The sequence below is a fragment of the Delphinus delphis genome, chromosome 4 (genome assembly GCF_949987515.2).
Source record: "Delphinus delphis chromosome 4, mDelDel1.2, whole genome shotgun sequence".
Lineage (NCBI taxonomy): Eukaryota > Metazoa > Chordata > Mammalia > Artiodactyla > Delphinidae > Delphinus > Delphinus delphis.
In genome coordinates this window covers 130,392,142-130,536,320 of record NC_082686.1, presented here as the reverse complement: position 1 = coordinate 130,536,320, position 144,179 = coordinate 130,392,142, and the positions used below count along the sequence as shown (strand labels likewise).

Below are 144,179 nucleotides of genomic sequence, written 5' to 3'. Positions count from 1 at the left end.
GAAGAATTATTAGTGCAGGAGTCACTGCTTCGTAATAAGAGGCCCAGATTTGATGAGACCAAGAATTACTATTAAAAGTAAATCATTGCACGTCGAAGTGACAGTTGCACATATTTGCAGCAATAATCTTACCTAGAATTTTCTGTTAATACTATTGTTGGATCTGGAAACAGCAGGCAGGTAATAATTTTATTAAATACTGACCTAAACAAAAATTTCCACTTTCTTCTCCTCCAGTATTACATACATGTAAATGCTTGTTGCCTTAAAACTTCGCTTTGTTACACCAGGCAGCCTTCAAAATAAGCAACTTTTTTTTTTTGCAGGCATTTAGATGAGAGAGCTTTGAAGAGTTCCCAATTAGTGGTATTGATAGAACTGTTATGAATTTTAGACTTTTAACTGTCTTGCAAGACTTAATCATGGCTCAGATCTTTGGCTTGCTAGCTAAATATGTTTGGTGTTTGGTGTTTTTATGTTACATCTGCTGACCAGACTAATTGGTTTCATTATCCCAAACATGTTAATACAGGTTTCCCCAGCAAGAGGGGAGTCAGCATTCCCCCGTGGCATCCCTCTGTCATTGCTGTGTGCCATTTGCAGGGAACAGGCAGTGCCTGTGGTTATCACATAATCAGCATTTCTCCCATGGCTACAGTCCAAAGGACATTGTGCCTCTCTCCACGGACAGGCTGGAAAGGGTCCAGGGAGAGGTGAATGTAAGATCAAGGGATTAAGGTAACTTTCATAGATGATGGGCTAAAAATTATGTCTGGAAAGACCAGGGCTGCAAGGTGATATAAATGAGCCTGGAACAGTTGCCAGGCAGAGAAGTTTGTATAGTAAATTCATGGATGGAGGACAGGGTGGCTATTTCCTGAAACAACATGAAAGTCATTTTAAGATAAGTTAAAGTAGAATGAGACTTCATCTCCACTCTGTTTACTGATGGATTCTCTCCACATTATGGTAGCATCTGAAAAGAGGTTGTAGCTGTTCCTTTTAGTAGTTAGTCACCTTAAATTGGAATTAGCATGTGAGCAATTTAAGACTCGGTGACATAAGATAAGAATTTAGACTCTGACATTTAAGACTCTACATTGGTTTCAGATAGGAATGTTATTCTTCTAGCTGAGAATTATGGCCTTTTGGCAGGCAAAGCCTATGCTCATGAGCTGATAAAAATGATCCCAGTGGAAAAAAAAAAAAAGATCCCAGTGCATGTTCAGTTGCCTTCCCAGGTGACAGGAACAGCTGTTGTAAAATTCCAGACCTCAATCCTTGCCAGCCCACAGGCCACTGAGTGCAGAAAACAAAACCATGACTCATGGTGAACACTCACTGCCCCCAAGGTGGATACGGTCACACATGCACACGCGCGCACACACACACACACACACACACACATACATACACACACACACACTACCAGAGGAACTTGGACTTAGTTACCTAGTTATCCATGTGCTGGTGAGGAGCCCACCCCAACTTGTTCTTGACAGAATCCAAAGACATTTGGGGAGCCCTTTCCCTGTTTCCCAACACTGCAGGAAGGCATTTGTGTCCCATAAGGAGAGTGCATGCTCTACAATAACCTGGTTTGACCTTCTTTTATTCCCTCTTTGCCTGATTTTCCTGGGACTCTAGGTTTGGGGGAGATGCATGCTTTGAGACTGATTCTTTCCTTAAGAGTAAGTCAGATAATCTTGGGGGCTGTTTCTGAGCCCTGTGGTTATGTGGCAGCCTTCAGAATCCTATGACCATGATCAGAAAAGTGGGTCTACACCAGCTCTATAATTTTCTGATTTGGGACTTGGGCAGATAAGGTTAAATTTCTGGATCTGACTGTTAAATCTAGTAACCTGAAAAATTTTTTTTCTATTTCTTTTATTTTGTATTTTATGAGATGATGGATGTTCACTAAACTTATTGTGGTACTCATTTCATGATGTGTATAAGTGAAATCGTGCTGTACACATTAAACTTACAAAGTCCTGTATGTCAATTATATCTCAATAAAACTGGAAGAAAAAAAACAATATGAGTACATAATTATAAAAAAAGAGTAGTATACTGAAAATTTTAGAAATTTGGAACAGTCAGTGTTAAATATTGAAAAATGACCCAAACGATTCAACCTAGAACTGGGGATGTAGATTCAAATACTTCCCAGGTCCAGACAAGTACCATGGACACGAGAGGAAGGCCACGAACCTGGTGGGTTGTGTAGACAGAAAGTAATGAGGACCATGGCGAGTACTGGGACCAGGTCTTGTTGAAACAAAAGGAGAAAGCTTGGCATCAGCCAACTGTGGCCACATGAGGAGGTGGGCCCAAGATTTCTAGCTCTTCCAATTTTTTTCAGGAGAAGCTAGAAATACAACTTAGTAAATGACACTCTGGTTTTAAAATATCAGCCACTAATTCAAGTTGCAAAACAAACCAAAAAAAAAAAATCACTCTGTGATTCAAATAAGATATGTCTATAGATTAGGTTATGAGCTACCAATTTTTGACCTATGGTACAGGGAAATGCTGCAATATAAACATTTTCATTAATGTCTTACATGGGAGTTTCTAAAACTCTGCACTCCTACCTCCAAGGTTCTGGGCATAAAGAATAATGGCACTGTAAGGATAAATGTTCTTTGAGGGTTTTTTCTTTTTTCTTTAAAAATCCATGCTAATTTAACATTCTTCTCCATAATATACTTGTATTTACTTTAATTAAAATTTTGTTTTGAGTTTCTTACCTTTGTGCCTAGCATATAACAGGTCTCCAATAAGTATTTGTGAAATGAATGACTAGAGTACAATTGGTACTTCTGGAAGATATGCCCTATTGATTCTGTTGTATTATGTCCTCCAGTGTGAGAAACATACCCTAGGCTATGAAGTACCATGGTCACTCGGTAGGTGATGGAGTTGGTGGTATCACCAGCAACTTCAGGCAGCATTGTACTACTTGGAGCTGTTCACCAAATTCAGCCCCTGAGAGATTTCAGTGGGGTCCTGAGATTGTTGCTTGCATCATCTGGGTTCAGTTCTCAGCCTCCCCCATCCCCTCAACTCCCTTTTCCCCATTCATTTATGAAGTACCCAACTATCTTCCAGAAAGGGAGATGAAGAAGTAAATAGACACTTTATAATCCATAATGGAAAGTACAAATAGAGGTGAAGTAGTAGAATCTGGGACCCAGGACATATGAAGGTTATGCTCTCTGAGCTACATATTCCATCCTCTTCCCTTTCCAGGGATTCAGTCCTACAGACTCTACCCTTGATTTGATTATCTATTGCTGCATAAACTTAGTAATATAAAACAACAATGATAACTTATTATTATTTACTTCTCTTGGTTCTTTGGGATGAGGGGACTAAGTCAGGCTGTTTTTGTTCAAGGTCTTTCTGCTGTTGCAGTCAGACAGTAAGTGAATCTAGAGTTATCTCAAAGGCTTCCTTGACAATGACTGTGACTGGAGTCAGCTCAATGCCTTCCTCACTTACATGTCTGACAATTGATCAAGGCTATGGCAGGAACCTTAGTGGAGGCTGTTGGCTAGAACACTTACATGCCACCTCTCCATTTGGCTTGGGCTTCCTCACACTATGGCAGCTGGGCATTAAGCTCTAAATTCCAGGAGGGAAAGTGGAAGCTGTATTGCCTTTTCTAACTTAGACTCGGAAATCCCAGAAGTTTCACTTCTGCTGCATTCTCTTAGTCAAGGCAGTCACAAGGCCTGCCCTGTTTTAAGGGAAGAGGACACTGAATCCACCTCTTGAAGAGAGGACTGTCAACGAATTTGCAGACATGTTTTAAAACTACTACAACTTAGGGGAGAGTGGCCAAGATGGTGGAGTAGAAAGACTTTGAGCCCACCTCCTCTCACAAGCACGTCAAAATCACAACTATCTTCACAACAACCATCGATGAAAAAGACTGGAACCTACCAGAAGAGATTTTCTAAATTAAAGTCTAAAGAAGAAGCACAACAAGATGGGTAGGAGGGATGGACTCACAATATAATGAAATCCCATACCACCCAGGTGGGTGGCCCATAAACTGGAGAACTATGTTGCAGAAGTTCTCCTACAGGAGAGTTCTGAGCCCCACATCAGGATCCCCAGTCTGGGGGTCTGGCATTGGGAAGATGAACCTGCAAAGCACTTGCCTTTTAAGGCCAGTGGGGCTTAATTGCAAGAGCACCACAGGACTGGGGAAAATAGAGATTTGATTCTTAAAGGGCACAAAATCTCACGTGCACTGAGACCCAGGGCAAAAGTTGTAATTTGATAGGAGCCTGGACAGTCCTAGCTGCTGGTTTTGGAGAGTCTCCTGGAGAGACATGGGTGTTGGGGGGTGGAAGGGTGGCTGGCTGCAGCTCACCTGGGGACATAGACACTGGTGGCAGACATATTTGGGAATATTCAGCCCTGTGAACACAGCTGCTGGTGGATGCCATCTTGGCTCATTAGTGCCAATACCTGGCCCCACCCAACAGCCCATAGGCACCAGTGCTGGGATGCCTCAGGACAAACAACAAACTGGGCAGGGACACAGCCCCACCCATCAACAGACAGACTGCCTAAAGTCTTCCTGAGCCCACAGCCACATTTAGACATGCCCCTAGATACAGCCCTGCCCAACAGAGGGCCAGGACCCAGATCCACCCACCCACCAGTGGGCAGGCATCAGCTCCTCATGCCAGGAAGCCTGTGCAAGCCTCTAGACCAGCCTCACCCACCAGGGGACAGACAACAGAAGCAAGAAAACTACGGTCCCGCAGCCTGCACAACGAGTCTGCCAACAAGAAGCCAGACCCTACCTTGGGACCAGCTGGGCCCTGGCCCTGCCTATTAGCAGGCCAATGCAACTTTTGGGACACCCTGGACCCCATACTCACCTGGGTAAGGAACTGGCTCCCCCCCAGTCAATGATCTGAAATGAGTTCTGGAATCCCTGGGCCCTGTAGCCAGACTCCAGGAACCAGCTCTGCCTGCCAGTAGTCCAGCCATAACCCCAGGATCTGATTTCACCTGCCAGTGGGTGGGCAACAGCCCCAGAATCTTCAGGATCCTGACTCTGCCCACCAGTGAGCCAGCACTAGCCACCTCATGACCAGGTCCCACTAAATAGCAGCCAGCAGCAACCAAACAAGGCAGGGCTTGATAACCAACCAGACTAGGGGACAACAAAGCCTACCTGACTGCCCACATAGTCAGAAGGGCCCACACAGCCCTGTTAGGGGGAACCCCTAGAGCATATAGGCTGGGTGATGAGAGGGAAGTGCACTGCTGGGCTGCATAAGACGTCTCCTGTAGAAGACCACTTCTCCAAGGTGGAGAAACATAATTAACCTACCACAAACATAAAAATACAAATAGCAATTTAGACAAAACTAGGCAGTAGAGAAATATGTTCCAGACGAAGGAACAAGATAAAACCCCAAAAGAAGAACTAAGTGTAGTGAAGATAGGCAATCTACCTGAGAAAGAGTTCAGAGTAATGATTATAAAGATGATTGAAGAATTCAGGAGGAGAAGGGATGCACAGAGCAAGAAGTTAGGAGTTTTTAACAAAGAGTTAGGAAATATAAAGAACAACCAAACGAGATGAAGAATGCAACAACTGAAATGAAAAATACACTAGAAGGAATCAAGAGTAGACTAAATGACACAGAAGGATGGATCACTGCCACTGAACAGAAAAAAGAGTGAAAAAAATGAAGACAGTTTAAGAGATCTCTGGGACAACCTCCAGCACCCTAATATTTGCATTATAGGGGTCACAGAAGGAGAAGACAGAGAGAAAGGGCCTGAGAAAATATTTGAAGAGATAATAGCTGAAAACTTTCCTAACCTGGGAAAAGAAACAATCACCCAAGTCCAGGAAGTGCAGAGTCCTATAAAGGATGGACCCAAGGAGGAACACATCAAGACACATTGTAATCAAAATGACAAAAATTAAAGATAAACAGAGAATACTAAAATAAGCAAAGGTAAAGCAACAAATAACATAAAAGGGAACTCCCATTAGGCTATCAGCTGATTTTTCAGCAGAAACTCTGCAGGCCACAAGTGAGTGGCATGCTATATTTAAAGTGATGAAAGGAAAAAACCTACAGAGAATACTCTACCCAGCAAGCCTGTCATTTGGATTTGATGGAGAAATCAAAAGCTTTACAGACATGCAAAGACTAAAATAATTCAGCACCACCAAACTAGCTTTACAACAAATGTTAAAGGAAATTCTCTAGATGAAAAAGAAAAGGCCACAACTAGAAACAAGAAAATTACATGATGAAAAACTTCACCAGTAAAGGCAAACATACAGTAAATGTAGGAAATTATTTAGACAAAGCTAGTATGGAGGGTAAAAGACAAAAGTAGCAAAATCATCTGTATCCACAATAAGCAGTTAAAGGATACAGAAAACAATTAGATGTAAAATATTTATATCAAAAACAATAATCATGAGGGGAGGAGAGTACAAATGCAAGGTTTTTAAAATGTCTTTGAAACTAAGAGATCAGCAACAATACATAAAAACCTCGTGGTTAACTGTAAACCAGAAGTCTAGAATAAATATACACACAAAGAAAAAGGAATCCAAACGTAACACTAAAGATAGTCATCAAATCACAAGAGAACAAAAAAGGGGAAAAAAAGACCTACAAAAACAAATCCCAAACAGTTAACAAAATGACAATAAATACATATGGACAATTACCTTAAATGTAAAATGGACTAAATGGTTGAACCAAAAGACGTAGACTGGCTGAATGGATACAAAAACAAGACCCAAATAAATCTCTGGCCTGGCTCACCAAGGAAAGAGAGAGGACCAAAGTAAACAAAATAAGAAATGAAAGAAGAGGAATAACAACTGATACTACACAAATACAGAAAAGCATAAGAGAATAGCATGAACAGTTACATGCCAACAAATAGGACAATCTAGAAAAAAAATGGACAAGTTCCTAGAAACATACATTCCACCAAAACTGAGTCAAGAAGAAACAGATAATTTGAACATACCAATCACTAGAAGTGAAATAGAATCTGAATTAAAAAATACCCTACCAACAAAAGTCCAGGACTGGATGGTTTCACTGGGGCATTCTACCAAACATACAAAGAAGAACTTATACCAATACTTGTCAAACTCTTCCAAAAGATTGAAGAGGAGGGCACACTCCCAAAGTCATTCTATGAAACCACCATTACCCTGATACCAAAACCAGACAAAGGCACCACCAGAAATGAAAAGTACATGCCAATATTGTTGATGAATATAGATGCAAAATCCTCAACAAAATATTAGCAAGCCAAATCAAACAACACATAAAAAGGATCATACACCATGATCAAGTAGAATTCATCCCAGGGTCAAAAGGATGATTCAACGTATGCAACATTAATATGATACACCACATAAGCAAAAGGAAAGACAAAAGCCACATGATCATCTAAATAGAGGCAGAAAAAACATTTGATAAAATTCATCATTCATTCATTAAAAAACTCTACCAAAGTGGGTATAAAAGGAACATATCTCAGCATAATAAAAGCTAAATAACAAACTCACAGCAAACATAGTACACAACAGTGAAAAGCTGAAAGCCTTCCTGCTAAAATCTGGAGCAAGACAAGGATGCCCACTCTCAACACTTCTATTCAGCATAGTATTGGAAGTCCTAGACACAGCAATCAGACAAGACAAAGAAATAAAAGGTATTCAAGTTGGAAGGGAAGAGGTAAAATCGTGATTATATGCAGATGACGTTACCATATATAGAAAACCCTAAAGACTCCACACAAAAACTACTAGAACTGATAAAGGAATTCAGCAAGGTAGCAGGATACAAGACTAACATACAGAAATCTGTTGCATTTCTTTACACTGACAACGAAATATCAGAAAGGGAAAGCAAAAAAAAAAAAAAAAACTTTAAAAAAAATCACATAAAAAATTACTTAGGAATAAACCTGACCAAGGAGGTGAAAGACTTATGTTGAGAACTATAAAACACTGATAAGGGAAACTAAAGATGATTCCAAAAAAAAATGGAAAGATATCCTATGCTCTTGGATTGGAAAATTTAATATAGTTAAAATGACCATACTACCCAAAGCAATCTACAGATTTAGTGTGATCCCTATCAAATTACCTGTGGAATTTTTCACAGACCTAGAGCAAATAATCCTAAAATTTATATAGACCCATAAAAGCCCCAGAATTACCAAAGCAATCCTGAGGAAAAAGAACAAAGCTGGAGGCATAACCCTTGCAGACTTCAGACAATACTACAAAGGCACAGTAATCAAAACAGTATGGTACTGGCACAAAAACAGACATATGGATCAATGGAATAGAGAGACCAGAAATAGACCCACACACCTATGATCAATTAATCTTCAACTAAGGAGGCAAGAATATACAATGGAGAAAAGACAGTCTGTTCAGCAAGTGGGAAAACTGGAGAGCTACATGTAAATCAATGAAATTAGAACATTCCCTCTCACCACACACAAAAACAAACTCAAAATGGCTTAAAGACTTAAATATAAGACATGACACTATAAAATCCTAGAAAAGAACATTGGCAAAACACTGTCTGACATAAATTGCAGCAATGTTTTCTTAGGTCAGTCTCCCAAGGCAAAAGAAAAAAGAAGTGGCACCTTTTTTCCCACGGCAAAAGAAAATAAACAAGTGAGACCTAATCAAACTTATAAGATTTTGTCCAGCAAAGAAAACCATAAACAAAGTGAAAAGACAACCTCCAGAATGGGAGAAAAATATTTGCAAATGATGCAACTGACAAGGGGTTAATTTCCAAAGTATACAAACAGCTCATATTGCTCAATATCAAAAAAACAAACAACCCAATCAAAAAACGGGCAGAATATATATATAGACATTTCTCCAAAGACATACAGATGGCCAACAGGCACAAAGAAAAGACGTTCAACATTGCTAATTATTAAAGAAATGCAAATCAATGAGGTATTACCTTACACCAGTCAGAATGGACATCATCAAGAAGTCTACAAATAACCAGTGCTGCAGAGGGTTTGGAGAAAAGGGAATGCTCTTATACTGTTGGTGGGATTGTAAATTGATGCAGCCACTATGGAGAACAGTATGGAAGTTCCTTAAAACACTAAAATTAGAGTTACTATATGATCCAGCAATTCCACTCCTGGGCATGTATCTGGAGAAAACTCTAATTCGAAAAGATACATGCAGCCTTATGTTCATAACAGCACTATTTACAATAGCCAAGACATGGAAGCAACCTAAGTGTACATGGAGAGATGAATGGATAAAGAAGGTGTGGTACATATATGTGATGGAATATTACTCAACCATAAAAAAGAATGAAACAATGCCATATGCAGCAACAGGGATGGACCTGGAGATTATCATACTAAGTGAAGTCAGATAGAGAAAGACAAATATCATATTATATCACTTGTATGTGGAATCTAAAAAAATGTTGCAGATGAACTTATTTACAAAACAGAAATAGACTCACAGACAGAAAACAAACTTACGGTCACCAAAGGGGAAAGTGGGGGTGAGGAATAATAAGATAACCATCAAGGACCTATTATATAGCACAGGGAACTATATTCAATATCTTAATAACCTATAATGGAAAAGAATCTGAAAAAAAATGACTATATTGTATATAGATACATGTATAACTAAATCACTTTGCTATACCCCTGAGACTAACAAAACATTGTAAATCAACTATACTTCAATAAAAAAACCAAAAAATTGCAACTACTTCAGTCCTCCCTTTGTGTAGCTGTGAAGTGTTTTCTGAAGGGAATTTGCCTGCAGCCTCTTCATCACCACAATTAAATTCTCACTATTGCTGACAGTGCTGTCCTCCTAGCTCAGGTCTCAGGTGGCAGACAATGGAGACAGCAGAGCTATGGTGATTGAGGTCTGGAAGGGACCTGGTCCTAGTCCCATAGCTGGGCTACACATGTCATACAAATCATTGAAATCATAGAGTATCTGAAGCTAGACTAAAAAAGTTAAACCTTCCTGGAGTATCAATTAACTTAAATATTTAAAAGAGAAGATAATATGCAGGATTTTTAATAATTTTATAACATTTTTATATTAAATAACCTGAATTTTAAATAAGAAAACTCATACTCAAGGAAACTTTCACTTGCATAAGTTCCCTTGTAAGACTCCCAGGTTCTCAGCGTTTATGTTCAGTTTCCTCTTCTATGACATTAGGCATTCTTTGTGGAGGAGTTTCTGAAGCACAAGCTCTCTCACTTTACTGTTGAAAACCAAGATTAGACTGACAGCTTTTAGTGGAGCATCTGAGCTTAAGTAATCCTGATCCTAAAACATGTGCTTTATTCTTCATAATGCTCTTTCAGGGCATTAGAGCAGGAAAACAATGGCTGTTACTTCTGTGAATTTTTTTTTTTTTTTTTTTTTTTTTGCAGTACGCGGACGTCTCACTGTTGTGGCCTCTCCCGTTGCAGAGCACAGGCTCCGGACGCGCAGGCTCAGCGGCCATGGCTCACGGGCCCAGCCGCTCCACAGCATGTAGGATCTTCCCGGACCAGGGGCACGAACCCGTGTCCCCTGCATCGGCAGGCGGACTCTCAACCACTGCGCCACCACAGAAGCCCTACGTCTGTAAATTCTTGATTACCCAGGTCCAGCTGGAAGTCCTACAGGCTTTTGCCTCCCTTACTTAGTTCGTTCCTTCTTCCTGACTCAGCATTTTTTCTTCTCGGTAGTACTAGATTATGGTAGCTATTGTTTATGGAGTTGTTGTTTGCTTGTTAATTTTATTTATTAAGCCTTCTTTTCTATCCACTTCCATTAGTAACAAAGAAATTTTATTTGGGGAGAAATTTTCCCTGATTTGATATGGTCTGGATTATACCATCAATTGTGTACTCCCAACCCTGTTACCCTCTGGCACCTCTCACTTTCTTTCTTGACCACATGTACTCCCACCCCTGTCACCCTCTGGCATCTCCCACCTTCTTTCTTGACCACACGTCAAAAACTGTTAACCAAACTGAGCCAAATCAGAAAACACATTTGTATTAGTTTCTATCGCTCCTGTAACAAATTACCAGAAACTTAGTGGCTTAGAATAAGAAAATTAAAAGTGTACTCTCTTACAGTTTTAGAGGCCAGAGTCCAGAATAAGTATTGGCTGGTCTGGGTCCCTCCGGGGGCTCTGGAGAAGAATCTGTTTCCTTGGTTTTTTCAGCGTCTATAGATAACCTATATTCCTTGGCTTCTGGCTCCCTCCATTTTCAAAGCCCATCAACGGGATCTCTGCTTCCATCATCAAACACCTTCTCTCTGACTCTGACACTTCCTGCGTTCCTCTTTGAAGGATCCTTGTGATTACATCATTGGGCCCACCTGTATAATCCAGGCTACTCTTCCCCATCATGAGATCTTTAATTTCATCACTTCTGCAAGGTCCCTTTGGCCAAGTAAAGAAACGTATTCACAGGTTAAAGAGATTAGAATGTGAATATCTTCGGGGGCGGGGTCTTGTTTTGTACAATACACCACCCTTAGGGAAAGCAATCCATCCAAAGATGGATGTGTGACCTCAACAGGAAAATTAAGGCCTTCCCTGGGATTATTATTAGGATGGGAGGAGAAGTTATTTTTCCAGGGAGTGGCTAATCTTGCAGAAAATTCTGTTGGGGCTGCAGGCAACTATCTTTACAGTTACATGGAGGAAGTTCATCTGCAGCTGGAGGGAAAGCAGCCAAGTGACTGGGAATTGTAGCCAAGGCCAGGGCAAAAAGGGCAGTGATGATAATATTTGAGCACCTGCATCCAGCTACACTTCAAATCAGACCCACTTGATTTCCCAGGCTTAGGAACCAATAAGTTCTCTTTTTGCTCGAGCTACTTTGAGCTGATTTTCTATACTAGTGACTCCCCATAGTTTTTCTTAAATAATGAGAAGGGGAAGGATATGAGAGCCAACTCATATCCTGATTTTTCTACTCCTTTGAAGGGGTATGATAACTACGTTTAAAAAAAAATGAGGATGAAGCTGTCAAAATAAATCTTTATAAACATCATTAGGTTTTGTTTCCTTATGTGTGTACCAAGCTACAACAGAGAATTACAAGCTCATTATATTTTAAAAAATGAATGTGACCATAACTGGATAAATGGAAATAATAAATTTCTTGACACTTTGAGGCTGTTTTTTCATTTCCAAAAGGAAAGAAAAGAACAATTCTTTTTTATAAGAAGGCTATTTTTATTGGTTCCCTTGCCTAGAAGGAGACAGGTGTGTTGTGTTAGCAACTTTTTGTCTTTCAAGCCCGGAAATCTTTGTTTTGAAAAGTTAGGTCCATTAGGAAATTATCATGGGCTTGTCCTGAAAGGATGCAGTATAGGGAAGCAGATGTTTAAAGAAAGGAAGAGTGGTCTAATGTCAAAGGGAGGCCATAGAATGGTGGATTACACTGGCCACATTCCTTCAAGAGGTGGAGGTTCTTCCCCTTGAATTTGGGCTAGCCTTACGATCCTTTTGGCCAATAGAACATGGAGGAAGTCATGCTTCATCAGTTCCAGACCCAGCTCCTTTCAGGACTGTCAGCCTCTTTACACTCCTTCTTGGAATACTCCCTCTTTGCACCCAGCCACCATGTAAGAAGTATGGACTAGACCACTAAGTGATTAGAGGCCACAAAGAGAGGCCCTGAAGGAAGAGAGAAGACCATCGTGGACTTTCTAGCTCCATTAGTGCTCCCAGCTGAAAGCGATTGTGTGAATGTTCCCAGTCAACACCACCTGGAAGGAAGATGAGACTTTCCCACCAAGGTCTGCCCAGACTGAAGAATCATGAGCAAATATCTGGTGGTATTTTAAGCTGTTCAGTTTAGGGGTTACTTGTTATGCTGCAAAAGATAACTGAAACAGGTAGACTAAGATTGGGAATAATGGATTGGTGGTGGGTAACTTGGTGGCTGAAACTTGCATCTTGGTCTATCTCAGCCATGAACTTTCTTCAACATAACCTAGAAGTAACAAAACCTCATATTCAAGGATGCTGCACGGTTATTGGGAAACTGAGCACCAAGTGCCAGTCAGTGGAAGCCATGGGGAAGGTTTCCGTGGCCACATTTGGTACAGGGAGAGGAGGAATTAGATAGGTTGGACCTCCAGAAAAGTTCTTGAACAAGACATGTCCCCTCCCCTTTTCTCCTTGCTGTCTGTCTGGAATTTAGATGTCACAAGCGGAGCTCCAGCAGTCAATTTTGTGAATGAAAGTTGTGCACTAAAAATGGCAGAGAAGAGGGCTTCCCTGGTGGTGCAGTGGTTGAGAGTCCGCCTGCCGATGCAGGAGATGCAGGTTCGTGCCCCGGTCCGGGAAGATCCCACATGCCGCTGAGCCTGTGCGTCCGGAGCCTGTGCTCTGCAACGGGACAGGCCACAACAGTGAGAGGCCCGCGTACCGGAAAAAAAAAAAAAAAAAAAAAAAATGGCAGAGCAGAAAACCGGAAGGATCCAGGGAATTAGAAGACCTAGTGGAGATTCCACCTCTGGATTCCTTACTTCCAGACTCTTCTCACTTGATGAAGTAACTGTTATATATCTTTCAGCCACTTTAAGTCTCAGTTACATACAGCTGGAGGCTTTTCCTAACTGATACATCCCACAAAATTACTGAGATTACAATTCCTACAGACCTTTGTGGGTTATGGAATGAATCATATTGAATATGATTTAGGAAAGTAAAGAAATGTGATGTTTCCCCTACTTTTTTTCCCATGAAGCAGATCATTTAGTATCAGGTCTTTGAAGAATAGTAACATAAGAGCCCATTGAGATGTTATAGCCGATCAGGCTTACACTGTGAAGATGTTGTGAGGAAAGCTTGGGATTTAAATGGATGTAAATCTGGGTTTGAATCCCAGCGCCCATTCCTTGAACAGGTGACTTAATCTCTTCAAACTTCTGTATTCCTATATAAAAAACGGGGGTAAGGCACTTCACTGAGACTTTGGGGATGATTTAATGAGGTACCTTATAAAACACAAATTATACTCCCTGGCTGACAGAGGAGTCCTCAGTAGATGAGTGTTCTAGATTATGTGTAACGGAGAGAAAGGGGACTAATATAGAAAGGAAAAAAGTAAAAGCAGAGGGACACCAGTGAGTCAAGAGAAGAAGGCTGAGATATGATGAAAATGATTTTCAAAGCTCTGCTTCCTGTAGATCTTCATCCTTCTACGGAGCAGAGAAAGGAGATTCTAGAGTTAGCAGGTGACTAAAGCAGCTATTAAACCAAACATCTAGCTCTATGCCCAGGATCTGAAAACAAAACAAAATCTCAAACCTGGGGAGGTGTAAGGAGAACAAGTCAGTACTAGTGAAGAATTCAGTTTCAGTTATGCCTTCAGCAAATATTGACTGAGCGCTTCCAGTGTTCCAATCCCAGGGGATATAGTGGAGAAGACAGACCAAGCAACTGCTCTGGAGAAACTTTCATTTTGCCAGCAAAGGCAGGCAATATGCATGTAGATTAGAGCATATAACTGTCAGGTGTACGCTGAGGAAACACCAAACAGGTGAAGAGATGGAGAGGGATAAGGTAGGAGGGGTGCTTTTTAAAAACAGGCTTTTAAGGTCCAAAATAGTATTTAAGAGAATGTAAATTAAGTATATAAATGCTAAAATTTGCTTGATAACTTTATCTTCAAATGATCATAGGTACTGTCTGAAGAGTCATAGGGAGAGATGATCAATCATTTTCTTCTCTACAGAAAGATTTGACAAAAGGGTCCTGAATACTTATTCTAGCACTTATCGAGTGTCCTTGGACTAGTTATGTAAGCTCTCCAAGCCTCGGTTTTCTTAACTGTAAACATGAGACTGTAGTATCCACTTCACAAGGTCTGTGGAAAGACCAAATTAAAAGATTAAGGTATGTGAAGTGCTTGGTGTACTCTCAAAGCTCAAGGAGCATTTGTTCTTTTCTCTTTTCTTGGGGTAGGATTTATCAAAAAGAAAGTGATTCAAACTAAAGGCAGACAGATCATTTGTGGAAAGACAAGAATTCTTGATTGTTGGGGTGGTGACTTTGAAATTGAGCTTCTGTTGTCATTTGTGGATTACTGAGACTTTTGAAAGGACAGTCACTTTTGTATCCTTTAATTAGAATGAAGACAGGCTGGGTTCAGTCATGCCTTCACATTCTTTCCAACCCTGGGGTTCTAAACTTGGCTTCTGCCCTTTCTTTTTCAGGCTAGAAATCAGAGGTACTTTGAGGTGAGTTCACTGACTTTTGCAGGCCCCATCTGCATTAGAATCATCTGGGAACTTTTTATAAGAACAGATCCCCTGGTCCCAGCTCTAGATATTTTGATTCCATAGATCAAGGGTAGGGCCAGGAAATGTCAGATCGTACAACGAATCAGACTGTATCAAATTCTGTTTTAGGTTGTTCATTCACTTATAATGAAAATGGTTATTTTCTCCAAGTCCCATGTGTAATCATTGCTTTAAATCTGTAAAAGGAAAACAATGAAAAGCCACAGCAAAACTTTCCTAACATAACCTAACATTTCCCTATAAAACGTCCTATGTTCGTTTTCATCTATTTACTATTTATTTAAAGACAGACTCTCAAGAGCAAATTCACATTTTTTTCCTGCCATCTTCATGTGAATTGTGTACAGACCAGTGGGTACTTTCCTAGACCCTTTTCTGTTACGAATTTTAGCTTAGAAAATAACAAAACTTTACTACATTTAGCCAGACATCTAAAATTCATACTTAAGGACACTAAAAACATGAACTTTTTAGTAACTACTATTGGTACAATTGGGTAAATAACTGGGGGGAAAAAAGCTGGGTCTCTACCTCACGCTGTACACTGGTATAAATTTCAAATGGACCAGATGTTTAAATTAAAAAAAACGAAACCATACAATTACTAAAAGAACACAATGATAAATTTCTTTAAAATATAATATTTGAATAGGGAAGGTCTTTATATGATTCAAACTTCAGACTCCCTAAAAGGTTCACTAAGTAAAAATAAAAAATTCTTCATGGCAAAACAATTCACCAGAAATATATTAAAAAACAAACAACAAACAGAAAATGTTCTTCAGCTCATATTACAAATGAAAACTAATATCTCTAGTTTAGAGAGGGCTCCCTTCAGTGGTCCCCAACCTTTTTGGCACCAGGGACTGTTTTCGTGCAAGACAATTTTTCCAAGGACCGGGGTGGGGGGGTGGCTTTGGGATGATTCAAGCACATTACATTTTTTTTTTTTTTTTTTTTTTTTTTTTATTTATTGCGGTAGGCGGGCCTCTCACTGTTGTGGCCTCTCCAGTTGCAGAGCACAGGCTCCGAACGCGCAGGCTCAGCGGCCACGGCTCACGGGCCCAGCCGCTCCGCGGCATGTGGGATCCTCCCAGACCGGGGCACGAACCCATGTCCCCTGCATCGGCAGGCAGACTCTCAACCACTGCGCCACCAGGGAAGCCCAAGCACATTACATTTATTGTGCACTTTATTCCTATTATTATTACATCAGCTCCACCTCAGATCATCAAGCATTAGATCCCGGGGGGTTGGGGACCCCTGCTTTAAATGACAAAGTATACATAATTTTTAAAAAATGGCAAGGCATAGGAACAGATACCAAAAAGAGAAATATAAATGGTCCCTAAAACTTATGAAAAGATGTCCAAAATTCCTCACAATCAAATAAATGCAAGTTAAAACTATATTAAGATACCATTTCTCACCTAGTTGGATTGATAAAAATCTGAGTTTGCCTTTAGATACATTCCTATGTTGCTAGTGGAAATGTAAATTAGTACAACTCCTGCAGAGAGTCACTTGACACTAACGATCAAAATTACGGCTGCATTTACACATCGACTTGGCAAGCCCACTTCTGGGTATTTGTCTTACAGGTATTTTTTTACCTTGTGCAAGATGATGTGTGTATGAAGTTTTCAGTTCCACCATTGTGTGTTGAAACAGTTCAAGCATCCAACAAGGGACGACAGATACATTCAAACAATGGAATACTTTGCCACTGTAAACATGTGGATGCCATTCATGGAAATGGAAATCCGCCAAGATATGTGGTTCCACAAAGAAAGTAAGGCCCAGAGCAGCTTATCTAAGCTAACTTTTGTGTAGGAAAGGGAGAAAAAAAAAAAGAGTACACATTCCTGTTACCTTGTATTTGAATTAAAATTCTTCAGAATTAATAAGAAACTAATAAAATGATTGAGGATGAGGGGAGCAAGTGGGCGTGAGACTTCTTTTGTTTGTTTTGCAATCACCATGTGGCTAATAGTTTTATTTAAAAGAGAGATATCTGACAATAGTTCAAATTTGGTTCTAACAATGGAGCAGGAGACTTTTCACTGCAATCCTTTTTATACTGTTTTGTTTTATGAACCAAATGACTGTATTACCTACCTAAAAAATAAAATTTAAAAGCCTCTGTGAAAAAGCAAGAATGTGCAGATTTCATGTGGAAAATTAGTGTTTTAAATAAAAATAACATTTGGTCAAACTAAAGTGAGGAAACTACAGACCATCCCACACCAAACACAACAGGAAAACTTACCAAGCAAATTGTGTAATAAACAGGGACCTTCAGATACATTTTTCCAAAGTGAGAGTGGACCAGCCATGAACTATGAGTGCTTCAAGATTTTTTTCCCCCAGAGAGAGAGAAATCCACCCAGTGAAATGTTATTATAAAGAGACTAAAAACCACAAAGAGAAGTTGTCACTAGTCCTCACCTGTGTACTTTGGCTGCAAGTAACAAAAAACCTTTTCATAGTCCCATAACCAGGAGGAAGCAGGCCTCTGACATTGCTTCAGAGACTCAAAAATGTCACAGAATTTCTTCCAAAGCCCCAGACATGAACAGACATAAGCATAAGCCCCTCCAAGGAGGATAAAAAGGAGGCAATGTGTGCCAGCCATGGTTTTTATAAGAAATAAAACAGTAACTTTGCCTAAATCCCCCAGCATACTCTTGTCTTGCCTCATTGGCTTAACTGTGTCACACAGCCATTCCTAAATGCAAGGGGGGTAGGTTGGAAAAGCGAGTATTTAGTTTGCCAGCTTTCGTGGCAGTGGCAGGAAGGGGAAGAGAGATGGAAAGGTGAGCTGGGTTAGCTGACCAATATCGTCCCCTTAACTGTGAAGGGCAGGCCACCTGCTGACAGATACATGGATACACTCTAGCCATACCTCCTCATGTGCCAGCGCTCAGTGTGATTCCAGGGTGAGTTAAATTAGATCCCCAGCGGTAGCTTTGAGGCTGATTTCCCCTATATTAAAAGAGGATGAAACAAAAGATTTCTTTGAATTTCCTGGGCTTTCTACCCCTTAGGAATTGCCCAGCTGTTTTCTGCAGCTGTAAAACATAGTGCCCCTTATAAGAATACTGTTCAAACCCCATGCTCATATTAATTATTATTATGTATTGTAAACTTTAAAAACAATTATCAGCAAGAACTTCATAACGTGAGAAAGTCTCTTTCTAATGGTCAAAGTGACACATTCTTTAAGAAATCTCCTAAGAAGCCTGTCGGGCTTGGGCTACTTAGATTATTTCAGCACCTCTGGCAGTTTGGAAGGCAGTTCTGATCACCTGAAATTAAAGATTTTCATATGACTTTCAGCCCTATCAAATAATTAGTAAGCTAAGCCTTGTAAAATGGAATTGAATATTTTTAATAAGGAAATATAATTTTAATAAGGTGTTTATCTACCATTACCCCCAGAACATGCCTTCTCTCCAACAGGTTTATACTGTACTAAAGCACTATATAAATATTTCCCTTTTTAAAATTCTATGTTGATCATTCTTCGATGACCAGCTTTTTCAAGAAACACACCATACTTAACACTGCACAGCCATTCAGCAAATTGATATTTATAATAATCTGGTCCAGGTGGCATTTCAACGAACGTCGTGATTACCATGACAGACTTTTGGGTTTGATGGCTTCTTGCAAAAGTTCCTTCCATCTAATGTTCTGTGATTCTATGGTTTTACATATTTAAATATAAGCCATGGTTTATTGAAATTTGGAACTCACCGTTTCTTTTGATCTTATATTCAGGTCTATAAGACTTGATTCTGGAGTGAGAATGTGTCCCCCCCCCCCCAATATTTACTCCACCTGTTTTCTGATGCCTGATATCCCTACAGGAGGGGACATATTTTTCATGTTAGCATTACAGAATCCTTTGAATGTAGATTCGCTTGGAAAAGTTAATACCTAACCTTAATGGGAAATAGCCTTGCTCCTCCTGGTGATGGAGTGGGGGTGAGATTAAAGAACAGAGGCTAGGGCTTCCCTGGTGGCGCAGTGGTTGGGAGTCCGCCTGCCGATGCGGGGGACACGGGTTCATGCCCCGGTCCGGGAGGATCCCACATGCCGCGGAGCGGCTAGGCCCGTGAGCCATGGCCGCTGAGCCTGTGCGTCCGGAGCCTGTGCTCCGCAACGGGAGAGGCCACAACAGCGAGAGGCCGGCGTACCGCAAAAAAAAGAAAAAAAAAAGAACAGAGGCTAACAAAAGGGTGGAAAGAGGCTTGACGGGCATTCTTCACTCATTCAAATATAAACTTCTTAAGGGAAGGACAATTATCTGCTCTAGAATTTACAAAGTCTGTCTATTCATTTACTCATTTAAAATTTTTATTGAGCAACTGCTACATAAAAGACAATGATGTAGAAAGAAAGGTTACTGTTGGGGATCAGATTATAGAGGGCTCAGGGAAAATGGGGAAAATGGTTTTATAATATTTTTAGAAGCCAAAGAAGCCCATACTTTAATAACATTTATATAGATGTCCCTTTCCTAAAGCAGATGCAGACTGAGCTGAGTGTATGTGGTGGACTCAGACCCCTTAGTCCAGCTGCTCTCCTCACTCCCTGAAGTCTCTCCAGAGTGTAACTGGAACATTTTTTTCTAGAGGGATTGAGATGAGCCCCTGCGCTGAATGGCCTGCCTTCTGAAGAGCTGCCACTTACAGCTTGGCTGTCTCACAGCAAGATACCTACTGTTCCTTAGTGCCCTGATGGCAGACTTGACATCCAGCCTCAGGACTCTTGCAGTGGCTGTGAAGTTCCTCAAGGGAGAATGCGGAAAGGGTGGGAGGCATCCTACTTTGCACCAGGGTGGCAAATCGGAATGTTTACGGGAGCACATGCAGACAAAGCACTTAAATGAAGTAACACAATGGGGACCGAGGTGAACTGTGCTGCACATGCTCTATGCAAAGGAGACAGCAGAGCTTCAACTCAGGCTCATGGCTGCCCAGACGGTCACACTTTTCTGAGAAGCCAGAAATTTATGTTTTAATCATAATAACCAATTCAAATCTTTAACACTTCGGGAGCCAAACAAAACATGTCTGTGGGCTGGCTGCCAGTTTGAAATTTCAGATTTAGACCTTTCTGACTTTCAACCCTCCCTGAGTACCTCAGTCATTGACCAAGGTTATGTTTTCTTTTTTTATGTTCATTCCACATGACTGGTCTTATAGATCAATACGCATGTTGCATCATAGAAGAGAAGTTGACAGATAAATAAGAAAGGGGTCCAAATATAAACACCACCTTATGAGATGCACTAGTATTAGTTATAATAATAGTACAATTAAATAATGTGCATGATGTTACATTCATTAAAATGTTGAGATCCAGTCACTTACTACATCCCCTCTGGTAAGTTACTTAACTTCTCTGTTTCAATTTCCTCATCTATAAAATGGGGATATATTAGTATCTACCTTAAAAATTTGTTGTGAAGACTAAATGAAATAATGCATGTAAAATATCATGGAGAATTCATGATATATGTTGTTGAGGTTATGAGTAGGACTCAAAACAATATTCCTCTTCACTGCCCAAGTTCTGAACTTGTTAAAATATTGGGTTGGCCAAAAACATCTTATGGAAAAACATGAACGAAATTTTTGGCCAACCCAATATAATAAAGTTAGTCCATGAAGAACTGAGATATCAGCATTATTAATGATGAGGCTAAGTTGTAAGACATAACTTAGTTTGACCAAAAAATGGGCTTGCTAACTCCCTACCTCCCATTCTTGGTCTTGGAATAATCTATCTGAGGGAAGTTTTGTTTCATGGGAGCAGACATGCAACCCAGGGTACTAAGTGCCCCTGGTCCAGATGCAGAGGAGAGAGAAAAGGCTTAGTGTCTTTGTTCATTCCCACTTTTGACATATTAGCTCCATCTAACTGAGAAATGTTGATCAATGGCTATTCTGATAGCCATTGAGAGCTCTCCACCTCCAAGGAGAAAAGTTCAGAGAGTGAGACAAGAAGCCAGGGGTGCTGAGGGGCAGATCCTCCTCAAAGAAAAAAGAAGGTAAGGAGTGCGGAAGAAGCATTTTCCCTAAGATTTACTAAATGCGCAACAAGTGGTACCTACTATTATTATTATTGATATGTGGAACCCTGACAAATTTTAGTTCGATAGCCTTTCGATTAATTGCAATATGAGCCCTGTCCAAATATACTCAATGTATCCCCAAACTGGAATTCTGCAAACTGTGTTCTGTAGGATGCTAAAAGGGAGCTGGATTCCAGGCTCAAGTAATTTTGGGAAAATGTGGATTGAAGAACAAAATATGTTTCTTCACCACAGGACAACTTAGTCCTTTATATGCTAATGTGCTTTTGACATGCTGATAAATGTATGTAATGAACACCTCTACTTCAAACTTATTTGTGCTGGTACATTTTTCTCCTAGCATATTTATTAACATTCTAGGAACACTGTTCTGTGGTTGACAGTTAGGGAAAGGCTAATTTAGATTAATTTTAAATTAATCAATTTATCCAAATACTCAGGGAAAACAACATTATTGTATATTGTGTATGTCAATTTACCACCTACTTAGCCTAAACACAATGAACAAATGGAAGGCAAAGCAAAGTACATTTTATAATGTGCTCCTGCCTTAAAAATATTGCTTTTTTTTTTTTTTGACCTAGAAGGGCAAAAAAAAGTGGTTAAGCTAATTCTCTCTTAGGCAAAGGTTTATTCTTTTGTTCAGTTTGACTTGCCAATGGCCTTTGTCATTACCAGCCAGGCCCTCCTTCCTGAAAGTGGGCTGGTTTCTGTATATGGGCCACAATATACAATGTTGGGAAGGAGGAATGATTTGAATTTTAGGGTCCATCAAATTTACGTTTCTAATAAGAGCAAAAGATTCTTGAAACACTGGTTTAAACCTGGCAGTTTATTGCTTTTTTTCTGAAGTTTTCTTTATAATAATAAAAAAATTGGAAGCCATGTGCTGCCATTTCCTTTATTATTCTAGTTTCCAAATGTTGTATTAAAAATTATTTGTTTAAATATTAAATTCTGAATATTTCTGGTTTCATTCAACCAGTTTATTCCAGCTTGGACTTGTCAGGTATAGGGGTCTAATTGGTTTCTCAAACTATGGACAATGGTTCCTGTAGTTTATTTGTATGATGCTGTGTTTCAGCCTAGATGTTCTCATTAATAAAAAAATAGAGCAAAGGATATTTACAGAGTGTGTGCCGAGCACATTATTTCATTTGATCTCCACAAATGTCTTCTGAAATAGGTGCAGTTATTTTGCCCATTTCACAGATGGGGACTGGGGCTTATAGAGAGCCTAATCGTTCCTGAGGCCACCCAGTTTGTATAAAGCAGTGCCTTGTTGGGAACTCAGGCTGTCTGTACCGCATTCTACCCTTAAACAGCATGTCCAGTTTTAGAGTACTTGGAGAAACAGTTCTTAACACCCATCTGGGCTTCAAGGTCTTTGCAGAGTCATAAACTTGTGTGAATCCAAACTTACTTTGTTTACTGTTCACATGAATGAGTCTATATTTGGCAACCCCCTGGGCTCTCTTAATAATTTAAAAACCACAACGTTCAAACTGTCCTGGGAGGGAAAGATTAATAAGAACAAAGAGTTAGCTAATGCTGTCTAACTGGGCCAGCATGAGTGGCTGAGTAAAAAAAGAAAAAGACAAGTTCAGTTATGGATGGGATGCTACCAGGATGAGAGGGTAGATTGTGTTCCTGGAGCTTTAAGTGGAAATGGATGGGAAGCATGGCAAAAATTCATGCGGCTAAGGAGCATCGAGGATATTTTACATCCGAGACCATGGTGAAATAAAAGCAGTAGAAATGCTAAGGACTCAGATACCTGAACACTGCTTTCAGAATATTGCCAGAAACTATGATTTATTGTACTGGGCATTTTTGAAGATATGCCAAGATATATGCTTTATCTGATTTGAATTCTGAAAGGGCACATGCTCACAAATGAGGATAAATTACCTCTCCAAATGCAGAAAGATTCCTTCTTTCATTTAGATAGTTTGTGTTTTTTCTTCTTTCCGTCGTTACAGCTTGAGAAATGTTCTATCATGTGAAACAGATCATGCTCTGTGCAATCATCTGGACATATATTAAAGCCACATTGCAGCCTGGTATGGCATGTTGCTTACTTTAGGGGTGGGGTGGGGGGAATTACAGTTCATGATTTTAATAATCAAATACTCAGGGATGAGTATAAAATGTGATCTTCTAGGAAGAACAGCAAATTATGCTCCCATTCTCCTTTTCCCCCTTTCCCTCACTACCCCACTGAGCATAAAGGTTTTCAAGTAACTTTTCTTGAGCTTTTACCAAAGCTTCTATATGAGATACTAACACACCTGAAGTAGAGTACCTGCCTCCACAGGACAGTCGCATGGAGTATCCAACATACACATCAAGTGTCTATCACACGAAGGAGGACCATGGCAAAGGGCTCTAATGGAGAAATGAAACATGGTGAAATCCAGAGGAGCTAAAGGGTAAAGCCTGAGGGTATTCGAGAAGATATCACAGAGGAAGAGACATCTGAGCTTGTGTTAAAGGATAGCAAGAATTTCCCTAGTAGAAAAAAGTATTAGGTAGGAATTTCAAGCTTACAAGTAGCTTGAATCAAAAAGGAGTGATGAGCAGGTAGTTAAAGGTTACACTCCCAGATAGAGGCACCCAATTCTAATTGAAAAACAAAAGAAAACACAGACATATTTGTTTTAGACTCAGCCTGTGGACTGCTAGTTTTCAACTCTTGGGTTAAAGATCAAAGGGCATAAGCCCACAGTTAACAAACCCCTTCTACCTCTCAGTGCTTCAAATTGACTTTTTTATCACCTTTTTCTTAAAAGATGAGCAGATAGTCTGATACCTGAGAAATCTTAACAAAAAAGATAAAGACTAAAACACACACACACATTTTAGTCTTTAAAGACTAAAAATAGACAACCTGAAGAAACCAAAACTATGCATAAACATGAAAACATAGAAAGGAAAATTACCATTAATATCCTTAGAGAGATGAGAAAAGATATTACATCCTTGAAGCACGAGCAAGATGCTATTACAAAGAACACTAAAAGAAACCTGGAAATTTAAAAAAGTGGTAGCAGATAGAAGAAAAGTTTAAAATTAATGCCATAAAATAGAGAAAAGCAGATTATTAGTTTGTTAGGACTGGCATAACAAAGCACCACCGATTGGGTGGCTTAAGCAACAGAAATATATTTTCTCAGTTCTGGAGGTTGGAAGTTGAAGATCGAGGTGTAAGCAGGTTTGGTTTCTTCTGAGGTCTCTCCCCTCAGCTTGTAGGTAGCCACTTTCATGTTCACATGGCATTCTCACTTTATGTGTGTCTGTGTCCTAGTTTCCTCTTCTTATAAGGACACTGGTCAGATTGGATTAGGGCCCACCCTAATGACCTCATTTTAACTTGATTACCTCTTTAAAGACCCTGTCTCCAAATACAGTCACATTACAGTCACATTCTGAGGTGCTGGCAGATAAGACTTTAACATATGAATTTGGGTGAACACAATTTAGTCCATAACATAGACCAAAAAGACTTAGAAATGGAAAACTGGAAAGAAAAGTAAAGAATGGTGGAGGATAGGTCAAGAAAATCCAATATCTGAAAAATATGAGCTCCAGAATAAAAGAACAGGAAGAAAAAGAGGAAAGTAAGTCTTTAATAAAGACATTTAAGAAAATTTCTCAGAATTGTGGGACCCAAGTTGCAAGATTAACAGGTGCTATGAATATGCAAGAAAATGGATGAAGATAGACCCATACCAAGGCAATTAGTTAAAAAAAATTAGAATACGGAGACAAAGGGAAGATCCTATAGAAATCTAGAGGGGAAAGCACAGGTCATATACAAAAGACTAGGAATCAGAACACCTTCAGATTTCTCAAAAGCGACATTGAGAGCTAGTAGAGCAATGCCTTCAAAAATTTGGTGAAAAAATTATCTCCGAGTATGAATTCTGCATTAGATAAATTATAAGTCAAGTGGAGAGCAGAATAAAAGCATATTCAGATAAGCAAAATCTCAAAATTTTATCTTTTAAGTACTTTTTCCCAGAAGTTCACCAAAATTAGAAAGTAAACAAAGAAAGATACACATAGAATAGTGGTTCTCACCCATGGCTGCCCATTGGAATCAACCAGAATGGTTTAAGAAGTACTGATTTAGGGGCCCTATCCCCAAAAGTTCTGAATTAATTGGTTTGGATGAGGCCTGGGCATCAGGATTTTTTTAAGTTCCCCAGATGGTTTTTATGTACACCCAAGGTAGATATGGAAGAAACAAGAGACAGGAAGGGAATTCCCCATGGTGATAGAGAAGGGATGCTGGGACAAAAGTTCTACACTGAGAATAGAGTGCGACCTATTGGAAAACTCCATAAAAATTTTCTTCAAATAGATGAAGCAGAAATAATATCTACAGCAAAGGATAGGGAGGAGATTTGGACAACTGGTAGAGAGTTTGGTATAGAGTTAGTGATAGGTATAGAGGAAACAAAACAAATATAAAAAGAAGAAAATTAACACCATGGATGCAAAAATATGCAGGGAAGGAAGCGTTATCAGAGTTTACTGCATGAAAAGAGTCTCAGCTGTGAAAAGAGTTTACATAAAAACTGAAAACTGGGGGGTGAGGGGGAAAGGAAGTGTACAGGTGTGCAGTGGTGGGAGGGTTGTGAAAGGGTTGTGTTTTCCTATGGTGGGAAAACAAGAAATAATGGTTAAAAATAAAACATCAAAACGTATCAGCACAAGTGTGCTATTTAGAAAGCTAAACATTTTGAAAATGGTTGCTTCTGGAGAGTGAGGAATAGGTTGGGAGGCTAGGGGAATGCTGTTTTTCATAACAAGTTTTATAAAACCATTTGACTTCTTAAACCATGTACATTTTAAACTTTTATTAAAATAAAAATTAAAAAAATATAAAACCCCCAGGACTAAAAAAGAAAAAAAAAGATAAGACAAACTGCTGAGGGATGACAAAGACAAAAATGAGAACAGAGAAAAACTAGATCATGCCTTGGTCTAAACCTTGACATCAAGGAGATCAACCCAAGCTTTCTACAGAAACTCTTTGAGCTGAGCTATCAATATAAAAGACTTATGTGAGGATGAAAAGAGATGTAACTTTTTTCATGGAATAGCCCTGTTAACAGATTTCCTTTAAGGTCAGAGGACTTTATCAGAGAGTAAAGCCATCTAAAGAGAGCAGACAACCCAGTATTTAATCATCCAACTCTTCATTAAATAAACATTTATTGACCATCTGCACTATCCTGGATGTTAGATCTAATGGGAGCAATGGTTAATCCCCTTTTGGACATCAATTTAGTGGGGGAATAAAGTATTTCTAGAACAGGATGGTGGATACTGTGACAAGGGAAGGATATAGTATGATAGATATATTTAAGAAGGTCACAAAAAGATGTGGCTGAAATGGAAATTATTCAAAAGGAGTAGATCAATGTGCTACTAAATAACGAATGGATCACTGAAGAAAGCAAAGAGGAAATAAAAAAATATTTGGAGACAAGTGAAAATAGAAACACAATGATCCAAAATCTGTGGGATGCAGCAAAAGCAATTCTAGGAGGAAAGTTTATAGCAATACAAGACTATACAAACGTTATCTCAGGAAACGTGAAAAATATCAAATAAATAACCTAACCTTACAACTAAAGGAACTAGAAAAATAAGAACAAACAAAACCCAAAGTAAGTAGAAGAAGTCATAAAGATCACAGCATAGAGACTAAAAAAATTAGAAAAGTTCAATAAAACTAAGAGATGGTTCTTTGAAAAGATAAACAAAATTGACAAAACTTTAGCCAGACTCATCAAGAAAAAAAGAGAGAGGACCCCAAATAAATAAAGTCAGAAATGAAAAAGGAGAAGTCACAACCAACACCACAGAAATACTAAAGGATCATAAGAGTTTACTGTGAACAATTACACGGCATTAAAATGGACATTCTGGGAGAAATGGACAAGTTCCTAGAAATGTACAATCTCTCAAGACTAAACCAGGAGGAAATACAAAATATGAACAGGCTAATTACCAGTAATGAAATTGAATTAGTATTTTAAAAACTCCCAATAAATGAAAGTCCTGATCTTCACAGGTGAATTCTACCAAACATTTAGAGAAGAGTTAACACCTATCCTTCTCAAACTATTCCAAAAATTTGCAGAGGAAGGAACACTTCCAAACTCATTCTATGAGGCCACCATCACCCTGATACCAAAAGCAAAGATATCACAAAAAGAGAAAAATTACAGGCCAATATTGCTGATGAACATACATGAAAAATTCTCAACAAAATACTAGCAAACTGAATCCAACAATACATTAAAAGGATCACACAAAATGATCAAGTGGGATTTATCAGGAATACAAGGATTTTTCAATATCCCCAAATCAATGAATGTGAAACACTACATTAACAAATTGAAAAATAAATATCATATGATCATTTCAATAGATACAGAAAAAGCTTTTGACAACACTTAACATCTATTTATGATAAAACCTCTCTAGAGAGTGGACATAGGAAGAACATACCTCAACATAATAAAGGCCAGTCTTTCAAGACTCCCCATCTCACCATAAGTCACCTTTCAACCTGACCTGGAATCCTACTTGTGACATGCCTGTCACATCACTTAATGACTCTTGGAATCTGCTCTGTATTCTTATATTTCTCTATCCTTTCTTATGTGATCCCCTCCACTCAGGATGCCCTTCATCTCATTTTTGGCCTGAGGAAACATGCTAATCCTTTAAAACCCAACTAAATATCACCTCTTCACTTAAGTCTTCTCAGAATGACGGTCTCCTTTTTATATTTTTCCAAAGTACTTGGTTATTAGCCTGTAGTGGGGATAAAAAAAAAATCTCATTAGCAGGGAACAGAATTTTTTTAGGGAAGAATTTGCCTTTGTTTAGGAAAAGGTCTTGATCGTCCCCCAAACAGGAAATCAAATAGCAAAAGACCTGGCAATAAAGTAAGTGGCCCAATTGCTGTGCATGAGAAATGAATAGGAGTTTGCAGTGAGTGGGGGTGGGGGTGTGCGGTTTGGGGAAACAGCTGAGTAACATGGCTGAGAAGCCTAAAGAGCTGGGATAGGGACACTGATATTCCATTGAAGGGTCTCTGTTTCAGTGAGATACATCCTACCTGTATTGCTAAAGCCTTCAGTAGAGTATGGCACACATTGAAAGTCCTCATGAAAGTGAGGCTTTTAACTTACTCATTTGGAGAGGTATATTTGGGTCGAAACAGTGGAAAGGTATACTCACAAGGCAGAGTAAAAAAAAAGCAGTCAGCAGAGCAGAACTTGGGGGCTGAAAATATTTATGAGGCACAGGACAAAACTGGGGATTTAAGCCAATTTTCTTTACATCTCAGGTGACAGCAAAACCTTAGCTGCTATCTACTTCAACGCAATTATACCAATTATCACAATCCATTTTAGATTAAAGATGATTGTAGGTTATGTGTACAGCTCCTGGGGTCAGAGTCACATTAAAATGTGGCTGCCTCTGATGCAGTCATGGAAACGGAGTGATGATGAGGACAATTCATAGAGGAGGGGTTCCAGGTAGAAGAGCAATGGGTGTCTGTGACAAACAGTGATTTTCCTTAACTCAGCAGTAATTGTTAACATCACCAATTGGCCTAACCCTGTCTGTATATTGCACTGTTGAGAGCTCTTGGGTATGGCTGGCCAAGGCAATATACCATAAACTTCTCACGGGAATACTACATTGCTATGCACTCCTTTGTATAAAACACAAGTTTACAAATGAGCTCAAGGGGTAGGTTTTATAAAAGCAGAAAGTGTAATTCTGTTTATCAGTATATCCTAGGACAGTGCCTGGCCCACTATAGAAGCAAAATAAATATTTGTTGAATTAATAAAAGGATTAATAGCTTCCCAATAAATTTTTAAAATATCAATAGTTTGTTGAATAATACATTCTTATAAGCTAGAGCTGGAAGAAATGTGGTGATTGGTGGCTGATGAGAAATAAGACAGAAAAATGCAGAATGTGCTAATCTATATAACCTGTTATCATGGTCTCTTTTTCTTTTCTTGGTACCAACTAACCTCAGTTGCTACAGAATAGAATCATGGTTATCTTAATTCTGTGTCTGGTGATTTTCCAACTAATTTACAAATGAATTTCAATATTTGCCAACAAACTAAACTGGGTCCACTAAAACACAATCTTGTTTTTCATATTATTTGAATTCTTTCCCTTCATACTTTTAAGCAAACTAGAAATGCATATGAAAGTATGGCCTGAGTTTGATGGTTAGAAGCTACTCCTAAAGATTCTGGAAAAAGGTATTTATGAAGGCTGTCCTTGCCTGTCACCATTCGTTCCCTAGAGCTTCAGAATCACAACTTGCCTGCACTGAGCTGAAAGCTATGACTGTGTTTCAATAGTTATTTATCTTTCAGTTTCTGGGCAATATTGATTTCCTCTGTGAATTGAAAACACGTTTGCCAATTTCACATGCATGAATCTTAGAGAATACAGTTTTAGGAGGCATTGAAATTACTTACCAGACTAAAAGCTTTTATTTTTGTGAGCAATTAATATAATTAAAATACTTGGTTACATCTGATTGCCTCATTTTCTGAATACTGTACTGATCAAAGTAGAATAAATACACATTGATCAAATATTGGATTACTTTTGCCTTCTGAATTTTTATTTGACTTTTCTGAATAATTTTATGCTATATAATTTGCAGCTGTTCTCTTGTTGCCCTAAGCATAACATTATAGTGTTTACTGCACAGTGGCAGTCTTAGTTTTCTGGGGCTGCCATAGCAAAATACCAAAGTGGACTGGCTTAAACAACAGAAATTTATTGTCTTATGGTTCTGCAGCCTAGAAGTCTAAAATCAAGTGTCAGCAGGGATAGTTCTTTCTGAGAGCTGTGCAGGAGAGTCTGTTTCAGGCCTCCTTCCTAGCTTCTTGTGGATTTCTGGCAAATGTTGGCATCCCTTGACTTGTAGTTGCATCACCCTGAACCCTGTCTTTATCTTCACATGCAGTTCTCCCCGTTACCATGTCTGCCTTGGTGTCCAAGTTTCCTCTTCTTATAAGGACACCAGTCATGCTGGATTAGGGCCCGCCCTAATGAGCTCAACTTGATCATCTGCAAAGACCCTATTTCAAATAAGGTCACATTCACAGCTACTGTGGATTAGGACTTGAACATCTTTTCCGGGGTTGGGGGTGGGGTGGGGGACAATTCAATCCATAACAGTAGCATATTATTTTCAGGGATTGGTGTAAGGCAAAGTGAATAAGAAATAAAAATCTCTTTCAAGTGTTGAGCTGGGCCCTGAAGGGGCAGAGTACAAGGGCTGGTGGAGAGAGACAAAATACTTCACAAGCCATGGGAATAGAGATTCACTCTGATTCCTTTGATTACTATGTCACACCTGAGCCAAGCACAAGTGGAAAGGTCTTATTAAAAGAGATAAATAGTAAAACAAAACAAAACAAAAAAAGAGCTGGATGTCAGTCCCAGCTCTGCCATTCTTCCAGCTAAATAACGCTGTATAAGCAAATCAAAGTCTGCGAGCCTCTTTTTCCTAGTCTGTAAACAGAAGATCTAATAGCTTGAGGCTAAAATGAGATACTCTATGTAAAGCACCCAGAACTGTACCTGTAATTTTTGAGCCCAGCTCAAAAATAGAACTTCCCTTCTCTCCCAGTCCCTTTTCCATTCTCCTTCCCTTTATGCTTTAAGTCTTAAAATTGCACGTATTAATGACTTTAAATAAGTGAAAAATATATAGCATCATATTGTAATTTTTTAAGATAAGTGTCTGAAGGATGAGGCTGCATACGTATTGTAAAAATGGGGGACCTCTCTGGTGGCACAGTGGTTAAGAATTCGCCTGCCAATGGTGGGGACACAGGTTCGAGCTCCGGTCCGGGAAGGTCCCATACGCTGCAGAGCAACTATGCCCGTGCTCCACAACTACTGAAGCCCGCACACCTAGAGCCTGTGCTCCACAATGAGAAGCCACTGCAATGAGAAGCCTGCGCACTGCAAGAGTAGCCCCTGCTCGCCACAACTAGAGAAAGCCCGTGCGCAGCAGTGAAGATGGAATGCAGCCAAAAATAAATAAATACATAAAATTTTTTAAAAAAGGAATGATTCTGAACTCTTCTTCTGTTTCCCATTCTGACTCCTGGGTTTGGCTTTAGCCTGAAGGCATTTAGTCTCAACAGTTTTTAAAAACTGTTTTCCTCTGACTTGGGAGATTGTCACATGAACACATTACCATCCAATGACTCTTAGGGGGCGTGGAGGTAGAGGCTATTTATTGGATGAGCCAGAGGGTCTTGAGGGAATGTGATAAGATCAGGTTTGTTACATCTAAAATGCTTGTGAGACATTCACCTGGTATCAATTGAGCTCCTTCTCTTTGCCAGGCATTCTGATCAGTGCTGGTGGCTGCTTTTGACAAGGTTTACTTTTTCCTCCCACGAGAAGCCCATGTGTTTGTGGACAAGAGGTGTCTGCACAAGTACGGTCCTGTATGTAAGTGCCAGTGAGTACACAGGGAGGGTCCTGAGGAAAAGATGCTATTAAAGTTATGGGTGATAAGGGTTAGGCTCCCAAGACTCGCTTACATCTTAGAACTGGTCCTGATGGAAGAGGAAAAAAGTAAACACTGCCCTTTAAACGGTGATTATTGTGATAAGGTAAGTCTCGATAGTTTTGTTATGGCTATACTATTAAGAATACACTTCAAAACAGCACACTGAAAACTTTCTAGGCAACTTTGCATGATATCATAAATATTGTCTACGAAACACTGGAAACAATGTCCTATTAAGGAAGTGAGGAGAGTACTTTGAATCTAGGCACTACGGGCCTAATTCAATGATAAGAAATGAAGAGGGCATGGGGCCCCCTTGGGCTCTTATTCTTACTGTAACGTACCATTCCCCTTAGTTAATCATGCTGAGACTTCGCAAATGTCTTGGTAAAATACAATATTAGAGCTGGAACAGACTTTAGACATCACCTAGTTCAAGTCCCCCAGTTTCGAAGAGAAATTGAAGCATGTAGAGATTAAGTAACTTGTCCAAGGTCACAGCCTCCTTCATAACAGGTTTTCTTACTTCCAGTCCTATTCTCTTTCCTTTTGGACTTGTAGATAAGAGACAGTAATAAGATTTTAATTTTATAATTGTCAATTTCTCTATATATACTTATACATGGGACATGAATTTTCTCCTATATTTTCCTCACTTTTATCAAAATTAAGCTATTGGTTGGTTTGAGATTCTCTGTGATTTGAGCTTGGGTTGTCTGAAATAGAATTCATTACCTTGGGCAACCTGAATCCTTTCCTCCTCCTTGCAGTATTCCTCCTTTTTCTATAAATAGTTGTCTTGACATGGTCTATTACTGTGTATATTTCAACCATTTTGCTAGTTATTCTTACCATTTAACTTTGATTTTCATTAACTGCCAGGTGTTAGGCAGCTGCTCTGCTTATTTTGGGTTCATCCTAATTTTTGAATTCCTTTTATATTAGCCTGGCCTGTTTTGTACAGTCTATCTTAATGGCTTGGCCTAATTCCAAGTTACAAAATAGGTTTGTAACTAGTTAGATACTTTCCAAATTCAGTCGATTTCAGAATAAACCATGGTTTTAAAATATTTTTCACTAATTTTTACTACTGGCCTTACATGGTAACTTTGTTTGTAATCTTGGGTTAAAAAAAAGAGTTATAATGATCAAGTCTGGGAATGCCAAATAATTCTAAATTTGTTCTACATGGTACATCAGCCACAGGCATTCCAACAAAGGGATTATTATGTTAGTTCTGTATTTCTTAATAAAGCTAGTATCTTGCAGGCATTTATTGAATAAATATTCGGTTTTATTAGTGTCAAGAAAGAAGCATTCCCTATCTTCCTCCTGCAGACCCACGTGATTGAGCTTATTGGTCACCAGGTCAACCTGTGGTGACAGACATCGTGGAAGTCTGTTCTGCCACAAGTGTTGTTTCATTTTGACTCTTGTTGGTAAGCCTATTAAGAATTTCTTGTGTTGACAAAGTCTTCACCAGCTCAGATTTTCTCACTGACTCCTAGATGACTTTATTAAGGAAGAGCTGGAATCCTAAGAAATGAGCAGCATAAATGGGTACTTGCCTGGCTGGGCTGAGTCTGGGTTTACAGGCCATGCAGTTTCCTGATTTCTGCTCAGGGTCTGAAGATTCCTGGGCAGAAAGTCCTTTTAAAGAAGTGTTGTTCTTTTCAAAAATCCCTAAGTAGTGTCTCCAGCTGGATTGCCCTTCTGGGTTAAAGAGCAGATCGAGTCTTAGCAACAATTCTCTCTGGGGGCTCATGGAAGTTGGTGCAAAATATTGATTGAGCTAGCTGCCTAACCTTTTGTAGGAAGGGTTCAACCCACTGAAGTTCTTTGGAACAGAGACCAATTAGTCTGATAACACATGTAATTTTTGAGGTGACTACTTCTACCTCAACTGCTGTAAATCATGTTTTCACATAAAATTCCCTTTCAAATCTCTAGACCCTTTTAAATACACCTAACGTCTTCCCACAGTCACATTCTTAGAGCACCTAACGTCTTCCCACAGTCACATTCTTAGAGCACATAAGAGTCATCAAGCCTGCTGAAACACATTGCTTGAATAGCTCTGGGTCTCTTCATCTTGTTAGGTTACCGTTTCTGCCAATTCTTATTCCAGCTGCTTTGATTTTCCTAGTGAGTGTAGTGACTTGTGTGGCCACCATTTCTTAAGAATAGAGTGTTTTAATATATGTTTCATTTTGGAGGAGCTCTCCATGGTGGAACCCACTGAGTCATACTGAAATGTATTTTGTGGGAATCCGGAGAATGGTTCTTTGGAGGATCAATGTATCATTGGAACCTATATGCATAGTGTTAAGGTAAATGAAATATTTTATAATTGAAAAAAGTTTCTGGCTCAAAAGTATGAAACACATGTATAGATACACATAAATTATATTTTATGTAAAAGCTGAGTACATTTCAATATGTTTGGTATGAAGTAGGGTGAAGCTCTTAAAAGTAAAAATACCCAAGGTCTAGAAAGCTGTTAAAATGCCTTGGTTTCTAGAACTGACATAAAATTTAAAATTAGTGATCCATGTCCAAAAGCAGCAGTATACACATTCTTTTCAAGTGCACATGGAACTTTCTCCAGGATAGATCACATGCTGGGCCACAAAGCAAACCTTGGTATAGTTAAGAAAATTGAAATCATATCAAGCATCTTTTCAAACCACAATGATATGAGATTAAAAATCAACTACAAGGGGCTTCCCTGGTGGTGCAGTGGTTGAGAGTCTGCCTGCCGATGCAGGGGACGCGGGTTCGTGCCCCGGTCCGGGAAGATCCCACATGCCGCAGGGCAGCTGGGCCTGTGAGCTGTGGCCGCTGGGCCTGTGCGTCCGGAGCCTGTGCTCCGCGACAGGAAGGCTGCAACAGTGAGAGGCCCGCGTACTGCAAAAAAAAAAAAAATCAACTACAAGAAAAAAACTGCAAACAACACAAACGCATGGAGGCTAAACAAAATGCTATGAAACAACCAATGGATCACCAAGGAAACCAAAGAGGAAATCAAAAAATATCTAGAGACAAGTGAAAATGAAAACATGATGCTCCTAAACCTTTGAGATGCAGCAAAAGCAGTTCTAAGACGGAAGTTTATAGCAATACAATCTTACCTTCAAAAACAAGAAAAATCTCAAATAAACAAGCTAAACTTACACCTAAAGCAACAAGAGAAAGAAGAGCAAAACCCAAAGTTAGTAGAAGGAAAGAAATCATAAAGACCAGAGCAGAAATAAATGACATGGAGACTAAGAAAACAATAGAAAAGATCAATGAAACTAAAAGCTGGTTCTTTGAAAGAATAAACAAAATTGATAAACTTTTAGCTAGACTCATCAAGAAAAAAAGGGAGAGGGTCAAAATCAATAAAAGTAGAAATGAAAAAGGGGAAGTTACAACAAACACCACAGAGATACAGAGGACCATAAGAGACTACTACAGGCAACTATATGCCAATAAAATGGACAACATAGCGGAAATGGACAAATTCTTAGAAAGGTACAATCTCCCAAGATTGAACCAGGAAGAAATAGAATATAAGAACAGACCAATTACAAGTACTGACATTGAATCTGTGATTAAAAAACTCCCAGCAAACAAAAGTCAAGGACCAGATGGCTTCACAGGAGAATTCTACCAAATGTTTAGAGACGAGTTAACATCTACCCTTCTGAAACTATTTCAAAAGACTGCAGAGAAAGGAACACTTCTGAACTCATTCTATGAGGCCACCATCACCCTGTGATTTTGTCCATCACCAAAATCGGACAAAAATATCACCAAAAAATAGAATTACAGGCCAATATCACTGATGAACATAGACACAAAAATCCTCAATAAAATACTAGCAAACCAAATCTGATAATACATTAAAAGGATCAAATGGGATTTATCCCAGGGACGCAAGAATTCTTCAATATCTGTAAATCAATCAGTGTGATACACCACATTAACACACTGAAGAATAAAAATCATATGATCATCTCAGTGGATGCAGAAAAAGCTTTTGATAAAATTCAACATCGCTTTGTGATAAAAACTCTCCTGAAAGTGGGCACAGAGGGAACCTACCTCAACATAATAAAGGCTATATATGACGAACCCACAGCTAAAGTCATACTCAAAAGTGAAAAGCTGAAAGCATTTCCTCTAAGAACAGGACCAAGACAAGGATGTCCACTCAGCACTTTTATTCAACATGGATTTGGAAATCCTAGCCACAGCAATTAGAGAAGAAAAAGAAACAAAAGGGATCCAAATTGGAAAAAAAGAAGTAAAACTGTCACTGTTTGCAGATGACACAATACTATACATAGAAAATCCTAAAGTTGCTACCAGAAAACTACTAGAGCTCATCAGTGAATTTGGTAAAGTTACAGCATACAAAATTGATATACAGAAATGTGTTGCATTTTTATACACTAACAATGAAAGATCAGAAAGGGAAATTAAGGAAAGAATCCCATTTACCATCACATCAAAAAGGATAAAATACCTAGGAATAAATCTACCTAAGGAGAAAAAAGACCCATACTCCAAAAACTGTAAGATGCTGATGAAAGATATCGAACATGACACAAACAGATGGAAAGATATACTGTGTTGTTAGATTGGAAGAATCAATATTGTCAAAATGACTATACTACCCAAGGCAATCTACAGATTCAATAAAATCCCTATCAAAATACCAATGACATTCTTCACAGAACTAGAATAAATAATTTAAAATTTTGTATGGAAACATAAAAGACCCTAAACAGTCAAAACAATCCTGAGAAAGAAGAATGAAGCTAGAGGAATCATGCTTCTTGACTTCAGACTATACTACAAAGCCACAGTAATCAAAACAGAATGGTACTGGCACAAAGACAGATTTCTAGATCAATGGAACAGGATAGAAAGCCCAGAAAAAAAACCCATGTATCTATGGTCAATTAATCTACAACAAAGGAGGCAAGAATATACAATGGAGGAAAGACATCCTCTTGAATAAATGGTGCTGGGACAACTCACAGCTACATGTAAAAGAATTAAATTAGAACATTCTCTAACACCATACACAAAAAAATAAACTCAAAATGGATTAAAGACCTAAATGTAAGGCCAGATACTATAAAATTCCTAAAGGAAAACATAGGCAGGACAGTCTTTGGCATAAATTGCAGCAATATTTTGTTTTTTTGGATCTGTCTCCTAGAGTAATAAAAATAAATACAAAAATAAACAAATGGGACGTAATTGAACTTAAAAGCTTTTGCACAGCAAAGGAAACCATAAACAAAATGAAAAGACAACCTACAGAATGGGAGAAAATATTTACAAATGATGTGACTGACAAGGGATTAATCTCCAAAGTATACAAACAGCTCATGAAGCTCAATATCAAAAAAAACCAAACAACCCAATCAAAAAATGAGTAGAAGATCTAAATAGACATTTCTCCAAAGAAGACATACAGGTGGCCAAAAGGCACATGAAAAGATGCTCAACGTCTTTAATTACTCAAGAAATGCAAATAAAAACTACAATGAGGTATCACCTCACACCAGTCAGAATGGCCATCATCAAAAAGTCTACAAATGATAAATGCTGGAGAGGGTGTGGAGAAAAGGGAACCCTCTTACACTGTTGGTGGGAATGTAAATTGGGGCAGCCACTGTGAAGAACAGTACGGAAGTTCCTTCAAAATCTAAAAATAGAGCTACCATATGATCCTGCAATCCCACTCCAGGGCATGTATCTGGAGATAGCCGTCATTTGAATAGATACACGCACCCCAAAGTCCATTGTAGCACTATTTACAATAGCCAAGACATGGAAGCAACCTAAATATCCATCGACAGATGAATGGATAAAGAAAATGTGGTATTTATATACAATGGAATATTACTCAGCCATAAAAAATAATGAAATTTTGCCACTTGCAGGAACATGGATGGATTTGGAGGGCATTATGTTAAGTGAAATAAGTCAGAGAAAGATAAATTCTGTATGATATCACTTATATGTGGAATCTAAAAAATACAACAAAACAGTGAATATAACAAAAAGCAGCAGACTCACAGGTATAGAGAACAAAGTAGTGGTTACCAGTGGGGAGTGGGATGCTGGGCAATACAGGGGTGGGGGGAGTAGGAGGTACAAGCTACTGGGTTTAAGATAGGCTCAAGGATATATTGTACAACACGGGGAATATAGCCAATAATTTTGTAATAACTATAAGTGGAAGTACCTTGAAAAATTGTATAAAAATTTTTTTTAAATAAAAAAAAATTAGTGATCCATGGAATACTGGATGTGGCAGACACCACAGAAATCATTAATTTCAATTCCTTTCTCTCTAGTCTTTAATGTTTTACTCGCTTATTTTCTCACAGATGAGAAAAGGGAGCCCAGACAGGGTGATTCTCCCAAATCCACAGAGCCAGTTAGGGACACAGCTTGATTGACAGCACAAGTCTTCTATCTCCTGACACAGCTTTTTTTTTTTAAAGGTGGCATATCACTGCCCACAACAGTTTATGGGTATAACTTGAAAAGGCCAATTAAATTCTGCCTTGGAACTAAGTTAAAATGTAATTTCAGCATTTCATCAAGGGTTTCAAATGAAATAATGAGAAAATAAATTTTAATCTCTCAGCTCTCATAAAATTAGGACCAATGTTGTAGAATGGGGGCTATTCTGAATCCTTCCTAACTCTGACATATGTTATAGACTACACTTCAGGGTATACTTCACAGAGTTGAGGGGATCAAGTGTTTAAGGGGACAACAGATTATAACCAATATGTTTTGGGCTGTTGCTTTCAAAATGGCTGTTGTGGAAGAGACTGAAAATACTCATGAATATTGATGAGCTCCCTATATTTCGCAGTCTTCTATTTGACTAGTTCTGGTCAATAAAATGTGAGTGAAAATTTTGGCTCTCACTTCTAGGCCTGGGTGATAGTGTATTCTGTGTATCCTCCTCAGGCCCTCTCTCTACATCCCCATCCCCCACCCCCCATCCATGTGGTGGGAAGCAAGGAATTCTAAGACAGTGGGTAAAAATACAAAAAGGAGCCAGGTAACAGTCATGGGTAAGAGAAGAGCCACCCAGTAAAACTGCCCAGCTCCAGTGGATTTCATGTGAAGGACAAGTTCTGTGATCGTGCTCTCCAGGTTGAGGAGTGTTTGTTACAGTAGCTCGTATTAATTACCTAGACACAGCCAACTGTCTTTTAAATTTTAGTTATGTATTCATTTGACTATGATGGCCTAGGAATTAATATGAAGTGGTGGCTTTAGAGGACATCAGAAAATTTCTCTAATATAATTCTCTTTTGTCATATTAAATGTAGATTTCCAGACTATTGTGTAGTTTGTAATGTAATAGTGCACATCTAAAGTTTAAGTCCACAGTTCTTTTTCTCAATAGCTATTATTCCCACATAGACTGCACAGTCCCTGAGGCTGTATGATATAGTTTCTCTGGTCATTCAAATACAGATATTTAAACCTTTGTGTCTTCCTTCCAGAGGCTGATGACTTTATAATGACTCCTTGTATTTGTTTGCACACAGACTAAACTGCTGTAACAGAGTCCTCTTCTTCACCCCCAAATGCTCTGATTCAAACAAGATAGGAGTTTATTTCTCTCTCATTAAATAGTCCAGAATAGGCCCAGAGTGAGGTCGCCCAGGGGCCCAGGCTCTATCCATCTTGTTACTTTTCCATCCCAGGTGGATTCTAGCTCATCAGCATCACATCTGTATGTCTGAGTCCGCACCATGGAGTGCAAGCAATCTCCTTCCTAAACTACATGACCCAGCAATTGTATATATGGCTTCTGTTCACATTCTATTTGCTGAAAAATAGTCACATGTCCACCCCTGGCTGGAAAATATGTCTCAAGCTGAAGAGCCATATGCCCAGACAAAACTCAGAAATTCTTTTATAAAAAGGAAGAAGAGGAGAAGGGACATGGGAACACAGCAGTTTTTACCTAACCACATTGGGACCTTTGGCCATGTTTCAGTATCAGAAGGGATCTGTTTGCCATATTTTGTACTGTTCTATAGTAAATACCCTTACAAATGAGAAGCATTGACGTTCCCTGAAATTAATAATCAATACCTTTATCATACAGCAATCTTATATATTTTTCCCATTATTAAGGAATGAAGACATGGAAAATATACTTTCCTGTGATAGTTTTAAAAGTGTCATTCTGGGCTTCCCTGGTGGCACAGTGGTTGAGAGTCCACCTGCTGATGCAGGGAACACGGGTTCGTGCCCCGGTCCGGGAAGATCCCACATGCTGCAGAGCGGCTGGGCCCATGAGCCATGGCCGCTGGGCCTGCGCGTCCGGAGCCTGTGCTCCGCAACGGGAGAAGCCACAACAGTGAGAGGCCTGCGTATCGCAAAAAAAAAAAAAAAAAAAAACAGTGTCATTCTGTGAGCCTCCACTGTATTTTCCCTCGGATTTAAGCAGTTCTGGAAGCAGGAGACTAGCCAAAATATTTCTTACTAATCAATCAGGATGGGTGCCAGCTGTAAACAGACGGCACACCCACATAGACACCTACCAGCTGAGTGTTAGCCCTGTCTAGGATGGGGAAAGCTCAACAGGAGTTTGTTTAGAGTGAAGTGAAGTGCCTCATAGAAATAATTTATCCTCAGGGAAGTGAGAGTCGAGATTCAAGAGTTTGGAAGAAGGGAGACTGTGCATGGTCTGTCACTCAGAATGTTGTCATGAGTTCAAATTTTAAGTCCTAAGTCAAGGGGTCTGCAATAACAGGGCAAATACTATATAGATAGCAACTATATTATATGGCATCATTATATATATATATATATATATATATATATATATATATATATATACACATATTTTTTTTTCCCTCCTCCCCAATAAAAATAAAAGTCTTTGTGGGACGTGGGAACACAAGATGTCAATAACATGGTAGTTGATGCAATGGAAAGATTCCATGCTGGAGTCTTTGGCAGTAACAAGAGACAGAGCCCTTCAGTCAGATGACAATGTCCTCAGTGTCTGGCTCAACACTCTGAGAGCTGTATCACTGGGGACATGGCTGTGCCTTTGTGGGTGTTAGCAGCAGTAGCCTCCTCTGTGATCATAGGAACATAGCTGCTGCATAAGGAATTGGCATTAACAGAAGTCTTTGCAGAAAAGTGGAGCCAGAGAGAATTCTTGAGTGGTCAAGAGTACTGAACTTGGTTTGACATGGTACATGTGTGAGGTCCCTATAGGACTCTCAGAAATATTTGAGAGGAAGTTGAGGGGATCAGGAATTTGTTCCTACATGATGGATGGGAGTGAAGACAGGGAGACCGTTTAGTGACACTTACTGTGACATTTTCTCTACCATCTCTCCCTGTTTTATAAATAGGGACCTCACAGCTAATGTTCTTGATCTATTTGATCTAGGGCTTGAGGCCTTATCTGGTAGAGCTCCAAACCTTGCTACTCTACCACCCTTGGCCTTTGTTATTGATTTGCTTGGACTCTCAGAAGAGGGAAGGGCTCCAGCCTAGCACACTTTCTATTCAAGGAACAGATGATCCTGAGGCTGAAATTAAATGATCCTCTTTACTAAAGCATCCTCCCATTTCATTGAATTCCATTGTTTCTTTTGTTGTCTTGGCCACTCTTTGAGTACCATTTTGCTGGTTCTGATTCAAGGCTCTAGTGAAAGAATGAGGGCCACACTATTAAGCAAGTCTCCCTTATTCTAGCCTTTTGTCACAATTTTCTACGCTAATTATGTCTCCTTATCATTAGTCTTGCATCTTAACTTTAACCTCTTAATTTTAATTTGGCAAAATACCTTACCAGAGGAAAGAACGTAAAAGTCACTTTATAAAATGACTTAAGAAATGGTTTAGTATGGGCTTCCCTGGTGGCGCAGTGGTTGAGAGTCCGCCTGCCGATGCCGGGGACACGGGTTCGTGCCCCGGTCCGGGAGGATCCCACGTGCCGCGGAGCGGCTGGGCCCGTGAGCCATGGCCACTGAGCCTGCGCGACTGGAGCCTGTGCTCCGCAACGGGAGAGGCCACGACAGTGAGAGGCCCGCGTACCGCAAAAAAAAAAAAAAAAAAAAAAAAAAAGAAATGGTTTAGTATTGGATTAGTTGGGATGTATTAAAAGTATTTTAACAAGTGTGTTTTGTGGTAGAAGTATTAAGGACAATGGCATAAACTCAGCTCATGGTCCCCAAACAGAAAAAAATTTGAGTGCTGTGATGAACTGGGTGCTATACCAAGCCCTGAAGGTACAATGGTGAGTAAAACAGATGTGAATTCTTATGTTGTTTACTAGGTCTCTTGTTTCATGTTAGTACAACCCCCTTTCTGGCAGAAAATCAGGCTTTAAAAACGCAAATGCACTTCCAAATTTAAACTTCTTTGTTTGGAATTCTAGATCCCTACAATTAGGCCACAAACTACCTTGAGAAGCGAATTTTCTTCTGGTTAGTTTGAGACAACCCAACTGGCTCTTTGAAGAACTGTCCCAACTACCAACCTTGATCCAGGTTGTTCTATTCTCTTGGAATTCCTGTCTTGCTACTTTCCCTGAGGAAGGTCTCTCCATCTTTAAAACCTAGCTCAATGATGCATCTTCCTAAAGCCTTTGCAAATATTTGCAAATAGATGTGGTCTCCTCATTTGAACTCCTTCAGCATTTGTATCATGATTAAATCCTATACCATAGTTATTCTGACTTAACTCCCTTAAATTACCATTAGCCCACACATTGCCACTGGGTGAATTAGAAAAAAGTACCCCCTCCTCAAGGTACTTTACTTTCATCTATTAGAAAATTGTCGTAACATGTTAGAATAAAAAAAAATACAGCCATCTGTGGAAAAAGTTACCACTATACAAATCTACTATATCTAAGACATGTAAGAAGTCTCCTAGATAGTGTTGGCCTTTAGATGGTCACTCTGGTTTTACTTACTAGGTTGTGATTTGCCATTGGTCATGGTCAGTGGTGTGTTGGTAAATTTTGAATAGCCGGCTCTCTGGGAAAATCAACCAATCAACCAACCAACCAACTAACCAACCAAACAACCCTGATTTGTAGTGTTGGCTGATGTCAAACTACCAAGATGACATCAACTGGCTTGCAAAATCCGTGCAAATTTAAAAATGGGCTCTCATGAGCTAGTAAGAGCTGACTCCTGAACATCATGGGTTGGGCTTTGTTCATTCATTTTTGCTATCTACAGAACTCAATAAATACTGAAGAAGCCCTAAGTAACATAAATATGAAACTTACAGGTATCGTACATTAAAAAATTAGGAACATTCTTTGTTTTTTTTTTTCGGTACGCGGTCCTCTCACTGTTGTGGCCTCTCCCGTTGCGGAGCACAGGCTCGGATCGCGCAGGCTCAGTGGCCATGGCTCATGGGCCCAGCCGCTCCGCGGCACGTGGGATCCTCCCCGACCGGGGCACGAACCTGTGCCCCCTGCATTGGCAGGCAGACTCTCAACCACTGCGCCACCAGGGAAGCCCCAGGAACATTCTTGGCATTGCTACCAAGGACAACAGCACTTGCCAGTGTAACTATTTAATATTTGAGCATTGGGGCAACATATCTTTTTTACGACACACTTCTGAGGCTGAAGTACAGAAGTTTCTGAGAATATAGCAATTCATTAGCTTGCCTAAGGTAAGATTAATACCTATAAATAACCTTTCAGGAAAATGTAACGTGTCAAGTACAGTAAAATCTTAAGGCTGCTTTGTTAGTACTTCCATGGTCCTGGGTTTCTATTTTCTCAAAGTTTTGCCTAAACAATTTATATTTTAGCTACTTTAGTGGATAAAGCTATAAATATTTTCCTGGCATATTAATGCTTATGCAAGTAAGGTCCTCTTTGTGGTTAATTAGTTTGCATGCTGAGATGAAAGGTGGTGATAGGCAAGGCTCGTTAAGTGTCAAATACTAACTTCTGTAAGATGGATTATGTTTATTTTATAAAGGCCAATGTTTTAGTCTTTGCATGAGTGAATCAATTATGACTACTCACATTAGTTGAAAATACTGGTAACTTATATCTAGTTATCTCAAACTGGTGTTGTATCCATCTACTTCACAATCTAATAACAGATAAGTGAAGAATAATAAATATTTTTGACCAACTTTTTATAGTTGCATATATTTTACCATTAGAAGATAATATCTAAGCTTGGCATAATTTTCAAAAAGTTTAAATAATTCTGAAGTATTATACACTGAATATTTATTTATAGCATGTATTTTCTATAGCTGCTGCAACAAATTGCCATGAAGTTAATGACTTAACATAAATTCATTACGTTACAGTTCTGTAGGTCAGAAATCGGAGAGTGGTCTCCTTTGGCCAAAATAAAGGTCTTGGCAGGGCTGGTTCCTTTCGGAGCCTTTAGGGAAGAATCTGCTCCCTCACTGTTTCCAGCTTCTAGAGGCTGCCTGCACTCCTTGGATTGTGACCCGCTTCTTTCATCTTCGAAATCAGCCACAGCTGGTTGTTTTCTCACATCACATGGCTCTGACTTCTACCTCTCTCTTCACTTTTAAGAACCCTTGTGATTACGTTGGACCCACCTGGATAAGCTGGGATAATCTCAGCTTAAGGTCAGCTGATCAGCAACCTTAATTGCATCTGCAAGCTTTAATTCCCCTTTACCTCGTGCCCTAACATATTCACAGGTTCTGGGAATCAGGATATGGATATCTTTGAGTGGGGAGGGGGGCATTATTCTACCCACTACATAATCACATGACAAAAATACATTTACATTTTTACACTTTACCTCTGAGCAAACAGTTTCAAAGGGGTTAAATAGCGTTCCCAAGATCTCTGGGCCAATGCCATTTTCTGAGCAAAGTAAAGGAACTTGCATAAACTGTTTTCCCCCAAATTGTCATCTCGCTGAAAACTTCAATTTTGTTTTGAGTGTGCTGCTTTTGCTTTTTTTACTTTTGAAGAAATCCTCTGCTATTTAAAGGATTGCACGTTTTGTGCCTTTTCTGTTTCAAGAGTGTCTAGTGAGAAGAATGATTCAACAGGGATTAAGTAAGCAACTCACCTACAGCAACAGAACAGACAATATGGTAAAAAGAAAAAATAAAATTCTAGTCTTTAAGCCAAAAGTCCTCATGTTTTTAAAGGCCTACAGGCTTAATCAAGATATTAAACTTCAATGTGGTTGAAAATACAATTTGCTGGCAACTGATACAATACCCTTTCCAGAACGGTACAGTGATTATGACCATTCTGAAGAGGAGGAAATTGAAGCTTAGAGGAGTCAAATGCTTGCCATGTAGCCATTTGGCTGGTCTTTGCTTTGACCCTGCGTGTCCCTGGGTCTGTATGGATCACTCTGGATTCAAGTTTTTCCATGACACTGTGCCCTAGTTCTGCACTCTGATATCTTTCTCCATCTCCAAAAGGTTTGATTTGCAAAACATTTCACCTGCCTGCCTTCTGGTTTGGAAAAGGGCTTGATCTTTACTCTGATTTTAATTCTGAGACAATGAAAATGCAGAGAAATTAGTTATTTGCTCAATGCAGTGACTTAGCAACAGGACTGGAATAAGAGTAGTATTCTAACTTCCCAAGAATAGAAACAAATGTCATCCTATCACCCAATTTCTAGCAAATGCAAGAAATGCACAGAACTTCTTTCAAAGTAAAATGATAATGCATAAACTTTGAGAACAGCATAAGATACCTGAAAAAATTTAAAAAGCTTTTCTTGGTATAAGACATGTCAAGAGCCAACTGTGAATAATGAACAATTGTGTCAATCTCAGAGTGCATACTCCCCTTGGCTGTCTCCTTCCAGAATTAGCATTTCTACCTAGACTAATTTGTTTCTTGCTCTTTAGTTGCCTAATTTTGTATATGAGGCATACACAGCAATATTTCCTTAACTCCTTCTTCAATTTTCAAAACCTCATCCATACTGTCAAATGCAACGTGTTACTTCCATTGGATGTCTTTGCCATAGTAGGAAATTCTCCTGAATTCTCAAATTGTGTTTTCTCTGTATCTCTTGACACATCACACATTCAGCTGCATAATGTGTTTGTGTACATTTTAATGTCTCTACTAAATTAAAAGTCCAGCTGTTTTCATTTATTTTTATCTTCTAATGACCCCAGTAGAAGATAATCTTCTAAGGACTCTTTTATATGTGATATAGTGCATCACACATAAAAGGTGGTGAACATTTGGTCAATGAGTAAGTGAATGTGTATAGTGGACAACTGTAGTGCCAACCAAAAATATCAGTTTATCTTGTTTTTCTTTTCTAGCTATTTTTATTTTTCCTTCTAATATAGTACCTTGAACATAGCAGATGCTCAATGTGTTCACTGCTATAATTGTTTAAAACACTAAACATCCTTTTAAAAATAACAAAGGCTTATGTAAAGTAATAAATTAGAAAATATATTGTTTCTTATAAAAGATATGTTTTGGGAATTATTAGCTACAAATGAGTTGATTCTGATAGGCTAAAATGCATTTTTTAGTGACACAGAAAACTCTGATAGTAAATTTATATAGATTTTGGACTTCAACATACCTTGATTTGGTCCCTTGTCATTTACTATCTTTCTGAATCTGGGCAAATCAGTTAACCTCTCTGAAACTCAAATTCACCATCTGTAAAATAGGAGTACTAACATTAACTCACAGGAAAGTTACATTAAATGGAAACTTTATACAAACAACCTAAATCATGGGCCTTACTCACAATAAGTAAAATGTATTATTTCCTTCCTTCCCACCCTTTTTTATTAAAAACTTTTTTCTTAAAAATTAAATCTAAGTAAAATGCATGATATCTTCATTTTGGTCAAACAAAATTAAAATTGACACATTTGAAATTTAATATGCACAACGTAATCCAAACTGAGATGTTTTGCAAAGCTTTTAAGAAATATCTAGTATAATTTGGTGTTTTGGAGATCTGTGTCTTTTCCTTTCTCTTCTAGGAATGGTGCTTTTCTTCTTTGGGGAAACTGCCCTTCTCCTACTCTGTAGGGGATCAATGATCATAATTTCTACAACTTTCTCACTTCCCCATGGCCTATTCACATGGGTAGGCATGTTTCCAAAATGGGCTAATTGGTTTTTCTCCAGGATTTGTCAAAGGTACTGCAGTTAGAAGCTGTGCTTCCCCTGGGAAGGAAGCAGAGAATCTTTGACCCTGTCATGTTTGACCAGCATGGCTTCCTTTTGGAGAAAGTCGACTGGCAATCATAAAGTAGACCACATGGAAAGAAGGCCCAGTTACTCTTACTTGCCCCAAATTCAGTTATGGGGATCAACACAATCTCCAGTTTTGGCTAAACTAGTATGAGTCTGATTGTAACCAAAGTCAAATATAAGCAGTGAATGGCCTAGAATTAGCTGTATCCTGCTCCCTCCTCCCTGATCCACCTCTAAACGTTAGCATCTGACCCCCAGGTAAATCATGGTGCCTACCAGGTGGAGCATTTAGGTCTGATCACTGTATAATTTACTGGTTTCTGTTTCACAGTCATAGACTGTATCCTTAATTTTGTCAGTGTTTGGCAAATGCTAGGGTTTTGTATGGAGGGAGACCAATGGAAGAGTGTGGCCAGATCAGTTCATCCCTTTAGCATTTTCAGGGTAAAAGAACCCAAACAGACCCCTCTAGAGTACATGCTCTGTTCTCACAGAACCACTTCGAGTAGTCAGTGGGAAGTCTGCCAAATCCCTTTGCCCTACGTTAAGCTGTGTGTATAAAAGCCACCCCATAAATCTGAGATCTGGTCTGTCGTGGGGTGGGGGAAGCTTCTGACCCCAATTCTCTGCCCTGAATTCCTTGAATCTACGTAGACTGAGATACCAAAGTGAATAGCTTCTAAAATAAATCAACACAGCTTAAACCCAGGGGAGTTCTATTTCTCTCTTTTTTTTTTTTTTTTTTGCAGTACGCGGGCCTCTCACTGCTGTGGCCTCTCCCGTTGCAGAGCACAGGCTCCGGACGCGCAGGCTCAGCGGCCATGGCTCAAGGGCCCAGCCGCTCCGCGGCATGTGGGATCTTCCCGGACCAGGACACGAACCCGTGTCCCCTACATTGGCAGGCGGACTCTCAACCACTGCGCCACCAGGGAAGCCCCTCTATTTCTCTTTTTGGTCAACTTTTCCATCATTCCCTCCCTTTCATCTTTTCTCCCATACTTCCTCTTTTCTTCCAAATGACATTTTAAAAATGGTTCTTAAAATGTACTGTTTTCACATTATAGAAATATTTAAAATTCAGGAAAAAAGGGAAATAAGAATCACCTGTAATATCACCAATCAGAGATATTCCCTATTAATTTTTCGCATATATTCTTCCAACTCTTTTCCTATGCAACAGTATTTTAACATGATTGAAATCATTATGCATACTCAGCACTATGTCCTCTTCATATTTTCTTTGAACAAATCTAAACATTTTCTGCTGTTTAGTTTTTTTCTTTGATATCATGGATAAAGCTGCTGTGACCATCTTGCCATTACATCTTTGACGACATACTGTAGGGAACATAGAGCTTGGATAGCATGTGTGTTGAAGGATTAACACCAAGGTAATCGATAATCCAGGTACTTGACCCCATTTTTGCCTTCTGGATGTAGAGTAAACTTTCAGGATGCATTATAATTTGAGATGATCAAGTCAGAAATGACAGCAAGTGTACTTACAGAAGTGGAATCAGATGTTAATATGCCTGATAGACCTGAAAAAAATGGTTAGTTTTGGCTAGAAAGGAAATCCAGAAGTATAAAAATTAGTCACAATGGCTGAACTTCGTCTTTCTTCACTGCCTAGGATGAGAGCTCAACCTTGTTTCCAGCAAGAGCCAATGCTCATTCTTCTGCCAGACTTCACCTGTACAACCTAGAGGATCTGCTTGGTCAAATAAAACAGAAGCAAGTTTGGCTACAAGGATGAAAACGCTAGTGGAGTTTCTCACTGTTTTAGAGGAAATGCAAAAAAAAAAAAAAAAAAAAAGTTGAAATTAAGACAACACTGTTAAAGAAGAGATCAGAATGCAATAAACGTGTGCCACTTGGACACCAGTCACATGTGGCGCCTCTCTTCACCTGATCGACCAAAAGTCAAGTCCCTCAGTCCAGGCACAGCACAAAAACCGTTTTGGCTCCCGCCTAAATCACCTGATTATGCCTGTAATTCCCTATAGCACTTGGCCACCTTTTTTTCTTAACTTTTGAAAACAAATCAGATCAGAAAACTGTGGTATCTTTGCAAGAATGGGGTGGTGAAAACAAGAAAATATTGGTCAAATAGTTTCTATCATTCTTTTTTTTTAAATAAATTTATTTATTTTATTTTTGGCTGCGTTGGGTCTTTGTTGCTGTGCACGGGCCTTCTCCAGTTGCAGCGAGCATGGGCTATTCTCTGTTGCGGTGCACGGGCTTCTCACTGCGGTGGCTTCTCTTGTTGCAGAGCATGGGCTCTAGGCATACAGGCTTCAGTAGTTGTGGCGCACGGGCTTAGTTGCTCCGTGGCATGTGGGATCTTCCCAGACCAGGGCTCGAACCTGTGTCCCCTGCACTGGCAGGAGGATTCTTAACTGCTGCACCACCAGGGAAGCCCTATCATTCAGTTTTAAAAGATTCAATTTGAAGCTAGCAGGAAGTGTAAGGTTACAGAGATAAAAGCTCCATTTGGCCTTAACATTTTTCAAGACATAAACGCTGTGAGGATTTACATGGGGGGTGGTGGGGTGGGAGGGATGGTGGTGGCGAGGCTGGAACAGAGCCGACTAGGAATAAAAGCAATAGTATGAAAAATATTTGTTTTTATTTTTAAGACTGGAACCTGATAAAACTTCCTGATTTTCCATCTTTGGCAGGGTGGAGTCTTATTTCCAAACTAACAGTTATCGTCTACTTGGAGAACTACATCTGGGACAACAGGAATGATAAAGGCTTTTGAGGAAACTCTAACAACAGCACAGACCCAATCTCAATGAAACTTTGGTCTTTGTTCTTTGGATTATAATGTGGTTTAATTGGACTCAGACATTTACATGGGAGTTTTGAGATCATTTTATCCAACGGGTCTTAACTGGGGAATAGATTAAGACAGCACTGGATGTATTCTCCCTCTCTTACTAAGAACTACTAACAAAACCTAATTCTCTTTATTTCAGGTGGGGAAAGCAGAGGCCCAAGAGAAGATATCAAATGCCCAAGGTCACTTTGTCATTAGTGGCAGAATCAGATTAGAATAAGAAAAGACTCTTCTCCCAGGATAGTGTCCTTTCCACCTTGCACTTAGAATTTACATAGACAGTGCAGCATGGAGCAGACACCTTACCAATGATGTTGCCAAGAACATTTCTATCTTCATCCCTGAGTGACATCAGCTCCCAACCCTTGGTGTCTCAGCTTATTAACTCTTTTCTTGACCCGGAGTCGGGCATGGTTAGACTTAACGTGTGAGATCATGACAGATAGGTTTTAACTGATGGGATAACACCAAGTGATTGGGAGTGTTTATGAGAGACCATAACGTCCCATACAACTCAACAACTGTGCCACGTATACTTAGTGATGGCTGCACGTGTGAGGGCAGGGGAGGTATTGGTATTCTGACTTTGGTCTAGCCCTTGGCCTCAGAAAGTCTTATATTTCTAGAGATAAAAGATCCAGGCACTGGAGAAACTTTTTTTTCCAGAAAACTTCACTCAGATTATTTCATAAGGATGGGAGCCGGATGTTTTATAGAGCTGGGGAGTCTAGTGCCTTTTTATAATCTGTACTGGTCACTCTTCAGTTCTGGTTCTTCAGCTGCTCTGACAGGATGGAAATTAAATAATTCAGAGATAGCTTTTCTCTTCAGCACTGGATGCTCCAACTATTAATACTACTTAGGAATGTCTTAAGTTTACTTTAAGGAAATATACACATAAGTATACTTTGAATTATCCACAATAAAGGTGGTAGTGATAAAGGAGAAAAAGATAAAGTTTTATCCATGAATAGCTTGAAACTGTATTTTCAATATTTATAATAATTTTAGGAAGGATTTGTGGAAATTAGTCCATTAAAATCTCAAGTACATAAAGATGATAATACACAAGGATGTTCATAATTGCACTACTTGTAACAGCCCCAAACTGGAAACTCCTCAAGTGGATCAACAATGGAAGGGATGAATTGTAGTATAGTCACACACAACAGAATAGTGTTCAGCAATGAGAACAAAGAATCCACAACCACATGCAACAATACAGATGAATCTCACAAACGGAAAGCTGAGTGAAAGAAGCCAGACACAAAAGAATACATGCTGAACGATTCTCTTTACATAAAAGACAAAAACAGGCAAAACTAATGGATGATGTTAGAAGTCAGGACAGTAGTTGTCCTTGGAAGAGTGAAGTGATAGTTGGGAGAAGGGGCTTCTATGGCGCTAGTAATGTTCTGTTTCTCAGAAGTCCTGGTTACAGGGACATGTTTAGTGGGAGAAAGTTCATTGAGCTGTACACTTATGTTTTTAAATTTTGGTATATACGTTATGTTTTAATACCATTTAAAAAAAACATGTAAATGGACATTTTTCAAGAGGCAGGAAAACCAACACTCATATTTTGGATGTTCCTTCATTTTCATGCTTTGTTAGGAAAAATAAGGATTTTGGACTCCTTTTGTAAAATGTTAATCAAGTAATGAAATGAACTAAACTTGCAAACAGGACAGGAAAACAGAACATAAAAGCCTTGAGAGCTGAGTTGCTATCAGGGACTAGACCTCCCCCTCCCAGAACTCTAGGTGAGTTAGAATTTTAGAAGCAAGTCCATTGGATGTGTAGAAGCGTCTCATTTCTATCCAGAAATGTGCTTTCCAAAGCTAGATGGCTGGCACAATAAGCTTAGTGAGTAATGGGTTCACAATTTCAATTTATTATCAAAATATTTCCATCAGATGACAAACCTGAAAAGATAAGGAGATGCAGAGCTACATAGATGCAGTGTTGCCCTTTTATCATGGCCACCTTTAGGGACAGATTTAATTTTGAAAATCCTGCTTGTAAACCACAACTCTCATGTATCTTTAGACCACTGTCCAATGGCAATTTTTACCCCAAAGTTTGTGCTTAAAGCTTTTCATCAATATGATTTATAAGTTTAAAAAGTCTCAAATCTTCATCTGTACATCACTTTACAGATCTTGGTTCATAACTATTTATCTTGGTCTGAAGCTTCAATATTCAATGATTACCTATAATAACAATTCCTTAGTCATAAGTGTAGTTAATAATTAAATATAAAAATTATTATTTACACATTACTACAAATCTCTTAAAAAGACCAAGTTTTGAGAGAGAGAGAACAAGAAATTGCTTAGAAAATTGCAGGGAGCCTCAAGAATCTCATTATCAGTCAAAGCAGGTACAACAAAAAACAGTTTCAGACACTCATTTTTGCCCTAAGAGTGCTTAAAATACAATGCTCTCAGAATGAGTAACTGATGATTGGCAAAATTAGATTAAAACTACTTTAAGGCCCAAGGCCCCAATATGTATAAGAATTCTTTGGAAGAGTTTTGAAGGAGCATAAATTTTGCAAATAAAAGTAAAAATAAGTACATTGGCAACATGTTTTTAACTCTCACGTCACTGCTGTGCTTTTGGTGCCAACTGAATTCTTCCACCTCTTCTTTCTCCCTTTGATTAGAAATGCCGGTCTACATCAAGAGAAAACATCAAACTGGCAGATCATATAAGAAACAGCAATGAATGGCAATATTCTCTTTAGAGATTAAGCATTATTTATACAGTGAGAAGTGATTGATTTGATAGACATTAGACCTCTCCTCCCTCCACATTTTTCCAGAGTAACCTAGCTTCATTTTTATTGCTCTCATCCCCGTGAACTACCTCCACGTAATCAGTGACCTCTCTGGTCCTTTTTCTCTCAGATAGAGTTCCCCATTTCTGTGATGTGGGCAAGTCTAGCCAAGGACTGCACCGCTTCTTCTGAAGATTACCAAACCCTGCATTTCTTTTCTGGATTCATGTACGAGTTCTTGTGGCAATGAAAGGCTTCTGAAAACTCAGGAGAGTTCTGCAAAGTCCCAATAATCCTGTGAAACAAACAAAAGTCACCATCAGCATTTGATACTCACGTCCATACCATGCAGGAGCTCTACAGAATTTTTTTTATGTAGGCCAGCTGTGTAGGTTTGGAACTTTCAGTTTAAAAGGAAATTTAAAAAGAAAACAAACAAAAAAACAACTGGTAGAATGAGCCCTTTCCTTTTCATTAACAGAATGTTTAAATGGAGAGGTAGCAAACTACAGGAGTTAAAAGCAGATTTTGAAGACAGATGGCATGGTTTGAATCCTGGTTATGAGTCGTATATATTTAGCTTCTCTGTGCCTCAGTTTCCTTTTCAGTAAAATGCATATAATAATATTACCTGCATCTTAGGCTTGGTATGGGGAGTCAATTTATAAACACTCTATATGTGTTTGTAAGAAAGGTGAATAATTCATATTTGGAATTGCAGTTATTTTAAGAAGAATTTGGTTAAAGAATAAAATTATGATTTCTTACTGTATCTTGAAAGGCCTCACACAATAACTTTCAATATAATAGACTTTAAATAGATATTTGATTTAATAGGGAAGATAACAATTATTTTCTTTTTTCGCAAAAGAACCCCATAGATATCAGAAACTGGATTCAGCCTGAAAGGGTTGGCAACATGTCAATTTCCTCTTAACTCTAACCCCAACAGGCAAAAACAACACTGTCCAGCCCACTACTGGCACCAAGCAGCATTTGAGGGACAGACAGGTCAGTACAGTGATGCAGAGGTGATGTTTTCCCATCAACCCTGAACCAGCTCCTTCCCTTCTCTTCCCACTGGGACCATCCCATCTCAGCCACCTTGGGCTTACTGAGCTCTCCCTACATGGTAGATGTGTGGACATGTATACATCCTAGCGTTTCTCTCCCCTCTGACCCCTTCTCCACACAGCAGTCAGAGTGAGCTTTAAAATTTGAATCAAGTTCAGTCATTCTCTTACTTAAAACCCTCCAGGGGCTTGAAGGATATTCAAACTCCTCTCCACGTCTCCAGCGTCCTTATGGCTCCAGCCTACCTTCCAAGCCTCCTCATGGTGTCTCTCCTCCGGTTCCTCATGAAGCTCAAACTACACAGATTCACTTTCCATTATGCAAACTCGCCAAGCTCTTGCCCTCTTCTGGACCTGCTGTTCCTGCCAACCACACTGCCTGCAAAGTTACTCCCTAGTGCCTACACGGCTAACTCCTCAGCCTTCATGCCGCTGCTTCAACACACCTCCTCAGAGGTCTTCTTGGAATACAGTCCACGTGAGTCTCTCCCACCTGTGCTAGGCTGTCACAGCACTTATCACGATGTGCAATGATTTTTCTCTTCTTCTTTACTTCCCGACATACTCTCTACACTATAATCTCTATGAGGACAAAATACTGTGTATACCTTGGTCCCGGCTGCACCGCCAAAGACCAGCACAGTGCTTTGCTTATTGCAGGACTCCGGAAATAATGAATGAGCCCGTCACCTGGCCATGGTGATTATATGCAGAGAGTAACAGGGCATTACGAAGAAAAATACTGCTCAGTGTTTTTGGTTTATTCGCTACTGTGGACCAACCAGAGAGAGGAAGAAAGCATTTCCTTTCCCTATCTCCATTCCACGTCGAATTTCTAAAAGTTCTCCTTCCTACTGTGTCACCCATCACCACATCAGCTGTTTCTCAAACCCCACTATCCTTCAGGGAGGAAAACCTTTTTGGTTGTATGTTTTTGAGGACTCCTAGAGGACTCTTAAAGATGGAAAGGAATCTCTCTGGTATGAAGGGTTGGGGGTTGAAGTTGGGGAGGGTAGAGCAGAAGAATTTACATCTATTCGTCCACTGGCTGGAGAGGGAGAAGACTGGCCTCCCCAAGACTGAAGAGGGGCCCAGTAAAGGCAGGTTATATGAATGACAAGGACGTGCCTGTCACTGTGAGCAGGGCCCCGAGAGGACTTCTGATAGGATGGTACGTGGCTGTCGAGGAGGCTGAACGTCCAGAGGGGCAGTTCTTGCCTCCCTTGACCGTGACCAATGGAAGGAAATGGAGCCACCTGACTTCAGATAGGGCGATCAGACTGCAAGGATGTCAGCACCCATCGCAGGCTGGGAAAGGAGGTTATTCCCTAATTTCTAGGCTCATGAGATGCCTTTGGATTCCAGTATAACCCTAGAAAGGAGTACACTGAAAATGACTGAAATTAAATTTCTCACCTCTTGGCTTCAGGTGGGAGCCTAGAGTTTGAATTAATTTGATTAATAATAATAATAATATGTCATTTCTAACACCTGAAAGTTCGAACAAGTTCACTTGATACATGGTCAAAGTGATCATATATGTAAGAATATAAAGATTTTAGATGTCGGGGATTTATATTAGTACCTTTAAGGTTCTAGGCTCACAGACTCGGAGTTACAGAGGTGCTTTGATTCATTTAATCTGATCCTCTTCCTACATTAGGAAGCCCTATACACTGGCTGAGGGACAGTATTCTGGTGGTCTGACTGTTCCTCTAGCTGGGGAGCAAGCTCCCTGATGGACAGGGTAAGCATTTGAGGGTCGTTGGCTGAAAGAGCTGCTTTTTCTTTTGTTTTTTACTTTATTAACATTTTTTCAAGGGATTGTTGTCTTAGATATCACCGCATGGAGATAAGTACTTCAGTAAAAATGTCCAAACCCAAGACTTAATTCTACATTTCTCTTAAAAATATTAAAGAAATTAAAAAAAACCCACAAACCTTAAAACAAGAAAGTCTTCACAAGACTCCATTGGGATTTAGCCATGCAGCAACACCCAAACTAATGCACACTCAGCCCTCTGTCTCCATTCCAGCTCCTCTCTTTCCATCCAAAAACTTCCATTTAGATAATATGATTCTGAATAATTAGGTCAACAATGTACCAAGGCTTCACTTATTTTCCTAGGACTCTAATTAGTGTTTGGTTGTTTATAACATCAAATCTTTGGATGGATGACATAATCTATTTCAAAATGTGGATACATTATTAAAGTGAATCCCTTCACTAAGAGTGGGATCATAATTCATTTTTAAATGAATTTCATGCTATATGAAAACTACGTAGTTTTTGTGTTGTGTTTATAATAACAGAATATAATAAAAGTTTTTATTGATTATTTCCTAGAGTAAGTTACTTGAAATTTTTACTTTAATATATAAAATATATACTGCTGCTGTTTTATCATACTACTGCTATTTATTCCCATGGCAAATAATCACTTGTATTGAAAATACCTAAGATATGTGGAGCTGAACATCATGTAACCAACAATGAACTTTATATCTGACTACTCCTGCTTGAATTTAACTGTTTTTTTTCTTTTTCATTACTGAATGAGCATTTTACAATTAATGAGTTCTCTGACAATCTTTTGCTACGTCTCTTAAATAAACAACTAGGCTACAAGGTTAACCAGCTTCATTCATGAGTAAACTGTCCAATTTTTATCATTAACTGATGTTCAGGATTCTTTTAAAGTAAGGTCACATTGGTCTACACATGTTCCTCTATAAATTCATGAAGAAATAAATGCCTGAATAGATTCCCAGGTATGGGCTAAAGATTAATAAGTGCTAATAGAAATTCTTCAAGGCCCACCAAAATCCACACCATTTATAAAATGTCAGAAACCAATGCTAATATTTCAGGTAAATGGAGGAAACATCAGTATTTCAAAGAGAGTTTAGCTTAGGCATACTAAATCATAGAATAATAAGGAACAAAATAGCCATATTACTTTAAAATGTCTAAATAAAAGACTAGAAAGAATATTTTTTTAAAAGTATTAGATATTAAGCTGTGGAAAACATTTCTAGCATTATTAGTGGCGTAGGTGCTATAAAGTGTCCTTTATTCTGACTGGAAGATGATCTCAAGCAATATAGGTATCTAAATTAGCACCATACTATTTAGGTAGCAGACATTGATATCACTTTGTCTATTTGGACTTACTTTAAGAAATTATCAGTGACTTCCCTGGTGGTGCAGTGGATAAGAATCTGCCTGCCAAGGCAGGAGACATGGGTTCGAACCCTAGTCCGGGAAGATCCCACATGCGGCAGAGCAACTAAGCCTGTGCGCCACAACTACTGAGCCTACACTCTAGAGCCCATGAGCCACAGCTACTGAGCCCTCATGACACAACTATGGAAGACCGTGTGTGTACAGCTCGTGCTCCGCAACAAGAGAAACCAGCATGATGAGAAGCCTGCACACCGCAACGAAGAACAGCCCGCACACCGCAACGAAGAGCAGCCACAACTAGAGAAAGCCTGCACAACTAGAGAAAGCCTGCACATAGCAACAAAGACCCAACGCAGCCAAAAATAAAAATAAATAAATAAATTTATTTATTAAAAAAAATGATCAGACCCTTATATCTTATACAGAAATATTATATCTATACACCATGATCAAGTGGGGTTTATCCCAGGAATGCAAGGATTCTTCAATATACGCAAATCAGTCAGGGATACACCATATTAACAAACTGACGGAGAAAAACCATATGATCATCTCAATAGATGCAGAAAAATCTTTTGACGAAATTCAACACCCATTTATGATAAGAACCCTCCAGAAAGTAGGCATAGAGGGAAATTACCTCAACATAATAAAGGCCGTATATGACAAACCCACAGCCAACATCATTCTCAATGGTGAAAAGCTGAAACCATTTCCTCTAAGATCAGGAACAAGACAAGGTTGTCCACTCTCACCACTATTATTCAACATACTTTTGGAAGTTTTAGCCACAGCAATCAGAGAAGAAAAAGAAATAAAAGCAATACAAATCAGTAAAGAAGAAGTTAAGCTGTCACTGCTTGCAGATGACATGATACTATACATAGGGAATCCTAAAGATGCTACCAGAAAACTCCTAGAACTAATCAATGAATTTGGTAAAGTAGCAGGATACAAAATTAATGGACAGAATTCTCTGGCATTCCTATACACTAATGATGAAAAATCTGAAAGAGAAATTAAGGAAACACTCCCATTTACCACTGCAACAAAAAGAATAAAATACCTAGGAATAAGCCTACCTAAGGAGACAAAATACCTATATGCAGAAAACTATAAGACCCTGATGAAGGAAACTAAAGATGATACAAACAGATGGAGAGATGTGCCATGTTCTTGGTTTGGAAGAGTCAACATTGTGAAAATGACTATACAATCCAAAGCAATCTACAGATTCAATGCAATCCCTATCCCTATCAAACTACCAATGGCATTTTTCACAGAACTAGAACAAAAAATTTCACAACTTGTATGGAAACACAAAGGACCCCAGATAGCCAAAGCAATCTTGAGGAAGAAAAACGGAGCTGGAGGAATCAGGATACCGGACTTCAGACTATACTACAAAGCTACAGTACTCAAGACAGTATGGTACTGGCACAAAAACAGAAAGATAGATGAAGGAAACAGGATAGAAAGCCCAGAGATAAACCCACGCACCTATGGTCAACTTATTCTTGAAGAAGGAGGCAAGACTATAAAATGGAGAAAAGACAGTCTCTTCAATAAGTGGTGCTGGGAAAACTGGACAGCTACATGTAAAAGAATGAAATTAGAACACTCCCTAACACCATACACAAAAATAAACTCAAAATGGATTAAAGACCTAAATGTAAGGCCAGACACTATCAAACTCTTAGAGGAAAACATAGGCAGAACACTCTATGACATAAATCACAGCAAGATCCTTTTTGACCCACCTCCTAGAGAAACAGAAATAAAAACAAAAATAAACAAATGGGACCTAATGAAACTTAAAAGCTTTTGCACAGCAAAGGAAACCATAAACAAAATGAAAAGACAACCTACAGAATGGGAGAAAATATTTGCAAATGAAGCAACTGACAGAGAACTAATCTCCAAAATTTACAAGCAGCTCATGCAGCTCAATATCAAAAAAACAAACAACCCAATCCAAAAATGGGTAGAAATCCTAATAGACATTTCTCCAAAGAAGATATACAGATTGCCAACAAACCCATGAAAGAATGCTCAACATCACTAATCATTAGAGAGATGCAAATCAAAACTACAATGAGGTATCACCTCACACCAGTCAGAATGGCCATCATCAAAAAATCTAGAAACAATAAATGCTAGAGAGGGTGTGGAGAAAAGGGAACCCTCTTGCACTGTTGGTGGGAATGTACATTGATATAGCCACTATGGAGAACAGTGTGGAGGTTCCTTAGTAAACTACAAATAGAACTACCATATGACCCAGCAATCCCACTACTGGTCATATGCCCTGAGAAAACCATAATTCAAAAAGAGTCATGTGGGCTGCCCTGGTGATGCAGTGGTTGAGAATCTGCCTGCCAATGCAGGGTACACGGGTTCGAGCCCTGGTCTGGGAAGATCCCACATGCCGCAGAGCAACTAGGCCCGTGAGCCACAACTACTGAGCCTGTGCCTCTGGAGTCTGTGCTCCGCAACAAGAGAGGCCGCGATAGTGAGAGGCCCACACACTGTGATGAAGAGTGGCCCCCACTTGCCGCAACTAGAGAAAGCCCTCACACAGAAACGAAGACCCAACGCAGCCAAAAATAATTAATTAATTAATTAAGACCACATATTAAAAAAAAAAAAAAAGAGTCATGTGCCACAATGTTCATTGCAGCTCTATTTACAATAAGCAGGACATGGAAGCAACCTAAGTGTCCATCAACAGATGAATGGATAAAGAAGATGTGGCACATATATACAATGGAATATTACTCAGCCATAAAAAGAAATGAAATTGAGTTATTTGTAGTGAGGTGGATGGACCTAGAGTCTGTCCTACAGAGTGAAGTCAGAAAGAGAAAAACAAATACTGTATGCTAACACATATATATGGAATTAAAAAAAATGGTTATGAGGAACCTGGGGCCGTAAAGGAATAAAGACGCAGATGTAGAGAATGGACTTGAGGACGTGGGGATGGGGAAGGGTAAGCTGTGACAAAGCGAGAGAGTGGCATGGACATATATACACTACCAAATGTAAAATAGATAGCTAGTGAGAAGCAGCCGCATAGCACAGGGAGATCAGCTCGGTGCTTTGTGACCACCTAGAGGGGTGGGATAGGGAGGGTGGGAGGGAGGGAGACGCAAGAGGGAAGAGATATGGGAACATATGTATATGTATAACTGATCCACTTTGTTATAAAGCAGAAACTAACACACCATTGAAAAGCAATTATACTCCAATAAAGATGTAAAAAAAAATACTACTATGCAGGCATAAAGACACAATGTGTGAAAAGCATAGTGTTTTGTACATGCTAAGTTTTCAATAAATTTTACTTATCATTATTAAAAAAAAAGAAGTGTCATGTACCACAGTGTTCATTGCAGCTCTATTTACAATAGCCAGGACATGGAAGCAACCTAAGTGTCCATCGACAGATGAATGGATAAAGAAGATGTGGCACATATATACAATGGAATATTACTCAGCCATAAAAAGAAATGAAATTGAGTTATTTGTAGTGAGGTGGATGGACCTAGAGTCTGTCCTACAGAGTGAAGTAAGTCAGAAAGAGAAAAACAAATACTGTATGCTAACACATATATATGGAATAAAAAAAAAATGGTTATGAGGAACCTGGGGCCGTAAAGGAATAAAGACACAGATGTAGAGAATGGACTTGAGGACGTGGGGAGGGGGAAGGGAAAGGGTAAGCTGGGATGAAGTGAGAGAGTGGCATGGACATATATGCACTACCAAATGTAAAATAGCTAGCTAGTGGGAAGCAGCCGCATAGCACAGGGAGATCAGCTCGGTGCTTTGTGACCACCTAGAGGGGTGGGATAGGGAGGGTGGGAGGGAGACACAAGAGGGAGGAGATATGGGGATATATGTATATGTACAGCTGATTCACTTGTTATAAAGCAGAAACTAACACACCATTGTAAAGCAATTATACTCCAATAAAGATGTTAAAAAAAGAAATATTATATCTGAATAACTTTAGAAACACATTTATAGATCATATAGTAAATATTATCATAACAACCGTTCCCTGAAGTGACTGTAGACAGCTAACAGAAGGTGGATTTCCAAAATGAAGTCATTTAAATTTCTAGAATATCATAAGGAAACGGCTTTGCTTTAAATACTAAAGTTTTAGAAGTTTATTTTAAAGTACAAAAAACTTTAGTTAGGAAGAATAAAATAATTATAGCTTAGACCTAACATGGTTTCATAGATTCAGCTTTATATAGTTTTATAGATTCTTTACAGTTATACTTTGCCTTTTGCTTTTGATACTGTGGTTATTTAAGCATAAGGTTACAAAATCGCCCTTTGTTTCAGAAATGTTTCTACAGAAACTACGATGCACAATTTTTCAATAGCAACTCAATGTCTATTAGTTTTTAAGGTTCTTTAAAAAAATGTGTTTTACTTTGTACAGCCAGGAAGCAGCCTGTTTCCAAAACTAAGTGTGACCTCAACCTTTTGCCAAGGAAATCCCTTTACATCCAGAGAAAATAATAATTTCCTTGACAAAAGGTTGGCATTCCATTTACCCTTTTAAAAAATCAACACATACTTCTCTTATTATGAATGAAAAATGGTCAGAGAGGCATCTTTTGGACCAGAACAAAGAAAATAAAAGTTACAAATAATTCTACATGTTTCTAATAAAATACTTTTTTCAATTTAAAATTGGGGGTATAAAACAATTACATATTTACCTACATGATCACTTAACCAGTGATCAGTTACTGACATTTTGAGCTAAGCAGACATAAGAAATGAGGGGAAAAAAAAAAAAAGCCCTTAACTGTCAGCTAACATGGAATGTTGCAAAATCCATATACTTTATTCATAGGAACTCTTATCCTGTTCGTATCTCTCTCATGTAAAAGTAATTCAAGTACTAATTTTCAAACACATATATGTAATAGGCACTTCATATATATTAACATTAATCCTCCTAGCAGCTCTCATGATAATTTAATCCTCACTTGATGTATCAAGAAATTGAGACCCAGAGGTTAAGGAATAGCTCATAAACGGCAGAGCCATTGATGGAACTCAAGGGTTTCTTACTTCAAAGCTTGCATTCATTTTTTACTATAAAGTATAATGATATGTTTTCTGAGCTAATTGGAATGGAGGAATGGCACAGTTGAATGCAGGCAATACCTTAACAAGAAAGAGAACTAGGGAAGAGACAAACCAATAGAAAAACTCTAATAAAAAAAATAAACTGAAAAGTCAAGAAAATCACCATTAATGGCTCTGTAGGGTAGGAATAAATAACTCCACATGTTATAGCTTCTGAGGCTTTCACTAACTCAATAAACAGTGAAACTATAAGTAATAGTCATAACAGAAGTCTGTGTCATCAAAAAAAGAAAACTTAGGTTTTCTTCAGGATACTGTGTTAATAAGGCAGGAAGTTAGAAAAGTTATTTTAAACAGAGAAATTTTAATCCACGGGTTAAGATAAAAATGTTAATACTCAAGAGACAAATGTTAGCTGTCAAAAATTAATGTGCCACCTCTTGTTCTCTGAGGATGCCAGATGTAGAAGGTACTATATTAATATTATTTAAATCCACCTAGGCTTTTTATGGATATATGTTTTTGTTCATGAGGATATGTAGTGCAGAGCTTTGACAAATTAGATTGTTATGGTCATTTGTGTGAGCTTATCTGTTATCCTCAGATTGTTAGATCTTAACCTCTGAAACTTTAGTACGGAAAAAGACAACTTTAAAAAATTAAAGCTATTGAATTATTGTTGTACACCAGGAATTAACATGGTGTTGTAAATCAATTATGCTCAAAAACAAACAAATACACTCAGAGAAAACGCTATCAGATTTGTGGTTACCAGAGGTGGGAGGTGGGGAGGAGGGGAATTGGATAAAGGTAGTCAAAAGGTACAAATTTAAGGTACAAACTTCCAGTTATAAGATAAATAAGTACCAGGGATGTAATATACATGATACATATAATTAACACTGCTGTATGTTATATATGACAGTTAAGAGAGTAAAACCTATGAGTTCTCATTACAAAGAAAAAATGTTTTTTTCATCTAATTTTGTATCTGTATGAGATGATGGATGTTCAATAAAGTTATTATGGTAATCACTTCATGATGTATGCAAGTCAAACCCTTATGCTGTACCTCTTAAACTTATACAGTGCTGTATGTTAATTATCTCAATAAAACTGGAAGAAAAATTTTAAAAAGAAAAGAAAAGAAAAATTAAAACTAAAAGTTACAAAACCATAATGACAATTGATCCAGGGACTTTCGTTGCTCATTACCGAAAAAGAAGCTAATTTGTATATCCTAGCAAGACTAAATTTAGCTTGCACTATGCATATAATAGGCGTACAATAATCAATTGTTGAGTGAATGAATTTTGAAAAAACTGCTAAGGCAAACACCAAATGATGATGATGATGATACTAGAACAAGCTGAGAAAATTCTTTAATTTTAAATGTGCTATTTTATTGTTTCACAATTGCATGAGTTTTTTCCCCAGGAGTGAATAGTCTGGGCAGTATGTTCATATCTATTTTAGGAAGATCTTTTAAAATTGGCCCATTAGTTTTCTTTTGTTCTCAAACTCTGTTTTCCAACAAACCTACAAAATTTTTAACTGGTTTTTCACACACTCATGCCTGAGAGGTGCTGCTGTTGATCAATGAATCAGTGATGAAGATTTTAGTGCCTGCAGAAGAGGTAGGAATTAGGAATTCAGTCCTAAAATAGATACATGGGGGTCTAGAATTTGACATTCAAATGCTGGTTGCTTGATTCTCTTTCAATCCAGTATTCTCTTAGGTTTTCTGATTTGGGATGGATTTTAGATATCTTATAACTCAACTTTCCACTCTGCACAGAATTTTTCTCCAGCATCCCTAGCAGATTGTTCTCTGACTTCTCCTTCATGGTACTCTCTCCTGGAGCTTTGGGGATAACTTTGCTCCAAAGTTATTAGAGGTTGAGACCTCTAATTACTGGAAAGTTTCTCTCTGTGTTAAATGGAAATCTTTCTTTGGAACAGCTACTCATTGGTTCTAGGCCTAAGCCTTTTGCAACCTCTTAGAAATGTCTCTCTAGCTTTAAATAGAGTCACTCTTCTGAGGTGACATCTTTGTTGGAATTCATCAAGCACTGGACCTAGGTCACATATATTCTGAGGATAACAGCAGTCACGGCTATGCTTGTGTAAACATGACATTTATCTTGAAGTGTTCTGTTACTCCTTTCTGAGACCCTCAAAAAGAAAAAAGAAAAAAGAAAAAAAAAAAAGAAGGAAAAAGAGAAGTACTGGATTTCCAAATTTTACAGAATCATTGAGTTAGAAAAAACCCTCCAAATTTGAAATAATGGAGCCAATATTGGCGCACCTCAACAGATATTCATAACCACGCACCTAAAATTGCCTGGACTGTGCACATCTGTTTTAATGGAGTTGACTGCATACTCTGGCCTATAGGTCCCACACCACACCTAGGGACAGAAATAGAAAAAAGAAAGCAGCATACTTAGGTTCCATCAAGGATTATTTGTTTGGGCAATCTGGAGGAAAAGCAAACTTCCTATCGCAAAAGTTAAATTGGAATTCTGCATTCCTCAACCAATTACTCTTCAAATAATGTTCAATAATAGGCAGCCAGGAACATAATTATCATTAATACGGTCTGACGGTCTGTTACACACAATGAAAGTTAGTCAATCAAATGCTCTGCCACAATGGATTAAAACGAGAAAACTCAGTATGCAATATCTAACGTACTATGAAATTATAACTCAAGACGATTTTCATATCTATCAATCAAGAAAGATACAATACCTGGGCAAAATTCAAGAAGAACAGTTGTTTGTGATTTAGGTCAAGTCCAGGAAGTAATTTTTCTTCACCATGCTTTTTAACATAATTTTGATAGGCCTAGGCAGTTAATGAAAGAGAAACATGATGTTTATAATTTCCAAATTTATATATAAATCTATGCAAAGATCATGTAACCAAGTAATTAAACTTTTATATCAGAATCACCATAATAATATATTTAGTTATGGCAACCTACAAGTATTTAATGGATTAGAAAGAAAACTAGTATTTACTTACAAATGCTCTGAAAAGAACAAGATTAATGACTAACAGATGATAAAAGCCTAGCATATGTCAGATGATCAGCAAATGTTAGCTGAATGAATGGATGACTTAAATAGTGATGAAAAACTTATCTAAATGTTGTTATATAGATGGGTGAGTCTAGCCAGTTGGAAGAAAAGATTGCCAATGGAGTCTGTAATTGCTGTACTTGGCCTGGGTACTACTCTCAGCAAAAGAGACTCACACCAGACTTCATATGAGTGATTCCTGACAAAAGTCAAGGGAGTCTCTTAACAGCCCTTAGAGGCCTAGCACCCTATGATTCTAAGAATAAGGATGTGCAATTATTACGGCCCCCTGAAGACAGGGCAAAATAGATTGAACCTCAGTCACATTAAGAAAAAGGAATTTAGATTACATGAACATCCGGAAATTTTCTTAATTCTTAAGGATCTATAGACACTATTGAAAAATGTAGTTTTCCTCTACTAAATACACTTACGAAAAGGATTGACAACAAACTTTCTGAGATGTGTTAGTTTCAGTTTAATACAAAGAAAGGTGATATTAGATACATAGAAGATATATTTCTTTTCTTCTTACTTGCCATCAACATAGATTTATTGAGTCTGTAATGTGCAAAGATGCTGGGGATATGGGAAAAACTTGAGCCTACTCCTCTTAGGGAGCTCATAATCTAGCAGGGAGCATTACAAGTCAAGATTTCATATATAATAACATATTTGTACAATTGTAATTTGCTTCATTATTATAAATCTGTCCTTGTTCTACATGAGGATCTCCATGCAAGTACCCTTAACCCAGACTTAGGCTGAATTTTTACAGCAGTGATTCCCAATCTGGTTGCATATTAGAATCACCATGGAGGAAGGCCCAATGCCTTCCACTTCCAGGCAAGATGGAGTGACAGGGACTGAATTTACCCTCCCACTGAAATGACCAAATGATAGATAAAATATATTAAACAATGGTTTGCATGACACTAGACATCAGGCAAAAAGGAAAGTCATCTCTGGGAGATGGTAAACAAATGCAGGAGCCTTACGATTGCCCCAGCTTTTTGACTTGAGCATTTCCAGGCCACAGAATACAGCAGGAAACCCCAGTGGGAGCCTGGCAGACTCCTTGAGAGGGTGAGGAGAAGGTGCTGAGAATTCAGGGACACCAAGGAAAGGGTAATGAAGAGGAGAAAGCTGCAGAGAAACAGACTCTCAGAGATCAATGGCCCCTCAGGTATTCAGCTGAGTACCTGAGTGTGCATGTGAGCAAACTACCCAAGGCTAGGGAAGAAACTACAGAAAAGGATTAGAGATAAAAAACGTCTGGTATCACACAAGACAAGAACAAAAGATTCACGCTGTAGGTCCTTGCCTCAGCAGTGAAGAATAATTATCCCTAGACTGAGCACTACCCCAGACATGCCTAACAAATTGTAAAAGCAAGATCTAAAAGGACCAAGCCATTTCTGAGGAATTTAATGGCATCCTAGAATAAAGTCAAGAATATTTAGAGGAAAACAAAAATATCCACCACCCAAAAAGGTAAAATGCACAACGTCTGGCATCCAGCAAAAAAATTTCCAAGTATTCAAAGAAGCAGTAATCTACCATCTCCCAGGACTTGGCTGGAACTCATTCTTTTGGAAACTTTGCAGCCAGATTAATTTCCCAAGCCTCACACTTTGATCATCCAGGGTCACTGCCAAGTCACAGGCCCCACCAGTCAACTCTCCTGCATTACTCTGATAATTCCCTCCTCCCCTCCAACCCAAACATCTCGATGGAGAACAAATAACCCTATATCCTCCCCCACTCCAATGAATATTCCATCCATCTTTATGTCAGTAGCCTGATTCTATCCTGTGGACACCTTGTCCCCTGTATCCTCTCAAGTGGACTCTGTTTTTTCTCCCACATGTGGGCTACCTCAGCATTGGGAAAACAACTCAAAATCATGCTCACTCCTTGCTGCTTCCCCGACCATTATTCCTCCACTGTTTTGTGAAAACCCCTACTTTTTCTTGTGCACATAGTATCCACTAGACCATGTTTAATCCTTGTTCAAATCATCAAATAATGGCATATTTTATGGAGGGTGCGAAGCTGGATCTCCAGTACCAAGGGCCAAACACATAGTAAAGCCCTCAGAAAGTATCGTCGAACGTTAAGAATGAAGGGAAGTCCAAATGAGATTCTAAGGGATGCTCCAACAATACACTCCTCTGAGTCTAATGGTTTACACCATTACAAGGCCCCATGCTGGGACCACATCACTTCAGTCCCTCACTGTCATTGTAATGGACTGTAGTTTAATATTATGCCTGTGGTTTATGTTGATTATTGTTCCCAAATACTGCTTCATCTGCCATGAAACTGAGGGTCATGCTCAGTACATCAATCAATGACTCTGAAATAAACCTTTCTATATACTATCTTTTCTAAAATAACTATTTCAGAGGTTATTTCTTAGAAAAATATCGCCTCCTCTGTGGAACTTGCTTATCTCAATTCTATCATTAAAATATTCTGTGTTTCCTTTTCTCCTTGGCTTCTTCAAAGCTTAGAGACTGGTATTCAGCTCAATCATATCAACTGTATTGCCCCTTCTGGTTAGCATATTTACAATCTCCTTTCTCCTTGTGAATTTTCCATTTTCTTGTCATCCATTTATTGCTTACATTTTATGTCTTTTGCAAAAGGCTTTAAATGAGTGATTAAATATGATCAATATACACTCCAATCACTAAAAGGGGAAGAAAATATTACTCACTCTGTATGCTTGGCCAATACCACCATTATCAGCAATGTTTTCTCCTAGTGTGTTAATTCCATTGAGCTGTTAAAAAAAAAAGACACTTAAAGACCCTTAACTATGTTTAGATTGTTAAGAAAGTATCAACAGGGCTTCCCTGGTGGAGCAGTGGTTGAGAGTCCGCCTGCCGATGCAGGGGACACGGGTTCGTGCCCCGGTCCGGGAAGATCCCACATGCCGCGGAGCAACTAAGCCCGTGAGCCATGGCCGCTGGGCCTGCGCGTCCAGAGCTTGTGCTCCGCAACGGGAGAGGCCGCAACAGTGAGAGGCCCGCATACCGCAAAAAAAAAAAAAAAAAAAAAAGAAAGCATCAATAATTCACTTAAGATTGAATATAACTTTTCAAGAGAATGCTGATGACATACATGCTGTCCACCTGCTAGGTCCCAGGAGAAGTTTCCATACTGGTACACCATGCATTGGGATTGGTCTTTAAAATTATTTGCAGACTGTTGAGTCCACCAGTCAACGAGGTCTCCATCCTTGTTAAAGTTTCTGCCTGGAATATATATTTATTTAACTAAAATGGGAACTTATTACAATTGCAATAAGATATCTTTAATTCAAAGTGCAAGGACTGAAATACCAGTATGTGAGAGAACATTAAACTGGACAGATGATGAGATAAACTGTTCTGCTTTCTCAACCAGAATTGATGAAACCCTGGCTGCTGGGACTCTCTTTGCTGATATGCCTTAGTATTAATCCAGGTATGTCACCCACTTGGCTGTTGATGTCTCAGCCAAGGCCATCAGACAAACACTCCTGAAATCATGACTTGCTTCTGTTGGATGGTCTGTTTAATTTGATGTTTTGAGATTGTAAAGATGTCAATATTTCACTCTGGCATTCATTTCATATCTCAAACCCTTCATTAGACATTGCAGACTCATAGTTTTGCTATACTTCAAGTACAAAGAAAAAGTCACCTTTTCTCCTGGAGCTTTTTTGCTAATTTTTTTTTTTTTTTACTTTTTATTTTATATTGGAGTATAGTTGACTAACAATGTTGTGATAGTTTCAGATGTACAGCAAAGTGGTCCAGTTATACATGTATCTATTCTTTTTCAAATTCGTTTCCTATTTAGGTTGTTACATGATATTGAGCAGAATTCCCTGTGCTATACAGTAGGTCCTTGTTGGTTACCCATTTTAAATATAGCAGTGTGTACATGTCAATCCCAAACTCCCTAACTATCCCTTCCGCCCAACCCTTCCCCTTTGCTAATCTTAACTACATTGATCTTTCCCCTTTTGAGCTTTAGCAGCATTTATATACGTCATATGTTTGATACTTGATTTTATTATCTTTTAAACAGTTATCTATGATGTAGTGAATAAGAAAAGGGATATAAAGACAAGCTACCTGAACCCACATCCTGGTTCCACCAATTTCCAGTTTTGTAATTTTGAGCAAGTCTTATGTGCATCTATATTTTTCTGTTTGAAAAATGGAAAGAGCATTAATACCTACCTGTGAAGTTTGTTGTATAGTTTGAGTTAACAGAAGCTTAGTTAAGTCCTTCCTGTCTCCTTTTCTTCCTCTGTCCCTCTAAAGTTGGATTAAGGCTTCATTATTTTCCCTCTACTGTTCTCTTGTTATTTTCTTTCCACTTGTGAATCGATCTTTGTTATAACTTCAACCATTACCTCTTCACATATTTTACATCCTTACTTCTATTCCTCTCAAATTTCATTTCTAAAACTATTTTGCATTTTGGGCAGCATGTAAACATTTAATTGCCTACTGTTTTCAAGGCCCTGAACTAGGTAGTAGGTGCAAGATGCAGCAAAAAATATGTCTCTGACCACAAGCAGTTAAAAGTCCTGTGGGCACCTTACTTTCTGAGTTTACATCTGATTTTTAAGACGTGGACTCTGCCCTCTAAAAGTCTAGAGAGATAAGACATAAACAATCATGAAATAAGACCAAACATTATCATTGGTGTTGACAAATATCACAGTGTTTTCTCAATGTGAATATTTGTTTTATTCTGTCAGAGTAAAAAGCACACATTGCTAACCTCGCTATTAGAAAATTCTGATCTTCTTAAGCAACAATTTAAAAGGAACACTAAAAGTGTGGTGATTATTAGACCAATGATATGCTGATGAATAAATGTGTTTTTGTATTGATAAATTATAATAACTCTTAATGAGGTTTACTAGGGTATATCTCAGCCAAAGAAAAGCATCAATTGCACTTTACCATTGTCATCGAAGCCATGGGTGATTTCGTGTCCTATGACCATGCCGATGCCCCCATAGTTCAATGAGTTAGACTGCTGGGCACTGAAGAACGGGGGCTGCAGAATGCCAGCTGGGAAGACTATGAAGAAAGAAGACAGTTAAGACTACTTGTGGTTTTATTCTGTGATGACAGGCCTGGGGTTGGCTTCTTGCCTGCTAAGCTGTTTTCCAGTATGTCAGTTTCACTTAATTGTGTACAAAAATCTTCTGTGATAGAAACAAATGCAGGTCTTTTATTGTTGATGACAGTAAAGAGTTCATCCCAGAATGGCACCACATCTGTGATTTATAATCATAATTGTCTTTGTAACATCTATTAAGATTGTTTCCCCACTGTAAGGAGTTTAGAGCGAAGGAAAATTATCATCTTCATGCAGAAGGTCTTTTCCCCAACTGCAAATATTTGGGAGAAATAGTTACTTAACAATGGAAGTATTACTTTTAATGTGTCTAACATTTTATCCATCTACAATAGCTTAGTAAATAAACAGAGCCACTCAATCGAAAGCATCCCCCAATTACACCACCCTTATTTATTTTCATCAAGGCATGTATGACTATTTATGGGTGTTTTGTCCTTCTTTTTCTTGTCTGTCCCCATGGCATCTCAAATATTAGCTCATTGAGAGCACAGATTTGTTTGTACATACATGTGTTTGTTTGTTTTTGAGTCCATTTGAACTCTCAGTTCGTTATCTCCAGCACCTAAAACTGGATGGTGCCTGGAACATAACAGGTGCTCAGGAAATGTGCTGAATAAATGAATAATCAATGATGATGAATGAATGAATGAATTTCCTACGGTGTCCTAAAGACTTTGCAAATAAATAAACTGTAATTTTTATGTCTACCCTGACATCTGTCTTACCTTGCTAACTTTCTACACTTAGGTGTCTCACACTATTTAAATTTCATGTGTCAGACATCAAACTCATCATTTTCCCTTCGAAGCCATCACTCTGACTTTATTATTTCTGCTAATAGCATGTGAAGGCTCTCAGTCACCCAAACTGAACATTTTTCTGTCTATCTTCGATGTCTCCTTTCTTTTACGAAGTCTCATATGATCTATTTAGGAAAAGATCAGGTCATGTACCTTCTTTCCAGTAGCATCTCTTCTGTTTATCTCCTCCTATCAGTCCTACTGCCACCTTCCTAGTTCACACTCTCATTCCTTGCCTCAAGAACTTAATTTCCTAATCAGTCTTCTTACTTCCAGTCTCACCCTACTACAATCTATCCTAAATCCAACCTATCTTGTCTGCCAATAAAAGTGCCACTGTAGTCATTATTTCTCCTCTGCTAGAACACCTCTGATGGCTTATCATTGCCATGATAGATAATCTAGATAATCTAACTAGATACAGCCTCTTCTTACTGGCCTTTGTCTCTATGGACTTCTATTTCTCTGCCTCCCCCATACTCTCCCCTTCCCTCATAACGTCCATGGTTTTGTAATTGTATCTTTCATGTTCTACAATTCTAGTATCCACTGAAGCATTATGTTCTGTAATCGAAAAAAAAATCATTAGTTTCAACACCTACTATGCATGCAAAGCCCTGGGCCATTGCTACATGGGATATCAAGAATACAAGAGAAAGGCCCTGACCTTAAGAAATTTAAGACCTAGTTAATACAGAGTAGCAAATGTTGTTTCTTTGTCATTCAGGTGGAGTGAGTATGACATAACCTTGCAAGGTTTCAGGGATAAATATCAGATATTTACAGAGGAGACTTTAAAATACACTGGGCAATTTAAGTGCTCTCCAGATCTTTAAAAAAAATCTTGAAAGTTGCCATAACATTCAAAATTACAAAAAAAAAATACTTTTGTCCTTGGAGGATTTTGATGAACGTTATACCTCACGTGTAGCTGCCTGAGCTATCAACAGTGCCAAGAAATTATTTTTAGCTTGAAGTATAAAAATTATGTGCAGTACTTTATTAACTTAAAGTGAACACTATCTCCCACACTATGTACTTTGATTAAAATCCATCCATTATATAAAATGCTCTTATGAAATGTGCTATCAAGACTAAACATTAACTGTAAAGATCCTGCTGCTTTAATTATACCCTGATATGCCATTCTTCAGGCAAGTGATAAGATTTTTATGGCTCATATTAAATACTAGTCTTCAGGTTCAACTTTGCAAATTATGATTTCTCCTTTTACTCTGTCAGCTAAATGTCTATGATGAGGATTTTCCCCATTAGCCTTATCACTGTTACTAATAGGCATCACAACTCTTGATAATAACCAACTGCTTAGTTGTGCATTTTTTATGTTCATGATTGTCAACAAGTTAGTTAATTAAATAAGTCATTGGTCCATGAAACAAAAGGCTGTTTCTACTCACCCCCAGCCCCTCACTGCCCTGGTTTATTTTTTTAAGGCTGCAAGCAATTCGACTTTAGAATCTTTGATATAAAGCTCAAGAGTGCATTCAGATAAACTCAATTTTGGTGGAAAAAATTAAACATTGTTTTTTATATTAAATGAAATAGCAATATGTTCAGAAACATTTACTCTTAATTCTCAAGTCTGAAAATAAGACTCCTAAGAATGACTAAGACAAGTTTAGAAAATTTAATTATGTCAAGGTAGTCATAGATCACCCAGACTGAGTACACTAAATAATCCATAAATTTCCTAAAATTTAAAAAAAATTTCTTGTTAATGAAAAAGGAGAATGTAGCAGTAGTAAGACTTCCCAAATGACTTGATCATTTCCTTGGAAACGACTTGAAAGTTTAATAGGATGATTGAGTGGTGTCTGAAACTTACAGAGAAACATTTGACAAAACTTGCAAGCACAGCTTTCCTAACGGCATGAAAGATTCCTAAAGCTCCATGGAGTAACTATGAGTTATGACAAAAGTGGTGGGAATTGAATTAAACAGTAGAAATTACTAATATGAATAACTCCCTATACAATAATAAAACAAGTTATTTATCACCATAACACAAAAAGACCAATCCCATTAGAAATTGTATGTGATCTAGCTTAGGGTATTTGTGTGAAGGTGGGAGGATCATTTATGAGACATGTTATTCTATACCAATTCTAATTATGTAATGCACATCATATCAAGTTCATTAAGACAGTGCTGCAAAAGTTATATCTCTAGGTATAGATAGACACACAAATACACTTTTATCAAGAAGAAAGATACAGATCTGGATCTTCAATTGTTTTTAGTTAAGACGATCCCCACTCTGGAGATTTAAATGAATTGTTAAGGAGAAAACGTATACATGTCAAATATTTCTCCTCTTGCATGACACTTTCCCTTTCTCTGAACTGCTTTTATTAGCAGATAAGCATATGAAAAGCATATGAAAAGACGTTAGCAATTTTTCAGATTTCTTATTTCCATCATATGAATTTACCTTGAGTATCTTTAAAAGGTCTTTCTTATATATTAAGAATGTTTATCACAGCCATTTCTTGACTATTCAGAGGATATTTGTCTACTTTGTGAAATGTTAGCACCCTTTTACCTTCTTTTTCCTTTTGCTGTACGCTTGTTTGGTTTGAATGTATTAAATTCAAAATGAGAACATTCCCAGGTCTTCTCAGATCAGGAAATCTCTGAGGCAGACCAATTTTGAGCCAGCCTCAGGGCTATGGGGTAATTCAAAGCCAAACTAGGCCCATCTTGACCTAAACTGGGTGGACCTGCTCTAGAGAAGAAATGAAAGGATGAACATGCCAGAATGGTCCCACAGGTCTGTATGGCTCTTCTTATGGGGATGAATCAGTGTCAGGTCTGATAGGATCCTGAGCTGGATTAAAATAAAGCAATATCCCTTAGTCTGCCCTAATGCAGAATTCAAGTCAAGGCCACCTCAATTTGCCCTGGGATTCCATTAAAAGTCAATTATCCTGTTCTGTCCAAGTCTACAATGAACTAGATCTTACACTGACAGACCTCAAGAGGTCTTCAAAGTGAAGACTCTCCCAAGATAATGGAGCTTCTAAGAAAAGGTCTGAATGGTGTCTAGGAATACATAACAAAGATAGACTGCATGGGTTCTGAGTTGATCATTAAACAGGCTCTGATCTAGGTTTAGGTAATCATTTCACTAGCTGGGAGATATATTACCCTAGACTTCGAACTAACTGACTTTAACCCAGTACACATGCCTTAATTATTAACTATTTGTTATATAAAGACAAACTTTTCTGATCATAATTCATTTTCATCTCATGTACCAAAATAAGTTCCAGATAGACTAAAGATTTGCTCCAAAAATAAAAATCTATAAAAATACTAGAAGAAAATGTGGATGATTTCTTAATTTAACACTTCCTAGGTTTAAAAGCAATGGGGGTGGGGGGGAATTCCCTGGTGGTCCAGTGGTCAGGACTCAACAACTTTCACTGCCAAGGGCCTGGATTCAATCCCTTGTCGGGGAACTTAGATTCCACAAGCTGCGTGGCGTGGCCAAAAAAATAAATAAATAAAATAAAAATAAAATAAAGGCAACGGGGGAAAGTGTCATCAAATTTTATCTTCCCTCTTGATTCTTGACTACACTGAGAAATGAAGGGCTGGACTGAGTACACCTGGAGAAGCTGGCTGTACTGTTTGTTTAGAATACTCCCACTGAAGTACTGAATCAGTTGGTTGCCTTTCTACATACTAAAAACCCTTGGGAAAAAATGGGTCTATCTGTGAGATACTTAAGAGAGAGTTTCAAGATGTCGCAGTATTCCCAGGAAGAGAAAAAAATATATCTTTATTATATTAAGCCATTTCATTATTCATTATATTATTCACTCATGTATTAATTTCTATGCATATTTCTGTGATACTACTACTAGGGAACATATAAAATTTTTTTGATCAGAAGTGGTTAATAAATAAAATTTCATATGGTTCAACCTAGCATAATTGACTTTTCAACTTTCTGAGCCTCTTGGAATCTTCTAGAAAAAAAGATGATAAAGAACAGGACCATCTCTACCAGTGCCAGTGTACAAAATCGACAAAAAAATTGGATTTCTGAAAATTTGGTTCTTGGAATGTTAAACCACCTAAGATGCTGACACTTAGAAAGTCCTAAAGTTAATATAACTTTATGGCGATATAAGGGACTTTAAAAAAGTATTTAAAAATAAAATAAAAGTAGTTAGAAATAAGACAAACTATTCAACTATAAATGAGAATATTGTAAAAGAAACAAAACTACTTAGTGTGATTTACACTGATTTAAATTTTGCTATTATAGTGAAAAGAGGTACATGGATGCATTTACTTTCAAGGAGGATATTCAATAAATCCGTAACTCAGCCTCGCTGTGCTTTTATGGGGAGTATAATAAATTGGTCACGCAAAGCACTACCGCTTGGGAACAACAGAGAAATATTAAATAATTATTTAGGAGTAGACCTTACCTATCTGGTTTCTGCCTGAAGAATAAAATGCATTGACTACAGCTGCTCCGCTTATCCACCTATAGAAAACATAAGAACTTGTTACAAACGATACTGCATTACCTGATTTAATCTGCTCACCACAATAAAAGCATTATCACTGTTCCTAGATGAATCTTAACTTTCTGTTTGAAATATGATCAACAAATTAAAATTAGCTCACTAGGTGAGAGAGTTCATTGAAAGTATTTCCACTTCTTGAAATACAGGAATATATCCAGGTCTGCAATCTGTTTTTTAATTTGCATAAATTTTTAATGGAGGCAACTGACAGTACAAAACCCATTCTAATGTATCTCTTTGGAAACTGCAATGGATTAAAATTATATTGAAATGTGTTTAGCTCCGTGTTCCTGATACTAGGTAAACTATGCCAACAATTCTGGAGCAGTTGACAGAATATCGAAATGCAGGTTGCTAAAATTTCAGACTCTTTGTAAACTATGAATTAAATTTTTTTAAATTCATAGTTTACGAGGAGCCTTTTTGGGGACTAAGAGATCCCTTTGGCAGGTATTTAGTTTTGGGTAATGTGCCTCCTCTGATTATTGCCATTTAAAATTATTTCTTTAAAATATGGCATACCAGGTATGAGAGCAAAGGGATATTTTTGTACAATGACTGTAAAATGAAATTCAGGTGGTTCTTAAGTAGATTTGCCCGTGTATGCCATGAATTAGGCTCTATATTGAATCTAAAGATTTTATAAAATACAATTCCTGACTTTAGAAAACTCTAGTTGAGGAGATGATAAAGAGGCATAAATAACTATAATACAAGACAGAATGAGAAAAAAAACAACAACCCAGCCAGCGTTAAGCTAAAGGATGGTGCCAGTGTTCCAATGTCTTTCTGCTCAGATGTTATGAAGACCGCACATCAATAATCACTGTTAAACACTTTTGTGCAACAGGAGTAATATTACCATCTTAATAGACTATTACACATATCCTCATATACTCATTGAAAAATGGGTACTGCTTGACTTCAGATACCTCCTTAAATGTCAGCACACATGCATACACTTAAGACAATCATATATTATTATCTAATGGCTGCATTGTAGTTATTCCACTTTTAGGGCAACAATTAGAATGGCAATTATTATCCTACTCATGGAAGGAGTTTACAGTAATTAGTGCAATGAGGTTAAATCAGAACTGTTTCCAGACCCTGCTTTGCAACATAAGCAATACAAGGTCAGAACCCCTAAATCAGCATTTTAGCTACAATTTCAATAACTACTGTCAGATTTCAGATGTGAGTCCTATTTTGATCTCTTAAAAATAACTCAGGGAGGGCGACATATAATAACTATCTGATAAATTCTAATTAAGCATGAATTCTGTCTCCAATAACATGACTAAGACATTCATATAAAGGATTTGGGACTTGAAAAGAAAATCCAGATAGAATCTCTGTGAATTTTTCTTTAGGAAGAAAATAACTTTGAAGATGGAGGGTGTGGGTGGGGGAATAGTTGATCAATGTGTTTCTTCTTTGGTTTGATATTGTTGTTGTAAACAGAAAACATTTTCATACAGGATGGTGTGACAGATAGCTTAGTCCTCCCTAATTTCAACACAGCTGAGTCATCAATATTTTAATTTCTTGCAGGTTGTTGATTATAAGCATATAATTTTATTTATTTTAATTAAACTCCACCTTTTCCCACATGCTTTGTGGTGACTCACAACAAAAACGTATACTTGTAATCCCAGGGGTGTTAGACTAAAATCTAGAGATCAGAAACTACATAGGACAGGTAGATTTTGTTTGTGTGACCCAAAAGATCATGAAACAAAACATTTGTATAAATAAAACTCAGGATCAGGGAAAATGATGTATTAGGACTCTGTTTATATATATTCACACAGTTATTATGACTCAAGTATGGTTCAAGGTTGTCTGGCAGGAGGGGCAAAATAGGAAATGTGCTCATACTACTCCTGAGGAGAAACGCTGTTCCTTGCAGTGACTTTAGAAAGATATTTCTGATGTGTCCTCAACATTCTGATAGTGTAGGAGAGCAAAACTTGCCACCCCCAAATGTCTATTTGGTATGAGGATTATTTTGACTTGAAAACAAATCAAGGCCCAAAAGACTCAGGAAGAGACTTTGACCTGCCTCCTAACTGCCTAAAAAATTTTTAGATAGAGGTCCTGTTCCTGGAATAGAGCCATCACCAGAGGTAAGTTCAAAGAATATGGGCCAGGTGTGGTGGGAGAAACTTGACAGAGCCCAGAGGTCAGAGTCCACTCTGTATTCCATTGTCTCAGCATGACCCAGAGAACAAGTGTTTACCAAACACTTGCTTTTCCATCTCCTTGTGAATTGCCCTCCTCCCCGTTGAAGTCTCCAGCCACTACCCCAATCTCCTTTTGTATTTAGCTGAAGATGGTACCTAAGGTGAGGGATTCAGCCATCCTGGCAAGTTATTCAGTTTTCCTGGGTCTCTCCCATATATACATGTTATTAAACTTTGTTTGACTTTTCTCCTGTTAATCTGTCTCATGTCAATTTAATTCTTAGACCAGCCAGAAGATCCTGGAAGGGTAGAGGAAAATTTCTTCCTCCCTGGTAATAGCAAATATGGCAGTAGATTTTATGCATAAACAGCTTATAATTATTAAAGTTATTAAATTTCAATTGTTATAAAAATGAATTTAACATATTTTCAGGTCTCATTTGTTCAATTATGAACTTCTGATTTAGTGATGGTATACTCTGCATGGACTTTAATGGGTAATAACAAATAATATGCAAATTGCTGGTTCTGGACTCAGGCACAATGCTAATAATGAAATACAAAAGGTCCCAATTCAAAATGCTTTTTTTTTTAAATTATTATATTACAGAGGGAAGGAATTAGATACAGGAAACTAATGTTTCAGATAGCAACAGATCTCAGAAGTAGGACACAGATGAATGAAGTTTATATTACCCATCTCATGTTTATTGCTTTTGTAAAAATAAATGTCACATCTTTTGTTTTAGTGATTTTTCTGCTCTTCTGTTACATTACTTTGAGGGGGGTTAAGATTGCACTTTGATTAATGTTTGTAACTTTCCAGCAGGGAGGGTTTTACATATTAAAATGTCCACTGTGAATTACACCTTCACGAAAATAGGTAGCTATTTATGACCACAGGACACTCAAATAAAATTAGAATTATGGTGGTTAGGTTCACAGAGCACTAGTGTGCAGTGTTTGCCTTTTCTTCCTTGAGATCTTTCACAGTGCGTCCTCAGACTACCCCTGGGTAATTACCCAGATTCAAAGTACAGGGCACTTTGTCCCTGGGAATGATCAGAACTCGAGGTACTGTGACTGGATCATTACATCTTAGTGTGATGATAACAGCTACAGACTCAATGTCTAATATTTGTGGTCAATCATGAAATATTTCACTATGTTACTATAAAAGCTAAATTAATAGGACAAAAAATATTTTTCAAAGTAAATGGTGATGTAACAAAATATGTAAGTTCTTCTGATTTGGATGCAGCCTCCAAGTTTCAGGAGAAGCTTTCATTTATGGAAAACAGACAAATCTGACCATGAATAGCAGCATAGGAAAGAGAAATCGCACAACTAAAGAGAAAACCAAGTATCCACTAACATAATGGATAGTGCAGGTTATCTGAAGATACCTTTAAAGTATGGAGGCCAGACACGAGCATCTCCTAGAGCAGGTATTGAACCTGAGAGATGGAGTAGATATCACCCTGTTCTTTGAATTCTCTTCCTGCCTCCGGTATGTGTGTAGGAGTATGGATGGGTGTGTGTGGTATAAAGTGAAGGGTGGGGAAGCAAGAAGTAAGCAAACTTTATTTAAAATTTCTGAGACATAATTTTGTCAGGTAATCTTATTCTTGTTTGGGGGCATTTACAGTAGGACACAGGCCACTATAAGCAGCATGGCCCTCGAAGCTGAACTAACAATGTAGCTGGGAAATATGAATGATATACCCTTGAGAGGGCGACCAGGTGTGTTTCTCTTCTATCTCTTATTACCCTGAAGAACCTAAGTGGTGATGAGATGAAAGAACAGAGACATCATTTTTACCGCAGGGAAGAAAAGCAGAAGTCTACAGACTGATCCTATAGCCTTATGGATATAATAAACCCACTGGATTGCAAAGGCACCTGGAATAAAACTTCTTTTGCTCACTCATGTGCAACTTAAAAAATTTAAGCAACAAAATCATTAATGCCCCTTTCCCTGAAAGCATTCAATTTCTTAGCATCTTGTGGCCTTGAAGCAACTCCTTTGACATCAGCAGTACAATACATTGGTTTTCTCTGTCTTCCTCAAGTACTTCTGGAAAGGAGAATTCTCATTTTGTAATTGCAGTTGCCACTGTAATGCTTTACATTTATTAATATTCCCTCATCAAAACTTCAAGCTTTTCTATATATTTTCATTCACCTTTCAAACCATACGAATAAGATAGATGACACCTCCAATTTTCAGGTGTAGAAACTAAGGCACATCATAGCTCAAACTCTTTTTCCTACTTACAGATTTAGCAATACAACAGGGAAAAGGATATATAAACTAGGGAGAAAGAGGACACTCTCATCTTCCAATCAAATCCCCTACTTCTAACATGTTGATCTGCATCACACATAAAATTTCATCACAAAAATGAATGCCATTTCCTTGCCATCCTCTTCTAAAATGAAAGTGCTCATTTTTAGACTGCTTCACATTTAGGGCTGCCCCTTTCCCTAAGAAGCTTTAGGATGCTGGCCTCTATGCCACCCTGAAGTCTCATCATGACCAGATCTTAACAACAATAGCTACTGTTTAATGAACACCTAAGTTATGTGGCAAGCACATTACACAACACAATGACCCACAAGGCAAAAATAAATGCTATTATCCTCAGTTTATAAAGGAATCATTGAGGCTCAGAGGTATTATGTAGGTTGTCTAAGTTCACACAGCGAATAAATGGCAGAGGAAGAATCTTACCTCAGGACTGCGCACTCCCTCTAGCCCCCACCTCCCATCACTGCCCCGACTCCAGAGCACAAGCTCTTTCCACTGCTGCCTAAGGTACAATATTTTACCCAAAGGCAAAAGCACAGTAGGACCAAAGAGCCTATTCCACTGTTCATTGTTTTTGCATAAGAGTTGTTTACATGACTGAAGTACTCTGAGTGACTCACCTGATCCTCTGAGAGGTGAGAGCCAGGACTCCTATGCTGACATGACATTGGGAGAATCCACTTCTCTTTCAACAGAAAGCAACACAAATCACTACTCTAATTTTCTTCCTAGAAGTCATCAGTTGGTTGTGTGTGGTTCTAAGTTTGGCAGCAAGACTCCATCTTTTTAGTCTTCAATAATTCTATGTGTGTGTACATGCACGCACGTGTGCCCTCATGTGGGTCACGGGCCAAATTCAGAGAAATGGCCAATTTGGAACATATATGGGCGGGTGGATTTTTTCTGTCAGAATTTTCTTTTGGTACTTGTTCTCCTGGTTAAGAAAAACCTTGCGATCTTTCAGGAAAGAATTGAAAGCTCTTACATCCTGTATAACTCTTAGCAATGATATAACGTGATGTTATAAGTCCATTGTTGTCTAGCTCATTAGACAGTGACTCCATGAAGGCAGCGGTGTTCCATGTTTTGTTCTTTTTTAAAATTTTGGTAAGAACACTCACCATGAGGTCTATCCTCTTGACACGTTTTAAGTGTACAATACATTATTGTTGACTTTAGGTACGATGCTATACCTTATTAATCTTGCTTAACTGAATTTTTATGCCTGTTGATGAACAACTCCTCATGTCCTCCTCCCCTCAGCTCCCAGTAATCATGATTCTCTCCTTTGATTTTATGAATTTGGCTATTTTAGATACCTCATATAAGTGGAATCGTGCAGTATTTATTTTTCTGAGTCTGGCTTATTTCACTTAGCATAATGTTCTTAAGTTCATCCATGTTGTTGCATACTGCAGAATCTCCTTCTTAAAGGCTGAGTAGTATTCCATTTCATATACAGACCACATTTTCTTTCACCTTTCATCTGTCGATGGAAACAAGTTGTTGCCACATCCTAGCTAACATGAATGGTGCTGCAATGAACATGGGAGTGCTAATATCTCTCTGAGATCCTGATTTCAATTCTTTTGGCTATATGCCCCGAAGTGGGATTACTGGGTCATGTGGTTCTATATCTAATTTTTTGAAGAAACTCCATATTGTTCTCCATAGCTACTGCACCCTTTTGTATTCCAACCATTTGTGCAAGGGTTCAAATTTCTCCATATCATCACCAACACTTTTTGTCTTTTTTTTTAAAAAAAACAATATGCAATCCTAACGGTAGTGATGTGATAACTCGTTGGGGTTTTGATTTGCATTTTCTTGATGATTAGTGATGTTGAACATCTTTTCATATACCTGGTGGCCATTTGTATGTCTTCTTTGGAGAAATGTCTATTCAAATTCTTAGCTCATTTTTTAATTGGGTTATTAGTTTTTTTGCTATTGAATTGTAGGAGTGACGTATATTTTGGAGATTGACCCCTTACCAGATATGTGATTTGCAAATATTTCCTACCATTCCTTAGGTTGCCTTTTCATTTCTTCTGCTATGCAGAAGCTTTTAATCTCAATGTAGTCCCAACTGTGTATTTCATGTTTTGTTCTTAATAGTATCTCTAGGGCTTAGCACAGTGTTGGGAACATGATAGGCACTCAACACATATTTGGGTCTTGGCATATCAGTGGGTCCTTCCAAGCCCCAAGAGTACTGACCCTTCTCATCCTTGGGACCCTGGGAGGGTGGAGGGCACTAAGCCTTGGTGTTATGCAGGCTGTAGAGAGCCATGGAAACTGGAAGTCATGTACTATCTGGACATTGCCCTCTCAAGAGGGTTCACTGGTATAAAGTTCTAGACTTCTTTTGCAAAGTTCTCCCTGTTTAAACCTTTTAACTTTTATCTTCCCTCCCTACCTCTTCTTCCCCCTCTGAAAACAAAACCCTGCTTGGGTGCTAATTAAAATGCAGAAATGTTTTTAGTGGTAAAATGTATTTTGCTTATAACCCAAAAACATGTTGAAAAATTGCATAGTCTGTTGGCCTAATGGGAATCTAAAAGATGGAACTCTAACATTTTAATCTATTATAATATGTGTAGAACATGGGCACACCAGGGCAGATACTGCCATAGGGAATTAGAGTGACTTGTCCAAGTTTAGTTTATCTGTTATTCTGTCTTTCTGGCTGAGTAGTACTTGATGAGCCGAATAATCTGTTTTGTGTATCTTCCCCATACATCTACATCATGGAGAGTCACTTGTGTCCCAAGTCTCCAGCAGTCTGCGCGCCCACCCTGGACAGGTCCTATCAACTCTCCACCTGTGTGCCCTCTCATTTACCCACATAAGTCCTCTATAACTATTCTTCTTTAAGTTCAATGATACAGAGTTAGTTACAAGATTGAGTCTAGAAACATTAGTGAAGGGTAAATATCAGAAGAGATATTTTAGAAAGAAGTGAGGTACTTCCCTAACTCCCAAGAATATGTTCTTTTTCTCTTGGGTCACTTGATGTGGAGAAGCCAGAGAGTAAAACATCCTGGCTCTTGTCAAAACTTCACAGTAAGGGCCATAAAATTTTAGTGCTGGAAAGAACCTTAGAGATGTTACGAAGTCTAAATCAACCTGCTCATGTTATAAATAAGGAAACTTCATGGCTTTTAAAAGGCCATAGATAGTAACTGGCAGAACTGAGACATGGAAAAGTGATAGTAACTCACAGCAGTGGCAAAACTATGCTGGTACCAGCCACCCTGCTATTTTTGATGGTGTTGGCCTTTCAGGAAGAACCACATAAAGCCACAGCTGTTGGGCTGCCAACCTCAGTACCAACACTCATTTCAGGGGCTTGCAAACATTCAATTAGCCCAGATTAGAAAAGACAGCAGACTTGAAGCAATGAAGAAGACAGAAATGAACCAACCATTTTGTCTGGTTTTGTTTTAAGTGAATCCTCTGTTCACCTCAATATTAATTTAAATGCAGACATGTTGTTTCCAGAGAAACAACAATTAGTAAAACAACAATTAGTTGTTTTACTAATAAGCAAAGGTTTAATTGTGGCTTAAAAAAGTGCTATCTTAGCACTTTGTTGTCTTGTAATAGCACCAACCAACCCTGCTTTCTATCAGCTTTCATTGCTGCTCACCTGCCTCTTCTACTAGATTACAGGCTGTGAGTCTTACTCATTACTTTATCCTCTTTATCCTTACTCATTACTTTACTGTGCTATATCCTTAGCACAGTGCTTTGCACACTGTAGCTGCTGGATAAAATGTTTATTGAGCTGGCTGCTGTTAATGTCAGCTTGTTTTTATTTTGATGTACAACAGCAGGAAAGAAGCAGCAATGGAATAAGTCCTCGTAGTTTACAAAATGCAACTCCACATGCTCAGTGGTCATAATTTACAAACACTGGCACTATCTGTCCCAATTATATTACAGAAAATTCTGTCCTGAGAAACTAACAAGATAATATCAAGTCTAAAAATAAGAAAAGGAATTCATTTTATTTTGTTCCCGTACACTGTTTCTTTTCAGAGGTTTACGTTTGTTCCATGGAGTCTAAGTGAATAATCATGTTACTGGCAGTAAGTCATTTTAGATATATCACTAAGTAATTTTGCCAATGGATATTACAGTCTCAATTTAACATTATTACTATTTGATAACATGATGCGTTTGAAACTCTTTACAAACTGCCATTAAGTCCCCAGAGAACATGATGTTTGAGATAATTTTGGAAACACAAGCTAGGCACTCAGAAACCACATGAGCCAAGAGCCTTTTAAATTTAAACCTTTGTCCTTTGCAGTTGCCAGGGGCTCAAATGGGCAGAAGTCCTTTTAGCCAGATGATTAACTCAGGCATATCACATGCAGACTTCCGGACCTCCTTGATGTTTTGAATTTTTAAGCAGAGAGAACAGCAGAGATCATGTTGGACATCTTCACCAACAATGATGGTGAAATGCTTGGATGTGTCAATATTTACTTTAGTGGCTGAGTTCACTTTGTAAGCATTATTACAAACTGGCAATTTTATCAATCATTCACTCCATCATCATTGAGGAGAGGTCGACGTTCTGCTCATCAATGTTCAATCTCTGGTGACACAAATACACTGTTTCTGCTTTCAACAAGGCCTACTCCAGCTAAATGTAATCAGATGTACTGGTGCTGTGACTAAAATGTGTGTAAGGGATAGCACAGGGACAAGATGAAGAGGATCATGTAAGGGGGTGCTATGAGTAAGGAGATAACGCTCAAGTTGAATCACACCATGTGCTGGTTTCTGTTAAATGAACAGGGCAGAAAGGGTGGCCCTGGTAAGGGATAAGGAGGAGGAAGAGATGCAGCGATGACTTTACAGTAATTCCTACGGGTGGAGATTTGGGGCAATGCTGTGGGGTAGGGTGACTCTAGAGGAATTCTGGAGTGCTGTTACAGGGAGGTACGCAGAGCTCGGTACACGCTTCATGAGACGGGCAAAACAAACGTATGGAAAGGTTTTCATCAGAAAATGACATGACTCAATTTGTGTCTTTAAAAGCTCTCTAAGGCAGTAGCATGGAGAGTTAGCTGAAGGATTGTGAGATGATTGATGATAAGATTAGAAAAATATTATCATCACTCTGGTGAACAATGAGAAATGTCTGAATTACGGCATGACAATGGAGATGGTTAAGATGGAGATCCACACCCCCTCATGCCTATAAAATATTTAATTAGCAGCTGGTGGATGTAAACTTTTTTTCTTTTTTGAATGGGATTTGAAGTAGGTATCACTGTAGATATCAGAGATGACAGAAAGGGATTGGTCTAGGATGATGAACCCCTGGTTTCTGTCTTGGTAGCAATAAGATAGAAGTTGGAAACTAGGGGGATCAAGGGAGAAAGATGATAAGTTTTTTCTCGAAAAGGCAAATGCTGTGTTTGTAGGGTCAATGGAACACCTGCATGGAGATGTTTCATTGACAGCTAGACATTTGGAACTGGAGCACAGCAAACAGACCTGGGCCAGATACATGTATTCAGGGGTCATAACGATAGTAGAGGATGCAAATAAGTATACAAGTTTGCCCAGTGAGAGCATGTGGAGTGAGAAAAGAAAAAGTCCTGAAGCTTACTATTTGGTTAATTGACTGAATTTATTTAAATTAATTGCTGCCTTGAAAATTTAATGCATCATCATTTCTCTATAATACCCTACAATATAACCCTACTATAATCAATAGCTTTTCTCATCTCTGTCTCCTCTACTGTGGATATGGACACCTGTTTGTCCTGCAAGACCCTAGGAGTGAGGACTTGAGCATCTGAAAATGTAATTCTCTGAGTTAACTGCAGGTTACATGAATAAAGTAGAAGCAATAGATGTTATCTGCCTGAACATACACAGTGAGGACTTGAACTTGATGCTATATAAAAAAGGAAAGAAAACATAGTGACTTTATTGCTATTAAGCAGGTACAAATTAAGTCAAAAACATTCACTATAAGAAAACTCAATAAAATAGGAAGAACTTTTATTATGCTGTAATCTACAGGGTACAGTCCTAATGATTTAATGCAATCACTGTCAAAAGTACTTCCAATATTTTGGAAGACAAACACTAAATTTTAAAGCTAAATTGCCAAATTAAAGATATCACCTTGTAAAAAAATTTCACAAAATTGAATATGAGCAAGTATGAGTCAACACAAAAAGGAACAAACACTAACGCAGGGGTTCTGACTTGAGAAGGGGGCGTGGGACTTAAAAAGAATACCAATACCTGGGTCCCCGCCTACAGGTATGTACATCACAATCTAGGGTGGTGTAGAGTTGGGGAATCAGTACTATTTCTTTTTTTTTTTAACTTTATTTTGTTTATTTTTTATACAGCAGTTTCTTATTAGTTATCTATTTTATACATATTAGTGTATACATGTCAATCCTAATCTCCCAATTCATCTCACCACACCCCCACCCAGCCACTTTCCCCCCTTGCTGTCCATACGTTTGTTCTCTACATCTGTGTCTCTGTTTCTGCCCCAGGTGACTCTAAAGTGCAGCCTGAGTTTTGAACCCTTGTACTCAGCATACAGGTAGAAGATAGGGAAGGAAGAAAAACTAGCCTGGTATGGCAGAGAAGACCTTATACATCATATTGCACTTGTGATTAACAGTCAGAAGCTCACAGAAAGGATCCAAAAAGTACTACTGAGCTATGCATGCTACTGAGCAAATATTCATTTAAATATTATATACAATTGTCACTTTCGATTATCTATAGTAAAGAAAAAAAAACTCAGAGAAAGTCAACACATACGATAAAAAGGAATGAAAACTGCACACCATTTTACGAAATGACTATGGAGCTGGGACTATATTAACTTCTAAAGAAAACATCAAGCAATAATTCAACAACTATTTTTTAAATTATGAAGAAATCTTCTGGGGTCAGGTGGGTGCAGGTTATATTAGCTATTTTCAGAAAGAATATTCGATGATATTTCTATGTAGATATTTTACTCAGTGCTAACAACCATTAAGTGTAACTATATGTAGTTTTAAAGAAATAAAAATATTCAGACTTATAAGGATTCTCAGATTATAAATTTTCCCACAGGATATTATTTTTGATGACTTTTTGTTTGTTTCTAGAGCTAGGACTGACAACTGATTATAACACAAACCATATGTGCCCATTCTCCATCTTTCTTTCCCACCTGGGACACTAAACATTGTGTGACATTTGCTGTCTCATTTTTAGCACCAGACAATATAACATTTGCTCCAGTGTAAACATAGAGGTCAGCAAAAGAAATCAATCTCTTTTTCAGGGTACCTTAAGGGCTCAAAATGTCGTACAGGGATTGAAATAAACTGGCATTTCCATATTAGGAATTTTGTCCAACCTGGACTTGGTTTACTAACAGAAGAGTCCTGTTATCAAACAGTCCTTCTGCACTTTGTACCTTTCTTGGCACATTTTCCTCCTGGTGATACAGTTTATTATAACACGTCTTTCATACCCTCTGCTGCTGTAATGTAATGTAATACAATCAAAGTTCACCTTTGATTCTCCCAGTTCCCAATGACACCTGGACTTGGTATGGCATTGTGTCAGTTACCACAAAAAGCAAACTAGTATATTTACTTTTCACTTGCTCACTCATTCATTAATTTAGTTTTAACTGAAAACCTCCTATGTGTTCAGCACTGTGCTGAATGGTCCCTTGCTCTCTAGGAGCTAAAAGCACAAGCAGTTCTAGGGATTTAAGTGCATAAACACTTATGTTGATAAATATGTTAGACACATCCATTTAACTGAAAAATGAACATTAAACTAATAGGTACTACAATGTACTAATGCCACTAGTAAGCAGAGATTAAGAGCATTTGAAAACTACAAATGAGAGTGAGTCCTGATATCTCATATTTGGCTACCACAAGGTTGACAGAAGTGTTACCTGGAGCAATCTAGGAAGGGCATGGAGCTGCAGGATGATGGACCGATAGAAAACAGGTGGGGCTGAGGGCAGGTGATAATGCCGTGTACAGTAATACAGCCTCAGAGAAGGCTTGCAGGAGCTATGGATTACTTAGGCTAAGGTGTTCTTGAGAGCCCTGTCCACAAACAAAGTAGAGGGGACAGACAATCATATGAGGAGAAACCGAAGGTAATCTAAGGACACCTTAATGAAAAAAGTTTAAATTTTGATTAAATCCCTGACTCATCTTTGGTATAGTCTTAGATGCTCTTAGAAGTACTCGATAGAAAGAGAACATGACACCTTTTAACATTATTCTAAACCAGGTTCTTTCTCTTAATCCAACAAGGTCCCTCTTCTGAATGAACATATTTTTAGAAAAAACTGAAATATACATACTCATCCTTGTCCACCTTTTCTCGAAGCTTCTTTAGCTGTTTATTTTGGCTGAACTTCAAGTTTTGGATTATGTTCTCAAAGTATTCGTCTTCCCTGTAGCTCAACTATAGTGATTTAAAAGATTTGGGGAAAAATATTAAAACCGGTATCTTCAAAGTTTTTGCTAAATAACATTAAGAGATATTTTCTTACATTCTATCACTTAATAAAGTTAACAGAGAACACCAAAACTTGCCAAAGAAAAGTTAAGTTCCAACGAGCTTAGTTCTATATTACAGATCACTGCTGCGCTGGCTGAATCACTACTTCAGTCTATTCTTTTGTAATTAAACGAAACTAAATGTCAAACAAGCTTTTCTATATTGATATTAATCCTTACAGGACAGACAAGATAAAAGCATTCATATTTAGTACCTACTATGTTATAAGAACTTCATATATCACATTTTTGAATCCCCATAATAATCTTATGAAAATGGGCTGTTACCACCATTTTAAAGCTGAGGAGACTGAAGCGCAATTAAGTCACTTGCCCAAGTTAATGAGTGATGGAGCTGAGATCTGAACCCTAGGAGTCTGACTTTGAGCTTATGCTCTTAGCCAGCTAGTGAGAGGTGTAGCTGAGATTTGAACCCAAGCAATTCAGCGGTGAGACTGTGTGCTCAGCCATTAGACTCCTGCCACGAGGGCCCCGGGGACTCACATGCTACAGCCAGCTCATTTTATAAAAAGTCAAGCTTTTCTGCAAATGGAAAAAGAAAAGAGGACACTATGCCTTGCAAACTCCCGTGTTATGCTAGTAATCAACAGATTAGGAATCACTGTCATCCCCAGATCTAGGCAAGGGTCACCTTGTGACCAGGGTTTCAAGTAGTTGTGGTGACTGCAAGGTTAATGACAGGACCTTTAGCTGAGTCTGAAATCAATACTGTAGTGACTTCAATCAACTCTGTTTTCTTTTCATTGTTACATTACCAAAGGAGAATAAAATAGTTCCCCATTCTCAAATAGTAGATTTTCTTTCAAATAGAGAAGGCATGACCTGGTTTACCCAGTGGAGGAGTAATTAGAAAGTGGAAGGAAAGCTGAAGATTTGACTTTCAGACATGTATAAAATGAGATAAGAAGCCTGAGTACTGCCTGTTCATCTTAAATGTCTATGTCTTAATGCTCTTTAAAAAACACCAGATTTTTATCACTACTCTTAAAATGGAATATATGGAAAGCAAAATAACAAAACCAAATACAGACCAGCCCATGAAACAATAGGTTAAAACTAAAACAAACATAGTTCTGGCTTCAGTGTTAAAGGCTTAGTATCAATATAATAAGACCTCTGGGTGTAGGCATTTCATATAATTTCTGGCCCCCCTCATAGCTAGAAATGACATTGCCACCAGCCCCAGGCATCATCAGTGCAGTCTTTATAAAGACTTACCTCAAGGTATTCATTATTCAGTTTGTTGTCATTTGAAATAATGTCATCAGGATAGCCGATCCTTTCTTTAATTGCTAAGGCCTATGAAAATTAGAATATTGAATGTGAGCATGATTATGAACTTCCAAATGCAAACATTATAATTTGCCCTTGACAGCAGTTGAATAACCTGAGCCATACTGTTTACAAGATGACTATCTGACAACGTTTAAACAGAGATCTTTGCATTGGCTTTTTCCTGGAGTTCAAAATAAAGAAAAAATAGTTCTGAAATTTAGCTTCTAATACCCTATTCTCATAGGCTACAGCTTTCCCAAGAAAACCAAACTGAAAACTGACAAGTCACTGTTCCACATGTATTGTACTTTTATGAACTTTTTCTCTGAAAGGCTTTTTTCTTCAATTTTACAGGAGGGGTAATATTTAGAACTTCCATTCTAGCAGCTTATAATTATCTTTCCACTTCACTGATTTGGCTGAGAAAACAGATGTGGGCTTACAGGTTTAATGCTAATATTCTTCCTAAATATTGGTTCCTGGAGTTTTTATGTTCTCCTTTGGTCTCCAGAGGTAGTGTACCTAACTTCCCGCAGTTAAATGAATGACATTAGTTAAACAAGTAGAAAACAGCGTTTTCCTTGTTATACCATCTCATATTTACCACTACCTTACTACTATTTCTATTTTTATTATTTTAAAATTGCTTACTTATTGTAATTATTTCATCAGTACCACTTGTTTACTATTTGCTATTCCTATTTCTATTTTTTATTTCTCTCGTTTTTCTCAAAGATAGCTGACTTTTGATTTTATCATATCACATTGCTCTTAAATAATTTAACTAATTTAATATTTTCATGGGATATTAAGCTTGCATCTCTGAATTATTTGTTTTACCATCAAATGGATGTGGTTTTGTTACAAATCTGTTTCATAAGCCTAGGATTTCCCCAGTGGATCAGACAGATGTGTCACTAAAGCAGTTTGGCCAAGCCCATTTCCTTTCCATACCATCAGCCCATAACGAATCATCTCCCTCTCAATGGCACTTTATTTGCTAGAAGGTATTTCCCCAAAAGGTGTCCTAAGGGATACAAAATCTACAGAAATAAGAGGTACTACATGAAAAGGATGTATTGTCAAATATTTGGGGTAGATACTGTGACAAAAACGTTAAGCAGGCTTCTTCATTGAAAGACTACTTAGAGTTTAAAATTAAGTAATTGTAAGTGCCCAATGGGATGAATTAATTTGTCTATTTATTCATTCAATTTGTCTTCAAGGGTATACAACAAGCCAGGTACTTTGTAAGAGGCTGAGGATACAATGCTAGGCAAAAATTTCTACCCCTGGAGAGTTTACTATAAAGGTCAATGGTAGGCAATAAAATGAATCTTAACTCTCAAGTGTGATGTATGGTGCCATAAGATCAGACCCTACAGGTATAGAACCTAGTCGAGGGTGGGATCAGGGAAGCCTTCCTGCAGGAAATGTTTCCTAAACTCTTTTTGACCATGGGAATCTTTCACAGAGCTACTTGGCAGGTCCAGAGTTTCATGACACCACCTTGGGAAATGATTACCTAGAACAATTTGATTGGCTACCATCAAATAGTACCATGTTTGATAGCTAGAACATGAAAGGAGCAAATCCAGCCTGAACTTCTGAGGACCTACAGAATTATGGAAAGATAGCTATACTGGGGTGCCAAATTCTAGACCTGACCCACTCAGGGCTCTGTGATAGCTGAAAAAGATAATCCTTTCATGTGATCTAATCCTGAAAGAGAACTAGACTACAGCTTGATTCTCTTATTATAATAGATTTATGGACTCTTTCTGTGTTAGTTCGAAGAACGGTCTGTTCTTCCTGTTACCCTAACTACAGAGGAATAATCAGGCTGCATGTGAATACTGCTCATAAACACATACAGTTTTCACTGGACATGTTCCTTTTAGGTTTATATAGTTATCAACACAATGGCATAGTAAATTTAAGCCTGAGATTTCCTTAGACATCTCACTTTTATTCTAATGCAAGATACTAAGAGTCCCAATAAAAGGTGCACAATGGGGGTAAATAAGAATAGTTATAAAAAGCTCCTTCAACATCCCTCTAACTGTAGGTCACCTTATAGTACTCAATGCACTACCTTACATTTGCTTGAATAGAAATTTAGTATTTTTCTCCCTAGGTCATTTAAAAAAAAAACTAAGTAGTGCATGCTTAAAAAAAATTTAGCTAGAAATTTACATTAAAGATTAGGGGATATTTTTAGATATTGGTGAGGTCTTTTAAATATTTTTCATAAAAGGAGGAAAAACATGAACCACTGATAATATCTTCTAATGCTTTCTTGTTCACACAAGATTTTCCTCTTGTTTTGTGAAGACTTCCTTTAAAAAAAAAAAAGAGGAAAATTGGAGATCTTTCAAAGTTTTGAGCCAAACATGGAAAGTAGGAGCTAGTTACAAAGAGATAATAAGAGATGAAAGTCATAGAAAAAAAATTCTTCATCCCTGAAAAGTGTTCCTGGACACACTGCAGCTTGAAGGAGCTTGCTTTTATTTTACGCAATCTTTGAATACTATGTTTTCCCCAAATTTCTTAAAAGTTAATCTTTTCTTATAGCTTTTTCTTTGATAATTCGCCCTGCCTTTTGCTCTTTACCTTTTCTTCAGCTCTCTTTTTCGTTTCAGCATCCATCCAAGTAAGGTCATCTAAAGTCTGAATAAAAACTTCCCGGATCTGTGCAATTAAATCCTCAACCTTAAACCAAAAGAACAGAAGGCAAATTTAGGCCATGAATTAATTTTTTCTAACACAAATTTAAAAAAAAATAGAGCTATAAGCTGTCTTTATATGATTCAATGATATGTTAATAAATGTAAACTAATAAACAAACTGGTGATCTAAACAAATGGATATATGTGGGTAATTATATTTTTAAAGCAACACTGCTACTATCAACACTGATGATTAAATAGGTCTTAATGCATACATTAATAAAAATCATCTTCAGAATGTATGGTTTCCATTATCACGAAAGACGAACTAACATAAAATACTGTCATTACTATTAGTAGTTTAGTTAAGCATGAGGTAGCATTTCAATAGATTCTTTCACCATGTCTTTAAGTTCCCTTGTCTTCATTTCAGTAACAATAAAAAATAAAGTACATGTCTTACACTTCAAATAAACCCTGGTTTACTTTCTGATTTTTAAGAAAATACTAATTCTTGGTCAATTTTGATAACAGAAGAGATTACAAATGACTATATCATTAGAACACGTGACTGGGTATTGTGAATACATTGCTTCTGGAAAACAGACAATTGGTTTTGGGTTAAACAATATTAGGATCAGAAACATAACCAGACCCATGGGGGAAGGAGAATAAGATTTATTGGGAAATAATGGCAAATTGTGATTCAGAAGTTCTCTGCCAATTAATAAAATTTTAACCAAATGATGGACTATTGTAATTGCCCATCATTGCAAACACACGCTGATAGAGTATTGTGCAGAAAACATTACCACATGTTTACTCTCTCCAGGAAATGCCGCTTCCACATAGAGCCTTCCCACAGCATTTTCCATATTCCCATTGACATAGTTTGCACAACGTCTCCAAGTCGCTGTTTCTGATGTTGTGCCATAAAGAGCCTATGGGAGAGAAAAAGGAAATGGCATTTGACCAGGAGTACATGGCCGAAGCGTGGTAAGAGCACAAATTTCACAGGACTCTGTTCTTTATGTCTCCTAAATTCTTGCAATATTCATTGCTTCTCCTCACATGTCAGGATGTCCTTGCATAGGATAAAATGTAATCCAATTGAATTATTACTTACTATGATCTGGAAATAAGGTATATTTTCAGTAGCACGTCCTAGAAAAACTGTTGGCTATTGCAAGTTAATATCTTTCTAGACAGGGTTAGAAACAACAACCCTCTCCACCAAACAAACAAAATAACACTGTTGCCACTGTATAAACATAAATGTGAAGTAATATTCAATAAATGTAACAGGGGAGAGATCTGGTATACAAGAAAACACATTCCTGTTTTCTAAAGTTTTTGCTGAAGTTCCAGTACTTAGAAGAACTACATGTGTACAAATTTAAGAACCAATAAAGGGATTAACTTATGGAAGGGAAATTTAGCAAAACACCATTTTTACATTCTCTAATTTAAAAAATATGTCTACATTTTCTTTTAAAGGGTAAAAACTAAAAATTTCAATCAATCAGGGAGTTATTTCCTTTCCGTGACACCAACCAATACATTTGTGAGAATTTCTCCTTCCTCAATCCCTCCTGCCCTCTCCCCTCACAATAGGACGAAAATGATGATTCTTTAAATAATGCAGGTACAGTCTAGTAAAAGGTCTTAAGGCTATCTCCAGGTAGGTATATTCTCAGGGGATTGTCCACATCAATGTAGTCCAACTGTCTGAATGTCTAGTATGTTATAAGCACCAGAAAAATCAAATTAATTGAGATAGATACCCCTGAAATTACTTTGAACACAACAAAAAACCAAGCTAGTATTCTTCCACGAACTGCTCAAATAACCAATACATGCCCTTCCCGGGCAATTCAATCACGGTGCCAGAGAAGACAATCATAGGACCACAGAGCACCTGAAAACTGGCTTTCCTAGGCAACATGGCTTAAGTACAGGCAACGTACCCAGCATTTGGCATTTTGTCTCTTGGCAAAGTTTACCACTTCTAGTAATGTACATGGCAAGCCTTCATAACCATGGATCGCTTTATGCTTTAAGTCTTAAGAAAAGAGAGATTTTTTCTTCACCTTGCGGAAAGCATTTCTGGACTCCTTGTAGGTTCGGCTGAGGCTGCTTACAAGATCCATTATGAACCGCCAGGACATTAAATTTTGAAGATCTCTGCATAAAAAAACCCACCACCCAGCAACAGAAAAGATGAGGCTGCAAAGCTTCTAAAGCGTGATATTAAATGTAAACTTTGGGAACACGGGCACTCTGACATACCCACCTGGCAGAATATTTGGTAAGAATGAGCTTAAGTTTGGTTAAATATTCTGGAGCATAAACAACCACAGCTTCCTCATTTGGAATATTAATATTCACAGTTGACATGATTTCATTTGTGAAATTTGACCAGCTGAATGGCTGGAAAAAAGCAGGCACAAGACATTGAGTAATTATGGATTTCTCTTCTTGGGTCCAAGACTCAGTTATGGTTACAGGGTCAGACATGGTTACAGTGTCAGTTGCATCACTATATAATTATCACAATAGTCAGCTTGATATCTGTTCGGGATTTTTCTCTAATTGCTTCAATCAGTTTTTGAATAAAAATTAGTTCTGTAGCATAATTATTTAAAAAAAAGAATTAAACCAACCATTTAAGAGTAAAAGCAAAGCTTCTAAGTGTAGTGAACATATGCTAGAAATTAGGCTCAGTGTCAAATTCTTGGTCTAACCAATATGAAAGAAAAAGAAAAAGAAATTTAGCTGTAAACATAAAGTTTCCTAGGTTTATGCAAAAATTTAAATGGGTATAAAATGTTTATCTCTTAAAGGTGGATATTAATAAATAATCAATTTAAACACAGTAATACATCTCAGTGGAGCTGGTGTTGTAAATGAAAGCACACTGTTGTCCTAGCAGAGGTATAGTAAATGTATAGATACAACACAGATGGTCCAATGAAGACGAACAAAATGTACTTTAAGCCATCAATATCAGGTCTACAGGCATGCAGTTCTCACACGTCAGAAGCTGGGTTTGGAGTTGCCAGAAGATGGAGTCTTATCTATTATTCTTTAAATGGGAATTGTGGTTATCCAACCACCAATGGATATAAGAAAAAACAGCAGAAGTGGAGATTATGCAGATCTTGCTGAAATGCCACATATCAATGTTTGAGAATGTTTAAGATTACCAATATCTTATGCTCTGTAATTTTATATATATATGCCTAGAAGTATATAAATACACGGATCACTTACTAAGTGTGAGATGCTACATACTTTTCTTGATTTGCTTCGGCAGTTTGGCCCATTATTTCAAAACATATTTATTAAAAACTTATTATATTAAAAAGCTCTATGTAAGAAATTCCTAACTCGGTAGGTTATGCCTTTAAAAAGTCCTTGTTTTCAGCAATTAGTGACAAAGAGAATTCCATCACTGAATGTGGTGGTTTGTAGATTTTTCCATGAATGTTGCTTCATTACCTGATTGTGTGCATCAACTAATACACAGAATACATTCATAGCCTTAAAAGAGATTATCAAATACTAGCTAAGGAATTACAACTAAGCAAAAAGATGTCAATTGATGTTTATAAATGGAACCTATAGATTTTTCTGTTTCTTATGTTCTATTTCTCCATTATTGCTCTGAACACCTCCGTAGATGGCCTTGATGAGAACATGGCAAGTTCTATGAATAAATTATCCTTTTTCAGAGTTAAAAAGAAATCTGGTACTTATATTATTTGACTGTCCAAGTCCAATGGCTATATAATGGTCCTTCAGAAGGATTTTTGCTTTTAATGTTTCCAAACCCTTTTCTATGATAATTTCTAATATTATTACATAGCTGCCTTGAAAGGACTTTTACCTTTGAAATTCACACTAATTAAATATAATTATGTCAAATAGTTTTTTTTCAAGTCTTTTCATGAAGTCAAATGGTTGATGTCGTCTAAATTCATTTTGATGTTCAATTTATTTCAATAAATTAAAAAATCATTAAATTTTAACAAACTGCATTTTAATATTATAATTTTAGAAAATGGCACAATAAGAGAGTACATAAAACTGCTACTTACCTTCCCACTGATCTCTAGTGAAAAGTTATTTTGGATCTGGGCTAATGTCATTTTGTTATAAAGAAGCATTGGATCATTTCGATCTTCAGATTTAGTTGTAGCCTATGGATTTAATTTCTTATCATTATTTTAGGTCAAGAACTCTTTAGAAAAATATAACTATATACAAGGGAAAAAGAAATATAGCATAGGTACAACAAAATTATATTTAAGTTCTATTCTGTATTTGTGTTATAATTTATTTTGTCTTATCAAGAAGAAGAGAGAAATATAAGAGATTTTAAGTATATTCAGTAACAATTATCAAGATTTGGCTGCAGTGTCAAGTATAAAATTTTTCAAAAATCTTTTTATATTTTCATAACTGCCAAACCACATCAGCAATATTTACAGGCCTCTTTCCTTCTATGGCCAAATGGGCAGCTCAGTTGTGTCTGTGGCTATTTCATATGATAATGACTTTCTGGAATATAGTCATTTCCAGTTTCTCTCTCAAATACTCTTTCTCTCACCTACCACCATTCAATGTCCCAGTTAAAATTCAGACGGGAAAAAGAGTAGAAAAAAGCACAATGATTTCTACAAGAATTTAAAGCAAGTAAGACTGAGAAAATTCCTAGTACATAACACAGGTAGGTGGCAAATTATCTGGAGAGTTCTAGCATCTACTTTTGTGACTGTCCGCTCATCTGGCCTAACGAGTTCAGTGTTATCAACAGCATCCAGTATTATTTTTTTCATTGAATCAAAAAAGAAAATTTCAATAACAACTGCCCAACTAGTGGTTGAAAGGAGTAAAAGCAATTTTAAGCGAAAAGAAACAAAATGTAAAAATGGGAATTATTTCTCAAGTGACAATGGCTCCAATTTCCCCTTTAGGTCACTTATTTATTCATTTAAAAATTATGTTTGTAGCATCTGCACGCAATAACGTGCTGGACACTGTTAGAGACACATAGGTGATTCAGGGAGGACTGAGACCCCACTACAATCTCAGAGTGTCAGAGGGGAGAGAAGATGTAGACACAAAGAATTCTGAGGTAAGATACAACTACTACAGAAGCTGAGGCTGATCAAAGGAGAACACGGTCTTGGAAGGTGCCAGAGGTAAAAACCCAGGGTAATAAACTGTTCTCCTCTAAAAATTCTGTTTCCAACACAGAACCACATGTAACCCATCAAACTGCCATTCATCCAGCTGCAGCTCCAAGCAAAGTCTGGTTCTGATTCTACACTTTTGGTTTCATGTAGCCCCAGGAAAGCCAAAATTTCCCTGAAAGATCTTCAGTCTTCGAGATTCTGATGATAAAGTGACAAGCAGACGGGGATTTAGGAGTGCAGGTTGCTGTTTGCAATGTCAGAGAGCTCTGTGGATCCTAGACTGAAACTGACCGTGAGTTCAATCAATAACCCGGATGCTGTTTACAGAGCTCACTCGCTTGAGACTGCAGACCCCCGTCAGAGGAACTTCAGACAAGAATGTGCCAACTCAGACTCTAAGGATTGACCTGGATCTAGGGGAAACTCAGGAACACACCCCTTGGGCTTTGCTGATAAACTCCTCCTCTTGGATCTCCCCTGAGCTAATAAGCAGCCTGACAGTTTGAACTCAGTGATATCGTACTGTAGTGTGGCCACGTTCAGAGGCTAAATACTTCTTAGCAAAGGGATAGAGACAATTTCTGTGGTCACCTTAAACTTTAAAATAAAATAAAGTAAAACTGTACATATCAAAACTAAAACAGCTTTGCTGAATAGCTAGCAATCAAGTGTGTCCTGAATCTCAAGGGCATCTCAACAACAGTTTGACTGTAAATGGTTAGGATATTGATGTAATCCACTTATAATAGGTCATTAAGTAGATCTAGTTTAATATTTGTCAAATTAAGTATGTCTCCTGGATGTCTGGAACCTGGTTTACTGTAAAATTCCAGTTTTAAAGGTCCTCTTGAAGTCAATGATCCATTCCCGAGCTATGCATTTTTATCACTTGGTTAAGGAGATGTACATTTTACCCTTAAAATACGATAGAGAAGAGAAAGAAATAAAAAGTGGTTGACATTGTTCAGTGTATCAGAGAAAATGTGTTTTACATTGGCAATTTCTTTTTCCAATTCCATAACTTTATTCATTTCCAAAGAAATCTCTTTTTCATCGACAGGCAGTCCCCTTTCCTGACGAATCAATTTGGCCACAGAAATCATAAAATCCACATATGCTGTACAAGCCTGCAAGAAATAAATGACAGTACATTGCTGAAGAATCTTCTAAATATTCATCATGGTGCTTTAACTTAAAACTTATTTTCCATTCAGTATTAATTTTTGGTGACAGATAAAGCACAACAAAATAGAAATCCATTCCTGAATCCTAAAAGAAATGACCTGTACAGATTCTCAGAAAGTCAATGTGTCTTTGAATTATAGCAGAACAATAAAGGATCACTCTGAAAGTATTAAGTAACTTATAACCATTTGGTTACGGAGATTTTATAACTTTCAACTTTTAATCAAACAAATTGCTTTAATAAGAATGCAGATGTAAAACATTTGGTAAGCAATAACCTAGTATTTTTTTCTTAAATAATAAATTCTTTTGCCAAATTTCCTTTTAACAGGTTTTCTCTGCACACACACATATATATATATTTTTCAACTATCCATGAAGAGATGGCCACAAACATATTACATTATCAGGACATCTTTTATTTGTCTTCTCTGGCCAAGCAGTATTTTTTTTTTTTTTTTAATGAGAATGCATTCTCATGAGCTCCTCCAACACAAATCTGTGGGTTTTAGTTAATTCCAAAGCTGGCTGTCATTACTGTGAAATTTCTAAGATACCATAGATTTGAATATCAGCTTTCTTCTGAGAACTCAAATTCTTTCCATTTTATCTTCACACACATTTTAACTTTATGAAGATAAGCTATAAACTAGTTTTATTATTGACCTTTTATAGAATATATAAATACCTTATTCAAGTTCAGAGTGGCACTGAACCCAGGAAATTTAATACCACTTTCATAACATTGCTATTTAGCTATTATTTTCTATGAGCAGTTAAAATAAATTATGATCCCACCACATTCAAGTCCCAGCACCAGTTTGGTGACACGCAGATGACCGAATTAGGAAAGCCATACCACACAAGTTTGGGATCGATGGGTAGTCCTATGCTTCAAAGACTTGTCCACACAGGGTAAATATGAAGGAAAGCTGTAGAGTGCTTAACAATTCCACACTTTCAAGGGGCTTTTACAACCCTACTAGTTGATTTTCAGTGAAAGGGGCACCCTTCTAGTCACTGTGAGTGCAAAGGCACATCTAAATTCACAGTGACTCATTAAGAGAATCAAACATAAAACTTATAGGGAAAATGAAAATATTTTATCAAGCAAGAACCTAAGTAAAATGTACAAAGTCATTATTAATTTGAAATTCAAGAAGACACCTTTAGATACTGGCATCCCATGACCTTTACTAAATGCTAAGTAAACAATTTCCCAGGGAGAGGGCTCTCTCTTTCAAGGATACCCAGCGATTGTGAGCCTGTCTCGCTGGCATCTCTATCCATGGATCTGCTACTCAATAGAACAAACTATTTTTCAGCCACGTGTCTGTATTAAAAACCAAATCACTAAGGTAACAGGGATAAAAGGATGTTTTTATGTATATTCTTGCCAACTCCATTCTTTTCCTATTAAAAAGTAATCAGAATTCTTGTTTCACTTTGAAGAAAACAAATATGTCTGAGTTCATACCTCATGGGACCAACTATTCCAAAGTACAAGCATGCAGTGCTTTGAATTAACTGCATTTCAAATCATATAAATTCATCTGCATTCAGCAGGGAATTACTACTGACTATGAAGGAAATGGTAATTAAAATTTTCCAGTATCAATCTACTGAGTTTTTTTTTTTTACTCTATGGGATGCTTTTTCATTAATGAGGTGAGAAAACAATAATAAGAGTGTTCTCCTCCATTTCGTTGACTCTGCAAACTGGTTTTAACTCCAGTATCTTTATCCTTACAGATCTATTTAAAGACCATAGAATTTGGCAAGCAGAAGAACTTTGGAAAATGCTTCTAGTCTTCTGAGCTGGTAAAGTTTCCCAGAAAACTGGAAGCATATTATACCATGAACTTCTGAGATGCTTGAATATTTAATACACTTACATGGAATACACTACTTCCTTTAATGAGCTCCACTACCTGGCAACCTATTACAATGTGACTGATTAAAACATGTCTTAGTATCTTGATTATCTTTCCTGGCTTCCAAATTTATCTAGTAGCTGTCAGAACCCAGGCTTACTGCTGCTGTTAAACCCTTTCTACAAGATATGATTCTACCTTAAGGTATTGATTTTCTTCCTTGAGATACTTCTAGATTTTTAAAATGCCAAATAATAGCAATTGTCATAATTTGGCGAAAAAGTAATCAACACATATTTTAACATTTAAAAAGTACATTGGCCAGGATATTTTTTAAATCAGATGTCAATTTTTCTTTTCTGTCACTAAGAGAGCAACTAGTTATTACGATAAGGGTCAGAGGCAGCTAGCTACCTTTTTCGACAGTCGTAAGGTAGCCTAGTTGAAGCTTTGATACAGTGAATCCTTTATGTGACAAAACAAAAACAAAAACAAATGAAAAAACCCCCAAAACCTAAATGTCTATGTAGTCCTTCCTTTAAAAATAAAACACTGCAAATTCTAATGCTTATAATAGCAGGTTCAAAGACGCTAATTGGTTTTAAATGGTTGGGTAAAATCCCTAATTGCAGTTTTGTGAACTTTTAAATTACACACTATTGGTGAGATGATATTTACCGGTACCCAACACCATGAACTGTTACTCTAATTAGGACTATGTTCATATTGCAGGACCAGGCAATAATATTTATATATTGGCTCTGTTCAGAAGTTGGACTTCTCCTGCTTAGAAGAAAGCTGATATTTGTTAGAGTTGCCAAAGAGCAAGAGAGTGATGCCATTCCACTATTGTCCTTCATACTTGGTATCTTTGTTAATAAGTAACAGCAAGTGCCAGGGAGGAACACAGAGCTCTCTGGACAGGTTGGCCAATATTTCTGTACCTTGGTGTGCCAACAGCTATGGACCAGGGGTTTCACTTTGAAAGTTTCTGTTCCGGGACACCTAGCTCTTACCAATTTTCTGCCCTTCCCTTTCCAAGACATAATGTGGAGCATGCAGTGACCGAAAAGTCACAGAACTGTCTTATTCCTAGCCACTGATGCCGGTGGTGTTATTTAATAGTGTTACACAGAAAAGTTTCCTGAGGGAACACACAGGGGCCCCCAGCAGGAGAGAGATATTTCCTCTCAGAAGGCTTGGGATTTTTTCCCACTTGAAGCAGCATGTCAGGGATCATGCAGCTGCCAGAACACAGAGGCTTACTCCCCAAAGAAGGGCACAGACACAGAGAATCCCGCAGCCATTCCTGGGGACAGGAAGTGAGAAACAGCCCCCAATCCTAGCAGGGCTCTGGAGTAGGAGAAACACAGGTTACAAGAGGATCCACTACGGACCAGCATGGGGACTGGTGGGGGCTTTCATCAAGTTATTAATGAGAGAGCCTGCAGATTCATATGAGAGAACTTATTGTGTAACTTCTAAGGTTTGTTGCATATGTTTGGGAAGGTGCATGTAGTTCTTTGTACAAACTGAGTTCAGTTGATCTAAAAAATTTGTTTTGTCATATCCAGGAAGTCTCAAGTTCAAAAGCTCCTTTAGGTTTTGTGGACTGGGTGAAACCTCCTGACTATTAGTCACCTGGTGCCCAGAAAGTACAAAATGAGGTCAGCCGCTTCCTTTGCAGGATCCGTTTTACCAAGTCAACCAAGCAGCAGTCACAGCAATCTTTTTAAAAACCAAATCAAATCACATCTAAATTATCCACCGACCCCTACCCCCAGTCATTCATCTTGTATCATATCATCCAGTTTTATTTCTTCTATAACACTATCTCCATTTATCTTGTTTCTTTAATTTATTTACTTGTTTCTTTATCATCTATCTCCTCCGATTAGAACATGAGTTCCATGTGAATAAGGACCATTTCTGCCTTGTTTCCTTGGTATCCTTACTGCCTAGAAAAGCATCTGTCACATAGTAGAAGCTCAATAAAAATAAAGTTAAATTGTAAGTATATTGAGTAAGTTTCCCTCACCTCCTATGTCATCAGATTTCTAATCGCAGTCCAAGTCCGGAGCAGTTTCTCTGAGCTTGTATTTTGGGTAAGTGGGCAAACAAAATCCTCTCTAGGTTTACCCTCAGTTCCAATACCTGCTCATCTAAAGGACTGCAAAACTCAGCTTGTGCTCTTTCCAGAGCAGGTACAGCTTAGAGAATTTCCCTGGACTGTGTTTGAAAGAGGCCCCGGATCACCTCTTTTTTGGCTTCTAACCATTCTGGCCATATTCCAAGTCCTCTATCTTCATCCCTGAAATGTTTCCCTTTTTTTTTTAATGAACATCAAATTTTTCTAAGCACTGTAAATTTCTTCATGACTCTGGCCTCCTCCACCCCTGCCAGGCCCCATAGCATTATACTATATAGCTTCTAATCTCCAACTCCTTTGTTACCTCCTAGGGCTCTCACTTGCTAGATCAGTGGTTTTCTCACTTTTCTTTTAGCCCTGAGATGCTCTGTTCAAATAATGTTTTGTTAATGTATAAATAAGTAAAATGAATCTTGAAGAACGTAAACATGAAGGTGTGGCTACACAGAGCACTGTCATTGGCACACACAAAGTGGTCCTTAGGTTCAGAAACCACTATCCTGGCTAATTTTACCTTTTCAGACAGACACAGAACATAAACATATCTGTGATCCAATTATGCTCAAATATTTTGGGTACCTAACCTGCAGATTCCTTATGAAGAAGGACAAGGCAGCAATCAGCCTTGAAAAGCTAAAGAGGTAGAGAAAGGGAAACTTTAAGACCAATTCCAATTCATCCCCATAGAGTTCAGAGACTCTTCTGGAGGTGGTGATTTTTCAAGAAAATTAAGGTTGTCATTCCTTTCAGTGAATCAATAAGCGAGAGCTTTCTCACATGAAGTAATTGGTTGGTTCCATTTTAAAATTCCATGAATGGGATGATTATTTTTTATGGGCAATATGTATCTTTCATATTGTTTTCCTAGCATGGAAATGTATACTCTTGTATGGGATAGGATTGTTTCAAATCTCACTACTTCTGTCCTTTGAGGTAGCAATGTGTCATTAAGTGATCTCTTCAGATAATCAGAATACCTCAGAAATAAGGTTCTATCTCTTTAACAAGAGACATCCAGCATGAGTGGCTCCTTGATGAACCCATTTTGAGAACAGTTTCGTCTGCCACGACATTTAGGAAGTTCTATTTATTTCCTGGGAAAGGACACTTTATACAACAAGGTGCCACACAGATAAATCCCAATTTTTAAAATAAATGTATGGATTTGTTCAGTATTTATATAGATGGCTATGTGGCCTTCTGCCTAATATTTGGCCTATAGAACACTGTGTTATTTTTTTTTTGTAACGTCTTTATTGGAGTATAGTTGCTTTACAATAGTGTGTTAGTTTCTGCTATATAACAAAGTGAATCAGCTATGCATATACATACATCCCCGTATCTCCTCCCTCTTGCGTCTCCCTCCCACCCTCCCTATCCCACCCCCCTAGGCGGTCACACAGCACCGAGCTGATCTCCCCGTGCTATGCAGCTGCTTCCCACTAGCTAGCTATTTTACATTTGGTAGGAACACTGTGTTATTAAATTTACATTATAAACTCCTGGAAAAAGAGTGTTTATGTAGTCTTGTTTGGCACCTTGTGTCATCCACATGAGCCGGCTTAATTCATAATTTTCAATGAGATTTGCTCTCCAGGTTTTTCTATAGAAATAGCACCATCTAGAAGGAAAAATAGATTGGGAACCAGGAGACAGGATCATGATGAGGAGGGCTATAGTAGATATTTCTCCTCATCTGCTCATAACAGAACCCTCTATTCTCTTTCCTCTTGGTGGAACTATTGATCAAGGGGTCTCCCTTCCTGAGCTGTAGAGATGGGTTGGCAGTACCAACTACCCAATCAGAGAGCCCAGTTCCCGGGACACAGTGATTGGTCAAGAGAAGGGCAGGTAGCTCAAGCAGGAACAATCAGAGCCCTTTCCTCAGAAACTGATAGGAATAAGAGAGATAGAATTTCTTTTTTCTGGATTGTAAGGCTGCCAGGGATCATCTCTGATGCTACAATGGAGAAAGCCTGCTAGAGAAGGACTCCAACACAGAAGAAAGTAGCACCTTGAGAACAAGAAAAGAGATAAGATGGTTCAGTTGAACCCCTGGAACCAACCATGCCTGATTCATCCCTAGAACTTTACATTTAGGTGTGACAAACAGAAAACATTTTTTTTTTTACAGAATTTAAGTTAGAGTAGGTTTCCATTGCTTACAATTAATGTTCCTGACACATAGATCTTCTAATCCATGACTTAAGCAAATCATTTTACTTATTTGGGTCTCTGTTTTCTCATTTGTAAAATGAGGGGTTGAACTAAATTCTCTAATGTCCCACTTAGCTCTTAAAGTCTGTGCATGAGTAACCTTAATTAGTAAGAAAACATACCATTCTGCCATGTAAAAACTACAAGAATAAATACCTTTGAGTTTCTATTGCCTTAAGGCCTGTTCTCTCTTTAGGAAGGAAAGTACAGAAAACAAAAAGGAACTGAGGTATTTAAGTTTAAAATAACCAGAGGAATACAATATGCATTTCTCAAAATATAATCTAATCTAAAATTAAAAAAAAAAAAACAGCCACAGGTTAAACAAAATGCTTCCATATGACCCAAGCCTATGAAAGACAGCTCTAGATTATGACCTTTTTTCGATTATGAGATAGCGTTGAACATAAAATGCACAAATACACCATCATCTTAACAACAGGATCCTTTCCAAAAGAAAAAAAACAAAAAAGAAACTTTACCACATTAAATGTATACACTAACTGGTGGGTATACTTTGATATCAGGAATGTTAAAATACAAAAAAAAAAAATACATCTTTTTAGGATTGGACAAATTTGCTATGTTTTTAGGACAAAATCCTAAATTTGAAAAACATCCTAGTTGATGACAATGAAAATGTAGTATAATGAGCCAAAATTCTTCACTCACCCTCAACTCTGCAATAGGAAGCAGCTAGACAGCTCATAAAGCCAATAGCTGCAAGCCACACAATACCTGTAATGAACTCAAATGTCCCATACCCATTTGACTGTCTGTGTTATTAACTGTGGACTTTTACAATACATCTTTTTCTTCATTTCAATGCTGTGTAGCTACTCAAAAAGATACTTTACAATGAACTTATTCCATGCTATTTTGAATTTAATAATGAGGCAAAATGCACACTCGGTATAAACATATAAAGCTAATAATTTTAATTAAGAAGTAATTTCAGCCACACCACCATCGTGACCCATCAGAATAATCAAAGGTAAACTTAACTTACTTCTGAGCTACAAAATAATGAGGAAAACATTTATGGAACCAACACCTTCCCCAAATACCTAATAATATATTACACTGCTAAGTTTATCATCTATGGTTCCTTTATATCAAGAAGCAAAAGCACATCAACACCAGCTTGAGGGAGGCAAGGCTGTGAGGCAAAGCGAAGCAGTTCTGTGCGGTATGATGAATGTTAGAATCAGAAGGTGACTGCAAAGGTTTGTCTGAACCTAGTGCCCCTATCTGGGTAGTCCTCTGAAAGTCAAATCAGAAGGTTCTAGAAAAGTGCTGCAGAGTATGATGTGTCTGATACTGGACCATTCCCTGGTCCTCACTGGCACTGACCTAGACCATGATTAACCTGTTCATTTTTTAAATGATCAAATTTATAGAGAAAATAAAACATTTAAAATTGACTTTTCAAAATGGGTCACGTGACTTAAGTACTAAGGTCAAGACACGAACAAGGAATTTCAAGTTTCTTTGTTTCTTAGTTTAGAATATTCATTCAGTCAAAGGAAGCTCACTATTATGTGTGATTTTCAGTATCTGCCTGAGTGAAGGACATAGAGCGTTAAGTTTAAATTCTGTAGTTTCATTTTATTTTGTTGGATTTCTGTTTTTGTTTTTACCTCTTTATATATTCCAGTGCATTCATAGTAGTCTCTGGAAGGCAGGCCAAGTCGAGGCTGGTCAATCTATACAAAAATATGCGAAGAAGAAAATATTCAGTTGATATAGAACAGTTGGACAAATTACAAGCACGCCTATCTATGTATGAGCAAGATCCTAGTGTTCTAGCAAATGTAGAATAGATAGCTAGTGGGAAGCAGCCGCATAACACAGGGAGATCGGCTCGGTGCTTTGTGACCGCCTGGAGGGGTGGGATAGGGAGGGTAGGAGGGAGGGAGACGCAAGAGGGAGGAGATACGGGGATATATGTATATGCATAGCTGATTCACTTTGTTATATAGCAGAAACTAACACACCACTGTAAAGCAATTATACTCCAATAAAGATGTTAAAAAAACAAAAAAGATCCTAGCATTCTTGTTCTTTATAAGGGTAACAAGCAGACACTGAGTGAATACATAGGAAATGGTTTCCACGCTACTGCTTCCAAGTGTTAAACTGATGGGTAGCTAGATAATCTGGAAGTCTGTGCTGCAGATATTCGAGAAAAACCAAAGAAATCTTGAACAAAAAAAAAACACACACGGGGAAGGATTTTTAATGCATAACAAAGGGGGAGGTGAACAAATACATGTTAGAATCTAGGACTAGGGAGCATTACACTTTTACAGGACATTTCGGCTTCCTGAGATTCTAATATGCTCCCTGAGGGACATTCTCTTCTACCCCCACCCTTAATTGGGACAGAAAAAAAAAAAAAAAGGTGGAAAACCTCTATGGTAAGTCAAGAAATTCTAAGCTAGCAGAAATCTTGATTATTTTGAGATCCTCTACCCTAAGGGGATAGAGGAGATTCCTCCTCAGTTCTCTCCAAAGCTGTCCTGCTCAGGACGCCAGCAGACCCAGCTGCCAGCTGAGTGTGTGAAAGAGGTAACTCATCTCGGTTCTAGTGTGTCCAGTCCACCTTGGATACCTAGCAGAAACTTCTGGACACCTTGGATACCTAGCAAAAACTTGTGGACATACTCGCGGCTTTGTCAGAGTCCCTCTTACGCGCCGCACGGTAAGATGGATGAGGTAAACTAGAGCATTTATGGGTGAGAGTGAGAATCCTAGCAGCTGTAAAGGGCCAGGCCAATACAAAAGAAACAGAACCCAGAGGACTAGTAAGGAAAGAGCCAAAAGGCATCCCCACGGGAAGAGCCCTGCCCCTTCTTCAACCTCCTGACCCTCCTTAGGAAACCCCCTCATGGCGATCATGCAGGATACTGGCACTTGAGAGCCAAAGGAGAGAACGTAGGAAGAGAGAAAGGGGTCCACTGTAGGCAAGAGTTGGGTTCAGTCTCTTTCATGATTTTAATAAAAATGACTATAAAGATTTATGCAACAGTGACATAATTATGCTTCTGTGACCTGCAACTTTTGGTTAGTTTCTTTTACAGGAGACTAAACAAAAGTCCCTAGATGTTTCACTCTATTCCGAACATACTCAGTTAAGTAAATCTTGTCCTAGGTAAACCTAAATGAGTGGCTTACACTTTAAAAAAATCAAATAAAGCCACTTAAAAAGAATGGGATTCTGTTTACCTTAATTGAGAAAAAAGTACAGACATCCTTTAGCAAGAACCAAAATTGTGTTAAAAATCCCATTTCTACGATCTTTTTGGAATCAATTAGGAATTTCTAATTTCTGACCTGTATTACTTATGTAAACCAGACCATGCTCCTTTCATGAACATACAGAGAAATCAGGTGCTTTTTCTAAACAGGAGAGACCTGGAGTCTTTCCTTTCTTATCATTTGTTTTTATAAAGGGAGAGGTATCTAAAACAAAGGTAGCAGGAAGGAGAGTTGAATGTCTAAACCACAGCATCAAGAAAACACTTTCAAAATTGGGAATCCAGGCATCTGTCCTTGAACTTATTACCACCTTGCTCATGCAATTCAAATGAGAATATGCATTATTTCTAAATATCAATAACAACAATGTGTGTGGAAGTTTTACTGCAATTTAAAGTAACTTTGGCTGTTGGCCACACAAACTTACATGAATTACATGGTTCATAGAGTTTTTATCATCGGTGCCAACAAAGAAATTAATAATGACTTTTTTCCCATATTTAGAATTCAGCTGTGCAATAGATTTCTCAGCTGTCCAAGAAGAGCCTAAAGCAATGAAAGGTGAAGTATATCATTAGATGCTTTAGTGCATTAATATGATACTGTAATAATAACAGATTTTATATGGAAATAATTTTTTTTTAAAAGAAGGAAAATTGCCTTACCATATGTTTGGTTCCAGTTTTCTGTCACTACTGGCCAATCATATATATCTGGTAACAGTCTGAGTAGAGGAACTCCGCCTCTGCTATCAATAGCAGCTTTTGAAAATAATGAATATAAATATATTATGAAGACTATGCATATTTTGGCACACTCCTAATAAAATAAAATACAGAGCACTTACATTCATTTATACAAGATCTATACAGTGTTTTTGCTTTCTGCACTGCTACTATGTCTTCAGTTTTGGGTTCCTGAAGGACATCTGAAATAGGGTATTGATAAAACACATCAGTATAATTGCTTATTTGCAGCTGCAATTAACATTTTCAATGCAGGTTTGGTTAAAAAAAAAACTTTTGTACATATGTTCACACATCTCCCATTCCAAAACCCTATAGGAAAAACCAAACCCCTTACACCAGATCATTATTCCTGGTGCAGAACTGAGAGTTAGTTTCATCACCCAGCTTAGCTTTTTGTGTGTGTGTGTGTGTGTGTGTGTGTGTGTGTGTGTGTGTGTGTGTGTGTGTGTGTGAACAGTGATGTTCCACAGAGAAGTTACTTTTTGGAAATGGACATTAAAAAGAAAACAAATACTACAGAGGAATTTGGAATTTAATGTGATAGTCTTCTTGATGGTTTGAAAATAACTGTCTTTGTGTGATAGTACTGTCCATGCTCCAGATGAAATGAATGTACTGTTCTTCTTGTTTGGATATTAGAAAATAGCGAATTTTTTTTTTTTTTTTTTTTTTTACAAAGTAACTTCTAAAAGAGGAGAACAGAGAATGGAGGATAGCAAAGGACTAGACACTGCTTTCTCAACTTCCCAGGGAGAGTGTCTTAACTGGGTTAGAACAGATATACCTACTCTGGGAAGGCAAATCTCAGTAACATCTCACAGTGACCTCAACACAGGGCCAGGGTAGAAAGAACATGCAGGTGGTGTTTACTGGCAATAATTTAATTTCTTCTGTAAAATGGCATAAAGGTCCCATCTCCAGGGATAATAGAGCTTTATCGTGTGTACCTACAAATGAAAGCAGGAATGCTAAGAGATACCAACATACCCATTTCAGCGTCTACCACCCTCAGAGTGACTCAGTGGTGGTCCACAAACCTTGGAGGGATTATCGACTTTAGTCTTTTGCGATACTCCGTGTAATCGCTAAGAGCTGTATCTTAAGAAATGGATATATTAAGAGAGAAATCTTTGATGCATAGACACAAACTCCACTAACCTTTCAAAATGACTTCTAATTCATCCCTTAGAATGTCAAAGTTACTGTAACGGGAGCTGGTCTCAGGAATGACGTTGCGTTTCAACCAGCCTCCGCAGGCGTATTTGAAAAAGTCTGTACAAGGCTCAGCAGTGGCATCCATGTTCTGGATCAGTCGAGCGGCTGAAAGACCAGAGAAAGGATAAGATAAAATGAAGGGTGCATTTTTGTAAGTTTGGAAGGGGAAAAAAGAGACACATTGCTTCTTTATGATCTAGTCAACCAGACTGATGCTCCTCTTTTTACTTGTGTAACCGTGGATTCAGGTAGAATGACGAATATTATCTGTGTATAGTCCTCCTTCCTTTACTGTAGTTGGTTGGTTTTATTCTTGAGAGGTCTGGGTCCTCCTATCCTATATCTCACCCCCTCCTTTAAATAACTGAGCTTCTTGCTAGTTCCTATGTCAGATGAAAAAATGAATGCAGGGCTTCCCTGGTGGCGCAGTGGTTGAGAGTCCGCCTGCCGATGCAGGGGACACGGGTTCGTGCCCCGGTCCGGGAAGATCCCACATGCCGCGGAGCGGCTGGGCCCGTGAGCCATGGCCGCTGAGCCTGCGCGTCCAGAGCCTGTGCTCCGCAACGGGAGAGACCACAACAGAGAGAGGCCCGCGTACCGCAAAAAAAAAAAAAAAAAAGAATAAAGGTCTGCCTTAGCCGTCCTGGGCCTGGAGTCACTCTTCACTCTGATAACTTGGGCTGCTGACTCCGCTCTTCAAGGTGCTGTGACCTTTGAATGTCTAGGAGGCTGGCTCCAAGGCATGTGGGATTGTTAATGGATTTTATCGTTTTAGTAAAGATCTGAAGCTACAGTGATTGCTTCTTGTACTTCGCTTACAAAATTTTTGCAATTCAAATTTGATATCCGCTCTGCATTTGTCTATGTAGAGTCTGTCATTATAAGATTAGCTGTAAGCTTGTTAGTTTTTCTTATGTCCACTATTTTATCTTTGAGATTTATGACGAAAGTGCAAATCAACCAACACTGAGTATTTACAGTGTGCAAAACACTGACTGTGGTGGGTGTGGCAATTGACAGAAAGATGTATAAAATCTTCATAAAGTATTACCACTGAAGAGAAGAATATTACGCACAGGAGGCTCAATGCCCACAACTTCTACACCTGGAATAGTGAGGAAACCCTTCCACTGCCCTCCCCTCGTTCTTTCTCATACAAGTGGAACTGTTTCGCAAGGAAAACAAAAGAGCAATTGAGAATTCATCTGCATCAAGAGAGTATAAATTCTCAAGTGAGCTTCTGAAAATACTTCACTTTCTGAATAAATAAGTTAATTAAACACTTTTAAGAATTGCTGAGCTCTGTGGAATTTTCCAACTTGGAATGGTAAATCTGTCTTTCAGCTGAGCCTCGAGCCCCCGCTTCTGGACACGTTTGCCTGGCTGTCATCTCAGGTTCCATCTCTTTAAGACTAAACTCTCTGGGCTGCCTCCAAACCAGTCCTCTCTGGACGTTCATACTTCGGTCTACAGCACAATCGTTATCACAGCCTTCGGTGTTTGAAATCTCGAGTAAAATTCTGTATTTCTTGCTCTCCCTTGGGCTTATCAGTAACTCTTTTGCCTCTTTTCTATACTCTTTAGATGATCAGTTTTACATCTTCATCCCTTTTGACCAGAACTCATCTAACTACTCCTCTTGCTAGTATTGTCTCCCTACTTTTATACATATGTTGAGCATCGTTCACAGATTAAACTTCACCAAATACCCTTTTGCTCTGGCCACTCCCTTGCTCAAAAATGTCAGTGGCTTGACGTTGCCCAGGTTAAATTACAAACTCTTTAACTTGGCTAATCAAAAGTCTCTACCTTCTCTTTTTTTTTCCTCTCTGAGTTTTCATACAAACTCTGCTCCAGCCAGATGGGCTAACTCCACGTGCCACAAACACTCCTGTGCTTCTCTACCTCATGCCTTTGTTTCTCTCCCCCTCACCCCACCCTTTTAACTCCTCCTCCCATTCTTTCCAAATTCTACCCACTATTCAAGGTTCATCTTATGTCCCATCTCTTCCTGAAGCTCCCATGACTCCAAACTTTAGGGAAAACTTCTTTCTCTGAACTCCTGAGAGCTCACTGCCTCACTCAGTCTTAAAGAGGCTTTAGATGAGGCTACTTTGAATTTCTCAGGTGAATACCTACTGTGTCTTCCTAACCATTCTGTTGATGAACTTAACCTCTTTGTAATCCCATCACCTAGCACTTCAGTAAAAGTCATGCAGTTAAGTTTATGTGTGATGACATTACTGAATCATCAGTGAGCCTCTTCTTCCCTCCTCCTACACGCCCCCCTCCCCAGCTCCTGCAGGTCAGACCAGCTCTCATTTCACAGCCTCCAGAGTCCATCCATCCTTCCAGGTCCCAGTTTCTATTCTTTCTTGGGCCCTCCTCTCTCAGGCTCTATTCATGCCCTTTCAACCAAACTATGGCCCCGGGTCTCTCCCCACCCCATTCATCCTGTGTGTCAGTCAGATTCACATTGTCCTGTCATTTCAGTACGCTATTTTCCACTTCCAAGTTTTCAGTATAATCCTCTTGCATTCATAATAAAATCCAGAGTCACAGCACATTCTAACTATGAACTATAGTTCTGAACTATTCTACTTCACTATACCTAGTGAAGCTTCTTTCACTACTTTCTAACATGAGCCATCTGCCCCAATTTAATGAATGTATTCATTTTCTGCTATGAAACACCTTACAGTTCTCTGCTTCTGTAACTTTGACCATAATTCAGGTATATTCAAGGCCCAGTTCAAATTCTCCTTCTTCATGAAGGATCGTCCTTACAAAGCCCATATCGGCTGACATCACATTCATTTTTTTGTTGGAAAATCCATTGTCTCTTCACCGGGACTGTGGTTCCAGTAAAGGAGGAGATACATTTTCCAGTTTTCTCTCAGGGCCTAACGTTGTGCTCAGTAAAGACTTGTCAGTAAAATTTCTAACTTGAAACCTCAAGTAAAGAGTAAGAAATTGACCTTAAAAAGGTAGAGAGAAAATGCAAATCCCTTGCACTTTGAAGGAAATGAAGATTAGATGACAGGGGAAGTAAAAATAAAGACCCTAAAGAACAGAAGATTATCGTGTAGAGTGAAAAACCAGAAAATTGGAGCCTGAAAGAACTGCTACCTAAAGACATTCTAAGCACACATTTTTAGCAATTTTATATAACTCTTGTCTTTTAACATACTTTTAAAAATGTAAGCTGAATGTTGTAAAGGCAACTGCCATTTTGGGAGCACTTCTATTTTCCTCTCTTCTCTGAGGAAATGGATGGTTTATGTCCTAACACCACAAAGAGCCAAAAACTCCTATTTGGGAGAGCAGCAAACAAGTAACGAGCAAGTAGAACGAACAGGGAGAGGAATGAACAAGTCTCACTGCCTCTCTGGAAGTACCACCTGCCTTGCCTGAAAAGGACGAGCAGTGGCTGCAGTTCCATGCTCATGAGCGCAAGTCCACTGCCACGTTCTTGCAGCCCTACTTCCCACATCTCCCATAATGGAAAAAGTTGATCCTTTCCCTCTTAGGTTGAATTGCTCACTTGATACCCAGTTACACTACTTACATCTGGACAACAAACCAAAGAAGCAGCATTCAAGCAATTTGTGAGGGTTGTGAAGACAAGAGAGGGAGAGGCAGCTCTGCCAACCCCTTCTATGCCACTTTGACCAGAGAGCTCATCTGAGCACAGGCGCTTCCAATCACTTCAAAGAGAGCTCTGCTCTGATGAATATTTTGGGGCCATGGGCCAAGGCAAGTCATGGGCTAGCACTCTTATGCTGGGGCCTTGATCAACCTTCCTTTAATCTCTTATCATGGGTTTGATTCTCGTTTTGCACCTTATCCTCTGGACCCCCTCTGTGCTGACTTTTCTTTGAAGTTGGCGGTAGACTCATGGGTAGACGGGCCATAGGAAACAGACGCACCACCGTCAAACTGGTTAAAATTGGTTTTATATTTTGCACGTTGAATTACTCAACCTCTCCACAAAGACACACCTGGGCTCTTCAGATGTTTCCTTATCTGTGGGTTTCTGACATCTGAGTAAACAAATGTGGTTTAAAAACAAATAAAATTATTTCACCTTAGTAAGCAGACATAAAAAATGATGTAGTAAAGGCCAACGTATTGGCGTGGAATGCTGTTGACCAGATGTTTATAAAGTGAAAGAAAGTGTATATTACGATTTTTGAAAATCTGTATAGACAAAGAAAGTCTAAAAGGCCTTTACAGCAGTTATATCTGGGTGGAGGGATTATGAGTGTGTTTAATTTTGTTTTATTTGCTTATCATTATTTTCCAATTTGTATTAGGTGAACATGTGTTGCTTTTGCAGTAAGAAAAAAGTTTGTTTTTAATTCAAGAAAATAGTCACATAAAGACAAGAAAAGTAATCTATTAGTAATGAGCTTACTTCTTATGAATGACAATTCTGAATGTTCTACGCTGATAATAAGTGGCACATCATTTTTTCCCCAACTAATCTTCTTGTAACATTTCCCCAACTTATTTGATCATAGGAATTTAAAAACAAGCTCAACTACCATCTGGGATGTTATTAATTACTGTATTCATTACCAGGGTCTATTGTGAGGGTATGGATTAGGACATGCTGTATAAGCTGAGAAAGTGTTTGGAGTGCTTAAATCAGGCAGACTTGTTTTGAATCCCTGAGCTTTCCCACTTGTTTGTTGTACGAGAATAAGTAGTTTCCCCAAGATCAAGCAGCTAGTAAATGATGGAAACCCAGGACTTGCACTTAGGTGTGCGTGGCTCCAAGCTCACCCTCTCCCCTCCACACTTTGGCTACATTAGGTGGGAGTGTGTGAGAAGCAGTGAGCATGCTCCATTGCTTTCTCCTCCTCCACTTTCCCAATTAGCCTTTATTCTCCCCTTGCCACGCCCCCTTCTTTACTTTGTCTGCTCCCTGCCTTTCTGTCGCCACAGCGTCCCTCCCTCCTCAGTGTCAGCCTTATCACCAGCAACTAGTGCTGAGTCCACGGAAGAAGAAAGCAGCAGAATTTGGAGTCTGTAGTGGCCGGGAAGAAAGGGTAAAAAACAGATGAATTCTTCACAGTGGGGCAAACAGACAGGAAAGTGGCATGGAGGCGTTTCGTACTCAAAGGCACACCCCGAAGTGCATCTTCTTGAGGTGGACACGTAGCAGGGTTCTTGCCTAACCTTCCTCTGGATAGAACAGGATGGATGATGGAGGGTGAAAATTCTCAGTGATATGTTGTACAGCAGTATTTTTCAACCCTGGCTAACCATGTGAATCACCTTAGAAGCCTTTAAACATACAGATGCCAAGGATAGATCCCTGATCACTTAAATCAGAATCTTTGAGGTGGTCTAGGCATTTTTTAAGGCTTCCTCAGTGATTCTAATGTCCATCCAGGGGAGAACTATCAGATTAGACAATAGAGAAACACGGAAAATGAAAACAGGGGAATCTAATATCAGGAAGTAAAGACGGTCCCATACTTAGATGAATCAGGCCTATTTCTTCTTGCCTTTCCAGTCTGTAAGTACAAATGGGCCCATGTCATGACAACCCATATTTCTAAGTACAATTGTCCCTTCTGAGTCCCTGGCACAGGATGGCAGGGAGCCACACGTGTGTCTCCTGTACAAGTCCACTCTCCTCAGGTCTCCACTCTCTATACTGGCTTTACCTCTACTACCTCCTGCCCCAGACCCCATCCATAACCTCTGGGGTTGGAGCCCTGTGATACAGGGAGAATGCCTCTCTTCCATCATCATTGTCCTAGAGGAGTTCCCAGGAGGGCTCATGGTGCCTCCAGGTGAAGAGCTCTCTTAGATTTTATCTCCATACCTCCCTCTCCCAAGAACCACAAGGACCAATGGGCCTGGTTTGGGGGAAGACTGCAACAGCAAAAGCTGAACTATATTCAGAATCACTTCTCTGATGGGAAAGGCTTTATTCAAGGGACATTTTTGTTGAGCTTGACTTTTTATTCCTCTGAGATGAGCTCTCTCTATCTTAGGAGGCTCCTGGCCCTCTGAGGCAACAGACCAGAGACACAACCACTCTACTCATTGCCAGACATGATTAGACATGGCAGAATTCCAGATACACTGGAAACCTGCTACATGTCTACCTCAAGAAGGGGCAATCCTTGGCCTGTCTTTGAATGCCAATGGCTTCCAATGTCACATGATCCCCCTTTCTTATCTATATGCCATGCTTTCCAACAGCATCAATAGCTTGCTAACTGAAAATAGAATTTTAGGCACTATACACAAGAAATATTTCTATGTTGATACATGTACATTCCACAGAGGCTACTTTTCTGGTGCTGTGTGTGTGAATGTTCATGTGTGTTTTAAAGAGATTTCTGCATGTGTCAAGTAATCCTGGGGAAACTCTCAGTAAAATAATGAAAATCTCAAATAAATATGATTGCCACAAGCAGCAAATGAATAAAGTGGATAGCATGAACCTCTCTGCTCGCACTTAATTGTGGGTTTAAGTTTATTTAACGTGGATCCCTACTTAGTAGATCACTGATGCTTTCCCATGCGAATGGATTAACAGGAATTATGAATAGGGCTGCTTCTCGTTATTTGATGGGTTTTGTTCTAAAGTCAACACTAACATTGAATTAACAAATACTGAATCATTGACCTTTGGAAAATAGTGTTAGGTTCCTGTGAGCCTCTGATCACACAGTATTTTCATCAACTGATCAATACATAATCTTGTTTTATGTCTGTTTCTGTTTAATTTCTGATTTAATATATATCATTGATTCATTAACATTGAAGTCACAGCCAATAGCACTACAACTCATACCTGAATGAGGCTTATTCAACACATGTCTTTTCTCTGTAAGGCACATCACAGCCTTCTTGCACTTAGGAACACTAGACAGCACTTCAGCTCTAGGCTTGGGGGCCATTTTAAACAGTTAAATCACTAACAAAAAGCACAGAATATGTGAAAAACGTGGCACTAAACAGACTGAGAGAAGGACCCTTGTTTACAGTCTCCTTGTTGGACCTCAGCTGGGTACATGTGTGCAGAGTGATGGAAATCTTTCATCAATCTGTGTATGTCTGTAAATGACCTCGAAAGCACCGTGAGTATTGATTTGGGGGTAACAAATAAATTTTAGCCAGTAGGCGAATTAGCAAATAGGAAATCTGTAAATGATTAGGATTGACTACACTTTTGTCCATTTTTTCTTTGAGGCTTTTAAAAAATATCCAGGAAAATGTGCACAAGAAGCAACAATATTAAGTGGGAATGGTTTCAAATCACTTCTTTCTCAATTACTACTGTATTTTTCAAAAAGTCCTGGCCACTATATATTTTGGTGTTGAACATTTTAAATAGGCCAGGCATCTATTTATAACGTATATGCCACATATCTGGTTTGGTGGCACAATTTCTTCACTGATGGTTCTTGCCCTGCATAAGTAAGGTTTAAGGAAGCCTTTATGAGCAAAACTGTTTTCAGCTCTGTTCTCTCCCAATCGGCCTACGCCCTTGGTTTTTTGCTCCCAAAACATTTTCACCCAACATTTTCATTTTGGTATCTTAAAAATCACTGTAATCATCAGCCTGGCTTATGACTGCTATGGAAGTGTCCAGAAGAGGTCAGAGAAATGCTGGGGCACCCAGGAGCAAATGCTCCTGTGAAGGCCTTAGGACATTCATTTCTGACCCAAACTCCTATCCTAAATGTTTGCTTTATTAATAGATACCAAGCTTGATATTACTTACTAGGAAATTTTTGACAATTTAAAAATCTCCTTTGACAACATTCTGAAAGTATTGCTGACCTCATTCCCCGCTGCCACCCTCCTCCCACCATCCCCTGACCAAAATTAAGGCAGAGTCAGAACGTTTTGAAAGAACACAAGGAAAATGCAATGTAATCACAATGGGTCACAAAGGACTCCATTCAGAAGGCAACAATGTGGAAACTAGAATCTGGGGGACCATTCCTAAAGAGAAAACGACTGAATATTAGCAAGCACACCAACTAATACTAATAAAACCAAACAGTTTTCATTACAAACATTCTGGATTCTTGCAAAATCCAATCCTCCCTTTTAAACGAAATCCCTGTTTCAAATTGCTTTTGTGATATCTTGGTTGAAGAAAGGTTGGGGGGAAGAATGGGAGGGAACACCCAATGCTGGATGTAATCAGGACTGCTAGTTAATCATTTAGTCAAACACTCCCTGTCAGCCACTGGGTAAGTTCCAGCTAAGCCAAGGTCAAGTCTTGCACTAGCCCAATTGGTCAGCACCAAGAAAAGTCATCTCTATATAACTGTGCAGAAATTATCTGTGTATTTACACAGGTAGATTTGAGGCAAGTTCCAAGATAGTGAATTTTTTCTGTAGAGCTGCAATTCTCAGGAAAGGAGACCTATTTTTTGTGTTTTAGCTTGAGGAGTAGTTTATAATTGTATTTCATGTACACATGTGACCAATTTACCTTGAACGCATAAGCACAAACGCACACTCACACCCACATACACATAGGCACAAGCTATACATAGTTAACCTGGAATCCAGTTGCTATCAGATTTACAGATAAACTCACTGTCAGATTTATAGGCAAAATGTAAACTATAGGATTTTCATTAGGGTTCAGCCAAAGATGCTTATGTAATAATAATAATAACAAGTCAATGTTTGACCTGTGTCAGGCGCCAAGTGCTTACTTCACGCGAGTCAATTTTCTAAATTCCTTGACTTTGTTTATCATTTAAACTGTATATGGTAACAATATTTTTGTCCCCACTTTCTAGCTATAGAAATTGATGGTAAGGAATCTGTATCCAAAGTCACACAGTTGGTAAGTAGCAAAACTGAAGTTTATCCTCAAGCAGTCTGGTGGCCAAAGCCTAGGCTCTTAACTATGATGTTAAACTGCTTCTCTGGTTTTGATTATATTTCTTCCTTATGATATCTTCCCATTGCTCTATAAATAGGACATGTTACCTCTGTTTTAAGGAAACCTAGGCATAGAGTGGTTACATGCCCAAAGCCACCAATATGACTTTAGATAGAGTCTAGGTCTAATTTTAAACTGATGTTTTTCTACAGTATCATCCTTCTGTAACTCCAAATAGCATTAAAAAAATTTTGGAAGCTCCACAGAGAGAGAATCCAAATTAAATTATGTAGCAATCACTGTCTTTCTGATGCCCAATTAAGATTTTATTGCTCCATAACATGAGCATAGCTACATAAACTTTTTCACCTCATCTGACCCTAGCACTTGTTGAGATAATTACAGAAATCTCAAGTCTAATGGACCTAGAGTAATAATCTTTAGTTGGCTCTCCCCAAACTAGTGAAATTCTTCAGCCTTATCTCATAGCCCATTTAAATGAATGGCTCACAGCCAAGAGAGGACATTCAATAATTTTCCAGTAGGGATTCCTCCAAAATTGACAACCAGAAACATTCTGTGAACAAATGGAAGCCCTGAAACTGTGTTACAGTTAAGTTAAAGTGTCGTAAGTCTAAAAATAAATTTTCTTTTTCAAGTGCAATTTGCATTTTAAATCCAAAAAGAGTCTTTGCTGGCAAAAAGCTATTAGAGATTATACTGCAATTTAAATACAATATATCACTTAAAATAAGTTATCAAGGCTGTGTGTTGATTATAAAGTTAATGAATAATAATGTTCCTTTTTTAAGGAAAGATATAGAAGGTTATGAAAAGGCTACACTGTTCCCTAAGTAACTCTCATCAGTTAGATCCCAAGCTTCCTGGACACTGGTGGATGTTTCTGAAGAGGAAGCAATGAAATTACATACCCATGTTTCTCCCATTTAAACATTTTGCAATTTTGGATCACATTGTTGAACAGAAATGATCAGTCCAACTTCAGTAATACGTAATTACTGAGAGTAACTCAAAACATTCTGCCTTTGCATCAATTTTGGTTAGGGCGTGGTACAAGAAGATCATAGCAAAAGGATTAGCTGGGTCACTGGTGCTGTAGAATGCTACCTCAAACGAGGTCAAAATTGTAAAAACAAAAAAAAAACTCTTCTCCAGTGGGCACTATGAAATTTAGTATGTATTAACAAACTAGGCATTTAGTTGACACAAGGTGGTATTAGGCTCCACATGTTTATATTTTTTTAATGAATATGTATCTCTGTTCTATTATAGAAGACCCAGAGGGTTATGCTAAATCATTTGTCTTCTCCAAAAAGATTTTTTTCCCTGTGGACCATGAAAAGACTCTGAAACTTTTCATTTCATTTCAACAACGATTTTTGAGTACCCCTACATGTCTGACACTATTGGGATCTGAATATATGTCATGGCGAATAAACAGATATAATCCCTGCCCTCACAGAATTTGCAGGTCTTCCTCTGACACAAGACTGTTTCTTTTATGATGCATATGAACTCCTATAGTGTAACTATATCTAGAAATGAAGGGTTGTTATGCTCTGTTCTCATTTCCAATTCCTGAACTTATGTAGTATTCAGTTGACAAGTAAAGCTCCTATTTTATGTAACTTAGAGGTAAGGAGTCACTTGCAGTGTGCATCTATAAATAAGCTTATTATGCGTGTATGTGTGAGCTGACCAGGAGTCTGAATGAGCGTACTATGAGTGAAGCAACCTGGGATAGAGGAACCTTCGAGGACGATGGTCAAAAACCAGCAGCACTTAGCCAAACAGAGACACTCAAGGGAAGGCGAGCACAGGGCCTCATTAAAGGAGAGCAGAGATGAGTTACTGAGAAGGAAGAAGCTCTGAGAGAACTGGAATTGGAAAAGAAAGCCCAGACTAATGGAGATTTTGGTCGCAGGGAGCTGGAAATGCTTACCTGAGTAGGAGATTAGTTGAAAAATCTCCCTGAAACAGGAAAATAGTGGGAAAGAGAAATGCATACAGAAACTGTTTCCTTGTTGACCCAGTTCTAGCTTAGGAGGGTAGAATTAACTAGGTAAATTAAACAACCAAGGAAGAGAGTAATTGACTTTACTGCTAGCAAAGGAGATAGATCAGACAGAAAAGAGTTTGAGAGGGAGATACAGAACTGAGAAATCTAATTTACGTATGTGAGACAAAGCCCGAATGAGACCACTTCTTTGCTGCTGTATTTGTGTATCAGGTGCCCTAACAAACACCTTGCCTAGACAACATTGGTTTTGTGACCAAGATAAGGAACCTGACAGAATAAATATAAAAAATAAATTAAATATTCATTTATGCAACCAATATTTATTGACAACTTACTATGTGCCATGCACCTTGCTAGCTGCTGGAAACAGAGTGATAAGTAAGATAGAAATAGTTATTACAGGGGCAAAACTAGACATTGCACAACTAACTACAAGTGAGACGTGAGTCATGGGTAAGCATACAGGATGTGCTGGGAGCGAAAGAGTTAGCTAGGCAAAGATGGAAGAGGGAAGCCATTTCATTCCTTCATTCATTCAACAGATATGTGAGTCAGGAACAGAGTTGTGGTCCAGGCAGAGAAGGTGAGTGACAGCCTTGATAAAAGAGGCAACCGAAAGAGGACTGGAGTGTAGAGCGGCTCTCTGTGAGTGTGGAAAGATAGGCCATTCTCAGAAGGAAGGACACAGGATAGATAAAGAATGAAGAGCTAGATCCCCAGGGCCTCAGAATCCCAGGAGGAACCCTACCTGTCTTTGATTGGTGGAAAGAGACCTGTGGGAACTAATAGTCAGGGGCTTGGCCTTTGTCACCCTGTCCAGTTTAGGAAAGAGATCTGATCATGGGAAGAAAGATTTACTCTTGCTGAGCTTGCAGGAAACAGCCAGCCTTGTCCTAGAAGTCCTTATCTTGGGCATCTAATAGAAGCGGGTCCTTTCATCCTCAATCTATCTGTATGGCTGGTCAAAAAGTTCCAAATCATCTCTTCAACACATGCCCTTGCCAAGTCAACTTAGGCTTTCAGGAGCCCTAGTTTGGACAAGGTGTCCCCATGAATCTAGACAGAGTTCTCGTGGATTGCAGATGTTAAGCTGCGGGACGACCTCTTCTGTAAGGTTCATACATCATGGCATCATTCGTATGACTGTATGGCTAGGTGAGAGATGGAGCCTTAGACCATCAACCATGAAATAAGTTATCAGTATGAGATGTGCAGTTTCTAAGAAATAGCTCAAAGTATATTACCAGGTAATCCGCAGAATATAAAAACAATGATAATTATAGGTACACCCTCTACCCACAGCAACGATTCTAATTCCAACACCTTGCACAATGACTAGTTCATAACAGACACTCCAAAAGAATCCTTCATTCTCAGTTAAGTCTTCTGTTAGGAAATTATCACCACCTGTTATTTAAAAGCCATACTTTTACTTTATCAGATCTTAAAATATTTTGATACTGGTTTCTTATGCCTGTTACTACACTCGAATAAAAATGGCTTTTATTGTTCATTTAAAGTCGGATAGGCAGTATCTGAAAAATTTTGAACTTTCAACACTTAATTAGATTTTCTTATATTTAAATAAAACAAGACAAAGAACTGATTCCTCCCTCCTTAAGTTTTTAAAATTAATAGGTGTGGTTGGCTGATGGTTGAGGGAAAAGCCGGATCCTTGGCTTTCTGTGTTGGCATATAACATTAGTGAGCTGTTTCTTCCTCAGCAAATGAAGAAACATTTTTCTTCCATATAAAATGTGTGTCATGTACATAAACTGGGCTCAGGTAGAAGCAGTCTGAGCCAATCCAGTGAGACTGAATCTTATTTTAGATAGACCACAAGGAATCAGCAACAGAGGAAGTTCCTGGCTAAGAGTAATGGAGAGAAGCTACACAGGGACAAGGAACTGCAGGCAGCTGTGACGAGGGGGCTGTACCCAGCAGACAGTGTGGTGATCCAAGAAAGTTCTTCAGGCAAAAGGCAATGAGGTTAAGAATTAAGCTGGGTTTCAGTCCCAGAAGACGGGGAAGAAAAAGCAGAAACTCAATTTCCATAGCTAGGGAATGAGCCAGAAGTGAGGTCCCAGGGGACAAGGTAGGAACCCACTCACTACAGCTGGGGTCAGAGGCAGCTCACCAGACGTGAGACTGACTGGAGATGGAACCAGAGTCGCTGACCTTGTTCTTAGTAAGGGCCTGGGCCTGCAAAGGGGCTGATCCTGCAACAAGGGCCTTCATGGAACTCAACCAGTTCGTCAGCTTTGCAAATCCTCCCACTTCTTTTCTTTGTTTTAATTTTATTACATAGTTGTTGAAATACATCATGTAAAGTTGCATAGTATCTATAGCTGCTAACTTATATTCTCTTTTAAAGATTCATATTTGCATGGATACGAGTTTAAGGAGACTTTCAAGGTTTCACTTGTGCCATTTCTTCTCAACACATTGTCATTTCCTTGCTACAGAATATTATATACACCGGGCTTTGAGAAATATTCTGTTCAGTTAATGACTTTTCATATATTGCTTTTTTATTTGATTCACTTAAATATAATTAAATTATTTCTCTGAACAAATACAATTGTTAATACTTTGTTTCTTGGCTTCTAAGTTAGTGAAATCATTGATTGCTATATACATGTGTTCAGGGATAATGAATTCATTTTGGCTTCAGACTGGCAGAGGTATCAGAAACATCCTAATTTCACTCAATTAATTTCATTATACCAGAAGATTAAGCCCCTAGATTTTACAAAAACTTTCTTTCCTGGAAGTATTTTTAAATAACTACTAGATCCTCAAGCACATCTTATTATAAGTCTTTAATGATTTGGGAGTTCTTTCAATAAGAATTTCTTTGAAGTTCAAGAAAGCCTTGATTAACAAAGGGAACTACTTAAAAGATATGGCCTAAGCCATCTTCACCATTTTATAGTTGGCTTGCTTGTTTTTGCTTTAAGCATCAAGCACAAAGGAACAGATGCACTGCTGGCTACTGGTTACCTGCTAATTGATTTCAGTTTGACTTCCTAATCCTTTAGTCTGTGCTGTGGACCAAACCTCTCTTTATTAGTTTCAAGCTAAGGTACCTACTGTCAGACTTCTCTGGATTGAAAAGTATCTGAAATGTGATAGTTCCGTTTGGACTTTTTTGTTTCTTTTAATTTTGAAGGGAGATGGTGCCTCTGAAAAATGTTTAAACAAACATTTTGTTTTGAGATAAGAACTCACTGATTCACTTTGAGTTTTTATCTAAGCTGGTGAAAAAACAAATAAAAATGAATTCATGAGTAATTCGAATTCCATCAAACGGAGTTCCCGCACAACATGCCAGACAGGCAGCCCTCCAGTGTGTCCTTTTACCGGCTGCTGTTGATCCACTGGAGTGACATTATCACATATGACAACAAAGAAGTCGAAAACCCTACCCCGTGTGGACTAATTTCTAGATCGGGTGGCATATCCTATGATTCTAGAATCTGACTCTTGTCAGCAAACACTTCCCTCCATTCAGAAGGGTATCTCCTACAATCCTACCTCTAGAGAATGAAAGAAAGGGCTTTGGGTTGTATGAGGAAACAGGATTAGAAGAGCATTTCTAGAGTCATCTTGGGCAAGAAGGCATGATTTATTAAGCCCTGAGCCTACTCACGGATACTCCCTTCAGCTCTCTGATTTAAAGGAAACCCTCTCCCTTGAAGCTCTCTCTCCCTCAGCACTCTGCACACTGAAAAACAAAACCAGTCTTCTTCTATCACTCTATGCAGCCTCCAAATCATTCCTCTCCACTGTGTTTATTTAGGATTCTGCCAGCTGACCAGCCCCACCCACCTCATCTACTTTATCTCTGTCATCCACTAACTTCCTAGACATTCATCTTTGTTTATTAAAGACTCAACACCTCGCTCTGTCTTCCCTTCCACAAATGTTCTACCATCTTCCCAAGTAACATCAGGGACTATGTGGACAATCTCTGCTACTCTCTGGCTTAAGAATTTCTTAACCTTAGAAACTCTCATGACCTTCACCTCCATTCCACATCTGTACCTGCATTTTCATGGTCCTAATGTTGTTAACACCAAGAAATATTCAACTTGAGTAACCTACACTTTGGCCTTCCCATCCTTAGAAGTTTTTTCATTTCTTTATTCCCTCTGCACCTGCTCTTCTACTTTCCTGAGAATTCTCACTTCATGCTCACTCTGTTCTTCCTTTGCCTTTCTTTCACCTTCTATCCAGCCTACATCCTGTGGTGTCATCATTTAAACCATCAACTCAGCAAAGTATTTCATTCCCTCGCCCCTGCACATGAGCCTACCCTGAATCTTCCCAGCTGCCTACCTTTTCCCTTCCAACTCTAGGCTAAGATATTTAAGAATGTTTTTTACAGATTTATTGATTGACTTCTTTATTGCAAGCTCCTTATGAGCAGGGACTTTGTGTTGTTCACTTCTGCATCTGCAGCAACTAGAACAGTACTCCATAAATATCTGTGGAAGATATTACCTGTGATGCTGGGAAAACCCCATAACTTCCTGGTTTAATGCCATTTCAAATTATGGCCTTCAGCTTCAACAGGGCCATCAATTCTGTGCACAGCCTTTCTACGTGGTCCTGCTTAGCCTTCCCTTCCACTCCATACACTGGCCCTTTCCAGCCTTCAATACCCTTACTTCCTCTTACACAGAGAAAACTGAAGTAACTGGATGAGCCACATGGCTTCCCATCCTTCTCAGCCTCTAACCGTACTTGCATGCACACTATCATCGCTGCTTTCCCCCTGGTAAGAGAGGAAGAGGGGGTCCTCCTCTGTTTAAGAGGGGTCCTGCCATCTTTTCTCTGGATATATCCTCTCTTACATCCCCAGGAACAAGATCCATCAACTTTCCCATCTTCAATGGAATCTTCAACCTTTTCCTTTCTGCCTTCATTTCTTGCCCTACTCAACCTCTCAGCTGCATTTAACTGCAGTGATCAGACTCTGATTTTGAACATACTCTCTAACTTTTGCTTCAGTGATTTTACACTTTACTGATTTTCCTTGTACCTCCCTGGCTCTTCCTCTTCAGTTTCTTTGAAAACATCTCCATTCCTTCCTGGGAAATCTCAACCACCTCTCCCCTATGCTGATGACTCCTGAATCCTTATCTCCAACCTAGACTTCCCTGAACTTCGCCACACAGAAGACTCACCAGTATCCCAAATCTACACTGTCTCAAAGGGAACTTTTCGCTGCATGGGCCCCAGCCTATTATCCAACCAGCTCTTCCTCTGTGTTCCCTGGCTCAGTGACTGGCAACACCTACCACCTAGTTTCTCACGCCAGAAACTTGAGTTACATTTCACTCCTTTTTCACAACCTCACATATTTACATAAACACTATGCCTTATAAATTCTACCTCCTAAATATTTCTCAAATCCATCTATTCTTTCCACCCTGTTACCATCAAATCCAGGCAACCCTTAGCTCTCATCCAGATTAAGTGCGCAGTAGCCCAATTCCTTGCCCAGTCATTCTTTAGGTACAGTCAGTGACCCTTCTCAACAATTCGGATCAAGTCATGTTTCACTGAAAACCCTTCCTTCTATAACTTCCCATTGCTATTAGGAAGGCTCAAACACTTTACCACAGACTACAAGATTCAGTTTCTGCCTATCTCTTGTGCCAGCACTCAAACACCCTTCTCACCCCCACTCTCACATCCACATTCATGCCCACTGTGACTCAGCCCTATAGCCATTCTTCCAGTTCTTTAACCTTGCTAAGCTCTCCCTCATACCCGGGACCTGGAAATAGTATTCCCTTGTGTGGGTAAATCTTTGTCTCCGCTTCACCAAGTCTGTGCTAGCCAGCAGGCAAGCTTGAATATGTTCCACTTCTGCTTAAAATCCTTTAGATGCTCCCCATAACATATTTATTCATTTTCTATAGACTTGAAGAGGAATTATAACCCAGTGCATTTCACATTACACGCCAGCCATCACGAACCACTTGCAGATCCTACACTCACCCAGCCTTTGCATGCATCTTGCATCCAGCCTGTGCACATGCTGCCCTCTGCTCCACTGGCCTGGCAACCTCTGAGTGGCCTTCTGAACTAGCAGATGACATTTCCTCTTGCGAATGCTTTCCTGGCCCTGTTAGTTACAATCACTCTAGCTGCCAGTCTATAATGACTGATGTGGTTTAGGCGCCCTGTTCTCAGAATGACTGTAGCACTGCTTCTCTCTGCCTTAGCACTTACCCAAACCGTATGGTAATTTTGTTTATTGGTCTGTCATGCTGACCAGACTGTCACTTTCCTGACGACAGGGTTTATCTTAGTTCATACTCCCAGTGTCTAGAAAAGTGCTCAACATTTAGAAGGTGCACAATTAATGATTTTGAGAAATATAAAAAAATGACTGAATGAATAGATGAATGGATGAGGAAAGACATTGTTCTGAAGTCTCTATGAAAACATCTGTGCCCGCATTCTACTGGGGAAATTCAGGGGGACAGTCCAGGTTCAGCTTCTCCATTATTAGTAGAAAAACAGGCCTAATGACCCTCTGCTCTGACTTAGTTTTTACTGAGCGGCACAGTCTGAAATCGCACCCGTTAAAGCAACCAATTGGTTAACATGTACCTTTTAAAAATGCAAATGTCCAGGGAATTCCTACATATCTTAATGTCAATTTATTTACTTAAATTCCTTTCCCCCAACACTTATCAGAGACCACTCCGCTGAAGGAACTGGAACTCTGTGTGTCAGAGAGGAGGGAGGTCTGGCATGGGTATATTCGAAAAGTTTCCCCAATTATCCTAATAAGCAGCCACAGTTGAGAATCACTAGTCTTCAGCGCTTTTCAAACTTTACTGTGCACTCTCCTCTCCTGGGGACTTTACTAAAAATGCAGCTGCAGATTCAATAGGTCTGAGGTGGGGCCTGAGAATTTGCATTTTTGCAAGTTCCCAGCTGATGCTGATGGTACCGTGGACCACGCTTTGAATAACAAGAATCTAGTTATTCTCCTCTTACCACAGGCCTCTGGCTTATTTACTTTGAGGGGTTAATCACTGGGGAGGGAAGGGCTAACAGTGAATGCCTGCAAGGGTGAGCACAGAATAGCTACGTGTTCAAATCAAGTTGTGCTTGACTGGCTTTACAGAAAACAAACAAAAAAAAGCATTTTGCTTTACAGGAAACATGGATCCAAGTGCCCATTTCTGATTGTGTTCATTTCACAGTTCATTCACAGGCTGAACTGTCACTCCCTGTGCTAACATAGAGCACAGTAGTCAAGGAAAATGTTAATAAGAGATGACATTTTTACCAGAGACTATCTAAAATGTACTTTCTCTCTCTCTCTCTCTCTCTCTCTCTCCCTCCCTCCACCCCCTACCCTCTCTCTATTTTTGGCTACACCTTCCACTTAAAAAATATATTGACTGCTTTCTTTTGATTCTCACTAAATAGCTTTTTTCCCCCTCAATAAATAGCTTTAAGTAGCGCATCTGTTACTTTCATGAAAGAACACATTAAATGGGATATATCTGTGCATTATACCTGTGGTGCATCTCCTTGAAGGATGCATAACATGAAATAGGCTGTCATTAATCTTTGCTGTTTTCTCTGTAAAATAAGACACTTTTAATTTCAATTTTGTAGGTAAGGAAAATGAAACGCGGAGGGCTAAACTGACTTAATTAAGATCGCATACTAACAACACAGGATGTGGCCTGGACTTACATCTTAGTTCTACCATGTTGTTGGCTTAGTGGAAAAAGAAGCTGTAATCTTTCAAAAGATTGTGCCTTAATTATTCATAACACTTGCATCTCTTTGAAATAAAGTTTACTATTTAACAGCCTTGTTCCTGCACATATCTATTGTTGGAATTTATCTATATTCTAGTCATCTAATTATTAACCTACATTGTTCATAAAAGAATTCAAAGTGGCCTTACAGGGATACAGGAAATAAAATCAAATACATTAGCTGAGAAAGAAGGAGGAGGGCATGAATAATGCTAATGAATCAAATGTATACAAAGATTATAATTATAGGTTAAAAACAGATCTCTTGACACACTAGTAGTCAAGGTGAAAAGGGAAACACTTCATAGAACCCTTATAAAAACCAACACATTTTCCCAGAAGTATGATTGTCACCAGTATCCACTTTGTGGTAGACTCAGTATTCCGCCTTTGATTGACAGATGACAGGTCCACCTGGCCCTACCATACCACATATATCTCTCACTTGCTCTGAAAGTGAAACTCCAGCACATGGAAACAATGCTTCCAATGTCTAATTCCGAAATAACTTCAACTTCCTAGTTGATTTACAATTTCCACAGACTTTTCATCAACATAACACTAATATGATGAAATAATAGGTACTCACTCAAACTGAGACGCTTAAGTTATTTAGTGATTTGGTAGGCACTGAAAACTACACAGAATCACTTTGAATTGTGGAAATAGGAATCAACGGACTCAATATTTAATTACAATAACAAGCATAAGATCAAAACAGAAGATAATTACTTACAAATGGACACTGGAGAGATGGGAAAAAAAGGGATAAGGGTGATTTTGTTGCTTTTTATCCGCATACCATAAGATTCACCCAATGACTTTTAATACACTTATACAGCTGTGCAGTGATCACCACAATCCAATTTAGAAAAATTCCATCACCCCAAAAGGTTTCCTTTTGCCCATTTGCAGGAATCCCTGCTCCACTCCCAGGCCCTAGGCAATAGCTATTCTACTTTCTGCCTCTACAGTTTTGCCTTTTCTGTAAATTCATATAAATGAAATTATATAATATGCAGGTTTTATTATTGTCTGACTTATTTTACTTAGTATAACATTCTTGAGGTTCCTATTGTTGCATGTATCACAGTTTGCTCCTCTTTGCTGTTGTGTAGTATTCCCGTTTATACCCATACCATATTTTGTTTATTCACCTGTTGAGGGGTATTTGGGTTGTTTCCATGTTTTGGCTACTATGAATAATGCTGTAATTTAAAAATCACATGAAATCCTTTTGAGGACATGTATTTTCATTTTTCTTAGGTAAATACCTAGGAGTGAAATTGTTGGGTTTATGGAAAGTGTATGTTTAATTTTCCACATAAACTGCCAAATGTTTTCCAAAATGCTTTTTATATATCGCACTGGGATGGACTGAAATATTTTACGTTCCCACCAGCTATGTATGATAGTTCTAATCTCCACATCCTCACCAACACGTGGTATTGTCTATCTTTTTTATTATAGCCCTTCTAGTGGGTATGGGGTGAGGGTGTTTTGAACAAAGAGAATTTATTCCAGTTTTCAATCAGTCAGAAATCGGCTCAAAACAACCACCCCCCACCCCAGAATTTCCTTTTCTGAATGATCTCAGAGAACAAAATTTTTCAAGATTCAAGGGCTTGTGTAACTTTCCCCTTACAGTCTTTGTAACTCTTTATTTTTCAATTTCCCTTTAAAAATCTATCAATATTATTAACTGGAGCTTCATATTATATCAAAGGCTTATTGGGAAGCACCTTGCTACACCATGGATTTTGGTGAGCAGGACAAAGCAAGACCCTTCAACTGCAGAGGGGCCCTCCCATATTTCTCATTCTACAATGTTGAACATAAAGCTGGGGTCCTCACCCCACCCCCTGCAAGCTAGCGTTTATATCCACTCCTTTACTCACAGGTAATGTTCGCAGTTGTAAAATAAACCTTAAGATTCCAAATAAGCTTATCAGGCATTGCTAATTTTCTTTCCTTTTAACCACTTAGTCCAACTATACTATGTTTTCAATACCTTGACCTTGCACTAAAAAAAGATGGTGCACTACTGCTTAAAATCTACCCAGAAGGTTAAAAAAAAAAAAAAAAGTTACATATGTGTGTATTTATCACATCACATCACTGACTCCCTTTCTTGGAAAGGATGTGATTGACAGATGCTAATTTTGACTGGAGAATTTTTGAAGCAAGTATTGCTACACAATTGTCAGGAGAATGGTGTCAGGGAAGCCGCCCAAAGCAAATTGCCACATGCCACATTTAAATTAACAAAGGTGTGCTTCAGCAGCCTTTCCACTAGGATGCCGGCTGCGTTATTGCCTGAAGGATTTTTTCAAGCTGAATTACATAATGAAATAGCCTCATCTCCCACTCTGAAAGGCTGTTACATGCCTAGCAGCCCTCAAGAGTCTGTCTGCGGTCTTTCCTGTACTCATCTAGTTGTGTCATTTTTCTTCGTGGAGGCTTCTGGGGTGTTAACAGGCAAGAAAGGAGGGACCATGGCCCACAGCAATGCAGAGATTCCTTGTTGCTGCCATGAAAAGGCCAGCTGGTAACAAGATACTTCACTTAGGGCACTACCAGGATCTGGTCCTTGAAGAAATGTTCAGATATTTGGAAGGTTCATTTACTTCAAGGGTTACAGCTCAAGCCACACAAAAGTGATTTTAAATCAGAATATGAATACATAATCTCACCAAGCTTAACATATCTTTCAAGTGAACAGAATGCCTCCTTTCCCTGTATTAATATTTAAATACTCATCCAAAGTTTGCTTGATGAGTAAAGAATTAAAGTAAAGGAAATGGATAGTTATGAGGGGTTTCATCCAGGTCCTGATGCTCCACAAACCTGTCCCTCAGGGCTGCCACAATTGTGCAGTGTACAACCTGCACAACTGTACAGATGGTCTTGATCTCTCTTGAGAACTGTATGGCTCATGTATCTTAACTTGGTTTCTCTATCCCCTGGAGAGTTTAGGACTACACTGCTAATGTTTGCTTCTTTAAACCCCTTAATTCCATGTTGTGTTTGATGTACTAAAATCATTGATGAAGCTGATCCGCTGTTCTCAGTAAAGTAGCTTGTTTCTTGGTCAAAGAAATATTCATTCTCCTCCTTCTTAGTCTGTATTTAATTATTTCAGCTCTCTGAGAGTCATCTTATGTCCTTTAGTTCCAAGTTCTAGCATGAGCGGAGGCAATCTGTTCTCAAATACTGTACGTACAGGCATAGAGTATTAAAAGTTTGATAGACTCCTGGTCTCCTTTGAGGCAACAGGGAAAAGTGGTCATGAATACAGGTTCTGGAGTCAGGCTGCCTGGAGTGCAATCCTAGCTCAAGTTTGTTCATCTGTAAAAGGAATGTATAATGGTACCTACCTCACAAGGTCATTATGAGGATCCAATGTAAACTGCTTACAATAGTGTCAGACACATAAACATTCAGTAAGTGTTAGCTATTATTATTCTATTTTATCTTCTATTTTTACTTTATTATATTACATACCTCAATTTAGTAATAAAACACTAGTTTAGCAAGAAACACTGTGTGTGTGTTTTAACTCTTCAAAGACAGCCCCCAAATAAAAGAACTATGGAAGGGTGTATTATTAGTTCCCTATTGCTGCTACAACACATTGCCACAAATGCAGTGACTTAGAACAACGCGAATTTATTGTCTTATGGCTCTAGGGGTCAACAGGGCTGCATTCCTTCTGGATGCTCTAGGGAAGAACCATTCCTTTCCCTTTCCAGCTTCTAGAGACTGCACACATTCCCTGGCTCATGGCTATATTACTCCAAACTTGGCTTCCTCTGCTGCTGTTGTTACATTTTTCTCTCTGATTCTGACCCTCCTGTTCCCTTCCCCTTATAAGAACCTTGTGATCACATAAGACCATCCCGATAATTCAGGATAATTTCCCCAATATCCTTAACTTAATAATCACCTTTGCAAAGTACCTTTGGCCTTATAAGGTAACATATTCATAAGATCCAGGGATAGGAAGTGGACATCTTTAGGGAGGCATTATTCTGTCTACCACAAAGGGAAAAGCATTAGATGATCTCTTGAGATTATTTAAGCCAGTGGTACCCAAGTGGAGATGATACTGCTGCCCCAAGGAGACATGTGGCAATGTCTGGAGATACTTTTTGGTTATCACAGCTGGGAGAAGGTGCTGATAGTCACCTAGTGGGTAGAGGCCAAGGGTGCTGTAAAACACCCTACCATGCACAGAACAGGCCCCTTCTCCATAACAAAGAATTATCCAGCCCAAAATGTTAACAGTGATGAAGCTGAGAAATTCTGATTTAAAGTATATGATTCCTTGAAATCTTAGTAAGGTTGCAATGCAATGGAAGCCAGTTTCAGGATTTAGATTTACACAGAGACGTTTGAGAAATCACATCCAAGCTCTATAATTCCATGTTTTTAACAATCTTATATAGTAAATAAGAGATGAATAGTATTACTCATACTTTAATAGTAGGGTTTTGAACACTGCCTTAACTTGTAATTTGTTAAGAAGTGTTTGTTTCATTTTAGGTCTGGTGTAATCTTTCAGAGGGATGCATTTCTTATACAGGCAAGTTAATTTAAAGTACGTCTTGTAAACAGCATTTTATGTATATTACAAATATTTAAATTTATAGAGGCTCAGATTTAAAGGACCCAACACCAAACAAATGTCAAGATGATCCAAAGCTTTCTGCAGTATTTTATTTTTGCCTTGGTGTGGCTTGACCTCCATGCCTTGACTTCAAAGGATCAAAGAGAGAAGTGCATTTGCCATGACTTTCCCTTCCATGAGGAGAAAGATTTCAGCTAAAACCAACTTTCACTTGAAATAAGCGCCTTGGGTATCAATACCTAACTTTTCTAATTCTCAACAATTTCTGTGCTCAGGTTTGAATTCTCCCAATCTTTTAAAGTAATCTATAGAATTGCTGGTAGGAGACTTTATATTTTTTTCAACATCTTTTATTCTGTCTTTCTTTTCTTTCCATCCACTCCACTCTTTCACTCTCTCCCTTTTTTTTCTGTCCTAGATTTCCCCTAGAGTTTTCTTAATCTGAAGCAACTTCTAAAAGCAATAGTTATGTTTTCTGTGGCAGAAAATATTTTCTAACCAGTAGAGGACTCTCTCTCTCTCTCTCTCTCTGTGTGTGTGTGTGTGTGTGTGTAGGGCGTAAAAACTTTATCCATAAGAGTGAGTTTCATCATTTTCCCCCCAGGGAGGAAGAGTAACTATGAATATGAAAGTATTCTAGCAGCTTGTGAACCAAAAGAGCAGAATGAAGAAAAACACACAGCTATTCAGCAACCTTGTTTACCACTGAAGCTACTTCTATTGTATACATTTCTCTGCCAAGGTATAGTTCTGTGCGGTGCTTTTTACATTTGGTATGATTTCTAAACTACAATTAAAGGATACAGTTTAAATACATTTTAATGAGTTAAGCCTTGCCAACCAGTATAAAAAAAAGCCAAAGCCATACCTCTAAACATTAAGTCACATGTAAGATTCCAGATTCCAAATGTCATATTGCTCCTTAGGTGGGTACCACTAAAGGAACCTGCTCAGATCTCTGGGGTACAATCACCTGTAGGATTTTACAAAGATATGCCTACCTAGTCAAAGGATCTAGTTTCTTCAAAAATAAAATCCAAGAAAAAAGAGTGAGAGGGAGAAAAATCTGAGAGAACCTACAGATTAAGAGACTTAATAGATGCATCAAGTATACTGAGGACTGAGACACTTAGAGATAATTAGAGGGCAACACATAAGTGGGAGTTACTCAAAACAGAATAGCATGAGCATATAATAGGGCAGCTGGTAGAGAGAAAGGAGAGATAGGATTTAGGGAGAAGCAAATGGTAACTTTGACAACTTGGGCACATACCAACTCTGGCACAGAGACCCTGGACATCTCCCAGCCAAGGCACCTGTGCAGCCATTTCCCTGAGGAATAAAGAAACTTCTTTTGTTTCTGGGAAGGCCCTTGGATGGGAAAGTGCATGTTATTACACTGAGGAGCAAATGGCTGGTATCCCAATCAGGTCTCCCTCAAGCTACCCACATCATGTCCCAGAGTGTACATGTGGTCAGTGTACTTGAGATGCAGTGCGGGGGGGAAAAAAGGCAAAAAGCAATACAGAAAAACAAAGAGCACATACATACTAAGGACATTAGACTATAACCTAGAATCCCACAATATTTTCCCATTACTATTTTGCAAAGGTCAGTGAATAACAAAAACCCAGATAAGACAATCCAACAGAAAATGGTTAAAAATCATTTGGGACAGATTATTTCTTGGAAGAAATGTAGACATCAGAAAGGAAGTTTAGAATCTCTTGTCAAAGGGCATAAACACTGTGATCATATCCAAGGTGCTATGCCAGCTACCACCTTTCTTCTCCTTGTCAAAATGTTCTTTTTTTCACCACATTCTAATTGATGTGACTTCTATAGCTCCATACACTTCTCTGTTCCCTTCTCTGACTTTTCTTTTCCTTCTACTCTAATTCTTGATGTCCTCTTAAGTTCAGCTCTTACACTTCTTCTACTTTTAGGAACTCAAATATTCCCAAGGCTTCAGCTATCACCCCTTGGCTGACAGATCCTAAATTCACTTGATCTCTACTTTCTTGCTGTCTATCACCACTTGGATGTTACCCCTGACTTAGACGCAATAGGTCTAAATCCACATTAATCACAACCTCCCTAAAACAAACTTACCTCGTAACTTTGCTATTTCAGTGTGAGCTGCCACGGTCTCCTGAGTCCCTTGAGGTTTCAAAGTTGGTGTCATTTTCAAAGTATTCATAGCCTTCATTTAGCAAGTCAGTGCTATTAAGCCATCCAATTGTTCCTCACATTGTCTCAGAGCTCTTTCATCCCACTGCAAGCAGCCCTCCTAAGCTCACACCTGGATTACAGAAGCAGCCCCTACCTGCCCTCCCTCCCTAGCTTTTCACTCAATCCACCCAGCCTAGCATTCTCAGAATCATCTTCCAACTTTTACCTTAACGAGTGATCTGTTCAGGAAAATATCCTTTTCTCTTTTACTACAAAATCAAGGCTAAATATGAATTTTCAAACTCTCCATAACGTGTCCCTATCTATCATGCCTACATTTTCACTGCTTCTCTACACGATTTACTCCTGTTCTTTCTTCTAGTTTGGAATTCCCTCTTCTGTACCTCCACTTCCAAATCCTAGCCCTGCTTCAAGACCCCTCCCAAATTAACTTTTCCACCTTGCTTTACGGAACTATATGTCACTCCCTTTTTCATTCTTACCCCTCTAATGATCTGAATTGAGAAATTTAGCACTTAATGGTATGATGCGTGCCATTTCAAGTGCTGATTTTTTTTCTCCAATTACATGGCAAGCTCCATAAAGCTACAGATACAGTTCTCCATCTCTACCCTACCATATACTCTGGGGTTGAAAAGAGTGAATTCTTTTTTGGAATGAATAAATTAACAAATCTATTACTTAAGTATATTTTGATGTTCTTTGACTATTAATTAATGACCTATAACAAATAAAAATATACACAAAGCAAATATAGAGATTTATTAGCATTTGATTTTTAAATGTTATACATCAATTGTAAAACTATTAAATTTAAAAACTATCTTCTTACCTGATTGTATGCAGTCTGATGACTTGCAAATACCATCTAGAAAAAGGAGGATATATGCATAAATATTTGCAATACACATATTCTTTCTCCCTACCTTTTGTTCTTTTATAAACGGCCAATTAAATAATCAATTCCTTAAAGCAAGAACTAAAACCTAAGTATTATATATCATTGACAGTAGTTAGAAGAAAATATAGAGGAATAAAATAAGCAAATCCTAAATTTAAAATTTTTTAAATGAAGGAAAAAAATGTATTTCTTATATCATCCCTGACCACTAAGCCCTAGGTCTATTAAGTTGAAACATCAGTTGTTTTAGTCTGGTAATCATTTTTTTTTCCATTAATGAACCAACCTTTTCTAATCCTTATTGTGAAAAACTTCTAAGGCTCAAATTAGACCTCTTAAATTCTTGTAAAGCCGTTTCGAATTTCAATGACACAACAGAAGTTGACTAATTGAAGTTGGCTATAAAATTGTGAATACTTTCATCAAGTAAAATTATACATTAGAATCTTCATTAAAATACATACGAGTGCACGAAACATACTTGGCAATTAATAACTTACCTCAAGCATAAAACACATTGTACTTTAGTCAAAGTTAGGTGTTTTGGCATACTGATGTTACATTTTATAAATGAATCTTTATATCACCATCTTTAAGTGTCTCTTTCCTTAACACATTGTTTAATAGATGGGAAAAACCTAAGATGAAGGTTTCACTGTCTTCTGCATGTTTGTGGGCACAGGTGTGTGAGTAACTCACCATCATAGGTTGCATAGAGAGCTATCATTGTCACTGCAATGACGGCAAGCAGCAGGACAAGGACGGAGAGACTGATCTCCAGTGGGGTCCATCGCTGTTTCTTCTTTGGCTTTGGAGTGCTGATATCAGTTATATCCATCTGACTTTCTGATCTGCCCATTACCTAAAGTCTGGAAAAAAAAAAAAAACACGTTAAAAAGTTTTTTTCAAACTAATCATAATAAATTAATCAATAGATAAAAAGAAGAGATCTATATACAATTTTCTAAATGCTTAATGTGGCTGAATAAAGTAAAAGCTTAACTCATTTTAAATTAGAAATAAAAGTTTTTTTGCTGAAAGTCAAAATTTTGATTCTGAAAGCAAAGAGTCTATAGTCACATAAGTTAGACAGATTCTGGTCACAATCTTTTGGATTTTTTTGACATATCACTGAAGATCCAAGCAAAATCAGACAAGGAGACTCAGTTAAATACTCACGGACGATTCCTTCAGCAGTTCATAAGCAAATAACTTCTGTACCATCATTAAGGAAAGTTTTAAACTCACCCTTCTGAACTTTGTACAACATCAAAGGTGAATTTTATAGCTTGCTCCACTGGCTTCCTTTATAAGCTTAGAAATCAATGACTAATACTTCGAGGTTTTGACTAAGCAATAATTTTAAATATGAATACAGATAAAAACAAAAAGGAACAAACACTTGTAGTATTTTTTTTCATCTTAAAAACATCTTTAATTTTACAGTTCAAAATTACAACAACTGCTAATATGGGTATCTATTAACTGTTTAGACAACATTTTGAAAATGGTCACTCACTGGACCAAAAGTCATGGTTTACAATCTGGGATGAAAGATACTAACCGTAAGTACTGTTTCTTTGTGCAACTGAAGAAGAAGAAAATATGATTAAAAAAATTCAACCTTGCAGGTCAGGATAACAATTAAGATACTTAACTTGTTCTTAAATTAATAATATTAATACTTCTGCTAATTATAGCTGATATTTATTGAGTACTTCCCATGTGCCACTCACAGTTCTTGGTGCTTTGCATGTACTACTTCACTGAATCTTTGTAAGGCGGATTTGAATATTCCAGTTCTATACCTTAGGATAGTGGGGCACAGAAAAGCCAGGTAACTTGCCCAAAGCTACACAAGTAAGAACACATTTACAATGAACACATTTCAAAGAATACAATTACAAAGAACACATTTTGAAAGAAAATTGCATCATCATACAATGATAGCTACTTTAAACCTTATTGCAGAAGTCTAGGGGGTAAAATTAAGGGGATATTAGCCTAAATATTAGATTTCATTATATTTCTTTTAGAGGCCTAGTGACTCTTTATCAGCTATTCACCAAAGCTTAGAACACACAAGTTCAATTTTTCTGCCTGACTGTAGAAAAGAGCATTGTAAACTAACAGATTAGCTGTGTATAGCCTGATGCAAATTAAGCATATAATTTAGTTCCTAGATGAAGTGACTGCTCAGAGATGCTCTCATAGTTAGAAATCTTTGTTGAATACACATAATTTTCTGAGAGTGTGTTTTGCGGAAACTGAGGCACAGGATAAAGTAGAAACGGATTCTACGTTTGAAGTATGGCCTGGGTGATCAGGCCATCAGTTATCAGCAGATAACTAGGAATTTAATTTCCCCAGTGAGTTATTAATAAGTGAGTCACAGGTGGACTTTAAAGTTCTGGATACAAAGTCTTAAGCATGCTGTCCCTGGGATTACATGAGGCTATAACCAAGGACAGACTATCAAATAAAAATATTTTATTAGACCATGAAAACCATGTCTGCTCAATAAAAGTGGAATGTAGTGTACCTGAATGTTAAAATGTCTTAATGGTTATATGACTCATGTTGGCTTAGTCTCACAGCCTCTTTCTTGGGTTATGATATGGAATTGCATTGATAGTAGCCCTTGGATTTTTAATAGGGGAGGTGGGTGGGGAAAGAAAAGATGGAAACATACTTAACGCTTGGACACCATACAGAGAGGTAAACAATAAAGAATAATTTTCCCGCTTCTCCCAGATGAATTCAAGACTGACTTCAAGAGCATCTGAATATTAATCGCATTTGCTTGAGTATTTCCATTTCCTGAGTATTTCTCCCCCTGCTCTGATAATATTTCAGAAAACAATCTAGAGAAACGTTCTCCTGATATATTATAATATGACCCACTTCTCTTTTTAGTTCTTTCTTAGAAAAAACAATTAGTTTCTCTAGTAAAATCTAGGGCCAGGAACCAGGGCAGCCATGGGTTAAATTGAAGCTGCTCATTTGCGCCACCAGGTTTTCACCATGCAGGAAAACTAGTAGGCAGTTATGTCTTTCTCCCTTCTGGGTTACTTTTCCCGGGCGTCTACTTCTTACCCTTGAGACTGGGGTACTGAGGCAGCTGGGCTCTTAATGGTTCCGCACCTTAGCAGAAATTGTTACAGGGGAAAATAAAGGCAGTGACTGAAGCTGTTTAGTCCTTATACCTGAATCAAAATAATATCATCTTTGAATCACTTGCAAACTCTCCATCTGCCCCTCCTATAAACATCCTGCAAATTTTCAGTCTTTTGCTCCTAAGAAGCACTTTTCAACAGCACTGACCAAAGCAGAAATGAGGCAAGTTTAACCTCCTAATTAACTTTGTCATTCATTTCCAGTAATTCCAATTGATTCACTATTTTCTTTTAAGAAAATAGGGGTCAGAATCTTGAACCTCAGGAAAAAACATATCACCATCCCTCAGATACCTGGATGTCCAATGCAACCACACCCAACCCCATTTTAGAGAGGGGGAAAAGGAGGCAATTATACAAAAGAATACAAAAATTATAAAGTCGATACTTGTAGTCCCATATAAAGCAGGATATCCCCAAACATACCTACATCCTTAAAGTATTCCACCTCAATTGGAGATATGTTGGAAAGTTCAAGCCAAAAAGTAGACACTTCCGCAAGAGAGGATAGAGGATTAGGACATCTACCCTAACGAGAATACTGCAAACTTCAGCTTGACAACATCTCCAAAAGAATAAAAGATTATTTTGCCTAAATAGAAACTGAGTTTCAAAGCAATATACAGCAGCAATTTTTATACCAGTTGAGTGTACACATTACTTTATCACATCATCAAATCAAAGAACCCAGAGGATAACTGGCTTGTTGAAAAGTATAAACCAAAGCAATGTTCATCTTCACAACACATTAGTACATTAACATTTCTGCAAGTCTCTGAGGTTACACTATGCAATTACAGTTTGTATTACGGAAACTGAGGCACAGGAAGCAAGAGAAACAGGTTCCACCTATAATGGAGTATAATCTACAAAAATACTGAATCAGTATGCTATACACCTTAAACTAACACAATATTGTAAATCAACTGTACTTCAATTCAAAAAATACAGAGAGAAACAGGTTCCATATTTAGACGATAGCTGCAGATTTGAGGAGGCACATATGGTAGAGGAATCACCTCCTTGTTTCCCCGGACAAGGGAAACTTGTAGGTGTTTCCTGGATCTGATAATACGGAGTTCTGAACGCAAAGCCCCAAACATATTACTCCCATGTGCAGTGTTGCTATACAACAAAAGACACAGCATGGAGTCCAAGATTAAGTGCTGGAACCCAGCAATAATGCCAGCTAGATGCCTTCATAGTCGGTGTGCAGACTAGTAGCTTCCAAATGCTGACACTGCATATCGAGGTACTTCTTTTCAGTTTAATAAAATTACCATTTGCATCGTATATGGAGGAGGAGTAAACTTGACCAAGAGGCTAAAGAGAACAATTTGGGACTTCCCTGGTGGTGCAGTGGTTAAAAATCCACCTGCCAATGCAGGGGACAGGGTTTCAAGCCCTGGTCTGGGAAGATTCCACATGCCGCGAAGCAACTAAGCCAGTCCTGTACAACTACTGAGCCTGCGCTCTAGAGCCCGCAAGCCACAACTACTGAGCCCGCGAGCCTGTGCTCCACAACAAGAGAAAGCCTGCGCGCAGCAAAGAAGACCCAACTCAGACAAAAATAAATAAATTTATTGGAAAATAAATAAATAAAGAGAACACTTCAGTTGCAATTACTCTTTTGTTCAAATACTACAAATAGGTTAAGACAGATTAAGGAAACTTTCATCTGCAAAAGAACTCCCACCACCACTCCCACCAACCAACCCTCGAGATTTAAGCACTCTATCAGCATAAATTATGTAAGAGGAAACTAAGGTTTAAAGCAAGATGAAGAAGCAGGATAATGAAAAGATCTTCAGGGTAGGGAAAGTAAAAATAGGCAAGTGAGTTACAAATGAGAAGAAAATCTGACAGAAACCAAAATGAAAACAAACCTTACTTTAAAATACAAACAAAAAACAAAAACAAACAGTGTCTTTACAGCGGAATGGCAAATTCCCAGCCCCCAAATCAGCCAGCCTGCAATTTCGTAGCGCTGATCTCAGTAACCGGACGTAACTCTCCCAGGCAGAGGCTGCAGGAAGCTATGGAAATGAACCTGAAGAGTCGACCTGACATCACTTGCAGAGCCCTCGTCCAGGTCACCCTCTCTAACCCCAGTCCCTCACTCTTCAAGTCTCAGTTGCAGCTTCTTCCCAGGGCACGCCTCCCTCGCCCACAGCCGCGGGGTCCCGGGCGCTCTGATCTCGCCGGACCTGAGCCACGGACCCTGCTCCGTGCGCCTTCCACGCAGGCGCTCCGCGCGGCCGCCGCTCCCCTCCGGCTCCCGTCCCAACGGCTCCCACCGCCCCCGAGGGAAATCTCGCGCCCTTTGGACCCATCTCCCCCCAGCTCCCAGGTGCCAGCTCGCTTTCTCGGGACTCACCCATGGGATTCGGGAGAAGTTGGAGGCTGCTGAGCAGACACATCCCGACCAATGAGCGCACTGGGTCTGCGGGCGGCGGGGAGCGCCGCAGAGCGCTGGTCGGTCGGTGCGTCCGCCCAGGCGCGTCCCGAGCAGCGCGGGCTCCTGGCGGCGGGCGGCGGCGCCGAGCCCAGGCCGGACTCCAGGGAGGTTCCGGGCCCGCCTCGGCCCGGGCCCGGGGGCGACGGGGAACCCGGACATCTCTCGGACCCGCACCCGGAGAGACTCACCTTGGTCTCTCAGCAGATCCCGCGCCGGGAGTCGGGCGGCTTCTCCCGCCTGCGCTGGGTCCAGCTTCGCCACTTGCACATCTCCGCGCCCCGCGCGTCTCGGCGCTCTCACCCCCCCACCCCCACCCCGCCTCGCCACTGCAGGACCAGCGAGAGGAGCAGTTCCCTGGGTGACCTGAAGGTTTCCTCTAGGTCTCCCAAATCCTGTCACATCCTGTGAGGGGGCCAGGGGTGGGGGTGTGAGAAAGCCCCCACCCCCACGCCCGCCCCCCCCTCACCCTTCGCCAAAGGGCTTTGCCAAACATTCTTGGAATTGCTTAGCTTCGGGGCTTTCAAGAAAATACACTGCCTCTTCGAGATTCTGTAGTGCTGATAAGGGTTCTATTTCTCTCTCTAATGGACCTGAGACAAAAACATTTCTCACACTCTTCCTTCTCCACTTCCTCGCTCCTTTTCCTCCCTTCAGCGAAGCTTCTTCCTTTCTCAGTTTTTCTTTATTTTTTTTTCTCTCCTTGCTTTCTGTTTTTTTTCTTTCATTCTTTTCTTGCGCTCCCTCCCTCCTTTTTTCCTTCTCTCCTTCCTTTCCTTTTCCCCCTCCCTTTTGCTTACCCTCTCTTCTCTTTCTTCCCTTCCTTTTTCTTGGTGATGTCCAGAGCTACATTCTGTACTGAAACTCTCCAATCCCATCTTCTGACTCTAGGGAATCGTGTAACGTGCGTACCCGAGGGGCTGGAATGGGGAGTGAGAAAGTCAGAGAAAAATAAGCTCAAGTGTGTCTGCTCTACCTACTAAAATTTAGCTATAATGTGTCTGCTGGACCCTTGTCATTTTGATGCAGTCAAGCAGCACACCATTTTCATGTATGATATGTGATTCCTTTTCAAGGGCGTAAAAAACAAGAAAATACTTTTTGCACAAAGGCGATTCCTTTATAAAAGCTGTTTTTAGCAGCTATAAACTCAGAAGAACTAAAGCTCTCCTAATTTTTTCTTTTTTTGCTTCCATGATTTTTGGTTCAATGAATCAATGCCAAGTATATAAGTAGCTTTAACATTGATCCCCTTTTCCTTATATATTTGCAAACACACACACACAC

The 144,179-nt window shown here is 38.6% G+C and overlaps 1 protein-coding gene across 6 annotated transcripts; it reads right to left on the bottom strand.

The window, feature by feature from the left end:
* Positions 1-51,125: 51,125 nt before the first annotated feature.
* MME (membrane metalloendopeptidase) lies at positions 51,126-143,162 on the bottom strand. Of its 6 annotated transcripts, XM_060011462.1 has the most exons (24): positions 142,329-142,547; positions 138,826-138,849; positions 137,961-138,130; positions 137,193-137,228; positions 110,760-110,921; positions 109,700-109,780; positions 109,518-109,613; positions 109,280-109,398; positions 107,232-107,297; positions 99,159-99,293; positions 97,066-97,167; positions 95,259-95,395; positions 95,056-95,149; positions 93,778-93,906; positions 92,910-93,008; positions 90,240-90,320; positions 88,802-88,905; positions 75,823-75,881; positions 70,376-70,495; positions 68,532-68,665; positions 68,125-68,190; positions 65,071-65,166; positions 64,651-64,727; positions 51,126-53,233 (listed from the first exon to the last, which is right to left on the bottom strand). In XM_060011462.1, exons 3-24 carry the CDS (start codon positions 138,118-138,120, stop codon positions 53,134-53,136), a joined length of 2,253 nt encoding a protein of 750 aa, XP_059867445.1. In that variant the 5' UTR covers positions 138,121-138,130; positions 138,826-138,849; positions 142,329-142,547; the 3' UTR covers positions 51,126-53,133. The 6 variants fall into 6 exon arrangements, with proteins under 6 accessions (XP_059867445.1, XP_059867442.1, XP_059867444.1 ...); XM_060011459.1 differs by lacking the exons at positions 138,826-138,849; positions 142,329-142,547 and adding an exon at positions 143,084-143,162; XM_060011461.1 differs by lacking the exons at positions 138,826-138,849; positions 142,329-142,547 and adding an exon at positions 142,815-142,924.
* Between the last annotated feature and the right edge of the window lie 1,017 nt (positions 143,163-144,179).

Excerpts from the sequence above, each read along its gene's own strand:
- MME (XM_060011459.1), bottom strand. The coding sequence starts at position 138,120 with ATGGGCAGATCAGAAAGTCAGATGGATATAACTGATATCAGCACTCCA. Across the intron at positions 107,298-109,279 it reads CTATGAACCATGTAATTCAT|ATTGACCAGCCTCGACTTGG; the intron begins GTAAGTTTGTGT and ends ATTTTTGTATAG. Across the intron at positions 53,234-64,650 it reads CACAGTCCAGGCAATTTTAG|GATTATTGGGACTTTGCAGA; the intron begins GTGCGTGGTTAT and ends TTTGTTTCACAG.